A 144,179-nucleotide genomic window follows, 5' to 3' on the forward strand; every position below is an offset into this window, starting at 1 on the left:
ACCCACAAAACTAAATTAAACTAATAGAGCTCTCTTGTGCAAAATAATACAGTTCAGTTAAATATTTACCCTCCTTATAGATAACACCTGCTGTTAACAAGCAGAATCACTGAATGAAAGAGAAACAAGAACTACAACTGACTTCAGCCACAGCCTTAGATGAACTCAACTGAAATACAAGACATCATTAAATCTCTCAAGATCTGATTAAACAACTCCACAAACAGCATTACCAGCTTCACACATTACAATTTGACTTTATTTCTGTCATATGTCTATAAAAATAATTTGAGAATTAACAGAAGTTTATGTGTTTTATTGAAAACGTTTAGTGTGACCTCACCATTGTGGCGGGTATGGTTTGCTTTAGTTGGGCTCTTGACCATCAATTTTTAATCTTAGCTTTTTTCTGGCTGCTGTAACTGTGTTTGTAAAGCACATATATTATAGCAAGAAAACCCAGAAAAATTAGCATTTGATTGATTATTGATAATCGTGTAATCATTATCTAGTGGCCTGATTCACTGATCTTATTCAGAGGCTGATCTTTAAAAACATGGTGTGGATATCTTTTTTTTTTGTGTTTGTGTGTGTTTACAATCGCTATATGACCTTGAATGAGACAACAAACTGCTAATTAAAAATTTTAAAGATGTCTTATGCACAAAATTTTTAGTACTACGGCAACAGCTAGACACACACAGACATCAAGAATCAGCGTATGAATCTCAACAACGGTGACAATCAACTAAATAAATGAACAGATCAACTCTGAACATCACAAAACATGCTACTAAAACTCAACACAAAAAAAAAAAATAAAAGCACATAGTAAGAATTAAAGACAATAAGTGGACAATTCAGCGGCATAATTTATTCATGCCGCAATGCATGCTGGGATTCATGGGTGAGTTTTGTATTGTGCTGGTACCCAGCATGAATTGCAGCATTAAGCTTTTGATTGTCACCATTGTTGAGATTCATACACTGATTCTTGATGTCTGTGTGTGTCTAATTGCTGCCGTAGAAATAAAAGTTTTGTGCATAAGACATTTTTAAAATTTTTCAGTAGCAGTTTGTCGTCTCATTCAGGTTCACATAGCGGCTGTAAACACCAAACTAACAAATAAAAGAATCCACACCATGTCTTTAAAGATCACCCTCTAAATGAGATCAGTGAATCAGGCCACTAGATAATGATTACATCATTATCAATAATCAATCAAAAGCACGTAACCACACATTTTCCTGGCTTTTCATGCTGTAACAAACGTGCTTTACAAACACAGTTACAGCAGCCAGAAAAAAACTAAGATTAAAATTTGATGGTCAAGAGCCCAACTAAAGCAAACCCTGACCGCCACAATGGTGAGGTCAAACGAAACGTTTTCAATAAAACAAATAAACTTCTGTTAATTCTCAAATTATTTTTATAGACATATGACAGAAATAAAGTCTAATTGTAATGTGTGAAGCTGGTAATGCTGTTTGTGGAGTTGTTTAATCAGATCTTGAGAGATTTAATGATGTCTTGTATTTCAGTTGAGTTCATCTAAGGCTGTGACTGAAGTCAGTTGTAGTTCTTGTTTCTCTTTCATTCAGTGATTCTGCTTGTTAACAATCTGTGTGTTATCTATAAATTTTTAACTGAACTGTATTATTTTGCACAAGAGAGATCTAATTTAGTTTTGTGGGTCACCATTACGGTGGAGAGTAGAGCCTGTGCTTCAGTCAATGATGAGCCACAAACACTGATGTTCTGCTGCTTGATTTAAAGACAGTAACTGTAGAGTTGCTGATACAGTGATGATCTCTTTGTTAAGCGCTTTATCACATGCATGTGTGCTATAGCTGATGATAAACTGCAACGATTCGAGTTAAAGTCATGTTTTTAGTAATTTTACTATTATAAATTAAGTGTTTGCAGTTTTATGTTAAGAAATGTTCCTTCTTAGTAGAATCAAATGAAATAAGTTTACCAAATGTTTACACCATCACAGCAATTTTACAGCATGCAAGAGTTTGCTGTATTTTTACAGTACAATTGTAATTATTGATTTACAGTACTCTTGTAAATTTACAGTCTTGCTGGCAACCAAAATTGCCAGTAAGTTACTGTAAATTTTACAGCAATTTTTTACAGTGTAGGAAACAGGAAACACTAACAATGCCTTGGGGAAAAAGTTAATCTTAGAAAATAAAGCGTACACATAAACCCAAATAGGAAATAAAACAGTTATCAAATAAGCATGTGTTCTATTCTGTGTCCTAAACTCCTGAAACATTGGTGTCTTATATTTTAGAGCAGTCGATGCAATTTATGAAAGAAGTCAATTAAATCTCTGTGTGTGTGTGTGTGAAAAATATTCAGATGTGTAATTGTTAACATTTTCATAAGTAACTGTAATTTAATTACACATTTTTTCTCAGTAACTGTAATGAATTACTTTTACATTTACTTTGTAATTAAATTATGTAAAGCCGTTACTCCCCAACACTGTTTCTACTTTCTTACATTCAAATTCAAATTGGAATTCTGCTAAGTTTTTTTTTTTTTTTTTTCATTTGCATTGGTACTATTTTTACATTTACATTTACATTTAATCATTTAGCAGACGCTTTTATCCAAAGCGACGTACAATAGAAGAACAATAGAAGCAATCAGACCATCGAGAGTGCAGTAGTATACAAGTGCCATGACAAGTCTCAGTTAATCCAGCACAGTACACGTAGCTAGTTTTTTTTTTTTTTAGTTTTTTTTTATAAATAGAATAGATAAGTGTTAGTATTAGTTGGTCAGGTGCTGGCGAAAAAGATGTGTCTTTAGATGATTTTTGAAAATGGTTGTTGTCAGTTGTCAGTCTTGTAGGCAAACATCAGTACCTTTGATGCGAGCGGCTATTGGTAACCAGTGTAACCTGATGAAGAGAGGGATAGCGTGAGCTTTTTTTGGTTCATTAAAGACCACTCTGGCTGCTGCATTCTGGATCAGTTGCAGAGGCTTGATAGTACTTGCGGGAAGGCCTGCCAAGAGTGCATTACAATAGTCCAGTCTGGAGAGAACAAGAGCTTGAACAAGGAGTTGTGCGGCTTGCTCTGACAGGAAGGGTCTAATCTTCCTAATGTTGTATAAGGCAAATCTGCAGGACCGGGCCGTTGTAGCAGTATGGTCTGTGAAGCTTAACTGATCATCGATCACAACTCCAAGGTTCCTGGCTGTCCTGGAAGGAGCTATGGTTGAAGAACCCAGCTGTATAGAGAAGTTGTGGTGAAGTGATTGATTGGCCACGAGCAGTTCTGTCTTGGCAAGGTTGACCTGAAGGTGATGGTCTTTCATCCAGCTAGAAATGTCAATCAGACAGGCTGCAATGCGAGCAGCAACCGTCGGATCATCTGGTTGGAATGAGAAGTAGAGTTGAGTGTCATCAGCATAGCAGTAATAAGAAATGCCATGCTTCTGAATGACCGATCCTAATGACGACATGTAGATGGAGAAGAGAAGTGGTTCAAGCACTGAGCCTTGAGGAACCCCAGTAGCAAGAAGTTGTGACTTTGAAACCTCACCCCTCCAAGACACCCTGAAGGACCTATCTGAGAGGTAAGATTCGAACCACAGGAGCGCGGTTCCGGAGATGCCCATCCTTCTGAGAGTGGACAGGAGGATCTGGTGGTTAACTGTGTCAAAAGCAGCAGACAGGTACAGTAAGATGAGTACAGAGGATTTGGAAGCCGCTCTTGCCAGTCTCAGGGCCTCTGTAATCGAGAGTAGGGCAGTATCAGTAGAGTGGACGCTTCTGAAGCCAGATTGGTTGTTGTCCAGAAGATTGTTCTGTGCAAGAAACAAAGAGAGTTGGTTGAACACAACTCGCTCAAGTGTTTTCTTCAAAGTGCTAAATCTAGAGAGGGTTTTTTAAGCAGTGGGGTTACCCGAGCCTGCTTAAATGCTGTGGGAAATGTACCAGTGTGAAGAGAGGTGTTGATAATGTGAGTATGCGCAGGTATGACTGAAGAAGAAACGGCCTGAAGGAGGTGAGTGGGGATAGGATCTAGTGGACAAGTAGTAGGATGATTGGAAAGGATGAGTTTGGAAACTTCTGTCTCCGAGAGAGGAGAGAAGGAGGTGAGAGAGTGTGTATTTGTCGTTATGAAGTTATCAGTTTGTGGTGTGAGGAATTGGTCAGTAATGGTTTTTGTTTTATTTGTGAAGAAAATTGCAAAGTCATCAGCTGTAAGAGTTGATGAAGGAGGGGGGGGAGGACAGAGAAGAGAACATTTTGAAAAGTGTGCGAGAGTCAGAACAGTTGTTGATTTTTGTTGTGGTAGTATGTCGTTTTAGCAGTGGAGACATTTGCAGAGAAGGAAGAGAGGAGTGACTGATATGCACTAAGGTCAGTAGAGTTTTTTGATTTGTGCCACTTCCTCTCTGCAGCCCTTGGTTTAGCGCGATGTTCACGGAGAACATCGGACAGCCAGGGGGCAGAGTGCGTGCTGGTCTGGATGAAAGGGGGCAAAAGTTGTCTAAGCAAGATGTTAGAGTGGAGCAGAGAGTGTCAGTAGCACTGTTTGTGTCCAGTGCTGAAAACTGAGAGGGTGAAGGAAGTGTGGATGAAACCACTGAGGAAAGGCAATATGCCTTATTTTCACAAGGTGTATTTTTTTTAACTGATTGCACTTTTAACAGCTACCCATTCAAGACTGTTTAGGTGATCGCTGTAATATGTAATGAGAACATTTCTTTTAATCTTAAAATCACATCAGTATGATCCTGCAGTTTAGAACTTCTAACAGTTAGTTCATTCATTCAGGATATATGTTTCAAATCACCCTTGATATATGTTGAATAATGATGTTACAATAATGTAGACTGCAGTTGTCTAATTAGAAAATACACTTACATTACCTAAAATCCATAATAGTATCTATCCAGTTTTGTGATGCCTTTGGAATTAGTTTTCTGCATGATTAAATGTCATCTGATCTTCATTACAAACAGACAAACACAGGGTGGCCAAATGGGTTCCCTAAGCAGGATTGTATTGTTGTGCCCCCTCCCTCAAATATTATGGAAGAAAACAATTTTAATAAAATATAAAAGTAAATAAACTGTAATTAAATTGTATTATTTACAATTACAATTCATCTATATGTCATCTATAGCAGTGGCTCCCAAACATGATCCAGGAGGCCCCCCAAAACTTCAAAAGTTTTTCAAAAGTTACCCCAAAAGTTGTCCATGTCTCCTTAATCAAACACACCTGATTCAGATCATCAGCTCATTAGTAGAGACTCCAAGACCTGAAATAGGTGTGTCAGATAAAGGAGATATGCAAAAAGTGCAGTGTTGGGGGGCCTCCGGGAGCGTGGTTGGGAACCACTGATCTATAGCAAAAAGGTGGCCAAAAATTAGAGATTAAGCGGATATTTGAATCAAATGTTGGGTCAATAGCCTATTAGACAAGGACGTGATCGTCCTGTAAGTGTAACAGCAGCAATTACCAGGCCTTTGGCTGCCTTTGCAGGCATTTGTAAAAAAAAAAAAAACAATGGACACCATCACAAAATTTGTAATGGTTTTACTGGTTATGGTAACTGGTCACCTTCTAAATCCTAATGGAATATGTCCCAAAACACACTACAGAATGTTTTTTAATGGTTAAAAGTTGATGGTTTGTAATGTTTGTAATGGTATTTGATTCATTTTTTCAGCAGGGTTGCCTCATTGTTTTTATATAATGCATTTTAAGTCATTTTAAAGGCTGTTGTTGGCTTAGGTTTGTTTTTATAACCACAAAAATAGTATCTTAATAATTCTTTGTCAAGTCAAGTCACCTTTATTTATATAGCGCTTTTACAATGCAGATTGTGTCAAAGCACTTAACAGTATCAAATTGGAGGATAGAGTGTCAGTAATGTATAATGATAAGATTAAACACTCAATTTTCAGTTAAAGGCATTTCATTATTGAATTCAGAGATGTCATTGTCTAGCTCAGTTTAGTTTAAATAGTAGCTGTGCAATCAAATCGGCGATAATCGCTAGAAATTAAGTGTCCCCAACTGAGCAAGCCAGAGGCGACAGCGGCAAGGAACCAAAACTCCTCTGTGACAGAATGGAGAAAAACCTTGGGAGAAACCAGGCTCAGTCGGGGCCAGTTCTCCTCTGACCAGACGAAACCCACAGTTCAAAAGTTTATATTTCTATTTTAATTTTGTTGCAATTTCTAACAATAGTAGTATTATGTAGTTAGGTATTTTATTATATTTTAGTTATTTTGTTATTTTTGGTTGATATATCTAGGGATATATCTCTGGGGGTCATCTGGGTGTCCTGGTCTCCGCTGACGATCAGGGCTGTAGACATCATCTCTTGGTGCTGATCCACCATCTGATCGGATACGGACTGAGAAACAGACTAGGAAAGAAACAAACAAATATTAGCGTAGATGCCATTCAACTGACGATGTAACGAGTACATCGTGTGTTATGGGGAGTGTTCGGTTCCGGTTGATCTAATTAATGCAGCCTAACAATCCTTTAACGGATTTGAATAATAGAAGCGTATTAATGCGTTATGTGTAAGCCAGGCTAAAGAGATGGGTCTTTAATCTAGATTTAAACTGACAGAGTGTGTCTGCCTCCCGAACAGTGTTAGGTAGACTGTTCCAGAGTTTGGGTGCTAAATAGGAATAGGATCTGCCGCCCGCAGTCGATTTTGATATTCTAGGTATTATCAAACGGCCAGAGTTTTGAGAACGCAGCGGACGTGGAGGACTATAATGCGATAAGAGCTCGCTCAAGTACTGAGGAGCTAAACCATTCAGGGCTTTATAAGTAATTAACATGTAAACTTTTCACTTTGTATATTATTATTATTTGAAGTAACAAAACCATGGTTAATTTGCGGTTCCCATGGCAACAAGAACCATGAATTTATTTTATTTTTTTTTATTCGTGTTAAAACCATGGCTACACAGTAAAACCTCCAGTGTTAAATCAACACTCCCAGTGTATATATAATCCACACTCAAAGTGTTCAAAAAGTAACACTGAAGCAGTGTTAAAGTTAATGAGGTAATTAGTGTAGTAATTGAGTGATGATTGAGCATTAATGAAGAACACCTGCTGTTAACAAACTGAACCATTGAAAGAAAGGAAACAAGAACAGAAAAAAGAGACGAGATGAGCAGAAATACAAGAACTACAACTGACTTCAGTCACAGCCTTCGATGAAATCAACACAAGATAAGATTTTTTCTGTTCTTCTTTTTCTTTCAATGGTTCAGTTTGTTAACAGCAGGTGTTCTTCATTAATGCTCAATCATCACTCAATTACTACACTAATTATCTCATTAACCTTTACACTGCTTCAGTGTTACTTTTTTAACACTCTGAGTGTGAATTATATATACAGTACACTGGGAGCGTTGATTTAATACTGGAGGGTTTACTGTGTGCTTTGCAGGACATGGAGGCGCCAGAGCGGGCACTTGCATTTTTTCTTGATAGTGGAAACAACTTAAAATATGCTGTAATTTTTGCTTATAAAGGTAAGAGTAATACATCATTCGGAACTGTAAAGGGTCTACTTTTATTTGTGTGCATTCACAATATCAACAAAATGTTGTGCTTTTATTAAAATAAATAGGAAAACAGATGCGCTTGCCGTCTCGTCTTGAATAGGAGCGCTTCACAATGATGAACCGAAACTCAACGAATTGAGTCACAAATATGCTAAATATATCTATAGAAAGCTTTAAATTACTACTTTAAAACGATATAATTCAAATCGAAAACAAACTCTTTCATTATGTAATCCATAAAGATGCATTTCTCTCTAAAGGCACGTCCAATGAGGAGATGGCCAGTCATTTTTCATCACCATCTAAAATATAAAAATAAGGAAAAGCCTAAAACAGGCCTGATTATATTTTTTACTGATTTTTATGTTGCTCTGCTCTGAATTCCTTAAAATTTTAAGGATTTTCTGGAATGCAATTTTGTCTGATGTGTGAATTATTTATTAGCCTGTTTTTAATCCATGCAGCAAAACAGCTTTTAAAATTACTTTATTGCATTCCAGATGATTTTAAAGAACTTTTCACTATAAATTTTACAGGTAGCTTGAATGTAAAACATTGTCATGAATTCGTTGTATTCCCATTTGTAAAATAGGCTACAAATTAATTGTTGTAGTCTAACCCGATCTCATGAAAGTGCATGTAGCAGATTTTCTCTTTCTATTTGAAGCAATGTTTATAAGTAGAAATTGACTTTGGCATGCAAAAGACTAATACATTCATTATTAATGGCATGGCTGGTTCAGTCGACAGAAATACGGGACACGGCCCTATAATTTACTGCTGAAATGAAATTTACAGGCGCCACTGCAGTTAAGCAACATCACACGAGCAAGAGAGCTGAATACCATCACGACTGAAAATGTGACGCTGGCCCAGGAAAAATCGACAGAACACCGGGGTTGACGAAGTGTTACAGGAATAGCTTTAAGAACTGAATTAAATTCCCTAAACTGTACAGGAAAACTGTAAGTTGACATGAATTGTTCGTAAGTTAAAAGATTCCCAGAATTGTCAAACATTTTTATAAGATGATTAATGTCTCTGAACCAACAACAACCTGAAAATTATTATAGGACGTAACGCGCTTGCGACGTCATCAGCAGGCGACACGTGTCATAACGCGGACCTGAGCTCGCGACGCGCACGAGTGACTGCAGCTCATAACAGGTTTGTGGAGTTTAATAATCGTTGTTTGTGTGAAGCAAAATGAAAAGATTCTAATTATCGCTAACAAGAATATAAAAGCAGAGCACATTTGATTCGTTATCCAGGTTATGGTGAAAAGGCTCAATGAAGACGACTGACGTTCACGTTTAATGTGTTTACAATTTGCTCCATTGCTTGAAGAAGCTTCACTCAGTACTTAAGCAGCTTTTTACTTCCAAAACTCGCTCAACCCCCCCAAAACATTCTGAGAATAAGCTCTTTCTACGATAACACTGGGAACAACTCTCTCAGAAAGCATATATACAATGCCAAATAACACAAAGACAAAAAGAACACTGACAATAATCAGCACCTCGTTAGTTAATATATGGTTAAGAGAATGTGTGGAGCAGCTCAAATATAGACGTTTTAAATCATTTTGGTCAATACATAATTCTTACATTTCCATAGGTGCTATTTCATATTTTTCATGACTTTATTATAAAATGTGCAAAAGAGTCATAAAGATGAAGTAGCTATGAATAATGCGTTGCTTATGACAGCCTGATATAATGGCTGCACTGTTGCATCACTGATCTACACAACTATTAAGCTTTTTAAGAGTCTGCCTGTTTGTTTGCAAAAATAAAAATAATTAAATATGTCAAATAAATCTTTAATGTCATTGTGCAAACAGTGTCCCACCAAGTCATGGAATGGCATTGTTGAGTAAATTATGACAGTTTTTATTTTTAAGTTTAAGGCAAATATTCCAGCATATTGAAGTCTTACAGTTCTGTAAATCCAGTTTTAGATTTGTAATTTGAATAGAATTTCAAAAATGGACCTTGAAATGGATTTGTAAAATTTCCCCCTCATATTCCAATCATATATGCACAAAAATCTGATTTGAACTTACTTATGCATCTCGGCTGACCGTAATCTCCAAAAACACATCTAATACCAACTGGAAAATAGAGCCCAAGAGACTTAAGAGATACTTTTTAAGCATGACTACAAAGCAGATCACTCTCCCTTTTTAAAATGGGATCAAATACATAAATTATATTTGTTTTATTTAACATATTTAATTATTGCAGGTTTGCATAATATTCTGAGTTTGCATTTCACTGTTTTTATTGATTTTGAGGAATACTGAATGTGTTTTAGTGCAGGTGAGATGAGTAAACACATGATCTTACTGTAGTTCTAGACTAAATATCAACATGTTCTTACTCCTGATTTCTCTCAACACCAGAGCTGTCAGTCAATACATGAGAAACACAGTAACTGGTGTGACTTATTAGAAAATGTAACTCAGATATTTCCTTCTAAATTAAGAAGTAATGCATTACTTTACTAGTTACTTGGGAAAAGTAATCTGATTACATATCTCCCAACACTGGTGTTGACTCTGTTTGTGTGTGAAATGTAGGATGTCACGCTTATGGACTGGCGGTCATGCCTCACCTGTGCTTTGCGCTGGAGTTTCCTCTGAATCAGAGCATATGGTGGCAACCGGAGCAGAAGCAGGTGAACTGACCCTGTGGAGTCACGACGGATCGCCCGTCTCTAAACTGCACCTGAGCGCTGATGATGATGTCACGTGCGTCGCATTCTCACCGCCGACCCCCTGCGTGCTGTACGCCTCACATGGACGGACGGTTAGTGTACTAGACACCAGGAACCTGAAGACGGCTGTGACCGAGCTGACAGACGTGGGTGAGGAGGAGATAAACTGGCTGTCTGTGAACGAGAGCGGTGCTCTGCTCGCTGCGGCGGATGATTCCGGAGCCGTGAGAGTCATTGATCTACAGCTGAAGAAAGTCATCAGGACGCTGCGGAAACACGACAACATCTGTTCGTCTGTGACCTTCCGACCTCACCGGCCTCAGAGTTTAGTGTCTGCAGGACTCGACATGCAGGTAAGACACAAAGACGGTGATTGTGCAAACGTGTGATGGGCTAAGCCCCACATGAAGTGTAATCTGCTGTTCATCAGAGTAATGCACAGCAGCCACTTTTTCTATTTTGAATGATACGTCTGTTTCTGTGAAGTGGCTTGAGGAGTGCAGTTTTCTTTGTGTTAAAGTACCCCAATTATAGATTTTTGAAAATGACCTTTCATGCAGTGTGTAACACAGCTCTAAGTGAATGAAAACATCCTGCAAAGTTTTAAATCTGAAAGTGCACCGTGTATAAAGTTATTGTCTCTCAAAAGAAAGAATCGACTCTGAATCATTGAAACGATTCGTTTTTAAAACGAATCCCAAGTCGTTTCATGTTGATGTCGAATACATTAGCATATTGCCGCCCACTTGTTGTGCGCACAGACCCGGGAAAACTTGATTTCCTTGTTGCCACTAGGTGCCGCTTTTGGAGCGTTAAAAATAGCAGTTTCCTGGTAACGCTGTACACAAAGCAGCACTGCACTCACAAACACTGCTTTAAATGAAATCGACCAATCACAGCAGATTAGCATCTCGCAAAGGATGGGTTTGAAAAAATGAATCGTTGAGCGAATCGTTTGGGAGTCATTGAGCAAATAAGGTCAAAATAAATGCATATTATAAGACAATGAAAGTGTTTTTTGACCTTGCATGCATGTCAACCTGTTGTTGGGGATCTCAAAACCAAAATATGAACCTTGATTACCCATAATTGGGGCACTTTAAGAAAAGGATGATTTCTTTGACATGTTCCACCCTGACATTAAAGGAAACCTAATATGCCCCTTTTTACTAGATGTAATATAAGCAGTACCGTTTCTAGGCATAGGCAAGCTAGGCGGTCGCTTGGGGCGCCAATGAGCGCACGTACTGCCGCTACATTTTAACAGGGTTGAGATCAAGAGTGGCACGGACACCCTGAAATATGATTGTTGCCCCCACTGGATCCCCAACACAATTGGGCTAGAGGACTGTCATTCTGACGATGCCTGTATGCCATTGGATCAGAGCGCTGTCAGTGCTGCCTCTGATTGTTGCATCATGCAAAATTTGCTAATAGGGATTTCGCCTAGGGCATCAAAATGACTAGAAACGGCCCTGAATATAAGAATGTGTCTGTGGACTGTGCTTTTACAGCTCGTTCCTCAGATACTTTTCTAAAAAACATCTGTTTGGTTTTGATTATCATGTCTATCGCGCTGAAATCAAATCATTTTAAAACATACAAGTTTAAACTTCTGATATACGGTTTCCTGAGCGCACACATCTGAAGCCCACGCACAGAAAGCGGCTGTCACACAGCATGTGAGGACTAAACTAAGATCTCTTTCATGTCTTATTGCGCTTAAACTGTCAAATACGCACAAGGTTATGTTAAAAACAAACGCGTTTTTTCACAAGCTTGCAGAGAAAGGCTTACTGGGTTGTTCTTTTTCACGGTTTCTGGGTTGGTAGATGCACTGGGGACCAATTATAGCATGATATGTCACCTTTAAAGTCAGGGTGGGACATGTAAAAAAAAAAAATCATCCCTTTCTTGTCAGTATCGTTGAAGCTATATCCTTCTGGGTAGCACTTTAACATATGTCAAAGCAGCCCTTCAGACCACCCTTTTGAAGGTTTATGGTTAAAGTAATTAGTGTTATTTTAACATGACTACCAATATATCAACCTCTCCTAGTTAACATGCAAATTAATATACTGCTAATGCAAGATTAGTCTCAGCCTCAGACATCACGCCCACGGACCGCTGGCTGAACGTCTGATGCATATGGCACACAAAAGTGGAAACACTTTATTAGTTTCGAAGTCGTCGTCGGATTGGTTGAATTATACAGGATTTCCAGGAGACGTGTGTGTCGCGATCTTTAATGTTCTGCCTGGAAACAAAGATGACATGATGCCAAACCCCCTCACGAAAGAGGAAAAACGTTGTGTTTACAACTGTGACGACGAGCGCTTATCAGGATCAACTAAACGCTGAATTTTCAAAAGTATGTGAAATATTTAAAGTTCGCGGCATAGAATCTTTAAAATACGTCTGAGTTCATTATTGATGCGACATTTCCACGCCCAAAACGTGACGCTGAAGAAAACGAACTGTGATTGGTTGTTTGACATGTCGGTCAAACGGCCTCATTGGCGGGCCTTGACCAGTGAAAGCTGCCATGGTTATGAGTGTTGTTGTGAAGGATTATTGTTTAAGGCTGTAATCAGTTATGTTTCATGAATAAATAAAAAAACAAACAAAAAAAAAACAGTGCATCAGAATTATTTGTTCACAAATCGGAGCATCTAACGACATAATATCTGATGAATATATTTGAGAGATGACAATATCTCCTGCTTTAAAAAGATTGACCTTCCTGAGGTGCTTTTATAGTTTTGCATGACTTGCATATCATATGCCTCTTGTCAGCTACTCCTATATTGTTTTCATACTTCACATAAAAGTACAGCCTGGTGAAGTTTGTACATACAGCACTCTCAAATTGTGTCTCAAACATGTTACTTTTGCACATAAGATGTAAATTGCGCCCTCTGTTGTATGCTCGAAGTAGTGAAGAATAAAGCAACAGGGAGACTTATGATTAACGGGTAATTTCGTTTTTGATCATGGTAGCAAAATGGAAAAGTGTAAAAATGTTTTCTGTCCAAATTTACCACAGTATGTTTTGTTTTATTTATTAATTATTTTTATTTTTTTTGGTTTGTCATTTTAGTTTAGAGGACCAATTCTCGCTATTAATCGCTTATTAGTATTTATAAAGCACATTCTGCATGACCATATTCTACATCCCTAATCCTACCCAACCTAAACTTAACAACTAGGCTACCTTACTATTAATAAGCAGCAAATTAGAAGTTTATTGAGGCAAAAGTCGTAGTTAATGGTTTGTTACTAGGGAGAACTGGATCTTAAAATAATAAAAAAAAAAAATTTTTTTAAGGCCTGCATGGGGGGCCTTTTAATGGATATTAAAAAAGAAAAGTTTATTAAGAACCAAACTCTAAAAGGATATTAAGATATCTTTAATACTACTTGAGTTACAAGCACACAAACTTTGGAAAAATAATATTTGTCATTTGGACAAGTCTGTTCTAAGCAGTTGTTTTAATAGAGGGAAACAAGATACATTTCTAGTGTCAATTATTATTTGTTCTTCACACATTCCTCTTTAAAAGGAAAAAAAAGTATCAAGTGTATGTAAAGTGAGTGGGAATATATTGTTAAATTGTACACATTTTCAGTGGTCAAAAACTAAATGTGGGTCAGAGGCGTATTTAGATACCAATATCTCTGGAACTGAACAATGCAGGGCCTTAAAATTAAGATGCCAAAAAGAAAAGTTTAAGATCTAAAAGGTCAGTAAGATATATTTAATTGAGTTACAGGCAAACATGGAGAAAAAAACTTGACTGGTGCATGGATTGCTAAAGTCCGCATATTTTATTAATAGAACTGCTGCTATCTTTCTAAAGTCATTTTACTCCCCTGTAGTTTGGCTCTGAATCTCAGGTGAAAATTGTCATTTTGACCCCCCCTCTACAAAATAGAAGAAGATTTACTGAGCAATCCACTATGACATTTATTACTTTGGCTTTCTTTTTTATTTGTGTACGTGTTTCACCAGAAAAAGTCAAATTTGAGCCGGGGATCTCTAATTGAGTTGACAAAGAATTAACCTGCTTTTTTTTTTTTTTTTTTTACAATTGGGTGACCAAGGAAAGCGCCACCTGCTGTCAGAGAGTGAATTTGCGTTCTCATTCTGACAGTCTGCTGTTTTTGTTTCATGCAGATGTTTTATGTACTATAATTTCACAAAGCTGAAGTCCGATTATACGATCTAATTTAAATCAGAACCTGCTCATTCTACATGTAGCATCTTTGTTTGGGTCATGATTAAAATGCAGTGGTTGCCTCTAATTTTAAATGGCTACAGATACTCATATTTTCTCATATTACTCATGCTTTGATTCTTTCCTATGTTTTGCTTAAATTAATTAAATATAAAAAAACAAAACTGAAATTAGTATCGGAATAGGCCCATTTGCTTGTAAAACATCTGCAATCTGATCCAGCCTTGAAAAATCGAGATTGTAATGCTGAATGAAATAATTAGTTTGGTTTGTGTTTCCCATCTTGCAGGTATTGCTGTGGGACCTGCCAAAGGTGCGTCCGCTCTGGACCTACAGTCTGCAGGACACACAGGAAGAAGATGCTCATCCGCAGAGAGCGGGGCAGATGTTCAACCCTCCTCTCGCACACTGCGTTGATGTCTCGTCCTGCGGTAACGTGTTTGCCTGTGCTGCTGAGGATGGCTACATCCACCTCCTGCGGGTGTCTGAGGACTCCAGGCTCAGGGAACGAGGGATGTTCAAGGCTCATTGTCAGGGAGCATCGCAGGCTCACTTCATCAGCTTCCTGTCCCATCCGTACTGGCTGGCCACCGGAGGAAACGATGGCCTCGTGGCTCTCTGGGACCTCAGTGAAGAGGCTCTGGTGGCCAATGAGAGGAAGCGTAAGAGCCGCAAAAAGAAACCTAAAGCCAGAGCGAAGGCAGTCTCTCAAGTTCAAGGAAGTGACAAAAACCAGAAACAACAGATGAGTGCTGAGGAAGCAGAAGCTGGCAGTGCTTCCTCCAGTTCAGGAAAAACCCTGCCAAAACTGTCTTTCAACCACGGGGAGAAGGTGAACTGGGTTTGTCCAGCTGTGTTAAAGGGAAAGCCGAGTCTGCTGGTAACAGACCAAAGTTCCAGTCCGTCTTTGTATTCGCTGGATGAACTATAATGTTTGGGAATGTAATCTGTCTGTAAAAATTTCATTAAAATTATGTTAGCTTCATGCTAGATTTACAGTTTAGATTATGCCTTTCTCAGTCATTTATTGCTCTGATTTTGGCAATTTTCAGGAGTTGTTTTTTTTTTTCCTGCTTGTTTGACCAAATTTAGTTCGAGGTGAACTGAAGAGTTTGTGAAGATGAGTTGGAGAAATGAGCAGTATGTCCGTAAAAACTACTTTTGCAGAGTTTCTGTCATGTGCATCCAAGAGATACTGTACTATCCCATAAGGCCATGGGAGAGAATTTGTAAATGGCAGGAAAGCACAATTGATGTTGTAGATCACCTGACAATGATAACATGGAAGATGCATTAAGTCCAGAAGTATGGATACTGCAGAACAATGGCAAATTTTCATAAGCAAAAAAGAGAACACTTTGGTTTTATATTCTGTGAGGTAAATTTGTGTTATAATAATGCTTTATAATAAAGAAATATAAAAAAGTGCATATGCTAAAATCCAAGCCAAAGTTTATATTTACAAAAGCTGTCTTTGAAATGGAAAAGTGCTTAGCACCACAGAAGGGTTCTAAGCAGATATACACACTTTTCCTCGTTGCAGAGTCTGAGTTCTGCAGGTGTTTGGAAATCTAAGCAGCTCTTGCTGTTCAAGGCAGAGATCTGAAACCATTCAGCTGTGCACAACTTCAAGATCATTTGCAAAGATGTGTGTATATTCATTTCTCTGAATCACATATGCACACTTGAGAAATTACTTTAGATTAAATGCAGGATGGTTTCTACATAACATTTTATAAACAAGGCCCTGTATAACTATATTATTGTGTGTCATCTGCACTCTTATGCCCACTGGAGCCTCAGCAGTAGGGTACGCATACAGAAAATACTTCTGAAATAAACTGACCCTGGGTCAGAGAATAATTTGTAATGGCTACTTAACCTGAAAGTACCTTAGTTATTGGAACCAAAAATTGTGGTTACCTATCTACTCTAAGGAAACTTGTCTCCTTGGAAGATGCTTAACCTCATTTAAGGAATATACTCAAGAACCTGGACTTGACCTAAAAGTCTAAAGTGCGATTTCACCATCTGTCAGAGTGCTGACACTATTGTTTTGAGTCTTATTACCTCCATTATATTGTATGCGCTTTACAGACATTCTTATCAAAAGACTTTAAATCAACCCCATGCCACACAGAGCTTAACTTGTTTTGAACTTGAAAGCTCCGGTAAAACAGAGTTCAAAGTACAGCTTAAACATTTGAATTTTTTAGCCACAAAACTCTGGAAAAGCACCATGAAAACAAGCAGTCATAAGCAAACTTTAATATAATTTACACTCACACTTGCCTCTAGCAAAACAAAATACAACACAGTTGAATAGACGTAAAATGTTGACCTGGCTCCAGTTTTATCTCAAAAAGAGCCCTGAAGTGAAAACAATAAGGCAAGGAAAAGCAACTAGAAGTGCCAACGTTTTCATTCATACAATATACACCGATTCTGGTTGAACACACAATGTGCTGTATCTGTTAGGACATGCTGTATACTCTTGGATTAGTGCAACAATACTGAAGAAAGAAAAAAAATCCAAAGATCACAAAAAAAATGCTCTACATTACAAGTTTATGAATTAGCTTGATTCTAATTGTCAAGATTTAAGCTCTTCAGAGCTTGGCCAGGCACTTCTCTAGAGCGTCGATATCAGCATCTCCATCGCTTCCACGTGCGCTGCACTCAATGAACTCCACCCGATTGGGCAGCTGAGAAAACTCGAAATCTTTGCCTTTCTTACCCAGATACACAGAACCCCCAACAGCCCCGTCCTGAGAGGAGAGAGCTGCAGATCGCGTCAGTCTCAGAGTATTCCTGTGGAGAAGAGACAAACCTACGATCAATCTGTTACAAGTAACGGCAAAACATGACACCCAGTGTTGGGGAGAGTTACTTTTAAAAGTAATGCATTACTCCCTAAAAAACTAACTAATTATGTTACTTTTTATGGCAAGTTAAGAGTTACATTACTTTTGCGTTACTTTTTAAATCTGGGCAGGGCTTGCTTGTTGGTTTTTAATATAAAAACGTTCTCTTTTTGGCAAACTTAAAAGCCCTTTTACACCAAAAGTGAAATTAATAAGCCTCAGGCTGAAGGAAAAGTAAATTAACGTCTGTACAGTAGAACACAGAAGAAAAAAGTTCAACACTCTTCAGCAATAATGAAAACTAAAGCACAAATGTTTCTCTAGAGTAATTTTTGCTTATTAGTACGGTTGAATTGGATCAAAGTTCAGCAGCAAAGACATAGGTTAATAAAATGGGATTAAATACATAAAGGATAGGTGTTAATATTTAATTTTTGCAGGTTTGCGTCATATTCTGAGATGCATTTCATGGTTTTTATTCATTTTGAGGAATACATAATTTTTTTTTTTTTTTTTTGCAAGCGAGATAAATTAATGCACGTTCACATTTATTCTAGGACTACAGTAACATCTCACTCACGATTTCTCTCAACATGGGGACAGGAGAGCTGTCAATCAATAAATGGGAAAAAAGTAACTGGCGTTACTTATTTGAAAAAGTAACTAAATTTTTAAAAAGTCATGCGTTACTTTACTAGTTACTTGAAAAAAGTAATCTGATTACGTAACTGGAGTTAACACAGAAAAGCATCTTGCATGTAAACCATCTGCAAATTTACAAAGCCCACACCAACGCTAGTTCATCTCTCCAACAGAAAACACCTGAAACGTCTCGTTTCTAGTCCTGCCATTATTTCATGACTTTGCTACGTCACCGTGTTACACATTTGTATAATGCACTCCCTCAAACAACAGTTGGGCAAGCGATTTCACTATGTCGAGGGCATACATTTTTTATTGATTTACAATACCAACGTCATAGTTACCATAGATGTAATGATGTTTATAGCTGAATCTCTGAGTGGGTGACCAATCAAAGCAGACTGGGCTTTTTGAAGTACAGGCTTTAAAGAGACAGGAGCTAAACAGAGCGTTTCAGACCGAGGCTAAATACTGTTACTCATGTAAAAGCATTCTAGCAGACCCCCAAAATAATATTATGCACTTGTAAATGAGCATGATATGGGCACTTAAACAGAAATGAGTGAATACTCACATCTCCTTCTCCAACTGCTGCTGAATTAATTTAGCTGATTTTGCCATAGTGATATCTACAATAAAGAAAGACAAACATCCCTCTATTCACATACATGTATTCTTGAAAAGCACATGTATTCTTTGCACGTATTTATTAAAGAAAACATTTTTATGAAATTACTGGTGTGCAGCATTCAGACCGACTTCTTATTAAAGCAAGTTTGGTTTGTGTATTTATTTCACCAAAGCACATGATGCTCTGTTTTCTCTTTGGTGTAAGGGTATTTATTTCATAGGCTAATTCTCACATCAAGATACTGTATATCACATATTAAAAGCACCATGGACTGCATTTAATTGAGAATGTTAAATTCATCAATAACCTTGTTTGTTGCAGGCTACCAGAACTGTTGGGGCATTTTTTGCCACTATGTTGTCTGTGAGGATGGAGTAGAAAAACTCAGCCACATCTCTGACGTCCTTCTGGAAGATGCTGCTGTCCACCACAAACACAATGGCTCTGCAACACAACGGAGCAGCGAAAATCAATGAAAGACGTTTCAGTCACTCAACCAAGAGGCTGTCCAAGAAAATGGTCTTTGTCTGAACATCTAGCAGCTAGAAGTACTGATACGTGATTGAACGCTTATTTACTCTGACTGGTGTGAATGGTGGTTGGACTAAATAGACAGCGAAGTCACAGACATAGAACTCAACGGATCAAGCAGCTGTCTATGATGCATCTTCAGGAACACAGAATCTGAGAAGATCCACAAAAATACTGGATAATATAAGATAACAACATGGCGTAAGATTAGGTTTAGGGGTAGGCTCAGGGTTGTAGTTATAATAACTACATTGTATGTACATGTGGAACAGGGCAGTAAAATAAAGTGCTACTAATGTATTAATATATGCGCCACATAGTCCAAACAAATTACTGGGGATGGGATGCTTTTGATTACAAGGGCACATTAATAAAAAAAAATTAAAATGTGCACAAATAATTTATAAATCAGCATTCCATAAAAAAAATTTCATGGCAAATTTATAAAGAAATCACAGGCTCATAGTTTCAACAGATTTGGACTTAAATTTTGGGAAAAGTTTATTCTAATAATTTAATTGCTGTTTGCATCACCTGTGTATTTGATGCCGTTTCAAATTCTTTGTTTTTATGTGCATGAGATAAAAGAGCAGTGCATACACTTCTGACCTCTGTCTTGCATGTATACACATGTATTATATTTGTGCATTAAGTATGTGTGGACTTTCCTTTGTCTCTAGAGCAAGAGTGAAATTGTGTCTGTGGTACACAGGGCTCATGGACTGCAAAGACTTCAGCAGTCCCACATCCACTGTCCAACGCCAGCTGACAACTAATGTGAGAAAAGCTCATCTCTGACTGATTGCTTAGTTTGCTTTAGCAGTTCAAAGATTACAAGAAATTGGGCTGTTCCCCATATTACAGAAAGCCAGCCTGTCATCATGTGAATGTTCCCGCAGTGAGCAGGATCGGAGGAACCCGTTCTTTCCATTCAAAAGTTTCCACGCAACTAATACTCTCATCGAGTATGAACAGGCCTTCATGCAGTCAGAATGCAATCAGAAAAGCTCATATTTATCTTCATTCTTCATAACTCACCGAGCCACGACCTTGTACTTCTCCACAATCTGAACTCTTAAACTTTCATGACCAGGAACATCGATAAGAGTCCAGCTGCCGCCCTGCGATATCAAAAACGTTCTTCCATTAAACCTTCAGTGTGTCACTTTGCCAATTAACTCGTATGTTTGAAATCCACTTAGGTGCCTCGTAACATCAAATGCACACAGTTGTAATGATATTAAACAACTTACTCTGTCATTTTTGCTCTTGTATGTTGCACTGTTCTCTGTGATGGACGTCTGAGTTCTTACAAACTTCCCTAGTAATAACTGGAAAAACACTGCAAATCATTTCCAATCTAATGACTGTATTGTGGAAGAGTAGAGCAAGCAAGCGTGTGTCGTTTAATCTTTTTATGAAAACTGAGTAACTCACTTGAGTGAACAGAAGAGTTTTCCCGGAGTCACAGAGTCCCAGCAGCAGCACAGCGTTCCTCACTTTACTGGAGCCCCAAAAATTCCCAAAGAACACTAAAGTTTCAGAAAAAGAATGTGTCAATTTGAAAAAAAGTCAACCATAAAAGCTGTCTGCATTTTGGGTTTGAACTTCTTCTCTGCATCATATCAACAGGTCACTGCACTATAAACAGTGTTCGGTTTCAGAAATGTCAAACTTTTTGCTATGCAAGGACTTATCGTGTACCGTCAGACAATCGGTGTCACAAAATCATCGTCTGTTGCTTTATTGTCAGTAAACCAAGTCAGTGACTAAACGGTCAACTTTACATTGTTCCTCTTAGAAAATCTGGTATACAAATTTTGATTCATTATATACAGAGAGCGAACAAAGAACTCTCCTTTTATAATGTATATAATCGAGTATCACTTAAGTTCTAAATTTGTGCATTTGTGTGCTCAACAGACATAAGTGCACTGTAAAAAAAAAAAAAAATTTTTTAAATTGTTGAGCCAACTTAAAATTAAGGCAAACAGCTTCAGCAGATTTTTGAGTTCTCAACTTGCTTTAAGTTTATACAACAAAAAGTTGAGACAATTCAAAAATATCCTACAAAAATAAGTTGAGCAAACTCAAAAATCTGCTGAAGCTGGTAAAAAAAAATTATTTTTAAGTTCGCTCAACTTTTTTTTTTTTTTTTTACAGTGTGTTGTACTTAAGTCTTACAGACAATACGCTCCCTAAGTGTTTAATCAGGCGGCTAAAATCAGGATAAATGGCCTTTAATTTCTAAAATATAAAATATGACAGCTTTTGACGTAAAAATCCTACACTGTAAAAAAAAAAAGAAAGTTGAGCGAACTTAAAAAAATTTTTTACCAGCTTCAGCAGATTTTTTGAGTTTGCTCAACTTATTTTTGTAGGAGATTCTCACATTTTTGTTGTATAAATTTAAAACGACAAGTTGAGAAAACTCTGCTGAAGCTGGTTGCCTTAAAATTTTAAGTTGGCTTTTTTTACAGTGTACTAAAATTATAAATACATCTCAGAAACATTAGGGTTTTTTTAAGCAGTTCATTCCCCATTTAAGGGAGAGAAATGATTCAAAATGTTTTAACATTATCACGGAATCACAGAAGGTGAAATCATGGCAAGGGAAAATAATTTCAAAAATTATTATTGACACAATTTAAAATGTATAATAAACAGTTCATATTGAAATATCAGGGTTCACAATTACCACTCAATTACAGCACTGGGGAAAATTAAGCACTTGAGGTAAAATCTGCTGTAAAGGGAGAATGTTTTCAATAAACAATGCCTTGAAAAGTTATTGTTTGTCAATTACCTTCTGCCAACTGAATCAAATCAGTATTGTGTTGCCTATAAAACAGTCCTTTCTCAAGTACACTTGCACAGAGTCTGCAGGTATGTTATTCCAGGAATCTCTTGCAGTGAATTGAAGCTTTGGTCTGAACTGTATGTTCATGTAATCTCAGTGATGGGGAGATCAGATCAGAGTCAAAACATCTGTTACAAGACTGCTCCTTCATACAAACATGTGACTGTTTATTGGGATTTGAACCCTCGTAAATGTGAAACACCTAAGACACGTGCACAGTCTAGATGCAAACAACAACAATAATAATAACAGTTATGCTGACTACTTCTAATAATGTGTTGTGTGAATGTTTGCTTTGATATGCCTCTTGTCTTGATTGAGGCCATCTCTGACTGTTTTTCTTACCGACAGTGACAACCACGAGCAACAAAGCCACAAATATCCCGATGATGAACACGGCTTCTTCGCTCTGAATCTCTTTCAAGAAGCTCTCCATGAACTGGTCCTCGGAGAAATCTTCCAGATCGACATGAATCTTCTCGTCCATGTTTGCAGGCGCGTGAAGCCAGCAGGAGACAGCGGAAGTGGATGACACGTGTACTTCACGAGCTGCGTTCTACTACGGTGACGACTTGCGTCATGAATATTAATAAGCTTACGCTGCATTGAAGGGTTGAGGAGCGGAACATAATTAATGTTAATGAGCTAACCTTTACCATAGTAGCATTCGTTCATCTGACCATGGAAATAGAATACAATGATAACACAAAATACAATGTCGAATTCGCATAAAACGGGTCGGCCCGTAATATATATATTTTTAGAGACATATTGTGTTTTCTCATTCTGTAGTTTCAGTTCAAGGTCTGATGGATTGTTAGCGCGTTGACGCATTGTGTTACTTTTCTAATCGTTTACCAGGATGACCCAATCGCAATTGTTTGTAATTACCGTTTGGGCAATCCTTTCAAAAATTTAATTGAGATTGCTAGGGCATATTTTATTTTGCATCCTGGATACCGATCCTAATTAATCATTTTAATCGCACTTTATTTATTGATTTATTTATTTTATGCACAAACGTTGTGAGTTTTGAATCGGCTCGGTAAGTGTCCGGTAGGAAACGGCATCGTTTGCAGTGTTGCCAAGTCCGCGGATTTCCCGCGGAATTGCGCTACTTTAACACTGTTGCTGCAGGGTTATTTATTTTTTATTTTTTATTTTTATTAATGCATAAGCTTTACAACCAAACAAGGTACATAATCACATTCCAGAATAAATCCAATCTTATTCAGCCTCGTTGTGCATAACCACAAATAGAAAAAAAAGCGTCAAAATAAACCAAACTAAACCTGAAGGAAGAATAAAAGGAAAATAAGTACATAAGATGCTTAAAAAATAAAAACTGTTGCCGCGGGTTGAAGTGACCTCAATAACATGATTTAGCCTCTGAAATGTGAATTTTACCAGGGGATCCCCGCCAAAAACCCCGTATTTGGGTAGCAGTTAGGCGGATTTTATTGTGGAAACCTGGCAACCCTGAGTCTGCCGTCGTGTCGCGTGAGCACCGAAGATGGCGGCTAGCAGCGCGGCGTCGATGTGTCAGTTCTGGAAGCGCTTTAATTTGCAGCAGCTGCAGGTCTGTGGATCTCTATCACATCTTCTCTTTCATGTGTTCATGTGTGTTTGTCTCCTGCATCGACTCGTTGATCATTGGTCATTGATTATCTTTGTTTGCCGATCAGCTGTGATGTAAACATTGTCCAAAGTAGTCGCAGAACAGACACGAACTATCATTTAACGCTAAACACAAGTTCGTTAACAGTTTGAATAATTTGGCCTGAAGATCCTGACTTCGCTGGGGTCGTATCTCAGTATTTTATCAGGCTAGATTAATCAATAGTTATGATTAGTTATGAATAGTTTCTTGTTCACGGTCACGAGACGCCAAAATGTCAATCATCACAATTTCAGTGACTAACACACGGAACTATAATTGATCAGATTCATATTTAAACGCACTTGTCACAACTTTTCATTGTGTACGTGGTTGTTGGTGCTTTTAGCATTAAAAACACAACTTTTATTCAAACTGTGAATACGGTAGATTGTTTAGCAAAGCGTATTATTGATTTAAAAGATGTCCTGCAAACTGCGTGTAAAATATGAAAACAAATATGAGGCAACAGAGACAGTGCCTCCTAAAACAATGGATTACAGAATAAACCACAGTACAACAACAAAATATTATGAAATATGACAATTGTATGCATCACTTATCAGCACAAAGGTCCCAGGGTTCCTGCAGGTCCTTAAAAAGTCAGTTATAAAAAGCCTTCAGTGTCTTAAATGATATAAGAAAAGTATTAAAACTTAAATTTGGGGACGGAAAAGCTTATACTTTGTTTTAATAAACAGAACATTGATTGCATTGTTAATGTAAACATACAAAACAGAATTGTGTTGGCTGTTGTTTTCTTGATCGTGTAAGCAGTGTTCATGTGTTAACCTGGACCCTCTGAATCTATCAGTTGTGAGTTCATCAGTTGTTAACTGTGAGTTGTTGTCTTTCAGAGAGAGCTAGACAGCACCGCCACACTGCTGGCCAGCCGGCAGGATGACAGCGAGCAGTCCAGGAAAAAACTCATCGACCAGAGCCGCGAGTTTAAGAAGAACACGCCAGAGGTGAGCTTTATGTCTGTCATTCAGGTGCGTGGCTCTGGGATACGCTCCTCCCTCACCATCCATTACACAGGTGTCCACAGAGTCAGAGCTTCAAAGGATGCTTGTTTTTAATTCTGTGTGAATATTTCAACACTGGAATGTCAAAAAAAAAAAAAAAAAAATTAGGGATGGGCACAAGGAGTTTCAAATATATTTCAAAATACACAAAAAATGGCCAAAAGAATATATTTGTTAAAATATATTGAAGTAAATATATTTTCTACCAATATATTGTTTGGGTCATTTTTTTGTATATTTCTGTAAATATATTTTGAATATAGAAATATATTTTTTTAAAGCATTTAAAAATATATATTTTGACCTCCTATATATTTCAGTCCAAGAAAATGCATTTTCTTGCCCCAGAAATACATTTAGAAAAATATATCGGTATATGAAGATTGAAACTAAATATATTTCATTGAGCTTCCCTGTTTGCAACATATATTTAGCATATATTTCAATTATATTTTTGCCATTTGGGATGGTTGAGAATTTAGAGTTGAGACAGCCTGTGGACCAGACCGGAGAACAAAAGTGCAGAATATGCACTTTATTATAACATTACAATGCTATTTTGTAAATTCTTTGCGCTTAATATGTTGTTACAAGTAGAGCACGTCTAAATGGGATTCACACATTCAGACTAGCACATGATTTACTTCGCTTGTGCCTTTGTGGATGTAAGTTCAAGTTTTATTACATTAATTTTGTGTATCTGATTAACCTAATTTAGGTTGAATTTGTTAATGAATTAAGATGTTAGCAAAGTGCTTTAGTTTACTGGTGTTCATTCACTCTTAAGCTTCAGATCATGCAGCTCAAATGACAATGTCTGACATTATTGACTCTGATCAGATTGTTTAAAACGGTTATATTTCTTATAAATGTTTATTTAAAAAAATATTGATAATACATTTTTAAGTGTATTATTAATCATTTTAATCCTTTTGTTGTTGTTGTTGTTGTTGTTTTATCGTATCCTTCAGAACAGTCCATTTGGACTTACTCTGCCAAGCGTTTCTTTCTGTAATTATGCAGTTTTCAAGAAAGCATTTATTAACATTATGGGCAATATCAAGTTCAGCAAAATGATATTAGGTCATATTATTGCGACAGGCCTAGTGCACACACAACAAGGGGAATATCAACATGTTGGGCTTTTGCAGAGCCGTGAAAGCAAGCATGATGTCTGCCAGTCAGTGCTAGATGAGAAATACACTGATGCTCTGGGAAGTCTAGTGTTTTGTGAGTGTATGAAGTACAATTGAAGTGCATTGAAGTGTCTGTGATATTTGATACTGAAGCTTTTTGAGTGTCAGATCATGTTTATTTGCCTAACTAACAGTCTTTGTGTGCTTTGTGTGTCTGATGCAGGATCTGAGGAAGCTTGTGGCTCCGCTGCTGAAGAGTTTGCAGGCTGAGGTGAGTTTTCTCCTGAACCGTGGAAGAAGTAAACCAGCAGATGAATGACTTTATTCAGCACCGCACAAAGGCAGTGTAATTTAATTAGTCAGCACAAGACCACACGACAGGACAGTCATTATGAGTGGATATGTTTGAGGGACAGTCGGTGCTGTTAGTTTGTTTTTGATACGCGTCTGGAACAAGTCTGTGTGTGGATGATGTTTGCTCATCTGTGTCTCTTCTAGATTGATGCATTGAGTAAGAGGAGTAAAGAGTCAGAGACGGCCTTTCTAAACGTCTATAAACGACTGATTGATGTGCCGGGTAAGTCTGTGTGTCAGAATCATATGAGCTGCATGATTAAAACATCAGAATCCTCAAATATTTCCCTTTGTGTTGTAATAATAGTAGATAATAATAATAATAACAAAGCACAATTTAACTTAAAACTAAGTTTATAAAATGTTATTTTGGCCATTTTTGAGACCCCCTTCTTGAATCAGGCATGTTTGTTTTTTTTTACTGTACAAAATAAACGCAGCTTTGCTGAGCAGAAGAGACTTCTTTTAAAACATTAGAAAATATTACAGATCCCAATTTGAACACTACTGTATGTGTGAATGTTATAATAATATAATCTAATGGAGCTATTGTAATTATTATTATCATTATTATTGTCTTTTTTAAATTTTTTTATTTGACAGAAAATCAGCAATCAATGTTTTATTTTAACAGTAAAATTGCAATACTGACATTTATGAATGTTAATGGAGCTGTTGCTTTTTCTCAGCTTTTTTCTTTTTGTTGACAACAGCAGATTTATAAATGATTCTCATTACGAATTTGAAAAGATGTTTTTCACACTTATAACACATGCCTTGTAAAAATTCATAAAAATGTTACTGAGCAACTGACGAGTAACACTGATTCACGCCTCACGCTGGTTGTTATTTGATCGCGTCACGTCATTGTTCGGTGCAGTTTATTCAATCTTTTTGCTTATTCAGCCAAACACCGAAAGAGCTTCTTTTTTTTTTGCCAATTACGGCAGCATGATTTCAGTTGCTGCACATTCGGTGCATCCCTAAATGGTATATTGGTACGTAAACCAATTTGAGTACATATTGAATAAAGCATTTTAAACTTGCAGATACCCTGATTTGCAGATTGTCTGGGCCTAGATGGGTCAGTAAATGAAAAGAACTCAAACTTAAGTTATAAGAAGCCTGTGTTGCTCAGCTGTTTGAGAGCTTTGCTGAAGGCAGTGTTAACTGTGTGTGTGTGTGTGTGTGTGTGTGTAGATCCGGTGCCGGCGTTGGAGTTGTCGCAGCAGCTGCATCTGAAGGTCCAGAGGATGCACGACATAGACACGGAGAACCAGAAGCTGCGTGAGACGCTCGAGGAGTACAACAAAGAGTTTGCTGAGGTCAAGAACCAGGGTGAGACATGCACACACACAACACTGGAAACATCCTGTCTTCTTTTCCCCATGATGCATGTAGTAGAGATGAGGTTAGGCTGAGACTCAAATGGCACGGCCACAAAATAATGATATTGTACTCTGGGAAAAAAGTGTTACTGGATCGTTGCATTACATTGCTCTTTGAATATGTTAAATAGGGCTGTCAAAAAAAAATTTCTAATTTTGAATATTGAATATATTGAATATGGACATCTATCAACGTTGCACTCGCGTCTCGCACAAGAGAGCCGCATGTTTAGAAAGCATGTAAAATTAATGTAGGTTCAACTTTTAAAAAACATGTCTCGAGACTTTATGGTGGTTTTTCCGCATCCCACTGCATCTCATGTGATTAAATGAAGAAAGTACTCTGTGATTGGTTTTCAGTGCGTTGTATTAAACTATACATACATGCATGATGCTGTTTTGTTTAAGCAACTTTATTAATTATATATGGTTTATAAACGTTATTTTAAACATTATGCACTTTTTTCAAAGATAGTCGTGTTATTTTATTGCTTTGAAGAAACGTGCATTAGTAATATTTTGCTCGATGCGCCTCTTGTGGCCTCAGGAGAGAAGCCAAAAGCGTTTTTCCCCCCTAACTGAAATTATGCATTTTAAATTCGAATATTGATCATATTTAAGTACAAAATTCCAATTTAGTTTTTCAGCCATTTTGACAGCCCTAATGTTAAACTGTGCAAATCTGGGGATCAATCTGCAGCTGTCAGTACGTGAGAATCCTCTCCAGTGCTGGAAATGGCATGACGCAGATGCACACTGTTTTCTGTTTGAACTGGTTATGTAGTCACATAAACAACACATCATAGCAGCGTAAACCCTCTATATCATTTTACATTTCTCAAAGCTGTTTAAACACAGGGATGGTTCACAACAGGCTCCACTTCGCTTGGCTGAGAATCAGAGGAGCGTATTAGCACAGGTTGTGTGTGTTAGTCACAGCTTCACTGAAATGTGTGATCTGTTTGTAGAGGTGACCATTAAAACACTAAAGGAGAAGATCAGAGAGTATGAGCAGAGCATGAAGAACCAGGCAGAGAATCTGGCCCTGGAGAAACAGCAACAGATTCATAAAAGCTATGAGGAGAAAGAAAGGTCAGTACCCATCGTGCTCCATCTCATCTTTATATAATCCACAGCTTAAATCGTGAGCCGTCACGTCACTTTTACTGTCATCAAAGCAATAGACCAGCCATTGAATGGCATTGAAAGTTCTATTCTGCCACTTCAGATTGTGGATTTCTAGCAGGTTGTTGAAATTGTCCACATGATTAACTTGTAATTCTGAAGGTCTTTCAGTATTTAGTTTTCGACCCTGATCAAACTCACCTGCCTGTGGTTTTCAAGCCTGGAGATTTAAAGAGCATTATGTAATTGGAGTCTGTTTTCACAAATGACTCATCATGGGTTTGGATGCTGTTCCTCTCTCTCTAGCTGGGTTTCCATCCAAAGTTGCAAATTAAATTCATGCGCAAAATTGAAAGCACCGTTTCCATCCAGCGTGTCAAAGAGAACAAAATCGTCACTTCCTGATAAACTGAGACTAAATATCACTAAGAAAAGTAGGAGAAGCCACTGAATATAATAATTTTCATATATAATAAATGACTTGGGTAACACTTTATTTTGATGGTCCCTTTTGAACATTCTGTCTACAATAAGTAACTTTGCACCTACACGTCAACAAACTCTCATTAGAGTACTTGACTGTTTGATTAATATCTGCTGACTCTTTATTGTGATTATGGCATTCTACTGACTATAATATCGTAACAATAATATCGTAATTGTTGTTTTAACGATGTGTGATTTGACATTGAGTATATTGCAAAATCCATTCAGAACACCCCTACAGAGCGCACGCATGCATTACGTGATGGAGTCTAGACTAGTGCGAGCGTGCATTTAGAGTGCGTTCTTTCACTGCATGATTCAGACTATTAAAATGCATTTAGAATGATCTCAGATTTAAGACATGGGGCAGACAATGTATATATTTATACCACTTCATAATATAGCCTAGTTTATCAATGGGGAGTGGCGTTTTTTTTATTTTTAATTTACCATGTTTACAAATGTGATATTGATTTTTTTATTTATTATTATTTTTTTTTATACAACAGTTCAATAAACAAAGTTTATTAAGAGACTTACGTTTTAGACACCATATTTCCTGTTTTTGTGCTATTTCGATAAATAAAATAATTCCAAACACAGCCACAGCACTGTTTTGCGTCTCTGAATGAATCAACCGTTTAAATGATTCACTTCAATCGCAGTGACTCACTTATAAACAGTGACTTGCTCAATTTCACATTCAAAGTATCTTCAAATTTTAAGTATTTCAAATATCAGTATTCAACATTTTATGTTTAATATATCAAAAATGATTTATGCATTTGTAACTGCAGGTTAAATGCATTCATGTCCTGCATTAAACAGTGTGTAAACGCATCTAAACACCTCTTCAGACGCAGCTTCTGTGTTTCCTCTGCGTTGCAAAGATGAATTTTATTGATACTGATTTGACTAATTTGACTCAAAGGATAATTGGACACTTTTAGAAAAAATGGCTTTATAACGGTAAAAATGCCCATAAAACGAAAAATCAGTTTAAACTTATTGGAAAAGATTAATTTCTATCAGTGTGAACTGATACACAGAATATGAAGAATATCAAAAACTTCAGGAGTCAGCTGTCCACGGTACAGTCCTTAAGATACCAGCATTATAACACAATCAGCAAAATATCATCTAATTATCATTATCAATAAAATCCCTGAAAATATCGAGATATAATTTTTTGTCAATATCGCACACCCCTAGTGCAACTTATAGTCAACAGAATGTGTTTAAGGGACCATCAAAATAATGTGAAACCATCACTTGCACAGCGAGCAGACGAAACGCACGGAAACTCACGGAGGTGGATATCTGCTGTTTGGGAACGCAGTCGTGAAAGACGATTATACAGAAATACTTTGATGACAGACTTTGCTCAGGCATTTCAGACCATAACAACATTTCAGATGCTGTGCAACAAGATCGGTCCGCTGGTTGGCAGCTTATCCCGTCCCATAGTGCAAAGACTTTTTTGATGTGCATGGAGGAATTTATTCGGTAAATGCATTTCCATCTCCCATTATTCATATTAACCCTCGCACAAGGACTTTTATTCTAACTTTGGCGTTTCCATCACTCGTTTCTGATACGATACTTACTTCAAAATGTGCAAAAAAACAGGGTGATGTAAACATAGCTACTGTGTGCCATCTTTTTTGTTTGTGAGTAAAGTATCTCTTGTTGTGTTCTAACAGGAAGTTCCAGGAGTCGCACGAGTCTTTGGTTGGTAAACTACAGGAAGCTGAACTCAAAGCCCAGAGTCTGCAGACAGGTACCAGAGAAGTGCAGTTCATCTTGTGATTAAAATCTCATCTGTATTTGATTTATGAGCGAATTATCCATTCACAAGCTCTTCCTGCATGGACTAATAAACAGGAGCTCTGCTAAAGAGTGTGTGTGTGTGTGTGTGTGTGTACGCTGGAGGTTATATAATATATTTTAGATTGTTATATAAAGCATTATGCTGTTGTGTGTCTTTGCAGCACTTGAACGAACTCAGACGGAGCTTTTTGACCTGAAAACCAAATATGATGAAGAGTCGACTGCAAAGTAAGTGCTTGTTACTTCATATGTGGATCATCATTCGTATTCATTTATTAACCAATTTATTATTAATCTCACCTCTGATAAACTCTTTCATGTTCAGCTAGCTTAAGTTGATCACTCGCACTGTACACTTCCGTTCAAAAGTATGGGATCAGTAAGATTTACTCAATGCTTAATACTTTTATTTAGTAAGAACACATTAAAGTCACAAAAATGACAGTAAAGACATTGACATTTTTATGAAAAATCATCTCTGCATTTGTACACATGTATTACAAGAGAGATAATGGTGAATTTATTTGGTTCTCAGAGCTGATGAGACTGACATGGTGATGACCGATCTGGAGCGAGCCAATCAGGTACAGATTCATTCCTTTTGTAACACTTTCATCAAATTCCGAGTTTCCAGATTACGCTTATGACAGACACACAGTTTCTCCTCATCCTGGTTATGCATTTTTATATAAAAAATAATACATAAATTGTTAAAATGCAAAAAAACGAATGTTAAAAGGGTTAGTTCACCAAATAATGATGAAAATTGTGTCGTGTCAATCATATTGTCGTCGTCATGTTGTTCCAAACCTATAAAACTTTGGCTTATCTTGAAATACATTTGTGGAAAGTATCGTTTTGGAAATTTTGGTTGTTGACTTTCAGTGGAAGGACAGAAACTTATAGGGTTTCATTAAAAAAAAAAAACCATCTAAATTTGTGTTTCAGAGGTTAACCAAAGTTTTATGGGTTTGGAACGACATGAGGATTTCCATTTTGAGGTGAACTGTCCCTTTAAAAGCTAAGATGGAGGCGTTATTAACTCTATTGATGATGTTTTTCTGCAGAGAGCAGAAGCTGCTGAGAGGGAGGTTGAAGCTCTGAGAGAGCAGCTCACATCAGCTAACATATCATCCCCACCGCAGACACGGATCGACTCGACTCCATACACGGTACCTGCTCTCCGCTGCTGGTCCATATGTGACCCTCGACCACAAAACCAGTCTTCAGTGTCAATTTTTCAAACTGAGATTTCTACATCATCTGAAAGCTGAATAAATAATCTTTCCATTGATGTATGGTTTGTTAGGATCGGACAATATTTGGCTGAGATACAACTATCTGAGGGTGCAAAAAAATCTAAATATTGAGAAAATCTCCTTTAAAGTTGTCCAAATGAAGTTCTTAGCAATGCATATTACTAATCAAAAATTAAGTTTTTATACATCTGCGGTAAGAAATTTACAAAATATCTTCATGGAACATGATTTTACTTAATATCCTAATGATTTTTCGCATAAAAGAAAAGTTTTGTCCCATACAATGTATTTTTGGCTATTGCTACAAATATACTCCAGCGACTCAAGACTGCTTTTGTGCTGCAGGGTCACATGTTCTACTGTAGAGGTGGCTGGGAGCGAGATTATAAGACTGCCGAATCTTAAACTCCTCAATATGGTTTTGCCAAATAAACTAAACCACTGCTATAATCTCATAAAGTATATAATCATTTATTCCATGGTCTGTCTGAATACTGGATTCTGATTGGCTGGCAGGTATGCAGTATAACCGTTTAATGCACAGATAGTTCCAAGTCAGTTTAATCACCGTTCTATATTAATGCGCTGCTTTAATTGATGCACACCAACCAACACACATCACTCGCTCGCGCGCACACACACACACACACACACACACACAGCGAGAGAGAGATGTCGGGTGATCTCTGCGCACACACACATGAACTTGTTGTCAACGCTTCCCCGCGATTTTTATTAATAAAATAGCCTAGATACTAGATTGCTAAATTATATTCTCTCTCGATCGATAATTAATTGAAATAAATGCTATAATTCATTCAAATACATGTGATCTTACCGCACTATTTCATCCGTGTATGATTTGAACCGTCGGGTGGTTCTTTGCCTCTGCGTCATGCATTTAAAATCCTTTAATGCACAGCAAACCGTTGATTATCCCTTACATATGCTATATAAACAGGTTTTGAGTCAACAAAGTAAACTTGTTTTTTAAGACACCACTGGACAACTGTCAAAAACAGCAAAAAACTAATACTTGACTAACTAATGTGGGCAAAGGCTTATTGAAGACAGTCAGTAATAAAATAACAGCAAATTACAAACAATAGGACGGTGAAATACAGTAGAACAAATTAATCAATTTATTTACACGAACCATAGTATTCCTGTAAGAAATACTACAAAAATTAACCAAATGTAAAAATGTCTTCACTGCGTAAATTCAACATTCTTCTTATTAAAGCTACTAAAGTTATAAGGTTATCAAACATTTGAAAATAAAGCAAAAAAGTGAACAATACAGGGTTCGTACGGTCATGAAAAACCTGGAAAAGTCATGGAATTTTAAAACGGCAATTTCCAGGCCTGGAAAAGTTTTGGAAAAATAAATAAACCCAGAAAGTTTTGGAAAAGTCATGGAAATCTGTTTCATAAATCTTTGTATAACAGAATTATGTTTAATCAGGTGCAGATCGCGCATTTATCGCATTACTCATTCCTGCAGCTTCCGCATTCCTTCAATATAGCTTGTAGGGTAGATGTGTAAATTAATCCACACAGATCAAATCAATCACTTGATAACCGCACGAGTGATTCAGCTGTACCGCGTCTTCTCTCTCTTTCTCTTAAAGCGGCTTCTCATCTGCGCATCTCGTCTGCACTGCAAGAGCCGCTGCACGCTGCGATACAAGACTTTCGCTCGCGTCTCGGTACAGTTGACAGAATTGTCACTTGCCTAATGGGGTCATTGTTGCATCGTCACAAAAATGTATTATTTGCACGTATTTTTAAGCCATTTGGTGCTTGCGCACTCTGGCGGTTTCCTGTGCGCTCACATCCAAAGCGCGCGCGCATGCGTGTATAAAGCCGCTTTTGCGAGTACAAAATTGAGTTTGATACCAAACAAGCGCAGTAGAGCTCTGCACGGGCCTCAAATACAAGCCCTAGCCCGGCCCTTGTCCGACAAACTATCAGAATTACTGGCCCGAGTCCGACTGGAGCCTCTCTCTCTCTCCCATTACACAGCTGCTGTTGCAGCCATTAAAAATAGTTCAGTTTTTAATGGAAAAGTGGTTCAATTTCTTTTGGGTTCTTTATTAAGTTAATTTAGAAATATGTTTGGAACATTTTTTGTTTGTTAAATTCAAGTTTTCGTTTTTTAAAGTAGTGACCAAGCAGCCAGCAGTAGACACTACAGTGAGTCAACCATAGCCTGTTTGATCAATTTAGCATTCTCAAATCATCATGACTTGCCTAAAATAAAATCTATAGCTATAAAACACTTCAAGCATATCCCAATGTTAGTTTAGACGTTTTAACTAAATGTGCACTTTTAGGTGCATATCCAAGCGTTTGTGTGGAGAATAGAAGCTAAAGCGCGCTTTGCAGGACATGGAGCGCGATAATATTTTTTCTTTTTAGTGGAAACAACTTAACTTAAAATATGCTGCCATTTTTGCTCATAAACGTACAAGTAATACATCAATCGGAACTGTAAAGGGTCTACTTTTATTTGTGTGCACTTACAATATCAACAAAATATTGTTTTTGTAAAATAAAGAAAACATAGCCTACAGGATGCGCTTTCTGCCGTCTCGGCCTTGAGCAGGAGCGCTTCACAATGATGAACCGAAACTAAGTAATCTTACCTCACAAATATGATAAATATATTTAGAAATATTTAATTTGGAAATTTATTGATAAAAATATGTACGAACCCTGACAATAATAGCAGAGTAGTTCTCAAATGCCATAATAAAAAGAGCAGCTTTCTTCATGTAAATGAGCTGTAATAAACTGACATTAATTCAGTTTCGAGCTCCAAAACCTCAGTAAATCATTAACAATAGTTCTGTTGTGTTGAACCAATGTGGTTTGAAACAAGGATGTGTGACAGTTTCTATGGTTTTGGGAAACTGGCTAGTTAATTTCTTCAATAATGCATCATACTACGGTGGTTACATAGCTGTGCGGGAAACTCAGTCCTGATCTCTGTCTTTGTTTATCTTTATTCTTGTACTCTTCTTTAGCTTTGAGCTTTGTTCATGTCATCTTTCTTAGTGACATACAGTGCTGGTGAGTAACTAGCTACATGTAACGGCGTACAAAATAAATGTAATTGTAATCAGTTACAGTTACTGAGAAAAAATGTGTAATTAAATTACAGCTAATTATGAAAATGTTAACAATTACAAAGGGGGTTACACACAGATTTAATTGACTTCTTTCATAAATTGCATCGACTGCTCTAAAATATAAGACACCAATCAGGAGTTTAGGACACATGCTTATTTTATCTCCTATTTGGGTTTATGTGTGCTTTATTTTCTAAGATTAACTGTTTTTTCCAAGGCATTGTTAGATGCCAGTGTTTCTGTTTCCTTTGCAAAGATTTGATTTCAAAAACAGTATCATAACTATTTCTTATGATTTTAAATCTATATTTAACCTCAGGACAATCTCAAAGTAAAAGAGGTGCTAAAGTCTGATTTTGTGGTGCTGTGCTTTAAATTAAATTATTATAATCTTAACTGAAGTGATGAAGGATTTGGTAAGTGATAGTAATGAGTGATGAGTTCTACTGCAAGGTTAACCCGGCCTGCTTTACATGTTTCAAAATGATTAACAGTTGAAAGCTTTAGACATTTAGAAAAGTAATCAAATGTTACGTTACTTTAATAAAGTAATTGAAATAGTTACACTACTTTTTACATTTTAGATGTAATCTGTAACCCATTACATTTCCAAAGTAACCTTCCTAACACTGATGACATTTAAACATGACACTGAACACAGTCCTAATTCTGACTCTAGCAGGTGCTCCACTGTGATTTTGGCTAACGTTACTGTTGGTCCACATTCACCTGTTTCATCCACAGAACATGAGTAATGCACAGTAAACCTGCTGTGTCTGTGTGTGTTTATATGGTGCTCAGTGTCTTGTGTGTGTGTTAATCAGGATGAGAGTGCGGAGCTGGTGCTGCACTCGAGTCTGGAGGCGGAGCTCAGTGCAAAGGAGCGTGAGATGCTCCAGCTGGTGGAGGACGTCCAGAGACTGCAGGCCAGCCTCTCCACGCTCCGAGAGAGCTCAGCCGCACAGATCAGCCAGCTTCAGCAGCAGCTCCAGAGCCAGACCGCCACGCTCAAGGTAGACCTCCTCACTCAAGCCACTCTTACATTACTCTCCACTTTCAGTTTGCAAGACAGAACTGCCGTCCTGGATTGCTTTCTAAATGAACACCAAAAGCTGAAGTCCTGCAAGACTGGTGCATACTGTAGCTGAAGCTGCTCAAAATTTTGATGTTTGATTTTTTTGCAGTTGATGTGACTACAAGGGATGCACCGAATTTTCGGCCGAAAAGACAAAAATATACTTTGACTACTAACAAAAGCTTTTTCCGAGGTTGGCAGGTCTAAAAAGTGTTAAAAAATTACTTTATATTATTTAATAAAATAATAAATATTAATCATTACAAAGCATTTTCGGTTTCTGTTTCGTCCCAGAATTGTGGTGCATCCCTAGTGACTACAGAAATAGACTGGATGCTCATCCAAATAAAGGCACAGCCATGTCTGTGAAAAAATGTACAGAAAACACAGAAGAGATGATGAGTAGGAAATTAGCAGGTTTTCCAGAGTCAAGCATGGCACAATAATCCACAAATGCAACTATTGACAATAAACTAAAAAGTAAATGCCAGTATCACATTTATTCATGAAATTGTATTAAAATCTTTCCAGAAAGTGTTGTTCCCCTGTATAACTATACTCGTATTGGTAACACTTTATTTGAATGTCTCTTAACTAGTTGCTAATTAGCATGCATATTACTAGAATATTAGCCATTTATTAGTAGTAATTAAGCACTTATTAATGCATTATTCTACATGACCTTATTCTACATCTCTAATCCTACCCAATACCTAAACTTAACAACTACCACACTAACTATTAATAAGCAGCAAATTAAGAATTTATTGAGGGAGAAGTCGTAGTTAATAGTTAATAAGTGTTCCCTATTCTAAAGTGTTACCCTAGTATTTTAATTTCCTACTAAACAGCTGCACACTTACAAAACATATTAACAGTTGAAAAGAGTCACACTTTATTTTAAGGTCCAGTTCTCAGTATTAGCTATTAACTACGACTTTTGCCTCAATAAACTCATATTTTACTGCTTATTAATAGTTAGTGCGGTAGTTGTTAAGTTTAGGTGTTGGGTAGGATTAGGGATGTAGAATATGGTCATGCAGAATATGTGCTTTATAATAAGTACTAATAAACAGCCAAAATGCTAGAAATATGCATGCTAATAAGCAACTAATTATTAGTGAGAACTGGTCCCTATACTAAAGTGTTACCTTGAAAAGTAAGAAGTATTTTATTATTGAATGCAATACGTGCTGTGCCAGTTTACAAATTCAGACACCGTAATTTTCATGTGAACGACCAGTCTGCACACATTACCGCCCAAGAGCATCTCATGGACCTCTCATGTAAAGCACAGAAATTAAGCTGATATTGAGATTTAGTGACTGATTTATTAAAGAGATTGAGAATGATGAGAACTCGTGAGTTCAGGCCAATTCACCAATTGATTTAACAGAGGTTGATGTAACAGGCTGTGTGCGTACGATTGAGCTGCTCCGCTGTTGTACATTTGCCCTCATCACAGTCTTTTCATGTGTCCAGCAACTGGAGGAGAAGCTGCAGACACAGACAGACTATGAGGAGGTGAAGAAAGAGTTCAGGTAAGAGATGTTCCTGCATGCTGCACTCCTGCTAATGACATCTCTAGTCTCATGCCCGTTAAAGCAATAGTTCACCCAGAAATGAAAATTTGCTGTAAATTTACTCATCAGGCCATCCAAGATGTGCATGACTTTTTTCTTGAGTAGAGCAGTAAAGATGATTTTTAGCTGAAACCGTGCTCCTTTGTGATTCATACAATGCAAGTCAACAGCGACTGCTGCTATGAGAGTCAAAAAAACACATGAGACAACACAAAATTAATACATGCAACTCCTGATGTTATATTGAAGTCTTATGAAGCAATCAGTCTGTGCGAGGAACATGAACATTATTTACAACATTATTACCTGTAATCCATAGACTCGGGAAATCTGATTCTCTTCATAATATATAAAACCAAACCCTGTCTTTGCTTAGAGCAACTAAAACTTAAAACTTCTGAGTGCTTGGCTACATCTCTGAACATTATGTTGTATTATTTAATCATGGCTGAAGTAAAGCTGGAACATTTATATTAACAGCATCCTGAAGTCGATGGAGTTTGGGCCGTGTGACAGCTCCACAGCGCAGGTAAGCATGTGTGTTTTTTTTTTCTGTTTTTTTTTTGTTTTGTGTGTGATATTTTTATTTTTATTTTTGGTGTTGATCTAATGTGATGTTCTCCCACAGGACTCATCTAAACCGTTAGAGGTGTTGCTGCTGGAGAAGAACCGCAGCCTGCAGTCTGAGAGCGCGTCTCTGCGCATCGCTAACACCGAGCTCAGCAGTGAGTCTGTTTTGAGTCAAAAAGAGGAAATACCAACATCTCAAAAACTGCTAGTCAAGTTCACATTTCAATAACATATTTCAAATCAGCCATAAAATCTGACGTGAAGTGGCATCAATGTAAAAAAACAAAAACAAAAGTGCAGCAAAGGCTGAACATGAGTTTCACATAAAGACCAGTGTGTGTGGATTGGTAATTATAGCCATTCAACATCAACATAAAAAGAAATTATTTATAATATTATATATATATATATATTTAATAGTCCAGTAGATGCTTTTAAATTGTGGCTGTGTAGGTTAAATCTCAGGTTTAAAATCCAGCTCTCGCTGTCATTTAAACAACCCAGGCTCATTGGAGAAATGTGCCTGTGGCGACATGATAATATGTTGGTTCTCGTATATTTAGTGACATTTTTAAAGTGAGTGGTGCTTAAAAAGCATGTTTCAGTTTATCTGAAACTGATGTATGTGAATCTGGCAACATTTTATCACTGTGTGCGTATCATGGCTCTTTGGAAATGAAACGTCCCTAAACGGTTATTGCTCGATCGTGCTTGAAAATAACACACCGCCTACCCTAAACCTAACCGATGGTGTTAACAAAAGCAAATGTGAGATGAAAACCAAAGCAACCGTGCTATTTTAGCTTGCTTCTGCAAGTCTTTGAGCTATTTTGTGGAATGACTTATGACTCATGTTCCATGTGACTCACAGTGCAGTGCTGTACCGGGTGAGCTACTGAGCAAGTTTACTACATCAGAAAAGCCATACATATGGAGCTGGTTATGTGATGCAAAATCAGATGTATTATTTTTCAAATCATGCGCTATGGTAAAAGTGTTTTGAGGTCATAACATATTGTTGTGCAAGAAAACACACAAAATAAGTATTTATTAATTAACAGTCTGTCCTGTAATCATAATTAAGGAATAAAAGTTAAAGCCATTCTAATAAACTGCCTTTATTTAGTGAAATAACTGTAGTCTAGATGATGTTTCTGTCTTTGTCATCACTATATCTGCTCTCTCTGTTTGAATGAGAGATGTCATTATTTAAATTATTATAACATTGATATCATTATTTTATTTTCATGATATACAAATGATAAAATTACTAGTAAAAACATTTAGGATCTAGATTTTTATGTGATGATCGTTTCTCGCTATACAATACCTGTATCATAAGTATCAATACTTATATATACACACCTGACCTTTGTGGCTTAAAGGGATAGTTTAACCAAAAAATAAATCCTTTTATCAAATATCCAAACTTAAAAGTTTCATTTATCTATGAAACAAATTTAATTATTTTAATGAAACCTGAGATATCTGAAATATTCGTTCAAACAGAGAGCTGATGGAGTGATAGTAAATAAAAGGAAAGCTAAATTATTATCATGAGTTTATGTAATGATTTGTTTATGATCGATTATGATGTGTAGCTGCCATACAGATGCAATCACTTCATATGATAACAGATTTAATTTAAGTTTTGCATGTGAACATTGATCAATGCAGATACATAGAGCACGTCAAATATGGTAAACAAGCTCAGATTTGATTTAATGTTGTCTAAAGGCTTTACTCTGTGTGTGTGTGTGTGTGTGTGTGTGTGTGTGTGTGTGTGTGTGTGTGTGTGTGTGTGTGTGTAGGCCGTTATGCGTCTCTACAGCTGGAGTTCTCTGCAGCAGTGAAGACCAGCGCTGAACAGAAAGAGCTCATCCTCAAACTGGAGCAGGATCTCAGCACCATCCAGACTATGTCACGGCCCGACGCTGAGGTCAGACACGAGCATGAGCTTCGGAGCCTATTATTATCACAATAATAATTTAGCTTTTCCTTTATTTACTAGCAGATGTTGTCATCACTCTATCTGCTATTTCTGTTGGATCGACAGCTTTATGTTCATGTTTTTGATTAAAGTTTGGGGAAAAACATTAGCATTGGCTCAGGAAATGAATGTCGCTTTAATTATTTTTAACATGCTAAACTGTCCATATTAATTGCAGAAATTAACATTATCCAGCCCTAAAAATACTGACAAAAGATTTACTGACAAAATATAAGAGACTGAGAAAATTTCAGATGGAGGGTCAGTATGAGGGCTGAAAATAATACTTTTTTTTTCTTGTGCAAAAAACTTGATGAACGTTATAAGTGAACCTCAAGGAACGTTAAAATAATAAACACACAGTAGTTTTATTCAGCAAGGATTAATCCAATTGATGCAACAGTAAATTCATTTGTAATGTTTCAAAAGATTTCTGTTTCAAAATGCTGTTCTTTTAAAATTTCAATAGAAATATTGCGCAGCACAGCTGTTTTCAACATTGATAATAATCAGAAATGTTTCTTGAGCAGCAAATCAGTATATTAGAATGATTTCTGAAGATCATGTGACACTGAAGACTGCAGTAATGATGCTGAAAATTTAGATTTGATCACAGAAATAAATTACATTTTACAATAGATTTGCATAGAAAACAGTTATTTTAAATTGTAATATTTCACGTTATTACTTTTTTCTGTATATTTGAGCAAATTAAAGCAGCATAAGAGACTTCTAGACACTAGTGACTTCAAACTTTTTTCTTTTTTTTTTCTTTTTATGTAATATAAGTGTTGGCACGTAAAATCACTGACTTCCTGTTGAAGTCTTCAACAGGGACCAGGTTTTTATATTTTCTTCTGAAGAATGGAGTCGAACACTGAAAAGGCAGTTAGTAACTTGATCTGAGTGTGAAGAATGCTGATGCACGCTTTGTAGGAGGATTACAAAAACTGTATGTGAATCTGTTCCAAATGACCGATGTGGAGGTTTGCAGTGTTTTTCAGGAGATATATGAACTGACAGCTAAACTCATCCAAAGCACAGCCTTACACACAAGTACAAAAGGCATCTTGATACAAGTCACAGTAATTTGTGATAGTAATCTATTGTTTTTCTGTAATTTAGGGTGCAGACAGCAGTGTGGTGATCATCCCTGAGCCCATTAAAGAGGCCACTGCTCTGTTCTCAGGTAAACTAAAGCACATGTTCATGAGAGCAGGATGACCATATAATGCTCATGGACACATAATACAGACTGTCATCAATCACTCTAGTCATGAGATGTTCATACAGCTGTTTTTCTCTGTGTGTGTTGAGGTGTGGGCGGCTCTCCTCAGACGGATCTTCCTCAGGGTCAGATGGACTCTTTGCTGTCCATCATCTCCAGTCAGAGGGAGAGATATCGCTTGCGTAACCAGGAGCTGGAGGCCGTGAGTGCACGTCACTGTAATGATTCCTGTTGCTCAGAGGAAGAGAGGCTGAATGTGCCGTTTTGTTGATGTCCGTCAGGCGAACAGCTCCTTACAGCAGACCTTACAGGCTCTTCAGAGCGAGCTGGACAGTCTGCGGGCCGACAACATCAAGCTCTACGAGAAGATCAAGTTTCTGCAGGGCTACCCAAACAGAGTAAGTCACAGCGAGCCGTTTGACATCTCGCTTCTGTGGATGATGAATAAACCTGGACATTTCAGCACTAAGGTTGTGCGGTATGATTTTTCTGGGATAAGACACTGTTACCAATCAAATTAAATCAGTATCAACAAAATCCATCTTTGCACTCCAGACGTGGCACAGAAGCTGTTATTGATTAATATTTATTGATTAATGCAGCTCAGAGGTGGCATGAATGCATTTACGCTGCAGTTGCAATTACGAAAAGATTTTGTGAGATTTTCTTTTAAAGAAATTTGAAATATGAATGAATCAAGTAACGATTTTTCCAGTTATGCATATTTTTCAATATGCTAGTTGAATAAAAGCCTGTTAAAATGAGCATCTGCAGGATGATTTAAAAAATCCGGACATTTTCAGAGACAGGCGAAGAGATATTCTGATGATTACGGTGTACAGAATTTTCCAAACTCAAAAATAAAATAAAACATGGTTACTACATATTTACTATAGTAAAACCATAGTTATTTTTTTGTAAGGGTGTTATCAGTAAAATTAATTTAAAAAATGTAAACGGGTATGAAATATGATCAGTAAGGGAAAAACAATGTTAATGAGAAGACGAACTTGACTGCAGCAGGTTAGTTGGAAAATAAGTGTGGGACTGGACGTGGGGTTACACTGCTTCAGTCACCGGATATAGGAAGTGTGAGAAAGGTCTATCACTGACTTGATTCATTCAGAAATCAAATCCTACTGTGTTGCTCGGCTATTTATTTAAAATCGGCATCTAATTTTCAGGGGTGCTGATATTCGGGAAAAAACAAAATTTTTGTGAGATTTTGCTTAGCTGTACCATCTAGAAATATGAATGAATTTCAGGGTCATTCTAACTGCTTTTTACTAAGCTCTCAAGATGTGTTTGAGTATGTCACTTATTTCGCAAAAAGTTCACAATGTCAGCTCACACGTTGTTTAAACAACAGTTATGATATTGTCGGAGATGACGCATCGCACACCCCTACTAGTGCCATAATTGCACGTTGTTAGCCTGAATGTGGACTGCATTTAGTATAATTAGATCTCAAACATCAGTTTTGTTCAGAGCATGATTGAGATTGTAGGTCCCATTACAGTAGATGGCGAGCACTGAAGCCTGACGTGTGTTTCTGTATTAGGCCGGAGACAGTGATGATACAGTGATGCGTTACTCATCTCAGTACGAGGAGAGACTCGATCCCTTTGCTTCCTTCAGCAAAAAGGTGAGAATCTGAGCATATTCAAATTTCAGTTTTGGAATTGTTTGTTGGTTTTGTGCATTCAGGTTTTAGTTGTGATGTGTTTATAATGTGATTTTCTCTTCAGGAGCGTCAAAGGAGATATCAGAGCCTCAGCCCGTGGGACAAGGCCACGCTCAGTCTGGTGTGTGACCTGTGTTTGTGTTGATATCATCCAATGCTGTCAAACGATTAATCGTGATTAATCGCATCCAAAATAAGAGTTTTGTTTACATAATATATGTATGTGTGTGTACTGTGTATATTTATTACGTATATATAAATAAACACACATGCATATATATATATATATATATATATATATATATATATATATATATATATATATATATATATATATATATATATATATATATACATAATAAATAAACAGTTCACACACACATGTAAACAAAAACTTTGATTATGGATGTGATTAATAGTTTGACAGCACTAATATCGTAATATACAGTAGTGCACACGCGTGTGAATCCGTGTTCTTTGCACGTGAGCATCTCATGGTCTGGTGTTTTTCATTTGGATATATGCCACAGTAGGAATTTATGCTAAATTTAAGGTCTCCTTGGGGTTTTCCACCAAAAGAAAAACTATGTTTTAAATTTTGAAAACATAAAAATGACAACAGCAATAAATATTAGTATTGTAATTATTCTATTAAAAGTATTATTATTATTATTATTATGATTAAACTTTTTGTACTATTTACTATTTTATACAAAATTTGTAATTAAAAGAGTTGCATAGTTCTTTGATTGGCTTATTTTTTTTTATTTATTTAGTTTATAATTTAAAGGAATAGTTTACCTAAAAATGAAAATTTGCTAAAAAATAAAAATGTACTCCCAGGGTGTAGATGAGCTTGTTTCTTCATCGGAAGAGATTTGGAGAAATTTAGCATTACATCACAAAAAACAAAAAAAACATCACAATAATCCACAGTAATCTACACCACTCCTGTCCATTAATTAATGTCTTCAGAAGCCAAAAGCTGAAACAAATCCATCGTTAAGACATTTTTGACTGAAAACCGTCTGGTATGAATCAGGAGTAAAATCTGCACAGCTCTAAACAAATATATGGCTGATTTTGATGTGAGAGACAACAGGAGATGCATTTTTTCACTGGAGGAAGAGTTATTACGGATTATGGACTCATATTTTAGCCTGAAGCGACGGTTTGAAGTCAAAAACGTCGTAATGCTGGATATGTTTCAGCTTTTGTCTTCTCCAGATGTTAACTGATGGACTGGAGTGGTGTGGATTATTGTGATGTTTTTATCAGCTGTTTGGACTCTCATTCTGACGGCACCCATTCACTGCAGAGCATCCATTGCTGAGACACTCATGCAGTGCTAAATATATCCAAATCCCACGAAGAAACAAACTTGGATCTTGGATGGGCTGAGGGTGAATACTCTTTGATTTTTAGCAAATGTTCATTTTTGGGGGAAATTTCATTATTTTATTTTTTTTTTTTTTTAGATTTTTAGGTTCCTAATAACAATGTTGAATAATTTGCTATGGCAGTGTGTTTAACTTTGTTGATTACATGACTAAACATACAGTGATTCTACATTTTAGTTAATGGGGGATGCTTGTACAGACATTCAGAGCTAAGCTGACAACACATGCTCATATATCACCAAACCTGATCCAGTTCGCTTGGTCTTCGGTAGCTGTGTGTTTTGTCATTTCCCTCCTCTTTTGCTGTTGCTGCTGTCTGTGCTGATGCTCGGCGAATCTGTTTCAGGGTCGTGTGATCCTCTCCAATAAGACGGCCAGAACTGTGGCGTTCTTCTACACGCTGATCCTGCACTGCCTCGTCTTCCTGGTGAGTCACGTGATCCTCGGTTTACACTGTCCAGCACAGCTCGTGTTGTCCTGCTGTTTTAAGCGTTTTGCCTGTGTGTGTGATCAGGTGCTGTATAAAGCCGCCTGGAGTGAGAGTATCGGTCGGGACTGTGCTGCATTTTGTGCAAAGAAGTGAGTGTTTTTACCCTGTGCGAGTTTCCTGAATGACATTTGATCTGAGTTTCTGGTTTTGAACCACTGTGTGTTGACATGAGTTGTGTTTAATGCATGTGGTTTCTGGTTCACACACTCTTTCTTCCTCTTTCTTCCCGCAGATACTCAGACCACCTGCACCGTTTCCACGAGGATGGAGACACGTGGCAGTAGCGGCTTCTATCCACTAGAGAGAGCTGTTCACATCAACCACATATTTATGACATGAAAATCATAGCTTGTCTTTAATTACTGGTACTAGGACCAGGTTAGTTAAATATTAAATATTAAACTGACATGAGGTTTAACGGTTTGATGCTGTTAATTTACATGACGAGATGTTCTGCAGGTCATGCGTTGGGCATTTTCTCTCTGTTACCATCTATTTGACTTGAAATCAATCCTCTCTAACATCTGTAGCACCTACCCGATGGTGATCTGTTGCTCTTGCATACATGATTATAACGCTTTACAGAGAAATCAGTGGTAATGGTTTATTTAACTTTGTGGCAGATACAGCATCTGACACGATATTTATATCCCTTCTTTTTGTATATTCAACTATTGGGACTTTAGGTGTAGTCTCTTGAAATTAAATTTAAGCTTTCATGGAATGTGTGTTTTCTTTATTATGAGATTAATCTATTAATAAAACTAATAAAATCAAATTAATAAAACGTTTGGGGGTTGGTAAGATTTTAATGTTTTTGAAAGGAGACTTTTGCTCATCAAGGCTGCATTTATTTGATCAAAAATACAGTAAAAAAATAAAATATTACAATTTGAAATAACAGTTTTCTATGTGAATCTCTATTAAACTGTAATTTATTTCTGTGATGCGCAGCTGTATTTTCAGCATCATTACTGCAGTCTTCAGTGTCACATGATCTTCAGAAATCATTCTAATATGCTGATTTGCTGCTCAACAAACATTTCTGATTATTATCAATGTTGAAAACAGTTGTGCTGCACAACATTTTTGTGGAAACTGATGCATTTTATTTTTCAGGATTCACAGATGAATAGAAAGTTCAAAAGAACAGCATTTATTTGAAACTGAAATCTACTGTAACATTGTAAATGTCTTTACTGTCACTTTTGATCAATTTAATGCATCCTTAATGAATAAAAGTGTTGTTTTCTTTCCAAAAAAAAAAAAAAAAACATACCGACTCCAAACCTTTGAACAGTACTGTGCATGAACCAATAATTGGAGATATTTCCACATTTTCTTTACTGATTCAGAGGAACATCTGTGGAGTGGCTTTAAATATAATGTGTGAAATGGCATGGACTCCTGCACACTGAAGGTGGCATCCGCTGAATCTAATTATTAATAAATGAAGGGCTTGCTGTGGACTGCTGGTGGCAGAAGTCCTGAGAAAATGCTCGAGCACTGGGCTTCTGCTCACGGGTTCGTCTTTTTCATCGTGGAAGCAGATGTTAAAGGCTCATTTTGTAATGAATAATTAGTGAGACGGAAAACAGTCTCCTCCATCAGTCTGCAGACATCCAGCGGGGTGTTGTGCGCTTGAATAATTCATCTAACGGCTCTTAATGAGTCCAGACCCTCAGCAGTTCATTCGGCTGTACATCAGCTTTCCCAGGAGCAGCTGGATCTGAACATGAGGTGTTTTTAACGCAGCCTGGGTTATTGGTCGGATGCTTTTTGTGCTTCAAGTTGGATTTATTGTGTTATTTGAGAGAGACATGACAGTAATGGCTTTCAATGAGATTCAGAAAGTACTTCTTTAGTGAAGCTGCGGCTCCTCGTTTCATTTGACCCACGTGACCTCTGCTTCTGCGTTTCCCAGCATGCTGCATCATCACCTCGGGCTGCCTGATTTCCTGTGGCATCGTCTGTCGGAGGTCTCAGCCCATGTGACCGGACCCGGCCAATCAGAGAGTGTCCGATGCAGTGATGCGAGAGACTGATCTTCACTGCAGCTGCAGATTATCTGTCACTGAAGCTGCTTGTGAGTTTAATCTGAGCTGCATACGGTGACTCCCTGAACCTGCAGCACGTTTGATGTGAAATCTATTAGACTGAGAGAGTCAATGATAACGATGACTGTATTCATGAACCGTGGTATGTACCTGCTACTTCAGCGGATCCAAAAAACATGGTATTAATGAGCACAAACTCCAGTGCATGATGTAGTGCTGATGCTGAGCTCAAAACTCCCGAATCATAGCTTTGATCCTACATGTCTCGTTTAGACACGCGTGTATGGTGTTCAGTGCTGGGAAGGTTACTTTGGAAATGTAATAGGTTACAGATTACAAGTTACCCTGTTTAAAATGTAATAAGTAGTGTCACTATTTTCAATTGTTAATCATTTTGAAACATGTAAAGCAGGCAGGGTACAGTAGAACTCAGCACAGATTACTGTCACTTTCGAAATCCATCATCACTTGAAATAAGATTATAATCATTTAATTTTTAAAGCACAGCCACCACAAAATCAGACTTACTTTGAGATCATTCTGAGGTTAAATACAGATTTAAAACCATAACAAGAAATGGTTTAGTAAATAGTTCATGATACTGTTTTGAAATCAAATCTTTGCATAGTTATAAATAAAGTATATACATAAACCAAACAGGAAATAAAATAAGCATGTGTCCTATTCTGCGTCCTAAACTCCTGAAACATTGGTGTCTCATATTTTTGAGCAGTCGATGCAATTTATGAAATAAATCAATTAAATCTCTCTCTCTGTGTGTGTGTATTTTCATAAGTAACTTTAATTTAAATCACACTTTTTTTTTCTCAGTAACTGATTACAGTGAGTAATTTAGTTACATGTAAGTTACTTCCCAACGCTGATGATAATGAATCTCTCAGATGTTCTTCCCTGTTTAAACTCCATCTAAGATGCTCAGAATGAGTGTGTGTTCACTGTTGCGCTCCGTGCTTGTCTGTAGACTCACAGGCCACACGTCCAGCCTCGTTCTGTTTCTAATGTGATTCACGTTCCTCCTGTTATTTGACAAGGCTGTCTGGTTTAAGAAATGAATCTCACAGAACACATTCTGAATGAGAATGAGTACAGTAAACGGCTGGATAACTTCATCATCGGTCGACACATATTGTAGCTACTTTATTTTTAAAGTAAGTAGCAGATGTGTGTTTGAGACACTGAGTGCGTGCCATGAAACCTGTGTTGTTTGATGAGAAAAGCACATGTGTCTAGAGTACAACTCTTCATAAACGTGTGGATTCGCTCTCCTCCCACAGTCCTTTGCGGCTCAGTGAGTGTTCGGACACTGTGTTGTTATTGTGTGTAAAAATGCAACTGGCATGAAGATCCAGGATAGACTGTGATATAACATTATGTGCTATATGTTAGTACATCTAATTGGTTTGGACAGAAGCCAGCATGATATTTCGTGTTTACATAGCTCATTTGAGCAATCCAAGCAGAAAAATAAATAAATAAATACCCTGATAGCAAGCAACCAATCAATGTTTTAAAAAATTGTTGATTTGTCAATGTTAATGGCATTGAATTAATATCAATTTTGCACCTGCAATTAATGTTGAAAAAATGTTGATCAGTGTTTGCTTTAGTTGGGCTCTTGACTCTTTGTACTTTAATGTTAGGTTTTCATTGTCACTTGTAACAATGTGCTAAAATACATTTGTTGAGGCAATAAAAACTAAGATCCATTGGGATCAGGTGATGATGAGATTACAGCACTGGCACAGCTATCATACTTCTATGAATTAACAAAAAATACTAAAAAAAAAAAAAAAAACTCATTAAATCAATTAGACATCAAGAATCAGCGTAACTCAACAATGGTGACAATCAACAAAATAAAATTTTATGCTGGAATGCATGCTGGGTATCAACATAGTACAAAACTCATTCATGACTCCCAGCATGCATCTGTTTATCTGAATGATTGCCACCATTGTTGAGTGTTGATGTCTAAATCTTTCTGTATATTTTGCCACAGTATCTTTGCATTTGTGAAACAAAGCATTTGCATCAGTAATGAAAGATCAACTCCAACGTTTTTTAGTATTATTTCTCAACTTTATTACAGCTTGACACCCATCACAAAAAGTAATCTACCGGTATATGTAATGGCTGTACATAAATGCATACAGTATAGTATGCAGTATATACAGTAAGTCCAAGCTAGTATTCCATGAACATACAGCAGCAGTGTGTATATACACTCATGTGATCTGATCCTGATGGAGGAGGAGGATGCTCTGAATCACCTTCACTCAGTGGTGACCAATGACTTCATGACGTGGTCCATTTAAGGACCAATCAGAAATCGCGCCGAGTCCCCTTTAAGAGCAGCTGCATTGCCTGGAGAATAGATGTGCGCGCGTCATGTATCCTCTCTATACTGCTCAGTTATGGATCATATAGCGATGCGATGTGCTGGAGTCCTCCACAAACCTCCGTCGATGGATCTGGAGTAACAGCACTGGCATCAGATGCAGTGACGCATTTATCGGAGGTGAGAACGAACGCATGTGATCCCGGGGCCGCGCGTTAATTCAGGACGCGTCCAGAAACGCGCGTCGGAACGCGTCCTGAATGAACGGCCCTTCGCTCTCATTCATTATGCGCCGCTTTACCTACATAGACGTGTTCGCATGTGTTTATTTGTGCTTGATGCTCGTTTAAATGCACGCACATGTGCGGTGACGGATGATGAAAGGGTAATATGGGTCACAGTCGCTGGTTCTGGAGATGCTGCTTCAGTGTTGGTCATACGCACAGTGTTTTGTATCGATGCAGACGTGTGTGTGTGTGTGTGTGTGTGTGTGTGTGTGTTATTGATTCAGGCCTCGTGCACCGGCTTCGTTCACAGCATCATGTATCATCCACCCAATAACGGAGAACCTGAAAAAATCAAATGATACATGCATGTGTGCACAGATGCATAAAACACACACACACCTATGGAGATTCTGGGGGTTTGAGGGGCCCTAGACGAGGACATGAGAATGGACCCTACCTGTGTAAACATTAAAATCCATAAAACCACTGAAAACAAGGATGCTTTTTCCAGCATCAAGATTTTAGGTTAAAATGGAAATGTGTAAATGACAAGCTCATTTAGGCTAAATCTATTTTTAGTTTTTGCAGTTCACTTTAAAAAAATGGGTTAACAATACATAATTACAAATAGGCTACAAATCTCAAATACTATGAGAGCATAGAAACCGCATGTGTAAGAATGGTACAAGAATTTGAAAAATATTTAGAGGTGAATAAAATTGTCAGTTATGTAAATTCCCCCATAACTGTGTGTAAATATTTATAGCAACAAAATCAGCGTGAACTAATTGGGGCAAAAGTTAAAACATCATGGAAAGTTAAAATAATGGAATCCAATGGAAGCACAACACTTCAGTATATTTAAAAAAACAAACCTGTCTATATATTGGAGAAACGTTAGTTTGTTTAATTGCTCATATTTTCACTCTCTTTTACATTTTTGTGTGTTTTCCGCAGCTCTGATGCCCGTCCTCATATTATTCTAAAAGTGCTTTGTAAGTTAAACAGTAAACACTTAAATATCCATAAAGTAAGCTTTACCATCTGTTATTTTCTGGGTTGTCAAATATAAGTGTGTTTATATAATGTTATATACTGTACATTATATATAACATTATCTGTAACTCAACTAATATTGACACACTTGGGTAAATAGGTGCAAACGGACTCTGAAAAAATAAATTTAGCGGTTTGTCCAATTAGTCTTTCATTTACAGTATTCACACAAATCTTACGTTTAATTAAAGTTTATCAAAAAATAAATGTGGAATAATTTTTTAAAAAATCTATAAAATATGTGTGACATGTGGAAGCCCTACAAATTGTAATGAGAAAAATCTAATTTAAATAAGGAAGACGACGTGTGTCTCAGTGACAGTCTTTAAAGATCACATTTGGAGAAGTGCAGATGTTGGTTGTGTGTCTTCGGATCAAAAAGTCTCTAAAGCAACGATCAACCACATAAATAACCACAAATTGTTTGGGAAAGTTGCCATAAAAAGCCTTTGATGTCCTCAAACAACAAACCTATCTCAGGAAGCTTCAGCTGGGCTGTGGTCGGATCTTCCAGCAGTGATACAAAGCACACCTCAAAATCAACAAAATAGTTCACTGACCACAGAATGAAAGTTTTGCCATGGACAGAACTCCACAGAGAACCTGTGGGATGAGCTGAAGAAGTCCACAAACATCGTCCTGCAAATCTGGAGAGATTCTGTACGAAGGAATGGTCTCAGATCCCTTGCCATATGTTTATCAACCTCATTACACATTATAGAAGAATTCTCACAGCCTGCTATCTTGGCAAAGGGAGGTTGCACAGAATATTAAATGCAACTTTTTTTTTTTCTTTCAGCTGTTTTACTTTAATTACAGTTTAGATTTGTGCAAATATTTTTGAATGAAAGACAAAAAAAGATAAACACCAAAAAACATTTTTGCTCATATTTTCCAAGGGTGCCAATATTTGTGGAGGCCATTGAATTGTTCTGTATCAGTCTAATACACTGATCTTGTGTAATACACTTGTCTTAATGTCACGTGTTCAGTGAATGGCTCTTATTTTCAGACAGATGCTGGTCTGTGTGTCCCTGCACTCGGTGTCATTCTCTGCATTATGATTGGAAAATAAGTCTACTGTCCAGAGAGAAGAGACTGCTGTGTGTCTGTGTCACAAAAGTGATTAATTGTTCAAATCACAAATTCACGTGTGATTTTTATTTAGTGCTCTCCTGAATAAGCTATTTCACAGATGTAGCAGATGTTAACAGATGTTTATATATACTCCACAAGACAAAATAATAACTGAATTAATAAAAAATGACCCCGTTCAAAAGTTTACATACCCTTGAATCATAATAATCTGTTATTTCCTGGATGATCCACGACTGTCTTTCTGTTTTTGTGAAATACTTAAATGTTTCCCAGAAGACAAAATAAGTACAGTTTACCCTGATCATCCAATTTAAAAAGTTTACACACCCCAGCTCATAATGTACTGTGTTGCCGCCTTAAGCATCAGTAAATGTTTTCACCTTATATAATAGTTATGTACGAGTCCCCCAGTTGTCCTCCATGTGAAAAGATGGATCTCAAAATCATACAGTCAGAGTTGGAAAGGGTTTAAATATGTAGAAGATGCTGGAAAACCAAAGAATGTGCAGGAGCTGGGGGGTTTTTCTGATGAACAGCAGGCAGCTGAGCTGCTCAGGACCAACAAGGGACTCATGAACAACTATCACAAAATATAAAAACAGTCATGGATCATCCAGGAAATGACACAGTATTAAGATTCAAGGGTATGTAAACTTTTGAACGGGGTCATTTTTATAAATTCAGTTATTATTTTGTCTTGTGGAGAATATATAAATGTGTGTTATGTGAAATAGCTTATTCAGGACAGTATTAAATAAACAATAACATGCCATTTTCATGATCCCTCTTATTTTGTTAAAATTATTAACGTTTTGCATATTCTGCAAGGGACGTAAATTTATGATATATATATATATATTCGTGTGCACTCTTCAGTATGACTTGAGGGTACTTCTGTCCAGGCGTGATGGCTGAGTGGTTTGTGGTCTGCTTTGGTTAACGTCGTTAATCTTGCAGTAGCTTCAGTCTGCAGACATTTTGTGGTCTGCTTCTGCTGTTTCTTTACAAAATATAGATGTTGAGTAAGTGTTGCATATACCTCATGTGGTAATAGGTGTTTCATATATTGTTTAAAAAGTGTATTTCCTTTAAACATCCAAATGCCAGCATCCAACATGATAAAATGTGTTTTGATCAGTGCAGCTGATATTTAAATGTAATGGATCTTATGTTCATATTATTATGCTTAGGCTACTTAGTGAATGTAATGAAATGTGACCTTTGCTGTGAATGAAGATAATTTTTAATGTTTATTGTTTCAAAACCACAATACATTGGCTTGCATGGAAATTCCCTTCATGCATATAATGGAGATGCTTGTGTGTGGTTGTTAAGGGTTTTTTTTTTCTTCCATTAACTAACATGCTCTCATTTGATTGACCAATAATGATTAAATGTTCTTTAAAACACGAACATAATCTAATATAAATATTTTCTGACATCTGTTGTAGTGTATTTTATAGTGCTTGACTAGTAGGTGGAGGTGTTCCCAGACTGCTCGGATACCCTCAGAGCAGGATTTCATTGCAATACACCAAATTATTGACATTTCTCTATAACATTTTTTGAAAAATCAGTAACTTTTCTGAAATTTGGGCTGAATATCAGCTGAGTGGAAAGACTGGACAAGTTTTGTAGGATGCGAGTTGGAAAAAAAAGCTGTATGGAAATTTCACAAAACTTCTTAGCTTCTCTCAAGTTTTGAGCAACGTGTAGTCAATAAAGCAGTACGAGGCAAATGAGGAATATTAATTTAAAAATGTGCAATTTGATTGAACCAAAATTTTATACTTGAAGGAGGTGAGATTTTGCTTTAACCTGCAGACTAGAAACAACCCACAGCAGCAGTGAAAAAATATCCCATTTCTGCAGAAAACCACAGACTTGGCAACACTGCATACTGTCTTGGATAAGCGTCCACATAAGTCCATCATTTGCCACTAGTGCTGTCGAACGATTAATCGCGATTAATTTACAGTTTTGTTTAAATAAATATACACAGTACACACACATATATTATGTAAACAAAAACTTTTATTTTGAATGCGATTATTCGATTGACAGCACTATTTTCCACCATTAATTTTTCAATGATGTACGACTTGCATTGACAGGGGAATATCCCATCTGTCCTCTTACATGGCAGATGCAAATGCATGTATCTGATTCATATTCAAATATGGAAATAAATGAATGAGGCCTGAAACCGATCTGAAAATATTGGAATCCATGCCCTTTTTTTTCTGCTTACCTGTTTTTGTGTCATATCAGATCTGTGCCACATTGGAGGAAGAAATAGGTCGCTTGAACCATGTAATGTAAATGTGGCCTTTTGCTTCACACTTTCTGATTTGCGTACTGACCCGTCTCTCTCTCTCTCTCTGTGTCTGTGTGTCAGTGGTTTGCCAGGGCATTGGCATGGCCTAGTAATGAATGGCGACGGGGCTCCCAGCAGCCCGGAGCACTCCTCCTGCACGCTGCCCGACTGGAAGGAGTTCTGTGAGCTTCACGCTCGAGCTTCCGCTGCCGATTTTGCCCACAAGTTCCGGCGATTCATCAGCGAGAACCCATGCTACGACTCGCCCGGTGCTGACGCCAACTTCTCGCAACACTTTGCTCAACACTTCTTGACCTGCTTCTCTGCCGCCCTTGACCAAGGTCCCAGCTCTCCGGGCGACTCCTCCGCTCCGAAGTACAGCATCGTGCCTTTTGTGGGCATACAGAGCTGCACGCTGCCCTTCAGCCACGACCTCTACCATCGGCGCAAAGACGTGGGGGCCTCGAGCGAATCGCTGGATAGCATGGACAGCGGAGGGGGCGGAGCCAGCGGACAGGAACAGCAGACTCCCACCCGTAAGATGGCAACCGTGAGCCAATCCAGGAGTTCGGAGGATGTGTCATTGGGCCGACGCAAGGCTCGCTTCAAGAAGGGCTTTTCGCTCCGCAACATGAGTCTGAGCGTGGTGGACGGGGTGAAGGAGATCTGGCACCGCAGGGCTTCTCCAGAACCAGACCCCTCGGGGAGCTTCAGGAGGACCAATGGAGCTGAGTCCGTGGGGTCCGAACACTGGAGCCAGAAGCTGCGGCTGCCGCGGGGCTCTCAGGGCCATAAGGCGGAGCTGTTGGAGATCCAGAGGGAGGGTGCGCTCCGATACATGGTGGCCGATGACACTAACTGCATGGGGGCGGCGCAGTGGCAGAAATGCAGGCTGCTGTTGAGGAAGACTGCTGCACATGTGGACGCAGGAGAGAAGTTCCAGCTTGAGTTCTACGTTCCACCAAAGGTAGAGGAGCACTCTGATAAAACTCTTATTAGTATGCGAGTTTGTGGGTTAGGGGAGGGAAAACATCAATAGAGGATTTGCACATACACCATGCAACATACTCTGATGTAAACAACAGCATGGATTGCACAGTTAATGTACTACTGGAGGCGTTGTTCTAATAATTTATTATGTCTAAACCACAGAAAAAATGTGTGGAAGCTGCTAAATCATATAGAGAAGGACTTAGTAAGCAGGAAAGGCAGCGATATTTTGACAAACTAAAGTTAATAGGTGGTAAATATCCATACAAGCTGTATTAGTTAAGATATAAGTCTAATATTTCACCTACCTGACAAGAATTAATTAGAGCAAACACAATTCTTGCCCTGGAAATTCTGGTTCAATTTGCACTCTTCTCCTTGATTTGTTATAACTTTTGGCAATTTTGCACTGGAGGAACCTTTTCTTTATTGGCGTGTTCGCACCGCAGGAACTAGGAAAGTATTTAGTTCTAGGAACTCCGTTCGGGGGAACTAAATTAGCTCCTACTTCAGAGTAGGGTCTAAAACAGTTCTGTAGGATCTACCAGTGATGTAGTATACGCTGATTGGCCAAACGCATACGAAACACCAGCTACCCGGCATTTTTAAAAAGCCATTTTATATTTATTTCATGAACATGGAAATCAGCGATAACAGCATTTACCTGTTGTCTGCAGCGTTGTGTTCTTTTCTCAGCCTCAATGATATGTAACACTGCAAGTTGTCAAAGAAAATTTAATCTCTTAATCTAACTTTTTGCTCAAAAATTGCGTAAATTGTGTGTTTACATTCCATCTCCGTTATCACGAAACCCACGACACACAACAAAAACAGCTCCGATCACGGCGTCCTCCATTCACCGGTTGTTGACGTTTGTAAATGCCGTGCATAAACAGAGTTCAGAGTTCCTGCTGCCGGTGTTTATTACTCCAAATGTTTTTCCCGGTCGGACCTAGTAGTACAGCTCAAAACACGACCATTTCTCAGCAGCAATTCAGCAAAATTTGCAAGTTCTGTTCGGTTCCGTGGCACTGTTTACACTCAGTGCCGCCAATATGGCCGACTTCTGGATTGATGACGTGTCATGAAAACACTCTATAGCGGAGGTCTTCACTCCTGGAGACCCACTGTACTGCAGAGTATCACTGCAACCTTAATCAAAAACACCTGAACCAGCTAATCATTGTGCTCAGGATGACTTGAAAATGGCAGGCAGGTGTGTTTGAGAAGGCTGGAATTAAACTTAGCAGGATCTGGTCTCCAGGAGCAGGGTTAAAGCCCTCTGTTTTGTAGGATAGATCTTTATCTACTATTTACATTAGAATATTGGGCATCTTAGGCCTTTTTGTCAAATAATGTTTCTTTTTGATTTGGTCTCGCTCTGGATTCAAACCCTGGTCTTCTATACCTGGAGTTTAGGGGTATGTGATATTTGCCGTCTATGATAATATCGTAATTGTTGTTTTAACGATGTGTGAGCTAACATTGAGTATGCATCCAAAAACATTCACTGCATGATTAAGCCTAATTAGAATGCAGGTAAAATTACAATATAATTCAAGTTATATAAGCAAAATAGATTTTATTACCGATGTATTGGCCGCCGATATTTATTGGCCGATTTTTGATTATTTTAAAGCCATCGGCATATCGGAAATAGCATGAAAAGGGCCGATACCGATGGTTTATTAATTAACTGCATGGAGACAATCAGTTGCATGTCTGATGACTTCCGTGTATGCGCACGGAGAGTGTGTGTGTTTGTTCGTGTCTCATAAGTATCTGCGCGGAGAGTTTGTGAGTAGTGTGCGTGCATTTCATATATATTTGTTTGAGCACTTAGTATACGTGTGACTGTTTCATATGTGTATGCAAGTGTCTCATGTATGTTTTCGTGAGTGAAGTTTGATTTAAGCCCTATACTGTGCCTCAAATAATTGTGGTGTTTGTAAATATTTTGCTTTTATTTACTGGTATTTTAGCCTACATTCTTTCCGAATGAAATAATAAAATGTGACGTACAGACTACTAATTTAGGCTGTTTTTTCCTCTCAAAACGCTTATAGGAGTATCAGATGCTGCAAACATCAAGACTCTTGTGTTTTTTTTCCCCCCTTTTTATGAGTAAAGAAAACACTGTACTTTATTATTATTATTATTATTATTATTATTATTATTATTGGCAAAGAAAAGGTAAAAAAAAAACCCGTTATTAACCGATATTTTTTCTACTCAAACTGGTTTTGGAACGGCAATAATACAGAGGAACAGAAACTTTTAAATACCAGTTCTGCTCGGTGTGAACCAATCAAAAAATGTTTTTAAGCCCTGCTTTATGCAACTGACCAATATCGGTATCGGTATCGGAATCGGCCAATAGTTGTTTGTTAAAATCGGTATCGGCCAAAAAAAAATCCTAGTAAGACCTTGATGAACTGCTGGCTGTTAAGTAGTCTGATGGCTTGAGAATGAAAGCTGTTTGTCAGTCTGGTTGTCTGACTGGATGCGACCATACGGCAGTGTCTCAAGCAGGTGGTGAGCAGGACAGGTGCAGTCCTTAATGATGTAACTGCGTGTCTCACTCAAGCAGTGTGTTTGGTAAACGTGCTGTAAGGCCAGGACTTTATTTCCAGTGATGAGCTCAGCTGTTCTCACCACTTCCTGAAGACTTCCCTAGTTCTCAAATCATGTTCACTTTCTGCATCCAAATGAACTGCGTTGACGATAGATGCACGAATCATCAAGGTTTGTGTGTGCGGTTTCTTCTTCTGCTTTATGAATGCCACTCACAAACATTATCGCGTGTGAGAGAGGACAAGGTTTTGACTTAAATTATGTTTTTTTGTTTGCATAAAGCAATCGGATTAATTCAGAAGACTCAGAATGATGCACAAAAATCATATGAAGTACATTAAAGGTGCATTAAGCAATTTCTAGAAAACGCTGTTGATATTTGAAACCAACAAAACAAAAACAAGGATGAGATCTTGACGCCTCCACCCCCACATTCACGTACACACTATCCACCTTATTTTCCCCATAGAGTGGGCGCAGCCATTTGTAAATGTAATGTATCTGGCTTCCGGTGTCATCCGCTTCAACTATTTTTAGCTGTATAAAATGGCTCATTTTGCTGCTTGATATTACAAACTTATGTCTTATCATATTATTTTAATGTATTATCTTAATTATGAACACACTGGTTTGTAGTGCAAACAGTTTTACTGTTTACTGCACGTTGTTATTCTTCTCATTATTTCCCTACAGCAGCTAATGAACCGGAAGTCTGTTTCTTTATATTTAAAGCGAAGGAAAGTAATAATGCAAATGAACATACAAGTGAAGATGACACACATGAAAAGATGGCACATCTCAGTTCTGTGAAACACCGCAAAACCAACATTACTCACATATCGAAACAAAATAAAGCAAACTCGGCATCCGTTTTCAGGCGTTCTCATTGTTCAAGAATGTCCAGCGCTGGAAAGCGATCCACATTTCAACAGCGTTTTTAAAAACTCGTGGTCACACTTTAGGTAGTTGGGTGAGGTAGTTGTTAAGTTTAGGTATGGTCATGCAGAATAAGACATTAATATATGCTTCATAAGTACTAATAAACAGCCAATATATTAATAATAGGCATGCTAATAATAATCGGCCAATAATAGGCATATATAAAATAAACTTATTCATGTAGTTTTGGGATATTGTATCATATTTGTATGCTTGTGTGTTTCTATGCATATTTTTCAACAGTCAACAGCTTTTTAGGAAGCTGCTCTCAGAGCAATTTTAGCACCATACAAAAAAGCCAAGAATCACTGGGTTTAGGCTAGTCTCATTTAAACAGACCACTAACTAAACAGCAAGGCTGAGAAGCGTCCACTTTGTTTGTTTGGTGTGTGATGATGAGGTGTGGGATTTTCTGACATGGATTACCACAGTAATGGACTGGTGTGAAAAAAATTGTTTTTTTTTTGTTTGTTTTATTCTCTTTCAAAGATTTGATGAACTTCAAATCTAGTGAGCAGTTTTTCCTTAATATCGCTGATGGACTGATAAACTGATTAAAACCCCTGCTGTGCCCTCAGTAATGTTAGCAAAAGTGCTTTTGCAGTGTGCATGAGGCGGTCAGCGAACATGACTGTGAGATTTGTCTGTCAGCTTTTATTATTTGAAGACTGTTGTCTTTTGGTGTTTGTTTCCACTTGACATGAGGATGTGGTTGATGAATAATTATTTGAGTTCATTTTTTTTCTAACATTGAGTTATTCCAACGTAACTTCAGCTAGCTATCACACATGAGGTGATTTCACGAGTGAACAGATGAACCGGACATATGTTAGTAGTAATGTTTTCCTCATTAAAAAGGAGTCAGATCCGGCCTCTTAAAATCCTATTCCACATTTTGGTTTTGTTCAGAAGGCTTTAGGGAGATTTTGGGAAGTGGATCTCAGAGCAGTTCTAGTCCCTCAAGACGGTACTAATAACTTCCTTTTCCTGAACAAACTACAGACAGGGTAAAAATAGAGGGTGACTGCGTATCCATGCTAACTCCAGCATAAGCAGACGTATCGGGTCTGTGTTTGAGCTGAGTCAAGCTCCTGTCTGTCTTCATGTTACTCACATTGCTCAGAGACTAATAAAGCGTATTATAATGACTGTGACATCCCCTGGACAAATAATGCAGTCAAAAGCACGTGAGAGCCGGAAGCTGAAGCAGAGAGTTTGGCGTCATGAATCATTCAGATGACGTCTGTGTCTTCATGCAGTAAAGCTTCAGTCATCAGTTTCACTGATGTTTTCAGAACAACATCCTCTTTCCTAACAAATGAGACCATAATTAATGAAACCAGAAGTTGGGCAGATGGAAAGACTAGTTTTGGAAATAATGAATGTAAACCTGGACCCCAAAACCAGTCATAAGGGTCAATTTTTTTTTAATTGAGATCTATATATCATCTGAATCAAAGCTGAATAAATAATCTTTCCATTGATGTATGGTTAGGACAATATTTGGCTGAGATACAACTCTTTGAATATCTGGAATCTGAGGGTGCAAAAAAATCAGAGTATTGAGAAAATTATCTTTTAAAGTCATCCAAATGAAGTTCTTAGATATATGTACGGTAGGAAATTTACAAAATATCTTCATGGAACATGATCTTTACTTAATATCCTAATGATTTTTGGCATAAAAGAAAAACTCCACAAACAGCATCACCAGCTTCACGTATTACTAACCAGTCTGACTTTATTTCTGTTAGAGGTCTACAGAAGTTCTTACTGAGAATTAACAGAGGTTTAAATCTAACGTTTGTTTCAGTTGAAGTCACCATACTGGTGATTGGTGTTTCCATTAGTCGGGCTCTTAACTTTTATTGTTAACCATTTGTTTTCTTCGGCTGCTGTGACAGTGTGTTTCACATATTTGCAGTACATCATAGTTTGCTGTTGATAGTTTCACAATCATCACTGCAAAGCACTTTGGTTAGCCTATTGGCTAAAATTAACTTGAACTTATCACGTAACGGCATGATTCACTGAAGTCATTTGAATCTTGAAGCTGTGTAACTTAATGCTTTCTGTTTGAAAAAAAAAATATATATATATATATAAAAAAAAATGACACTGATGTATACAGATATGAGCAATCAGCATATGAATCTCAACAATGGTTACAAAATATTCAGCTAATCGGATCAATTCTGGACATCACAAAAAGCTACTAAAAGACACAACAAAACAGCAAAAAATTCAAAATAACTACATGAACCAAAGTGAACCAAAATAACAGGACAATTCAGCTGCATAATTTATTCATGCTGTGATGCATGCTGGGAGTTTTGTACAATGGTACCCAGCATGCATTGCAACATTACACTTTTTATTATTACACTTTTTATTGTCACCATTGTTGAGGTTCATGTGTTGATTTATGATAACTCTGTGTGTTATTGGAGTTCAACTTTTTGTGTTTAATACATTTTTTAACCAGTTCTGCAATACTGTTGATCTTACACTGCAGTTTTATGCAGCAAATGTATTATTGGCACAATACAATCGCTAGAGTCAAATGACATTAATGAATCAGGCTGTTACATTATGATGATGAACCATCAATAGCTGACTATCATCACCTGATCTTATTTTGCTTTTATTTGCTGCTGTAAATGTGTTTGATAAACACACTATAACAACAGCCAGTGAAGAAAAATGAATTGTAATAAGAGTTAAGAGCCCAATTAATGGAAACAACCAATCTATTTATTGCTCTCTTTTGATCACTGGCAGCTTATTCACCACATCCACCATCAAATGACTGTGACATTTATATTTCACTGCGTACAGTAATTGCTCTTCAGTAAAGTCATTCAAACCAGTTCAATTTTGCTGATGATATTCTTTTGTTTTATGCCTGCGGTAATTATGAATGAAACATCACGTCGTTGTGTATCAAACAGTGCCACCTCGAGAAATAAAGATGCATTGTACTTATTGAGTCATCAGATATGTAAATATAGTTGCGCAGGAAAAATATACTTGCACATTTACATACCTCGGGTCTAGCGACCCTATAGACTTTTTACAATAATAAATGATCAGAAAACAGGCATTCTTTTATATTTTATTATTTTTTTCTTGTTATATTGTTTATAATGAATATATTGAGGAATACTAAGAAAGTTGATGTCTAACTTTAAAAAGTAAAGGAGGGAGAAGGTAGTGAATGATCTCCCGGTTCGTTAAAGACACGAGGTATGCGTTTAAGGGCTCTAGATGAGGTAAAAGTTTGTGAACAAACTGTATGTTGGTCTAGTCTAGAAAGCCTAAGTCTAAAAGTTTAAAATAGGTTAATAACACCGTCTGGAGTTCCATAAGTGTCTTTTTTCGTGTAACATGACAACACGTTTTAATAATATTTTTATGCGATAGCTGTGTAGTATTTGGGAATTTATAGTATTTTTAATTTGATTTGGCTAATTTAGTAATGTTTGTATATAACTGGGCTTATTAAACTAGTAAAATCAATGTAAAATTCACTTTAAAGATGTACGTTTCTCAGTTTAATTCATGGTGATAACATTAGAATGGGCTAGTAGTAGAACATTGCTGCCATCTACTGGAAATCGAACACTTATCAAATTTATTTTGAAGATTAAACAGTAGCCTACTGTATGCTAGAGAAGTGTTCAAATGAATACAGTTTTGTGCAGTAATACAGATATAATTATTATTGATGTTTAATTGTGTTTAATTTATAAAGTGTATATTTTTTATAGTTTCACTGGAAACAATTTAAAATAAGGTTAATTGTCAGTAACTAACACTAACAAAAATAATAAATACTGTTACAAATGTATTGTTCATTCTTAGTTCAAGGTAGTTAATATTCACTAATGTTAATGTGAGGCAAGGGGCACCAGGTGAAATCTTGCCTAGGGCAGCAAATTGGCCAGGGCCGGCCCAGCTGTGGACAAGCTGTCTATCTGGCTGTCATAGATTAAATCTAGGCTTTCCTGCAGATGTGGGACTTTCAAGTCACAAGCAAGTCTCAAGTCAAATCCCAAGTCCTCAAAGAGTTAAAGTAAATGAGATCATTTTGTGATTAAGTGCTGATTGTGCATTAGTGATGAACACTTGCTGTTAACAATCAACATCATTGAAGAAAAGAGAAACACAAGAACTTAATCTGACTTCAGATGAAAAAAAAAAAAACATGATGCCACCATTATTGTGGTCAGTGTTTGCTTTGAATTAGTAAAAGGGCCAAGAGACCAACTAAAGTAATTTGTTTCTAAGCAATTGTAATCTTGTTTCACAGCAAACATTTATGCATTGAAGTAGCAGATGAGCTTACACTTTCTGCTTATAACACATTTGAGTGAACATGATGAGGTGGTGTCTGTGGTTTATTGACTGATGTTCAGCTATTACTCAACTGCAATAAAAAAAAAAAAAAAGTCCTATTAAACGAATGCCACCGTAATGCATCAATATTGGGAAAAAAAAAAGACCTTTATTGGCTCAGGCTTTCAGACATGAACACTTATCATACGATCCTCAACAGTGGTGACAATAATTATTCATACTGCAGTGCATGATGGGAGTTTTTACTATGGTGTTACCCAGCATGCATTGCAGCATGAAGAATTTTGTTGATTGTGACCATTGTTGAGATTCATATGCTGGTTCTTGATGTCTGTGTGTGTCTAAATAGCAGATATTTTAAATATTTATATGCATTACATAGATTTAAAACGTATTCACTATTAGCGCAACACCTAAACAAGTTAAAAAAAAAATTATTTTTAAGTTATTTTGGATGTAATCAGGCCAGCGCCTCATGAATATCTCATCATATGAAAACAGTTAATTGCTGCTCACTGCACAGCACTGATCTCTCTGCTTTACAACAGCACATGCATTGCTACAGGGAGAGATCTAACACAAGAAGTCAAGGGTCAAGAGCCCAACTAAAGCAAACACTGATCTCCATGATGGTGACAGTTTGAACTAATAAAACATCAACATCTGATCCTCTGTAATTCTCAATAACAGCAGGTGTTCATCACTAATGCACAAACATCATTTAATTAGTCAATTATCTCATTAACTTTAACTGTTTGAGGACTTGGGATTTGACTCGAGACTTGCTTGTGACTTGAAAGTCCCACCTCTGCTGGTGTATCCGTTTCACTCCGTTTTCCTTTTTTTCATTTTTATAAGAGTGAATTTAGTGCATCAGAACAAAAGAAAAAGAGAAATCACAGATTAAAACAAGATACGCTCTGACTGACAGACAGTGACACATTTGAAGGTGAAAGTGAATTATATATATATATATATATATATATATATATATAAAATACACAGCGCTGGCTAAAATGATTATAACACTAGTATTCTCAGCAGCTAAAAAATGGTTTTAAGTCAGTTATTTCTATCTTTTGCTGTAGCGTGCCAGTAGGAAATATCAGTTTACATTTCCAAACATTGATTTTGCCATTAATAGTAATAATGCAGTGAGATTTTTGAGATCAGATCTGATCATCATCAGTCTGTCTGGAGTGACGTGAAGAAACAGAACAAACTGAAACAGACTAAATCCAGAAGAACGGTGTCTCCAAGACGCTTCAAGAAACCTCCTGCAAAATGAGGATACTGTCAAAAATAATGTCATAAATAGATTTTCTTTATCTGTTAATTTCTGTTAACTAAACTAAATCAACATTTGTTGTGAGCATCCTTTGTGTTTAAAGCAGCTTTTGTCCTCGCTGCACTTGAGCAGAGTTTCTCAGGAGCTTTGCACGTAGCTTTCTTGAAGCGTCTTGGAGACACAGTTCTTCTGGATTTAGTCTGTCTCAGTTTGTTCGTTTTCTTTATGATATTTCCTACTCGCACGCTACAACAAAAGATAGAAATAACTGACTTAAAACCATTTTTTAGCTGGTGAAAATACTAGTGTTCTAATCATTTTAGCCACCACTGTATATATCACTGAATTTCATGCTGTACAGTGAGTGTATTTGAATGGCATCGATTTGTGTTTGTAGTCATCTAAACCCAAAGTGAGCGTCCCTCTGTCTGCTATCGTGGAGGTGAGGACCACGATGCCTCTGGAGATGCCCGACAAGGACAACACATTCGTGCTCAAGGTACAGTTCCCTCTTGCTTACTTTAGATAGTCCTTCATCTCATATGCTCATGTACATGTCATATATGTAACTTTTCTTTGAGAAAGCATGTTTCCTGGTGGATCATAGACCAATGCTGTCAGTTCAAGCTGTGGTGTTGTGTTGTGGATTGCAGGTAGAAAATGGTGCTGAATACATTTTGGAGACCATCGACTCTCTGCAGAAGAACTCGTGGGTCGCTGACATCCAGGACTGCATTGACCCCGGGTGAGACTCTTCTGCTGAGACCGAGGATTATTAGTGTCCTGAAACATGTTCACTTAATAGTACATCAAAATCATGGGACACAATCACAGACTAAAACAAGATACGCTCTGACTGACAGACAGTGACACATTTTTGAGTCTGATATGGCATTTCATTAACAAAAGTGTATAAACTCTAGTAGTGTGGCTTTTTGTTGAGTCATTAAAGTATCCCTTAGCTTACTGCTAGTTGGTCAGACAAGTTTTTAAGACACAATCATGATATAATGTCCTTGTTGTCAAGTCAAATCAAATTAATTTTCACATGTATATGGTTTCAAAGCAGCTTTACAGAAAGTCATATGTCTATAACGATGCAAAAAAAGAATTTCATGCTTAGTATTTTTGTCTTGTTTTCTATTACTTGCATCTAAACACTCTTAAATCAAGATGCATTTACTTGAGAAGCAAAATAACAAGATATTAAGTCTTGTTTAAAAACAAGAAAGTATTGAAATCAAATAAATTTTTTTTCTTTTTTCGTTCCAAACCTGTAAGACCTCATCTTCAGAACACAAATTAAGATATTTTTGATGAAATCCGAGAGCTCTTTGACCCTCCATAGACAGCAACGGTTATTACTTTCTATTATTTAATAATTTTACAAAGCTACAAGTTACCGTCTTCCGCCATTTTGGAGAGTACCCCAGAACGTAATCAACGTAATCAGCATTGTTTATGTTCAGCTTTGAGCACAAAAAGTATTCTTGTAGCTTCAGAAAATTATGGTTGAACCCCTGACGTCACATGGACTATTTTACCGATGTCCTTGCTACGTTCCCTTGCTGTCTATGGAGGCTCAGAGAGCTCTCAGATTCCATCTAAATTATCTTAATTTGTGTTCCGAAGATGAACGAAAGTTTTACGGGTTTGGAACGACATGAGGGTGAGCAATTAATGACAGAATTTTCATTTTTGGGTGAACTATCCCTTTAAGAATCGCTCTCTGTGTCACAGGGACAGCGGAGATGACATCGAGCTGGCGTCATGCGCTCACAGCCATCCGCACAAAGACTTCTCGCTGGTGTCGTCCTGCAGCTGCGAGCTGCTGTGTGACGGTACGTCATCGTGCTCAGCCTAAATCTGTAATAGAGCTCAGTAAATACCAGCCATCAGGCCTGACAGAAGCTGTTCAGATGAATGCAGCGTTCTGATGAATTCTGTCTGTACACATGATGTGTTCCTCTTAAGCTGAAACAGGAAGAGTTGGGTTTATGTTCTGGTTGTGTCGCTCAGGTTCACATCGGGGGTCCGAGCGGCTGTGCTCTGTTGCTGCTGATCAGTCGACTGCTGGCCGCTGTCAGGAACCACCCGTCACCCAGCACCCTTCACACGTCCCGTTAGAGCGGTTCCTGCAGTCGCCAGAGGCCCAGAACATTAACACACCGTCAGGTACACACACCTTTAGCACCACAGTGACGCTTGACTCTGGACAGTCAGTTCACACTGACCTAAAGGGGTCATGAACTGCATCTGTTTTTTATTTTGTACTGTTCTGAGGTTCACTTATAATGTTATCAAGATTTTTACATCAAAGAACATCATAATTTAGAAGTAATAGGCTATTTTCTGACCTGTTTTTGACCCCCCCTCAGAACGCTCTGTTTGAATAGGTGTGGCGGATTGTAGACTCAAGGCCTAAGTATACTTCGCGTAGCCTTTCAAAGTATACTCCACTTGATGCTTTGCGCGAACGCAGGAAGCTTCATCCATGTTCAGTGTCTGCTCTATTTTTCCCCGTTAAGTCATGACTGATAACAAATATTTTTTAACTCTTTTAAACCAAAGCTGAGCTGTTTCATACCCTCTCGCTCACAAGCGCTTGTCAATGTGAGCGTCTGTTGTTGCAGTCTCCGCTATTTTGTTGTCGTTGTCCGTCTCTTTAGTTTCGTTTTCTACTGTGAAACAACGGCCCGGGACAGTGTTGCCACCATGTGGAAAAACTGATTACTGCAAAATAACTTCAGTGAGCATGTGCGACCTGAGCGTACAAAGTACGCAAGTTTACAAAAATTGCGTGCAGTCCCTGGTGCTGTCCCTCGCGTACGCGTAAAAAGTGAAGTATACTTTGGGCTTCAGAAGTAAACACCACTGCTGTGATTGGCTAATAGTTGTGTATGTTTGATTGTGTACATACCTCACAGATGGACGCTGCTGTGATTTAGGTCAAAAACACTACTCAATACATATCAAACAACCTGTAATAACAGACAAAATTGTTGAATTGTGCCTTGTTGGTAAACGAATCCGCAGTAAAATGAAGTGAACAATGGACCAAGTTCTTACTGAGGTGGTCTGGAACTTCATTAAAAATAAAGTTAATTCACTCTTTCCTAACGTTGGGATCAGAAGGAAGGCAACGCAAACACTGTTTTTCCACAGCTTGGCACTGAACAACGTCTTGTCTTCAGAGCATCTTTATCGTTTGGTTTCTGTGTAGACCTGCGTTCGCCTCTCTCCTAAACACTACATGCGCGAATCGTGGGCGGGGCTAAACAGGCAGTACTGTAGAATCGGTGGGCGGGGCTAAACAGGCAGTACTGTAGAACCGGTGGGTGGGGCTAAACAGGCAGTGCTGTAGAATCGGTGGGCGGGGCTAAACAGGCAGTACTGTAGAACCGGTGGGTGGGGCTAAACAGGCAGTGCTGTAGAATCGGTGGGAGGGGCTAAGGCAGCACTGTAGAATCGGTGGGAGGGGCTAAACAGGCAGCGATGTAGAACCGGTGGGTGGGGCTAAACAGGCAGTGCTGTAGAATCGGTGGGAGGGGCTAAGGCAGCACTGTAGAATCGGTGGGAGGGGCTAAACAGGCAGCGATGTAGAATCGGTGGGCGGAGCTAAACAGGCAGTGCTGTTGAAGCAGGCGTTGATCTTCTTCTGTGGAGGCGGTGCTTATCCACACTATTACATCATAGAGTAAAACATTCCACAAGCTGTCGTTTTGACAGACTTCCTTCAATATACTATTTTTAGACTAACTAGAAAGATTTGAGTTCTGAAACTTGTTGTTTCTGATGTTTTTATAGTACAATGATCTCTTATATGTCAAAACATCACGGGAATTTTGGTTTCTCAGTTCATGACCCCTTTAAGAACAGAATGATGACAAAACTGCCTGTTCTAGGTGTGTCAATCTTTGACTCATAATTCACTGGTTTTCAGTTGGATTCTTATAAATTTATTAAGATTCCATTTTGTTGTATCTACTGAACAGTGATTTGATTCAGTGATTCAATTTCACTTCATTCAAATTCATTAGGATTCTTTAAGGGAAGCTTTTCATGTATGTTAAAAAGGAAAAGAACAAAGACTTCACACTGTTTACTGCACCAAAAGTAATTCGAAAGAAAACACATGACCTACTAGTTAGAGAGCAGTACACAATGAGCAACTAGAGAGGACAAATGTCCTCTTGCAAATATTACACGAAAATAACAGTCTGATTGCTTTTAGTTTTGGCTTGCAAATAAGAGAGACAGAGAAGCATTATACCTCAGTTACTGATTTCTTAAGTTAAGATATTTCCTGTGTATTCTGTTCTAAAACTACAGTATCATGTTATGCTGAATAACAAGTGAACACGATAAAACACTGATGTACATTAACAGAGAGGTCACTGTATGATGAAGGTAGATTTGTGTTTTTCTTGTCAGGTTGAAGCAAGTTGTCACAATTTTATCTGGGCAAGTTGTCCTGAGTTTTTATATGCTGTAACACAATTTATTATTTATGATTTCAGTTGTAGTTTTTGTTTATCTTTTGGTGATTTCATAAACTATTTAGTGTTGCAAATTTTTTTTATGTTTTAATATGCAGATGTATTCATAATAATAATTTTCTCATATGAAATTTTTTAATATATTAATTTTATTTCAGACAAATATGGAAATTAAACTGGCAGGAGTAGCTTTGCAGTGCATCAAAAGTAGACATCATGTCACAACACATCAGGCCATTGTATTAATTAGATTGAAAATTATCTTGTTTGTTTTGTGTCAGTCTAGAGTCTAGACACACTAAACTGTTATTGTTTTGGTAAGTGTTTTGTTTATATATTTTATAGATATAGGTAATAATCATAATTTTTATTCATTACTATCCCATCTCCAGAATTACTGAAATTAGCAGTTTATGACTAAATGTTAAATGTCGAAGCAATTTATTTTATTATGATGGTTTATGACCAGCAGCATGACGGTGTAAACACACACACACACACACACACACACACACACTGCTCACATTGCTCCTGTCATTTAGGAAGCCCAGGCGAAACACCAAGGGAAGTGGAAGGAGATGCCAGTTTGGCGGGTTACCCATGGTTCCACGGGACACTTTCACGGGTGCGGGCGGCCCAGCTCGTTCTCGCCGGTGGCGCACGGAGTCACGGCCTGTTTGTGATCCGCCAGAGCGAGACGCGTCCTGGAGAATACGTCCTCACCTTCAACTTCCAGGGCAAAGCCAAGGTGAGCCGCAGCATTGTGATGATCATGACGTCTGAGCAGACATCTGTCATGCATCTGCAGGAAACCTGCTGTTATTCAAGACTTTAACCAGCTTCCTGTACAAAACAAAAATATGGGAATATACTGGAAAATATAATGCAATATATTAATACATTTCCATAAATGGGAAACTAGTGCTTATATTTTTCACAGACAAGGCGCAAGCCTAGTCCCGGACTAAAATGCATGACTGAAAGAAACATGGACTGACTTAAATTGTAAAGCATGTCAGTGCTCTTGTTTTGTCTCAAAATACACACCAGTATTGTTATTTTCTAAGACACTTTTATTAAAAAAAAAAAAAAACTTAAACGTCCTTATTGAACTATGGCCTAATCTTGGCTTAGTCTAAGCCTTGTCTGTGAAACCAGGCCTAAGATTTTGGACAATTGGACAGTTTTTGTTAAAGTCATGGCAACATGGTGGTTGGAAATTGAAATGTGACATTTCTAACTTAATAGATTGAGTGCTATAGTATATAAAGCACATAAAAAGACATAGTCGTCTGGAAAAAAATAAAATAAAAATGTGTTAGTTTTTGCTTAAAACCAGAAGAAATATGTGCCAATGGGGTAAGAAACATAAACTTAACAAGATAATTTTTCTTGACCCATTGGCAGTTTTTTTTTTTCTTGTTATAAGCAAAAACTATTTTTTTTAAACAAAATTGATAACTTTTTCAGAAAACAAGAGTTTAATGAGTTAATATCGTAAGTCAAGTAAATACATCTTGATTCAAGAATGTTTAGATAGTATTTTTGTTTTCTAGTATAAATAAGTATGAAAATCATTTGCAGTGCATAATTTTTTTTTACATATTACACATGCGTGTTCCCATATATATATATATATATATATATATATATATATATATTCATATCACATTTTTTTTCAAATATATCTATGATTTTTAAAGGGGTCATATGATGCGATTTCAAGTTTTTCTTTCTCTTTGGAGTGTTACAAGCTATTTGTTCATAGATAAGATCCCTGAAGTTGCAAAGATTAAAGTCTCAAACCCAAAGAGATATTCTTTATAAAAGTTAAGACTCGTCCACGTCCTCCTAAAACGGCTCATTTAAACACGCCCCCACATGTCTACGTTACGGTGTGGAGAGATTTGCATAACACCGCCCAAATGTATATGCAATGAAAGAGGGCGTGATTTTTATTCTCGCTGTAGTATTGTTGCTGGCGTCATGTCCTGGAGACACTGTGTTTCGTTGTGAAAGCGAAACTACTTTGTTTGGGCTTCCAAAAGAGGACACAACTAGAAATCAGTGGTTAAGTTGTATTTACAACACTGTTCCAGAACAGTTCAACCCAAATATTAGAGTGTGTGCAGCGCATTTTACGGAGGACTATTTCCTGAACCTGAGAGTAGCTGCCAGCTGCACAAAGCCTGTTTCTATAAAGTGGGGCGATTCCAACTTTGCAAGGACAGTCTGGCACTTCTGACTCACAGCCTGTAAGTATGTCTTCATATTTAAAGAATTTGCCACTACACAGCTCAAAACTTGCGTTTGAGTAGTCAGAGTAGTGCTTGTTGTTTGTCGTTTCTCCGATCTTTACGTGACGTGACGTGTAAAAAGACAGTATAAGTCATTATAATCAGTAATTATGTCCCCACCGGATGACACAAAAACAATAAAACCCATTACAAACGAGGCATTTATTGCGTCGCGTCGGGACACGGCATCACAATACGGTAAGGGGCGTAACATTTCCATCTCACGCTTGAGGTATTCGGCCAATCACAACGCACTGGATAGCTGGCCAATCAGAGCACACCTCGCTTCTCAGAACGATGAGCTTTGTAAAAATCGGCGTGTTTCAGAAAGGCGGGGCATAGAGGAGCAACAATAATGTACAGTATGTGGAAAATAATGTGTTTTTTGAAGCTTAAACCACATAAATACATTGCATTACACCAAATACACAAAACAATGTTCTTTTTAGCAACATCATAATGACCCCTTTAATAATATCACCAAATGAACACATTAATAATTAATAACTTTGTTGTGTTTATATATGGATCTGTCATGTTGTGTGTTTGGCAGCACCTGCGGTTGTCTGTGAATGACAGCGGTCAGTGTCACGTTCATCACCTGTGGTTCCAGACGGTCGCTGACATGTTACGCCACTTCCACGCGCACCCCATCCCTCTGGAGTCCGGCGGCTCCACAGACATCACGCTACGCTCATACGTACAAGTCCAGCGCTCGCCCACAGGTACCCAACCACACACTGAAGCTGCCACATCACTCCTGACAGGACCTCACTCTTGTCCAGTGTGTGACTTACACAATGCACCCAAACTAACAGTGAGAGAGTCCACAGTCACGGCTCTGTTCTATTCATGGTCTGTGGCACCAGGAACTATTGTTCAAGCTGCCCGTGTGTGTTACATAGTGAGATTGTTATAGTATCAGCATGAAGTCTGGTCCACATTGCAGCTTTTTCTGGTCAAAAACCTGTCAGTTAGACAAGAAGAGACTGGCCTAAAGTGACCAAACACCGTTTGCATTTTATAGTTGGGTGCTGTTAAACCCCTAGTAAAAAGTAATATATTTAAAATACATTTATTTCATATTAAGTATAGTTCAAACTATTGACATATCCCTCAAGACTTACTGATAAGAATTATAATTAAACTGTATTTGGAGAAATACTACTTACCCTTACTTACTATTTCTTAGCAGAAATACTACTTGTGCACAATGCACATTTCTTAATATTAAGATTAAAATGTGTTTTAATGTCACTGTTGATGAGGATTGTATGATCTTTGAGTAATATCGGTCTTTAATCTTTAATTTATCTTTAGTTGGACTTCAGCTCTACTTTCTTACAATTAAAGTGCATTAAGTACAAATTAGTTGTTCCAATTTAGCGGACTTTAAGTTTACCAGTTTAATATACCAAAAGTACAATCGCAGGGTGTTTTTATTGAATACATAAATATGTAACTGTATTTGTAGTGTATTTAACATGAAATACATTTAAAATTCATTTTAGCATTTATTTTTCACTAGAAGTTGCCTGTAAGAGAAACGTGGAGTAGCCAGTTCAGCTCTCATACAGAATCTGTTTACTTGGCATTAAGTGTCTGAACCAAAGCTCAAAGTTCATGAACTTCATGACTTCAGATTTTGGAAGGTATTTAGAGCAGGGTTTCTGGAGAGATCCAGGCAGACAAAGTCTTTCAGTAAAACTGTAATTTATTGAAGACACAATTATAAATGATAACAATTACAGATGATAATAATCATAATGAAAAATGTAAATTAAAGAAAAAGGTTAAAAATGAATACAAAATCCGAACTGAGTAAGTTTTGCTAAAATTTCTAAGAGAGTAATCTAATCTAAGTATAATGATCTTCAGAAGTCAAAAGACAAAAGCCTTTGGAGCATGTGATGCAAGCAGAAGAAAAGAAGCAGCTGCCTGAAAAGCCATTTGAATATATATATATATAAGACAGATAACTCCGTTTTTTTAATTTTCAAAAATCATGTTTTTTATTATGTTATCATGTTTTTATTGTGTTAGCTAGCTGTATTTTTTTAGTTATTTTTAACCTAATCAAAATAACCCAACTGCAGTTTGATTGAGATTAATTGGAATGCACAATGAAAAACATGATTATTTTAAATTGTTAAATTGATTATTTAAAAGTTATCTTTTTTGCAAAGAACTCTTCCTATATATATATATATATATATATATATATATATATATATATATATATATACATACATACATACATACATATATATATATATATATACTGGAGCCAAATGAACTTATCCATTGTGTCACTATGTACATTTGCAAAAAATAAAATAAATAAAAATCTCCACCTAAATCAACTTGAAGTCAAAGTGACGTCACATTGACATGACAATAGGCAATAGATAAGATCAGATAAAAATAAAGACGGGGCTGTGGTTTTACACCTTTTGAGCAGAAACAGCAGATCTTTGAAATCCTCAAATATCACTTCGCAAATAGCTGCTCTTGAAAACATCCTTGCACATAAAACATATTTTTCACTGAGAACAAGTTTCCATCATCCTATAAACACATTTTAATCATAACAAGATGTACCTTTAAATGTCAAATCTTAAGAGAAAATACTACGTCAATGGAATATGAGTATAAATGGAAGTAATAGTAATAAAAGAGAATAAATGAATAATGCTTGAGTATATGAGTAACATAAGACAGTAATATGGATATGTGGAGAATCATAAAGAATAATTCACAATGAATATACTGTATAAATGAATAAGAAAAAAAATGTATAACAACATTGGAAATTTGCCTAAAAAATGTCTTAAATTGGAGCAGAATGTCTTAAATTTATAAATTCACGGCATTAAATGTTGCATGCACTGCAAAAACGTAATCTTCTATCTTCAATATCTATAATATTTTTGTCTTGTTTTCCAATACAAATATCAAAACATACTTAAATCAAGAAGATACAAAATTAAATGAGTTTATTTAATATATATATATATGCAATTTTTTTTCTTCTTGTTTTAATCATAAACACTTTCTTTTGAACATTTTCTTAGAAAACAAGACTTCTTGTCTTATTTTGCTTCTTAAGGAAATTTATCTTTAGACTGAAAACTACCCATTTTATTTTATTTGTAAAATGCATTAAAAAGTAATGGAAATCTGTTGGAAGTTGTCTTTCCGAACTCTAAATGTAAACGTCTTGGTGTTAGCAACACTTCAGAGACTGTATTGGTGTTATATTCAATTTATTCCTTGCATTTTCTTTACTTAATCTTAAAGTCCTAAAAAGTCTTGAATTTACCTCCAGAAAACTGTCAGAAACCCTGTTAGAAGTGTAGCAGTCCGGGACTGTTAAAAGTCAGACAATAAGATTAAAGCTGTTTTGAAAAAGAACTTAATTTCTGTGTTCTATATGCTGTACTTATGACATGAATTGTCATCACACATAAAAATCACCTTATAGACCACAGACAAAATATTGAAGTGTCTGTGATATTCTGGTCTCTAGATATGGCTCCTGTTTATTTGATTTTTTTTTTTTAGATTTTTCATGTTATACATTTTATTGACTGTTTTGATGTAACACTTCCCTGAAGGTCGCTTTTTTGGCTAAGTTTAAGCAACGAGAGCCCCTGGTTGTTTCACTAAGTTTGTATAGTATTTTCTTTACTCTTTACTTCAAAAACTGTGTCTAAAAAGGGTGATATGATATGTATTTGAGGTCTGAGATGTGGGAACGGTGAAGGGAGAGGGCAGACATTTAGCATTTTAGGTCAGCATTGCCATCTTAATCAGCCTCTTAGATAGCCTGCATAACACTTCATCTTTTATAACATGGGATTTTGACCAAATGTATTCAATCTTGATGTTGCAACAAGAAGTTAAAAAATGTTTGTGAAAAATTAAAGTTTTGGATATATAAAAAATATTTTTTTAAATACCTTAAAGTAACTACAAATGAGCATGTAAAGCAAATATCTTTTAAATAAATTCCGTGTGGAGCATGCCGCCGATCTCACCTGTTTGCATCTCTGACTGTGTGTCTGCGCAGACATGGCTCCTCATATCCCCGCTGCCCCGCGGGACGCCGCCGTCTGTCGGGCCGAACCCCAGTCGACGCTCCAGCTCTCCGGTGCCGCTCCTCCGCCGGACGCAGTGCTGTCCTCCAGCTCGTCCTCGTCTCCGATGGCTCAGCCGAGCGCCGGCCTGCACAGCCGCAGCAGCAGCGCAGAGAGACTGCTGGAGCCCGGGGCCGCCGGAGCCGACGACTACCACGACAGCGACGGCACGCGCCGGACTAGAGCTGTGGAGAACCAGTACTCCTTCTACTGATGCTGCGCTGCTGCGCTTCACGAGAGACGGCTTTAACTGTTACAGCACACTCCCAGCAGATCAAGCAGATGTCTGAATGTTTTCCCTTTGTGTGGTTTCTGATTGGATGTGCGATTTAACCTTGTTTAGTACTGATAAATGCTTTTGAAAGAAGTCTTTCCTGCTCTCCAAGGCTGCATTTATGTGATCAAAAATGCAGTAAAAATTGTGAAATATTATTATAATTTAAAACAGACGTTTTCTATGTGAATATCTGTTAAACTGTAATTTATTTCTGTGATGCGCAGCTGTATTTTCAGCATCATTACTCCAGTCTTCAGCGTCACATGATCTTCAGAAATCATAATAATATGCTGATCTGCTGCTCAAGAAACATTTCTGATTATTATCAATGTTGAAAACAGTTGTGCTGCACAATATTTTTGTGGAAACTGTGATGCATTTTATTTTTCAGGATTCACAGATGAATAAAAAGTTCAAAAGAACAGCATTTATTTAAAATAGAAATCTTTTGTAACATTATAAATGTCTTTACTGTCACTTTTGATCGATTTAATGTGTCCTTAATTAATATAAGTATAAATTAATTTTCCCCAATCTTTTGAATGGTAGTACATCACAGTTATATAGTAAGCTGCAAAAACTGTTTTCAACATTGATAATAATCAGAGATGTTTCTTGAGCAGCAGATCAGCATATTATTATGATTTCTGAAGATCATGTGACGCTGAAGACTGCAGTAATGATGCTGAAAATACAGCTGCGCATCACAGAAATAAATTACAGTTTACAATTGATTCACATAGAAAACAGCTATTTTAAATTGTAATAATATTTCACAAATTTAATGTATTTTTACTGTATTTTTTGGATCAAATAAATTCCGTTTTAGTGAGGCTTCTTTCAGAAAACATTAAAAATATTAATCATTCCAAACGTTTGACCGGTCGTCTATATTTGATCTTCCTTTATATACCAACACATCATGAAAATGATTTTGCAATCATCAGTGAAAATGAAGTAAATTATCACTTCATCAAACTCTGTTTTCAAGTTGAGTCAGTCCTCGTGCACTTCTCGAGGTGTTTTAGGTGGTTTGCAGCTCATGACCGCTTCATTCAGTGACAAACGCCTCCACATCATACAGTTATCCAGGACGTTTTTAGTTTTCACTACTAGCATCATCATCAGGATTCACGCATCTGTATTGTGTGAGAGAAGAGGACTCGTTCTTCACGATCAGTTACTGTAGATCTTGCAGTGCTCTCATCTCTTGCTCTGGATTCAGTGGATCTGAATGGACCGTCTGTGGTTTGAAATCTTTCGGACAATAGAGTTGATGGGTTTTCATCGGTGTTCTTCAGGCGTGCGGCAGATCAGCAGCCATCTGATGTGCGTCTATTAGCAAATCAAACTTTATGCTTATCATGTTTAATTATGTTCACCTCTTTGGCCACGCATTATTCTAATATTAGTCATTTAGGACGTTGATAGATTTTGGGATGTACTTTTTCTGTTGATTTATACAAGAGTGTAAAATGTGATATTTTTCATCACTCGTCTATTGGTATTTTTCAAATAATGTCCAAAAATGTAAACGAAGACCAACCTTTTTATGGGCTGTGGTGACTTGGACATCACTGTACTTTTGTGTGAGACATTTTTGTGATGTTTTCCTGCACAAAGGGCTTCTAAACATCATCTGATCTTCATCAATGACAGAGTGTCTTATTTAAAGGGACAGTTCACCCAAAAATAAATGTCTCCTTAACCTGTAAGAGTTTCTGCCTTCTGTTGAACACAAAATAATTAATATATAAAATATACAAACAGCTGCTGGCAGCCATTGACTTCCATAGTATTTATTTATCTTTTTCATGGAAGTCAATGGCTGCCGTCAACTGTTTGGTTTCCAACGTTCCTCAGAATATCAGTTTTAATTTGTTCAACAGAAGAAACAAACTCATACATGTTCGGAGCCACAAAGTAAATGAGTAATTTTTTTTTTTAACCAATTCAAGTCAGAATCACTGATAAACCCTTATAACTCGTGTGAACTTGATTTAAACAATTACATTTTAACATAAAACTGTGTTTGCTAAACAAGTCTCTTTTTTGACTGCTTCACTCTCAAAGCAGATGAGGATCTGATTTCAGGAGATTCTCTCACATCTCCACAGGAAAGAATCTCTGAATCTCATGAATGCAATCGTTTCTCATGTGTTTGCTTCGGTTCGTGTGCCGTCGAGGGGTTTTCACTGATGTGGCTGAACCTCAGATGTTACAACAGCCCTCCTGCTTGAAGAACAGTCATGATTTTAACTGTTACCCAAAACGGCATGTACTTTACCTTTAACTGGATCGTTTGTTGTTAATGTGGACTAGTTGTGTGTCCCAACAGTTCAGAGTCACCCAAACCTCCAGCGATATTGTGTTGAGATAAGAGTCACGCTTCAGATTCAATTGGCTAAAGAGACCAAACCTGTTCAGTGCAGCAGCAGAGGTCGACCGATTTCGTGGATATCATAACTGTGGGATAATAAAGTGGGAAAACAGGCCAGTTTTGAATTAACTGGCTTTTAAAATCAACATTGAATGCAAGCCTTACACTCTTTATTACTAATAATTACACTGTAAAAAAAACATTATATGATCTGTAAGTCATGGCTATTTATGTTTTTACATTAACTCGTCAAAATAAGTTATTTATAAGTTATATTTTTTAAGTTGTTTAATGTATTGTGATTTAAGTTGAAAAGACTAGTTGATTATACTGACAAATGCAAGACAGCAACTGTGTTTTTTGTTCACAGTGTAACAATACACTAAAAACACTGCAAAGACTTGATCACGAAGATGTTTTGTAATTATTAAATCATAAAAATATATTCAGGTAAACATCCAAACTGAATCACAAAGTAACACTTCCACAAACTGAAAATAACATCATAAAACTGCTGAAATTAAAGCAAACCAAAGAACGCTTTAAATAATCCTGCAGCATATCAGAGCGTTTTTTTATTTCTATACTATATGTAACGATAACGTTTATTGTATGTATATCTTAGCTGTTTTCTGTGGATCTGCACAGCACCAAGAGTTAAAAAAAAAACACGTTAAATTATTTAAAATCAATATGTTGGTCGACCTCTATGCAGTAGCACACTATTTCTATATGAATGGCTATTAGTTTAGCTCAACAGTCACCATCTACTGTCCAGTTTTCTGATCTGGGCCTTTTCAGACACATGCTACCTTGTGTTTAATGTTTAAATGTCAAAGGGGTTTACTACACTGTAGTTTTTTTTTTTTTTTTAAGTTAAGTCAACTTATCACTTTTTACAGTGTAGGATGCTCCAAAAACATTAAGTTTTATAGTGTTTTTCCTCCACAACTTTATTTTTGTTGAATAATTGTGTTTTTGGTGAATATTGTATTTAGGGGTCACTCAAGCATCAAAACCTGAAGAAAAATCAGTATAGATAAAAAAAAACAAAAAAACATTTTATGTGTTACATATACTATCAAGATAACATAAATTACACCTTTAGTCTAATGGTCAGCTCAGACATGCTGTGCGTCAGTCCCCTAGTAATGCCCAGCAGTATGACAAGAACAACACAGGTTCACAGTTACTGTCAATACTCTTAGAAACACTGAAGCTACAATGTTCCAGCTACTTTTGTCAGCAACAACATGCTTTACTGAGTTTGGTGCACTGTATAAAGTGATAAGTTGACTTCACTTAAAAAAAAATTGAGGAAACCCGTTGCCTTAAAATTAAGTAAATAAAAAAAAAAAGTTAAGTGAATTGTCAAGTTTTTTAATTATTTACTTAATTTTAAGGCAACAGGTTTCCTCAATTTTTTTTAAGTTAAGTCAACTCATCACTTTTTACAGTGTGTGAAGAACACGAGACTTACACAAAGCTGATGGAGCGCAGCTCGCACGAGGTCTTTAAACACCATTTAAAGGTGTGCATCAGTGAAATTTAGGATATTTTAGCAAGCACAAAAAAAGGTGCATTGTCACTAGTGCAGTGATGCATGACGCAAAGCTCACACTGGAATCACTTTCAAACCAAGCAGCTTTCTGTCGGTTAATGCAGTGTAACAGCGTAAATGTCCAACACATGTAGATGTTTACAGCCATGATTATAACTTAAACAATGCGGATGCTTGAGTGACTTCTAAATACACCCAAATCTGCTTCAGAGTTTGGATAAATTTAATTTTGTGGACTAGTTCTCTTGAGGTAGATGTTTTTGGGCACCTTCTTCTAATTCATGGGTTTGTTAGTCATTTCCGTCGGCTGGAACACAAAGCGAAACCGAGTCCAGATGTGATTCACTGAGTTTGGTGAGAAGAACTCGACTGGCTTGTAATTCTACAGCATGGCTTTAAGGTTTGTTTCAAACCTGTTCATCAGAAGTCCACATGCGTTTGGCCACAGTGCGCTTTTTCCTGCTGATTTGATCTTATTTTCCATTTGTGAGTTCTTGAATCACATATTTGGGGAGCGAGTATATAGTGTGCCACTCATCATCACGGTTTAATCACTGAAAATGACCGATGTGTTGTAGCTGCAGCTGTAGAGTCCATGCATCTTTCCCTTGTTGTTTTATTTAACGTCGTCTACTACTGAGTTTTGTTTTTATATGAATCCTTTATGCTAACAGTGGAGTGAGTTTTGAACATTCTGGGATTTTGTACCAAGTGATGACCTTCACATTAAACTTTATATATTTCTGTGAATAAAGTACCACAAAGAAAGGAAGGTTTTCGTTATAAATGCAGTCTGGAGAAGGAAGAGAGATTTATGATTACACGGATTAGTTCATATAGTGAGTGTGCAAAGCAAAATTTGATTAAAAAAATTATTTTATATTAACGTAAGGCGTTCACACCAGTGTTTCCTACACAAACCAGAGACCCACGACATAGTATATTACACATAAATATAATATTGATTTATAGCTCTTTTTTTGTTCTAATTATTGGTATTTTAAATGAACATCAGCAACAAATATGCTGAATAAATATTGCTTTTATTTACACTATCAGTCAAACATTTTTGAACCGTAAGATTTTATGTTTTTAAAGAAGTCTCTTCTGCTCACCGAGCCTGCATTTATTTGATCCGCTGAAAATTCAGCTGCGCATCACAGAAATAAATTACGTTTTAAAATATATTCAAATAGAAAACAGTTATTTTAAATAGTACAAATATTTCAACATTTTATTGGATCAAATAAATGCAGGTTCGGTGAGCAGAAGAGACTTCTTTAAAAACATATAAAATCTTACGGTTCAAAAATTCTGACCAGTAATGAACATTAAAAATTAATCTCATACTAGGTGAATTCTGATGCAATAATCGTTAATCAGCTACAGATTTTGCCAACTTGGGTAAAGCTGGTTTTATATTCGCACATTCACACATTTCCGCATTCAATAACTTTCTAATTATATGTGCAATAGTTATTTTTTTCAAATTCTAATCAGCGACAGCATTGTCATTTTTTTTCACAATCGATCAAAATGGCCAAGTATTGTTTTAATGTCATATTTACTGGTGAATGTCTGCTGAATGTCCATGTAGTGCGCTTAAAGTAATTGAATGCAATAGTCCGAATTTGCGAATATAAAACCAACTTTACCCAAGTATTTTGCCATAGGATCAGAGAAATTTTCTAAGATTCACAAAATTAGTCATGGCCAAAATTGTTCAGTGCTGCAAACTTGTATTTGTCTTATAACATAATAAACACTGTACTTTGCAGTGCTTTGCTGCACTTACTTATTTCTCTTGTTATTTACACAAGAATTCTAATGAATCAGAAATTTTGCACATTCACAGGAAATATGAACATTGTAAATACAATACTCCACTGCTATTCAAAAAGCATTTTTTTTTCTTGTATTAACTAAAATCCATTCCTGAAAATAAATAAACCTAAATTCTGACAAAAAAAGAAAAAGGAAATGGAGACCATTCCATGGTTAAAAGAGTTCATGTCTATGAACCATTGAGGATCAAACCTGGTCGACATTCACTCAAGTGCAACATCGCTTCAAGATCTGAGGCTGATGAGAAGGCCGCCTCCGAAAAGCAGCAGAAAGGCGACCGTCACCTCGTTCATCTTCATCCGCCTCCAGGTCCTGAGCTTGTGCTGCTGCTGCTGGCGCATCTGCTCGCGTCTGTGTCTCATCTGCTGCTCTCTCTGCAGCTGCTCGCCGTAGTGCGCCTGATAGAACGCGTCGAAGTCGAAGCGAGCGCGATCGCTCGCGTCAGGGGCGCGTCGAGGCTTTGACGCGCGCGACGGTCTCCCGGCGCTCTGCACGTCGCTCTGGTTGAGTATCCCGCGGTCGTATTTCCTCCGGAGGCCGCTGTCGCCGAGCACGCTGTAGGCCTCGGCGACGAGCGCGAAGAGCCGCGCCGCGTCCTCGCTGCGGCTCCGGTTCCGGTCCGGGTGATGGATGAAGGACTGTTTGTAATAGGCGCTCTTGATCTGCGCTGGCGTGGCGTTCGGCGAAACCCTCAGGATGTCGTAGTAGGCGGTTGGGCTCCGGTGCAGAGGAGCGGTGCAGTAGCCTCGGACCCGCGGCGGTTGGGTCACTCCGTGAGGCCTGTCAGAACCGGCAGAGCTAGTAAACGCACCCGTCGCGGACAGATGATGATGATAATGTGTCCGTAGTCTTATAACAACAGAGAGTTTGTGTGCGCCGCTCCTCAAACAGCCGCTGACCTCCGCCATGGCCACCGCGGATCCAGAGACCCTACATCCGGCAAAACAAAGACAAGAACCAATCAGAGACGGGGCACACAGGAAACGGCGTACCATTGGCCAATGAGATGTATTATTATTATAATAATAATTTTATTTTTTTTACATTGCAGAAATATAATTAAATACAGAACATAGAACAAATGGGGGAATACAGAGGAGAGAGAAAAGAAAGAACGAGGGGGAAAAAACATTCTATAATAAGAGATGCCTTCAACGCTTTTTTTTAAGTGGAGGAGAATTTTTGAAGTCGTGACAATAATAAATTTAGGTCAGAAGCTAAGATTTTGCAGCTGGGTTTGAATTTAAGGTATCTAAAATATGGTATTATTTACCCATCATGCATATAAAGTCTAAGACATACATACACAGACTATATGAAGACTTCAGATGCAAAAGCATCTAAGTGCCATCTGAAATTTTCATCGAAGACGAGTGTTTTTATCAGGCTCCTATGTTTAGGTTCAGTAATTTTACTCTAATGACAATGTATAGGTCCTTTTTCTATGCAAGTAAAGTGAAATAGCTGAACATATATATATATATATATATATATATATATATATATATATTATTATTTGGAGAATTTTCAATATCCAAATAAAATCCTCATAGTCATAGAATTTGATATTGTAAAGCAGACCTCTCTAACTTCCAAAACGCACTATCAATGCTATCAATATGTCATGTTCCCTATCAAGTAAAAATACTGTTCCTCTTGGTCAGAATAGCCAGTAAAGCCAAAGAGTACATTTTCCCACAGGAGTGAAGGGGTACATCTGTTAGAATGGACAAATCATAACATTATGTGTTAGTTATTCATTGCGCAGATGCTGATGCGTAAGATCTCCGTTTGTATATCAGATATACCAGTCCTTAAAATTAATACATTTAAAAATATTACACTCTTTAGAATATAAACCTCTCTAGTGAGACGCATGATGGGATTTGAACACGGCTCTGAGCGCCGCCTGCAGGAATCGCGCGCGCGACCAGTAAACATCCGTCGCAGAGAGATGACGTCATCCGCGCTGGACACACGCTCTCCTCCATGTGTTGCTCCAGCAGTGTTGTGATCTGTAGTAAGTGGTTGTAGGTTAATTCTCAGTGAGTATCATCATGTCTTCGAGCTGTCGTAGACCCGAGCATATGGCACCTCCGGAGGTGGTGAGTGAACGCGCCGTTGTGTGTCGAGTTATGGTTTTATGATTGAACATGTACACAACAAACAAAACACATACAGAACAACAGCGAGCTCGTGTCAGCAGCACAGCAGACTTATGTTCATCGTCTAGATCAGTGACAGAGCTGTCATTAAAAACATGCTTCATTTAGTGACAAATCACGCAACATGCAAAGTAACAATAACAGCAAGAAATCAATAAAAAGGTTACAAATATAATTAGGGGGAAAAAACTGCTAAATAAACAACACTATACTATAGAAAGAGGGCTATTGAAAACAAATCCACATCTCTAATTACAAAATAAATATAAGGGTCCGTAAGAAGGATAACATTTCAAGGCTTTACACAAATCCATAGTCTTTTTGGCCTCAAAACTGTCATATAATACAAATAAACACTGTTTATAAATGGTTTATTTTCACTAACAGCTCCACCATCTTTGCTGTACGCTGAGGTTAATCATTGCATACTTTTATTCAGTTTATAGAGTGTCTTCTTTATGAACTGAATTGCTAAATGATCCAGTAATAGATCGTTATTAACAAATAACTATATACTGAGCTGAATCTCAAACTGTAAAGAACACAATGCGGTTTGGGATTTTAATATCGTAGGCGTGTTTGGTGAATAATTTTGCATTCAGTAAGTATTTAAAGAATAGTTTTGAAAATTACATTTTAAGGCATTTTCTTTTGCGTTTTTAAAAGTTTATAAAAGTAATTTCTGAGCACAGAATGTGAAGAACATAAAAAGTCTCTCTCCAATGCCTTTCACACACTGATAATCAGAAAGTGTTTAGATATAAACAGGGCATGATATACAAACACAAAAATGTTTAATATTAAGCGTCATAACCTGAAACACCACCAGATGGAGCCTCCATGTCTGTAAATGAACTACTGTGTGTTGACCGATCAGATTTTACAAAGCAACACATTATAGGGTCATTGCCTGTCTAATCGACCAAATATTTTGTTAGTATGTTTTTCTGAAGGAAGACAGACATAAATAGTGTCGAAAGCCAAAATGTTCAATGCCATGGATGAATATTCAGTATTTTGTAGAGAAAGGTCATCATCATTTTTCAAATTTGGAGCTAAATTAAAGAAGTGGGAAATGACAATGAACAAAATCCCTTGTTCCAGATATCCCTGAAACTGATTCAAATATAAGATCTTATGAACGAGAGCAAGTTACTGTGCTTCAACTTGGCCATTTTTCATGTATTTATGGCACTGAGTGGCAGGTATGTTCTATGCAGTTGTTTTGATAGAAGGAAGCCAGATACATGTGTTGTTTCAACATTATTTGTTCTTCAGTCCCCTTTAAATGCAATAAGTGACCCACATTTGTTTTCAGCCCCTGAAAATGGGTAAAATGTAACAATTTGCTCATGGAGCCTTAAAAATGAAGATGGAAAAAGAAAAAAATGATATTAAGATATATTTAAGACTTCTTGAGATATGCAAACTTTGGTTAAAAAAAAAAACTGTAAAGTGCTTTTTCCCTTTTAAGGGGGTCCACATACATTTGGCCATGTACTGTTTGTGCTGTTGTGTATCATTTACGTAAATGCTTTTTGCTGCTTCTGTTGTTTTTATTTACAGTTCTATAATGAAGATGAGGCCAAAAAATACTCCCAAAAGTACGTACATTGACATTTACAGTAGTAAGTGTGGTTAAGGTTTGTTCTAATATTTGCCTGCACTGCCAAGATTGTACATGCATTTTGGTTTTTATCATTTGTGACCCTAGACCACAAAACCAGTCATAAGGGTCAATTTTTTAAAATCATCTGAAAACTTGATGTATGGTTTGTTAGGATCGGACAATATTTGGCTGAGGTATGAATATCTGGAATCTGAGGGTGCAAAAAAATCAAAATATTGAGAAAAATGCCTTTAAAGTTGTCCAAATGAAGTTCTTAGCTATGCATATTACTAATCAAAAATTAAGTTTTGATATATTTATAGTAGGGAATTTACAAAATATCTTTTTGTAAGATCTTTACTTAATATCCTAATGATTTTTGGCATAAAAGAAAACTGTATAATTTTGACCCATACAATGTACTGTTGGCTATTGCTACAAATATACCTGAGCTGCTTATGACTGCTTTTGTGCTGCAGGAACACATTTTACAGTGTATGTGTCCATTTTTATCATTTAATGCTACAAAACAATTATTGTTCCACTGCAGTGTAAGTCATAAATGCATGCACGTGAAGTATTTACGCAAGCAGAATTCAACAATATGCAATGCGTCTGTGACGTGTGTTTGTTCCCTGCAGCTCTCGGATGATAGAGATCCAGACGCAGATGTCAGAGCGAGCCGTGGAGCTGCTCAGTCTCCCCGAGGATCAGCCCTGTTACCTGCTGGACGTGGGGTGAGCGCTGTGCTGCTGCTCGTGATGTTGCTCTGTATGAACATGTGTTACACTGTCAGGCTCGTAATGCTGCGTTCACCTGCTTCAATCCGTCAGCTGTGGCTCTGGACTCAGTGGAGATTATTTAACAGAAGCTGGTCACTACTGGGTTGGTGTGGACATCAGCACAGCCATGCTGGGTGAATATACTGCACACACACACACACACACACACACACACACACACACACACACACTGCTGACCAGCAAGAGTTTTTAAAACAGGAAACACTTTTCTGCAAAAGATTTTTTAGGTGAATGGGTTAAAAAAACAGATATCACCATATTTTCTGAATGATTACATTAATTGCAGACATTTTTTGTATTGCTGGTTTTCTAAAATGTTATGTTTAAATATGCAAATGAAGCATTATCTAATTAAATATGCACTAATTTGCAAACGTATATAGAACAAAAATCTGAACATCGGATAAAGCCAGGTTCAAAATTATTGTTTCATTTTGTTGACACATTAAAGTTAAAGATTTTTCCAGAGGGATTTCAGATTTCTCTTTTTTGATCACTCTTTAAGTCTGAAAATACCGTCAACAGACTGAAAAAATATATATATTTTCACCATTTTTGTATAAAATGTTCTGTAAAATCTGAGAAATTAAATGGGAACAAACCTCTCAGTAAAACTCTTCAGAATTTAGATAGGAATAAAACTAATAAAAGTTTGAAGTGTGTAAAGTTCGGAGTATGTAAATGCTGCTGAAGTGGAGAAAAACGTTTAAAAGTTTGGGATCAGTACGATTTGTAATGTTTTTTAAAGACGTTTCTTATGCTCATCAAGGCTGCATTTGTTTGATCAAAAATATAGCAAAAACAGCAATATTGTGAAATATAATTGCAATAAAATAATTTTGAATGTACTTTAAAATTTAATTTATTTCTGTATTACAAAGCTACATTTTCATCAGTAAAAGGATGTGTTAATTTGATCAAAAGTAATTTACATTGTTATAAAAGATTTTAAAGAAATGCTGTTCTTTTCATTTTTTTATTCATCAAATAATCCTGAAAAAAGTATGACAGGTTCCAGCATTGATTTCTGAAGGATCATGTGACACTGAAGACTGGAGGAATGATGCTTTGCTTCACATGAATAAATGATTAAAGTATATTAAAATAGAAAACCGTTATTTTAAGTTGTAATAATATTTTACAACTTTGGTCTCAAACTAAGGGCCACAGCTCTGCACAGTTTAGCTCCAAATCTAATCAAACACACCTGATCCAGCTAATCAAGGCCTTCAGCTAAACCCTGCAGAGATGCAGCCCTCCAGGAGTCGAGTTTGATCAAACACAGCCTTGATGAGCAGAAGAGACTCCTTCAAAAAAATAAATAAATAAAAAATCTTACTGATCCCAAACTTTTGAATGGCAGTGTATGCATTTAAATTTTTCCTCTAGTCTAATGAATAAGCTTCTTTGAGCTTTTTAGCTTTTTTATATTAGAGTATCAAATTGAATGTAATTACCATCTTAAACCTATAATCCAGAAATGAAATGGATAAATGCATGACTGTATTAATTGTGCTTTTAAACGCTGTGCTGGTCAGACGTCGCCTTGCAGCGAGACGTGGAGGGAGATCTTCTGCTGGGAGACATGGGTGAGGGATTGCCCTTCAGACCGGGCATGTTCGATGGCTGTATAAGGTACGAGCTCGTGAGTTCAGGTAAAAGCAGAAGCGGTTTGATGGGAGCGTGTGTTAAATGTGCATGTTTCTGTCAGTATTTCAGCGCTGCAGTGGTTGTGTAACGCAGATAAGAAAACACACAGCCCTCCGAAGAGACTGTACCGCTTCTTCAGCACACTCTACTCATCTCTGGTGAGTTCGTCTGAGATTTACAGGTCTCGCTTTGACATACAGCGACCGTTATTTTCAGACAGTAGGAATTACAAACATGTGTTGTTGTTGTTGTAGGCGAGAGGAGCGCGCGCTGTCTTCCAGATATACCCGGAAAACTCAGAGCAGGTCAGTATCTGGTTATTATTGTTGCATTTTTACTTTGCACTCAACGTCTGCGTTTTTGTGGAAATCGTGATGCATTTTATTTTTCAGGATTCACAGATGAATAGAAAGCTCAAAAGAACAGCATTTATTTGAAATGGAAATCTTTAGTAACATTATAAATGTCTTTACTGTCACTTTTGATCAAGTATTTTTTATAAATGTACTAAAAGTGTTGTGTAGGTGCGTTTAATTATAAGCCATGATTGCAGGCATTACAGACAAGATGCTGGAATTTTTGACAGTATTTCATGCTCGCAGATTTAATAGCTGCAGTTAGCACAAGCTTCATTGTGAGTTTCTAAATGTATTTCTGTGGCAAAAAAATAATAATTTTCTTGGACTGAAATATACAGAGGTTAAAATATATTTTTAAAATACCTTCAAAGAATATATTTATATATGGCCAAAGATATATTAGTAGAATATATACTCTATATCTGTACTTGTATATAAAATGTGTGTGTAAATATATTTTGAAATATATTTTAACAAGTATATATTTTTTGGCCATTATATGTATGTATATATATATATATATATATATATATATATATAATATTTATTTATTTATTTTTGTTTTGTTTTTTTGCTATATGGGGTAGTCCTGCAACAACAATAAGAAAACAGATGACAAAAATAGTTTTTCTGAATCAGATAATTATCTTGAACAGCCTGTCAGGGAATACATATACATTGTTATACTGATGATATTTATTGAGGACTGTGATTTAGTCTTTAAAGTGATATTCTATAATAACACGTTCACAGTACGTCAGCAGCTTTGCTGATTTGAGGTGTTTTGTGGTTTCTCTCTCAGCTGGAGCTGATCACGGCTCAGGCTATGAAAGCTGGGTTCACAGGCGGGATGGTCATCGACTATCCCAACAGCAGCAAAGCTAAAAAGTAACTATTTCCGGCCGCTGGATATTTTCATGATCACTGATCAGCAAACATATCTTTAATTGTAATGTGCTGGAGTATCATAATGAATTACACTTCCATTTTTTGTGATAGATTTTTCCTGTGTTTGTTTGCTGGTGTGTCTGGTGTCTTACCCAAGGTATGCACAGCCTCCGTATGGACACACACACACACACACACACACACATATGAGTCAGTGAATACATGTTCATGATGCACTTGTTTCTGTTTTTCAGGGCTTAGATACAGAGTCGACTAACAGAGGCGTATCAAATCAGGCTCAGTTCACATCACAGAGGTAAACACATGCCTATCAATTAATTATTTTATTTTATTTTTATGTTGTCTATCTAAAAAACTTTTCATCTATAAATAAGGGGATGCATGCTACCACTTTTTTCTTTTATACTAGAATAAAATAATGACAATCAGACATTTTTAGCATGATTTACTGAACACATTAGTTTCAGTATAAAATGTAGTTTCTGTGTAAATGTAACAATAGTTCCTATAAAAACATAATCTTGTCAGGCATATTTAGAACAAAAATCCAAATTAATTGTCATTTTAATTCTTTAAAAAAAAATTTGCCTCTATCTTTCAAACCACTAAATTTGTAATCAAATTTAATATGATCACTTATTATTTTATATATTTTAAGTACAGGTCAGAGTACGTATGTTGTTTCATTTTTACATAAATATATCTACCCATATTTTGACATTTTATTTTCGCAAGCATTATTTTAAACATTAAAGTAGACACTTTATATACAACTTTATGATGATCAGGTTTAAATTTAGAATTTTTAAGCAACATACTTCATCTTCTACATCACAGATCCCTGTAGCGTGTGATTCATGGCAGCGAAGTGAACAGCAGGTGCATTTATGTTTCATCACCTCTGCTCTTTTTAAGGTCCCGTTTCAAAAATATGAAAGGAAAGTCTGTGAAGAAGAGTAAAGACTGGATCGTGGAAAAAAAGGAAAGACGGCGCCGGCAGGGGAAGTACGTTTTAGCTTTTTTTTTTTATTTTAAATGTTTCACTGCAACAAAAACTCATTATCTGTACTGATCTGCTGCTTTCACCGTCACACTGAATGTTCAGCTGAATACATCGGTTCTTGTCTTCAGTGGACCGTTCCTGTTTATTTGTTGGTGATAGAGACAAGTAATAAAGAAGCTGGAAATGATTTTCAAAGAAAGAATCAGACCTGAAGAAATCCTTTGAGAAAATGATGGCACTAAATGAGAAAGTGGTCATTGTTTTTAGCAGTTGTTATACGTCTGATTTACTCTTGATTTTCAGCTGTGGTGTGTGTTCTGTGTTTTCTCCTCTCAGGGATGTAAGGGCCGACACCAAGTACACGGGTCGTCACAGAAAACCTCGCTTTTGATCCCTCAGCTGCTTGACTGTGGGCTATTCAATCTGCTGGAGCCAGTTACAACTCGTATATCTGTATTGACCAATCAGAAGCCAGAACCAGAACTATGCGCTTTGAGGAAATATATGACGGAAGGATAGAAAACCCATATGGAGAGGAGAGAGCCTCATGTAAAGATGCAATTAAAGGACTTCTTGTCTTATAAGATCAACATGTGCATTATGTGTGAATTAACAGAAGCCTTAATAAACCAGATGTTATCTTCTCAGCTGTGACTCTTTAATAAATCTGCATATAAAGTATGTACTGCAGTGTATTCTGTCGAGAAAATATTTTTCAAAAGAGTTTATAGTTCACTTAAAAAAAAAAAAAAAAACAGTGTGAATGCAAGAGATTTGGGTTGTTTATTTAATACGTTTTTTTTTTATATATATATATTTTTGCATTAATTTAATGTCATGTACAGTAATTCTCCAGCCACTGCAACTCGAGTGCAAAAAAGCTCATTTTCCATGCTACTAATCACTAAAATGAAAATACAAGTTTCTGTTTTTTTTTTTATTAAGACAAGGGCAACATGACAATTCACATACTGTTTGTATGAAGTGGTGTTTCCATTTGAGCTGTAACCTTGAAGTGCTCAAAACATGTATTTATATGTACTTCAGTTTTCATGATCCGTTCTCACCATGTGTTGTGCACAAGTAGAGTATACTGTGCAGTTTGAAAAAACAATACGCAGCCCGAATAGGCCACAGACAACCTACAAGACAATAACATGGACATGGTTTCAGAGTTTGTAATATTTTTCAATAGCATTTCATGTATATTTTAAACATTTATATTTTCATGATGTTGTAGCCTATTTGTTTATCACTTTTTTTTTTAAATATGCATGATAAAAAAACATTTACAAATGAAATGAGAAAACAAACAATACAAGTGGGATTACATTAACTCATCACCTCATTACTGAATCAATCCACTATAAAAGCACACAACACCCACCAGTCAATGTCTCCTGCTCTTCTGTAGAAAGCGAAGTATATATAAGTAATATCCTCATTTACTTACCTGAATTTCAATAAACCTCTGAATCCATCTGATATCACTGAACTTGTTATTCCAAAAACATACACGAGCAGGTGTAGAAATCTTAGATCAGTTAGTAGGACATAAATTGTCCCTTAATCTCTACAGCACACTTCCGTTCAAGTCAAATGGTGTTGTTTACGTTCAGTTTAAAGCGTAAACAACGTATCCGTGTACATACAATGCATAAATTGTTTACATATGTGATACTCTCTAAAATGGCGCTATAGGGTGACACAGAAGACGAATTGTTGAATAAAGTCGTTATTTTTGTTTTCTTTGTGCACAAAAAGTATTCTCACAGCTTCCTAAAATTACGGTTGAATTACTGATGTCACATGGATTATTTTAACGATGTCCTTGCTACGTTTCTGGACCTTGATCGTGATAGTAACCTTGCTGTCTACGGAGGGTCAGAGAGCTCTCGGAATTCATCATAAATATCTGAATTTGTGTTCCAAAGATGAACGAAGGTCTTAAGGGTTTGGAACAACATGAGGGTGAATAATTACTGAGGGTTGGAGATCCCTGCACTAGAGGCATGGCATCCTTGTGGGCGCAGGGTATGTTTGTTCGGGACATTTGCCTAGCTGAAGATTAATCTTCTCAGAATACCTTCCCTAGGTTTTACAATTAGGAAATCCCCTCTTTAGCACCACATGTGTTGTGCATTCAAGCTAGGCCACTTTTGTGGTTTCAAATATGTTGTATAGCGCTAAAGTCATGTTTGCACACATGGTCGCAGACGTGTGTAAATGCTACTTGCTGGAGGCCTCATTTATAAACTGTGTGTATGCTCAGACTTGATCTTAGAGTGTGCGTACACTTAAATCCACGTCAACGCTCATATGTGTAAAAAATGCTTTTGACGTGGAAAAGTGCTTAGCGTCACATCAGGGTCTGAGCAGACGTACACACTTTTTCTTGTTGGAGCACTGCAGGTTTTTGGAAATGTAAGCTGTTCTTGCAGCTCGCTGTTCTAAATTAAAGAATTTGGATGATGACTGGTGATCTTTTATATGTTAAGGACATTAATTAGGAGTTGTTTACAAGGCACAGAGCTGAAACCATTCAGTTGCGCGCATGTTCAAGATCGTTTGCGATTTATAGATTTCACATCTGAAAGAGAGGCGTACGTGCGTTTTCTGTGCGTACCTTCATTCTGTGAATCACACCTATGCATATTTGAGACATGATCGTAAGATCAAATTTAGGATGGTTTCTGCACAATATTTTATAAACGAAGCCCTGGATGTTGATGCTATGTGGAGAAGCAGCTGATCAAATGTGTTTTCTTCAGCCGAGCGCAATGAATATTATGTAAACATCAGAACACTATTCTTGTTTGCTTGCCACTGAGGCTGACATTTGAGCATCTACTTTGATGCCATTATGATAACACCAGCGTGGCTGTCGTCATTATTTATTGATTGATTTTATTATTTGCCACTGTTGTGTAGTGCCAGCAACGCTGCCACTTTCATTTTGTATGCCTGCCCAAAGCAATGCTTGTTTTATGTGAGTTTATATTGACTCGCTCCCAGTTGGCTGATGCAGAGGGTGTAGGCGTCACATCTGTGTTCTCGCCAGGCTCTTTGCTCTAGTGGTTTCCAACAGGTCTTCTATGGCATAGCTCGAGTGTTCACGTGGGTATTTGGTTTATCCTTTGGTTTACCATCTTTGACACCTTGCTTTTGTGGTTTATATTACAACTCTTCCCTCACTTATTAGTCAGGTGGTTACTGTAACACAGCGGGATTTTATACGATCCCCATAGCATCAGCTGCTAGGGGAGGTAAGATTCACAGATTCACATCGGTGCATCGGTTACCGTTTCGATGCATTGATTTAAAAAAGTGTGCATTGGATACAAGTTGGCATTTGTATCGTGATGCATCATTTCTAACATATTTGCATCAGTAAAAACAATTTACTTATATATAATCATTAGTCTATATGCTATACGTTTATTATTTAAAAAGTGACCAATATTTTATATGTAGATTGAATTCTAGTCTCTCTAAACTGTTTCTCAAACGTGTTCTCTCATCATCAATATGACGTATCGCAACACTACGGAGACCAAGGCCTGTCCAGAGAGTCACATGTAGATTAGTATGTGTCTGAACCAAAAAAATAAAAGTGAACTATCTGTACCATACTGAATTGCATAGCATCATATTTTTTTCTATTGCATCGTATTGCATTAAATCACATTGTGTTGAATCGAATCGAAATTGGATTGCACTGCATCGTAACGGGTGAATCGTATCATATCGCATTGGTAGCTGTATCTTTAATGTATCATATCTTTGGCTATGCATCGAGATTATGGAGTTATGGAGATGCACATCCATCAGCTATTGATGCAATGTCAAATGAACCAAACTTGAAAGGGAACATCTCGGGTTACCAAACACAGAACAGGACACATGCTTATTCGATAACTGTTTTATTTCCTATTTTGGATTTATGTATATGCTTTTTTTTTTACTCAAAGCATTGTTAGATGCCAGTGTTTCCTGACATAGCTCTGCAAAGATTTGATTTCAAAAACAGTATCATAGCTATTAATCTTTTCATGATTTAAATCTGTATTTAACCTCAGAATGATCTCAAAGTAAAAAGAGGTGCTATAATCTGATTTTGTGGTGGCTGTACCTTAAAATCCAATTATTATAATCATAATTTAAGTAATGGAGTTTGGAAGTCTGACAGTAATCAGTTTTGAGCACTACTGTAAGGTTAACCCGGCCTGCTTTACATGTTTCAAAATGATTAACAGTTGAAAACATTCATTGGAAATTTAGAAATGTAATCAAAAAGTAATCAAATGTAATCAGTTAGCTACATTACTTTAATAAAGTAATTGAAATAGTACATTACTTATTTCATTTTAAATAGGGTAAATTGTAATCTGTAACCTATTACCTATTATTTCCAAACTAACCTTCCCAACACTGGAGATTACCAAATAAAATTTAAAGAGAAATCTAATCTTTTCCAAACTCTTCAACAACAATTTGAATTTTTATGGTTCTTTGCGATAATTTCACTATTTCTTTAATTTGGAGGGAAAAAACAAATAGCGTTTTTTGTGTTTCAGCATCTCCTTCTTGAACGAACAACACAAGTTACGAATTTAGGTGGCTGAGGTGACTTCATGTCACACAGATGAACTAACTTATGCATTTCTTTTTAAGACACTAATATATAAACAGAGCTGGGTAGATTACTTACAAATTGTAATCCGTTACCAATTCCAAATTACATGACACAAATTGTAGTTAGTAACGTAATCCATTACATTACACATTCTAGGTAATATAATCAGACTACTTTTAGATTACTTTTGACCTAACTCGTTTATTGCATTGATTTAAATAGGATAATCTTGTGCCATATTGACATAAAAATAGATATATAATAATAAGAGTTAGAAAGTGTATTCCATTCCAAATATATTCCAAGTGCATTAAACATTCTATTATGTCATGGTTTCCCAAACTGGGTTTATGAGGGAACTGCAGGGAAAGTTTTTTTTTTTTTTTTTTTATCATAAAAATGTTATATTAAAACGATTTTAAAATTCATAAAAATAAAACACTTACTGAAAAAATGAAATATTTTATTTGTTTATCTGCATGTCATGTGACCATAAACACAGAAGCATGAACATGCAAGTGTGATATTTATTTTCAAATCTCAGGGGTACTTCAAATAAAAATATAGGTTACACTTTATTTCGATAGTCCACTTTAGACATTCTACTAACTATAAGTAACTTTGTAACTACATGCCAACTAAATGTCAACTAATTCTCATTAATTAGCAACTACATGTCTACTAACTCTCAGTAGGGTAGGTTTAGGGTCAGTAGAATAAGTTGACATACTTGCAAAGTTTCTTATAGTCAGTATGTTGTATGTTGTGGACCAGTCCAAATAAAGTGTTAAAAGTTATTAAGCAGACAGTCTACTAATACTCTGACGATTGATAGTTGACATCTAGTTGCAAAGTTACTTACTGTTAGTAGAATGTATAAAGTGGACTATAAAAATAAAGTGTTACCGAAATATATTAGATGATCAGATGACAAAAAATTGGTGAATTTGTGCATTTTAATTTGTTTGAAAGACAAACGACTTCCAAATTAATACATGGTAAAATAACCGACTGAGTGATAATTTAAATCAAATTAATGTGTTCATCTCTAGTTGATGCAATGTTGAAACTCTTATTAAACCTGATTTTTTTAATCCAGTGCTCAAATGCAGTGTAGCACCTGACTGATCTCTGTGTGAATGTCCACAAAACTGTAAGACTTTCTGAGTGTAGGCCTATAGAAGCGGTTGGCTATTTTAAAAGATGGAAAAGAGGAATTATAGATCATCAGTAAATCATTGCTATTGTGTAAATAATATGTAATCATGTAATCCATAAATGTAACTGTAGTCTGATTACGAGTAGTATTTTAAAATGTAATTTAATTAATTACAAGTACTTAATATTAGGAATCTGATTACGTGACCCCGATTACATGTAATCAGTTAGGCTACCACCTACTGTAGCTCTGTATATTGATTAGTGTTCTCCTTATTGAACCTGGTGATGCAACAATTTAACTTGTTTTATGATGCGCTTCAGGATCACTTGAAAACACACAGACAGAAGCAGATTGGAAATAAACGTTGCTGGACTGGGGTCACCGGGAGCAGGGTTGAAGATCTCTGTAGTACACTATGTAGTGTGGAGTGAGGTGAATGCGTCGCGCGCTGCAGGGGTTAATGAGCGCGTGCGTCACAGACTGAGCGCATCCAACTTTCAATATGACGCTCTTCTCAGCGAGCGATGAACGCGTCGGACTGACTGAATGAGACATGAAGGACCGCACACAAGAGCTCAAACATGTAAGTATTCAGTCAGGCTGAACTTTATATTGCAGCTCTAGGAAGGACAGATAAGAATAAATCATACTAACGAGCGTGTTTTTTCTTTCTTTTCTTTTTTTTTTTTGATGATTTCGTGTTGATCACTTCTCAGAATCACTCTGATGATGGTTCACGTTTGTTGTGCAGTAGTTGTATTTAATGTGCGAAGTTGGTGAATATGAGATGAAGTTTTCTTTGTTTTATTACTTAGTTACACTGACTTTTAGACAGACTATCATTTCCTTTATTTGAGTTGAATAGATTGAAAGAGACTCACAGGTGCAGAAAATCATCATTCATGAGTTTGCCTGCTCGTGAGAAGAGCTGTTTACATGTAAGACTGAAATATTAAAATAAAAAGGGTTTTGTGTTCGCGTAGATGGCAAAGGTACAGGCTCGTTTGCATATACAGCAAAAGTAATCACTGTGTTATAGAGCAGAAGTTCACTGAGCAGATGTGATCGACTGGATCTTTACATGATAAATGATGCTTTAACTCTGTGATTTACTAAATGCAGTGATCTGAGTTGAGCACAGTAATCATTAACCAGCCTATCCTCACTATCACTGAACAAACAGAGCACATGAGAGTGATTCTGTCCTGTTGTGATCCTGGTTGTGTGTCATGTACTGACATGGCTTTAGCTTTTAGTTCACTTCTGGTTCAAAAAGCCTTATTGTTTACATCGACCCAAGTTTCATTTCTGAATCAGAATCAGAAAGAGCTTTATTGCCAAGAATGCTTGCGCATACAAGGAATTTGTTTTAGTGTCACAAGCTTCCAGTACACAGAGACAAGAACTACACACAGACAATAAAAAATAAGATGAGAATAAAAAATACACATATGTGAATATAAATAAACAAAAATTGAAAAATAAAATAAATTGAATGTGCAGTTGTGCTATAGATAGAACAGAATAGGAACAGAATAAGATGTAGGGATGTACTAGGATGTGGGGTGGTAACAAATAAATGTAAGGTTGTTGCACATATTTTTACTGCACGGGGGGAATATTTAACTGTTCATAAGGTAGATTGCCTGGGGAAAGAAACTGTCCTTGTGCCTGGCTGTCCTGGTTTTCGGTGCTCTGTAGTGTCGGACAGATGGCAAAAAGGAGACTGCTTGGATGTGAGGGATCCGGAGTGATTTTCTGAGCCCTTTTCCTCACTCTGGATGTATACAGGTCTTGGAGGGAGGGCAGGGAGCACCGATAATCCTCTCAGCAGTCCGAACCGTTCTCTGTAGGCTTCTGATTTTTCACATCAGACATCAGAAGACTACTGATTATTTATTCTGATTCTGTCAATATAGGGGTGTATAATATTGACAAATGAAATATATTTTATTTGATTTTGTTGATACTGATAATTAGAGGGGGTTTTGTATCTTGGCTAGTTTAGGCCTGTCATGGACAGCTGATTCCCAAAGCTTTTCATATTCTGTGCAGTGGTCAGTTTAGTGACAGACTTTTTGATCAAGGCACAACACATGCCAAATATAAGTATTTACTGGGGCATTTTTACCTTTATAAGGGCAACTTTCTTGCCTTATTGTATATGCATCATCTTTTGTCAAATTCTTACATTCGATCAATCTTATTATTCAGTTAGAATAATAAGACACCAATGAAATTAAATCAATAACAAAATAATTTATTTTCCAATGGCACAGAAGCTGCATCTAAATCAGCATTTACATGCACTGCAATTAAAATTGCATAAAGCTATGAGATGATTGTTTTAAAAATAATATTTTGAACATTGAAATATTATTATTTTTAAATTAAATGATAAATACGAAACTAAAATTGCCAGTAGGTGGCGGCAAGTCACTGTCTTAATGTTTTAGTCATTGAATCATTTATTCAACTGATTCATTTAAATGGCTGATTTATTCAGGAACAAACAACTGTGTTGTTCAGATACATGAAACAGTTAACAGCAAAAACAGATAATATTAACAATATTGTGTCTAAACAGTAACTCACGGTACTAACTTCTTGTTTATTGAACAAATTTGTTCATTAATTTCTTGTTTATTGTATCAAATCAATATCACAATTGCAATTGTTCTGATATTTGGAAAGAAATCTTGCTGAATGTCAGATGTCAGAGTCCACATCTTTGAAACAACAATTACGATATTATTGTAGACTATATATCACCATAATGAGACACACTGTGTGAAGCCGTGTTACCTCAGAGTTGTTTTTATGTGTTTTCAGGGCATATGGAGGTTGTGTTCTAAATAAAGACTCATCTGTCTGTGAGAATTTTAATTTCCATTAATTTACTGTGCTCTAGTTTTTCTTAAACACATGCTGAAAATGAGCCCTCTCAGTTACCAAGTATTACAGCAATTAATTATAATGAGTAGTCTTCTAATTTATTCTGTTCATATATATATATACTGTGTGTATAGATATCATACAAATAAATAGTTAAAAAATCATACATTGTGATTTCTGGATTTTTTTTTTTAGATTATGTCTCTCACAGTGGACATGCACCTACGATGACAATTTCAGACCCCTCCATGATTTCTAAGTGGGAGAACTTGCAAAATAGCAGGGTGTTCAAATACTTATTTTCCTCACTGTATATATATACATACATACATATGAAAATTAATTCATTTGAATTTCGCTCTTAAACATTTGTACAAACCCTGTTTAAAGTATTCAATATTTATGATCCTTATAAGTCCTTATAAGGATCCTTATCCATAAGGAACTGAAGCCTCTAATGAAACTGATGAAGATGAGGTGAGATGTTGATAAAGCGTAGGGACTGTTGTAATATCTTGATGGTGTTTGGTGTGGTCCACTTGAGTACTGCATAAACCTTCTTCTTATCCATCATCATGCCTTGGTCACTGATGACATGGCCAAGGAAAGAAACAGTGGAGATTATTAAAAATGATCATTTCTTTCCACACAAGTTGTTTTTAAGTGGTCTCTGTTAGGGTTGGGTGATATGGACCAAAAATCATATCTCTGTATTTTTAGGGTGAACTGCGATACACATGGTGTGATTTGCCGGGGGGATGGGAAGAATTTCCCTGCCTTTGTCCTTCTTCTTGTCATTAATTTTTCATCTCTGGAAGCGATGCATTTCTAGTAAAACATGTACAACATTACAACTTATTATGGACTGAGATGGAATGAAGATAATACAAATTTGTCAGGATAGATGGCTGAAACGTGTTCAAAATGTTTGACAGTTTATCTCAATACCCTTAATTCAAGCCTGTAATTTGTATAAATAAATGTATAGCTAGTAAGGTATAATATAAAATTTTAAACAAATATTTTTTTTTATTTAAACAAATAAAAATTTTCTTTATTTTACTGTTCATTTTATATTACACTGTATTTCTACATTGTCTAAATTAAAAATGTCAGTGATAATGATATTTTCGTTCAAATATTTACATTTATCTGAAGGAGATGTGAAAACAGGCAAGCCCTAGGCATGACAAGGTGGTGCAGTGTCTCGTTCACTCTTGGGGAACCATGGCTACATGCATAACTCAAGACTGCATCCTGTAGTGGACACTAAGTGGAACGAAATACCCACTATGCCGGTGAGCGTGATTTCACCAAGTACAACATGTTCCTGGATCAACATCTTTGTTGATCCTGGAACGTCATTCCAATCAACCAATCAGAATTGAGGGATAACTTTTCAGGAAATATAAGTTTTAGGCTTATGATCAGGGTTAGGTGCTTCGTCACCCTTGTTAATCAGCTATCATTTCTCACTGATTTTAGGAATAAATTATGGGTAGGGTTAGGTTTAGGGGTAGAGATTGGGTTAAGTCTATATTTTTGGACAATAATGTTGATCCAGGATCAACAAAACATGTTGATCCAGGAACATGTCTTACTTGGCAAAATCACGGCGACCCCACTATGCCATGCCGCGGTGTATGCCTGTCTACATGGTAAGAGAACACCAAAAGAAATAGTCAAACATACACCGATTCAAAGAGGGGCATGCCAACAACACACTGGACAGTTAAATACCATCTTTGGGGAAAAGGGAACCCAACCAACAGTAATATAAAAGTAAGGACATCCCAAGTTGGGAACGCAACTGCCCTCAATCAGCTATGTCTCTAAAGTCAATGGGCCATCTACTTGAAACCCTAACACAAGGGAGACAGCCCAAATCATGAAGGATTCAGGGGGACAGCCTAATGGCTCTTTTCCACTGCATGGTACAGCACGGTACGGTTCAGTACGGCTCACTTTTGGGGGGTTTTCCACTGGGTACAGTACCTGGTACTTTTTTTAGGTTCCAAGCGAACCGTACCGTTACCAAAACGTGACGTGTAAACTCAGCTGATCACTGATTGGCCGGAGAAAATCTTCACTGCCTGCGTCACTGAACTTCAACTGTTTTGAATGAGCGCACCTTTCTTTTAACAACTAAAAAAATGGCTGTTTCGTTGTCAGTTGAGGAAGTACAGACTGTCCTCTCGTTGATAGCCGAGGAGCGAGAGCTTGATGGAGCGATGCGGAATGAAAACGTTTTTCAGGAGTCACGGCAGTAGAGGCAGCGCAGCTATAATGACACGTGAATAATCCCGCTCACTCTAAAGCGATACTAAACTGCAGTGGAGACGCAAACCGAGCCGAACTGAGCCGTGCCATGCCATTCTGAACTGTACCGAGCCGAGTCGTACCACGCAGTGGAAAAGCGCCATAACATATCAAAAAGGAACGGGGCGCAGCCCAAACTGTGCAGACCAAACGGAGGGAGCAAGGAACCCTGCTTCAATATCCACATACTTTTGTGAAGGACAGCTCGCTCCACCCTGGCCAAAGAGCAGCTAGTCAAAGGGAACTCTACCAACAGCTACCAACTTTGATGATATTACAGGTGGACCACTATAAACACACTGGCAGCCCGACCTGAGAACTTCTAAAAAGAGAGCAAGGATAGGATTAGAGCATAAAAGGGATAGCCATCAAAGGAAATCGCTCTTAAATAAGTACATCTTTGATAAACTTCCACTTAAAAGAGGTACAAACGCCATGCTTGATCCTGCCCATTTCTTGAAAATGGCTAAAGACTTGGATCGAGTTAGGGAAAGGTCATTTCACCAGCAGGGAACAGTTAAGGTAAAGGTCTGTGAAAGTGATTTTGTGCCTCTTTGGGTTGGCACTGTAATGTGCTGTTCACTTGCAGAACACAAGCTTCTGGAGGACACATACTGTAAGTCTGAAGTAGTGAATTTAGGTAAAGGGGTGCAAAGCCAGTGGTTGTTTTGTAGACAAACACCAATGCCTTGAATTTTATGTGAGAATCTTTTTGTAGCTAGTGCAAATTGATGAACAGAGTGCATCTCTTTTCAGCTCGTTAAAGAATAATCTTTCTGCCACATTCTGGATTAGTTGCTGAGGTTTGATAAAGCTGGCTGGAAGACCTGCCAAGAGCTTGAACAAGGAGTTGATTTATCTGAGTTCTTCTTAGTATAATTTTCCTTATAATAAAGTATACAGTAATTCAATGCTAATCGACATAGCCTTTATCACTGCTTAGAATACTATGAGATATGTTGCGTGCCTTATTCTGTGTAAGAAGCCACATCATCTCACAGAAGAATTTATTCCAAACACTCTACTGACATTATGAAGTGAGTTTGGAGTAAAAACATTAAATGTGGTATTTTCACTTGCTTTCAGATGGAGCAGCATTTACAACACAGAGCCATAGTTCACTGAGAAGCTACGCAAACAGCTTTCGTTATTGCAGAACGATTTCATAAATTGCGCGATTAAATCGTCTGTGATAATGAACGCAATATTGCGTAGCTTGTCAGTGAACCACAGCTCTGTGGTAAACGCTACTCCATCTGAAAGCAGGAGATGGAGATTTACTACTAATCACAGAACTGGCTTTACTGACAAGATGCGCATGACAGTCGCATTTGATTAATTACACAGCCCTAGTCTTAGTGCTTCAACAACCGAGAGCAAGACAGTCTTGGTTGAATGTCCACTTCTGAAGCCAGACTGGTTGCTGTCCAGGAGGTTGTGTGAGAAATGCAGAGACTTGAACACAACTCATTCAAGTGTTTTTGCAATGAATGGAAGAAAGGATACTGGTCTGTCTGTTTTTTTTTTTGTTTTTTTTTTTAAGTGCTAGGTTAAGAGTGGGTTTCTTAAGTAGTGGGGTTATCCAAGCCTGTTTAAATGCTGAGGGACATTAAAAAATTTGAAAAGAAGACTTATCTCTTATCTCTTACTCACGAAGACAAATAGCCCTTGAAGTCACACATAATAAGACTAAATAACAATGGAAAAATAATATTAAAAAAAAAATATTAAAATGATTAAATGATAAATTAATGAATAATAAATTAATATAAAAGAAAGAAAGTAAAACACAACATAAATGTATGGTTGCTCTCTTGAAGCAAAACAGTTAGAATTTGAGGATCCTTAGATCCTTCAGAGCTGTTTTTTGCAGTGGTAGTTTTATTTTAGGCAGTTTTACAAAGAATAGTGACTCATAAACAACCCAATTTACATGCCAGTAATGACACTAATGACATTAAACTGAAGCTTCTGTTTAGTTATGAAATTAATTCAATTTTGTGCTGACTGACTGATATTTATATTGTTGTTTTAGAAAGATACTCACAGAACTTAAATACAAGTGTACAACTTGCTGCCTACATTCTCCTGGATAGGCTTGAAAATTATGTCGACATTTTCGGGCAGGTATTAGCATGGTATGAGTCCTACCTATCCAGTTGCTATCAGTTTCTTTGTGTTACTGACAATGTGTCCGACCAAACATAAGTTAAGTATGGAGTGCCACAGGGCTCAATATTAGGTCATCTACTTTTCTCCTTCTATATTCTTCCCTTTTTATGGTCCCATGAATGCCAGTTCAGTCTTGCATGTATTACACAAGGCAGGATTGTTTGTTTTATAATTCTGTAAAACTTTTGCACACTTTACTGGATCATCTCTATCATGACTTTCTATCATGTTCTTCTACCTGGCTCTATACATGGCTCTGGCACTCATGTGGTCAAAATGTTTAATTGCTAGATCAAAAGACTGTTTGCAAACTAAAATATCAGACATTGTTGAGTGATTCGGCCCTAATGATTGTATGGGCACTAACAAATAGCTTGAATGCACTTTTCTTGAAGTCAAATTGGATAAAAGCGCTTGCTAAATAAATACATTTGAAATTACATTACAACTATTCATGCAATTATTACATTGACAAGTTCATTTCTTTAATGATAATGAATCACCTAAAAACTATTGTATTTCTGTTCATCAGGGAAAAGAACCAGAAGAGGTGGACAAGGTGGCTGTCAGCATTGAAAATGGTTTCATGGAAGAGTTCTTTGAGCAGGTTTGATATTAACATTGCTTTTTCACTAATTAAATCTCCTCTGGGATTGCTTTTTCCTAATCAGCCACACACAGAAAGATGCTGCTTCATAATGCTCTATAATTACAGAAGATGAACACGTCATGTTCAAGACTGCCATAAAACAGATTCACAGAAGGACAGAGTCAGCACTAAACTTCGCAATTGCATTCTATTTATCAAGTGACACTGATTTATTCTTTTAACCTGTTATATAAGATGCATATGCGAACATACACAATGCATACTGTATATAAATCAGCATTCGACATATGCACAGGAAAACAAATGACTGCTGATCAGATTTGTGTTTGAAATATGAAAACGTATTGATAAATATTAATTATTACATTTTTGTAAAACTCTCTATATTGTTGTGACTCTTAATCCATTTATTTGTGAATCAACTATGCGTGTGTGAATTTACTTGAAAATGTGAGTCAGGTCTATCCCTACAGAGATGTGTGAAAGAATAACAAATGTGTTAATGAACAACATGTATTTGATCCATTCTGATCTTCCTCTTCTCTCTTAGGTAGATGAGATTCGAGGGTTCACGGACTCTCTGGCAGAGAAAGTAGAAGAAGTGAAAATAAACCACAGCGCCATCCTGGCCTCTCCAAACCCAGACGAGAGTAAGACCCTGCAACACATAAAGACTTCATAAACTCACAAAGGCAAATGAAAAAGATTATAGTCTGTTGACCAGCTTTACCATAATGTAAATCATTTGTGTCAGTAAGAACTTAAGTGAACATTTAACTAGATTTCAGGCATAACAACAGGTCTTATCTATGTGTTTGAAAATGCACATCTTTAATGCCTAGAGTGTATTACTGCATTGGTTGCATCATTATTCATTTTTAATTTTATTGTCATTCACTGGCCTTTTTCATATTGTGATATATTTGCAAGACAGCTGCATTTAAATCAACATAAAAACCAAAACTGACCAAAATGTAAGATTAACATTCTTAATACACAATCCTGTTCTGATTGGCTGCGTTCACCCAGCTGCAGAATATGTTTGCCAGTCCTGGTTCAGATGTTCAATACACTTCTGTTTACACTTGCTTCACTTATTAAAAAACAGTGACTACTTGATCCAAGAACCAAAGCGACTCCATAAACCCTCAGAGATTTACAAGCCATTTTTTCCATTTAGGTTAATCCTAAAGTTAATGTTGTTTCATCCAAACCACCGTGGGGGATTATTGCTGACCCTTGCCCAAAATTATATATGACTGCTGTCTGGTTACACTTCATCTTTTTCTTATTTCATTATTGTTCCTGTACCTTGTGGGTTTGATTCTGAGAGAATGAACTGAGCTAATAAAATGTATACCTTGAATGCTGTGTAAACTGCTTTGGATAGAAGCCTTTGCCAAATGCAAGCAAAGTACAATATATTTCAGTCGGCCTGTGATCTCTTTCTCTCTCATGTTTCTGTATAAGGCACAAACACACTCTGCTCCTGCTGATTGCAATGTCAGTCTTCACTGCTCTGGCCATGTTTGACATCATGCAATATAACATTAGAAGGTGAATGTTAGCCTGGATCTGGTACAGTTTTTTATAGCCACAACTGCACCAAAACATTGCCAGGACTCTGATGGAGTGAGTCACAAGAGAGAAGCAGATGTGGTCAAACTGTAAGACATCACACTGAGTTCTTGTCTGGATGTGTTGTGTTAAACGTTAATTTAACTTGATGTGATTTAACATTTAAAGCCTGATGATGCTCATGAGTCATGACTGACTAAAAGCCAGTGTTCTCCCACAATGACAGCAGGTCTCTTTTCTTTAATTTACTCACAGTAAATGACTGTACTCTGTACTGGCACAGGAAGTATTAATGGATTGATAGATCTTGTGGGTAGTGACGCATGAGATGGCTAAAACAGTTCCAGAGGACAGGAAGAGCAGCACAGGACTTCAGCCTCAGGAAAAGACTATGAAGTGAGCTGGGAGTCACATCTCTCAATACAAAGCCAATGCCGATCAGAGCCCAGCAGATAGGCTATTTTAGGTGCAAAAAAGGTTTTGGTGCAAATTTAGAGAAATCAAGATTAATAAAAGCACAACATGAAATACAACTTATAGAAATACCCAAAAAAGTGTCTATGCAATTTCTTCACTGAGCTGAATATCTCAGGACCGGAACTATGGTTGTCAGATGACAGTCAGAATGATGACAGATGTGAACTCGATAACTTGTGATGAACACAACAGATATGTTTACCTTAGAGAAGAAAAGACTGTAACATTAAGTCCAAGAAAGATGAGGAAAGTTCAAAAACAGATCCAATAAATCATTTTACAGCCAAACAGTGTGCACAATACACAAACAATACCGGACACTGAGCACTAAACAAAGAGGAACTGAAATAGTCATGCTGATGAACAAATTACAGACAGGTGTGATCATTAATGAACGTCCATGGCAAAAGTGGCCGGAAACTCAAACAAAGGAAACAGGAAAGTGATGAGAAACAAACTAAAAGCCCATGAAATTGAAACTAACAGAACATAACTGTGATGCATGTAAGTGCATGGATTGTATTTTGTCGCATTTTTATTCATCTTGATTTCTCACAACTTGTGTGCCTTTCCTGGTCATAGTGAACTGCTGCGCAAATCTCATGATTTTGCAGTCGTGCACAGAAACCAACAGCCAAGGTTTTGTTAAATAATACATTCATGTTTGGTTTGTTTTTCACCAAACCTCATCAAATATCCCCTGGACACTTAAAATATATGATACGTGTCGGATGGGAGCATTTGGTGATACTTGCATCTTTTTTTCTTTTTTTTTTTAAGCTTGATGCTGATCGTTATCCACTGCCATTATACAGATGAGCACAAGCAGGGTATTTTAGAAAAACTCTCCTTTTGTGGTCCAAAACAGAAAGAAGGACATACAGTTTTAGAACAACACCAGGGTGAATAAATGATGACTTCATTTTCATTTTTGGGTAACCTATCACGGTAACACTTTACATAAAGCTTTTATGTATAATGCATTATAAAGGGTTATTAAAGGCTATAATGCATTAATTATTCATAATGTACATTATAGATTATATCTTGTAATAAATAATTATAATCAAATTTAAAATAGTGTAACAATGAATTGATGTTATAATGTGTTAACAGTGGTCATGAGACTGTACAGTGCATTGTAAGGTATATTACAAGGCATAATTAATGTATGATAACTACTTTTATAATGCATATAAAGGCTTTAAGTAAAATGTTTCCCCTACCACTTTCAGAGGAACTGAACACAAATTAATATACAGACAGTCAAAACACTGTAACTCTCTGTTATGACAAATAAGTTTATTCAAAGAGTGCAGAAAATTACTAAAAATGCATTGCATTAAATTAAGGACCTACAAGGGGATAGTTGGAAAATAATGTGTATGTCTGAGTATATTCTGAATATGCTGAATACATTACATACAGGAATATTTCAGCAGAGATGGAGATCAGAAATGATGTTCATGTAAACATGTGTTCTGTGTCTTTCTCTTCAATTTTATAACAGCAACAAAAGTGGATTTGGAGGAGTTGATGACAGATATCAAGAAGTTGGCTAATAAAGTGCGCTCCAAGTTAAAAAGTGAGTCCTTCATCCTCAACAACACACGTTGCAACCAGTTACATGCTGAAGCATTAGAGTATCCATTGGCTCTCAGTCACACTTCAATCAATGTCCTACAGACCTGCTTACTTCAGTTTAGACTTAAGTGTGTCTGGATCCCAGTTCTCTTCCTGAGTTTCTCCAGCAGATTTTCTGATATCCTGGGTATTATCTGGCTGGAATTGTGCTATTGCAAAGACTGTGATGGACTGTAGTGAGATAGGAGCTCACTTAAAGCTTTATAAGTAGTTAGCAGAATGTGTATGAAATGTAATCAATCTAGTGACAATAAAATCGTCTGATATGAGCGCTGAGGCTTCAGCTGGTTAAAATGCAGCAGCTAATTTAATAACTGTCTTCCCAGTAGTGCATTACAATAATCTAGTCTTGAGGTCATGAATGCATGAATAAGCTTTTTGGCATTAGAAATAGAGAGCAGTCCATATCATTTGGATTTACTCTCATTCACTGATGTTCCATAAGAAGATTGTCTTGTAAATGCTGAACTCACCGTAACATCATGACACTGATTCCAGAGGGATTTGGAATATCTTTGGTTTGTATTTGTTTACCATTACCTTCTTTAGCACTAGCAAGTAATTAACCACAGGAATGACTTTTTTTTTTTTTTTTAGATATCCAGCAGACCATAGAACAGGAAGAGGCACTAAACCAATCAAAAAATCCATCAGCTGATCTGAGGATACGGAAAACACAGGTGAGCGACGACTCTATTACAACCTGTTACTCACTGATGACTGGTGGATATGTTGTTGTGTGCAGTGTTTGGCAGTAACTAGTTACTAGTAATTAGTTACTGTAATAATATTACTTTTTGCAGTAACTAGTAGTGTAACTAATTACTAATAAGATTTCAGTAATAATATTACAGTTACTTTCCATAAAACAGCTTAGTTACTTAGTTACTTTTGATGCCTCAACCCCGCTGATTTAAAATCCAACAATCAAATAATTCCTAGATTTATTTTCATATTTTTCATGACTCGCACATGCATGTGATGTCCCCAGTGCAGCAGGCAAGCGTGGAATATGGAAAAGCAGATAGAAATATTGCATTATCGGCATGTGGTACATTATATTAATATAATATAATTTAAAATATTTTTGGAAAATTAAACCGTTTCTTACAAACTCATGTGATTTGATAAAATACATAACGAAATTTAATCGCATATGGGTAACAGAAAAATTACTTCAAGCTACACATGACAATTAATGAGATGAATACAACACTTCTACTTGAATGTCAATATCAATCACTATTGAGTGTTTGTAATAACTTCTGACTGCGATCCAATGTGGATTTTGGTCAAATGATGAGGCAGAAATATGTTGTTAGTAACATTCTAGAAGAATTTGATCTGGAAGATACACAGTTACAACTTCTGTGGGGTGTGAAGAAAAAGTAGTGTAACAAGTAGTGTAACTAGTAATGTAACTAATTACTGTTGCCAGAAAGTAATAAGTAAAGTAACAATATTACCTTTGAAAGGAGTAACTAGTAGTGAGTAATATATTACATTCTTTGAGTAACTAACCCAACACTGGTTGTGTGTACATTAATGTAAAGAGGTTTCTGTTTTTTTAGCACTCCACCCTGTCACGTAAATTTGTGGAGGTGATGATGGAATATAATGCAACGCAATCAGATTACAGGGAGCGCTGTAAAGGACGGATACAGAGACAGCTGGAGATCAGTGAGTAAACACACACACTGGTAACGCTTTAGTTTAGGGAACAGTTCTCACTATTAACTAGTTGCTCATTAGTATGCATATGTGACCCTGGACCGCAAAACCAGTTATAAGGGCCCATTTTTAAAAGAAAATTTAGATTTATACATCATCTGAATCATCAATATACATCAAGCTGAATTAATAAACTTTCCATTGATGTATGGTTTGTTAGGATAGGACAATAGTTGAGATACAACTATTTGTAAATCTGGAATCTGAGGGTGCAAAAAAATCTAAATATTGAGAAAATCACCTTTAAAGTTGTCCAAGTGAAGTTCTTAGCAATGCATATTACTAATAAAAATTAAGTTTTGATACATTTACTGTAGGACATTTACAAAATATTTTCATTGAACATGATCTTTACTTAATATCCTGATGAATTTTGGCATAAAAGATATCTGTGATACTTATGACTGGTTTTGTGCTCCAGGCAGGGTCATATTACTATCACATTGGCTGTTTATTACTACTTATAAAGCACATATTAATGTCTTATTCAGCCAGCTTGGTTGAAAGACTGCTAGTGTTTGCAATCTGTTACTGACTACCAGGAAAATGTAGTAAAGCTGCCCTGCTGGGTCACGCCACACTACGTCCGCAGTATAGCTCTGGATTCAGTGTGTAATCAAGTCTACGTCATGATACATACAGATCACAGATGTGTGATCACTCCACACAGTTCATTATTAACTTAATGAGCCACTAATTACAGACTGTCAGTGGGGAACAATGGTGCATGTCACTTCACTGTTTCAGGCTAGTGATTCTCTATTCTTATTTCAGAAAGTGCAGTAGACTTGTTTTTGTGTAATTAGACCTTTAGAGAAACATTTCCTCCATAATGGATTTCCTCGTAACTTGTACAATTTCGTACAATTGTAACCCTTTACAATTTCGGTGAAAAAAACAGGTTTTGATTTTGGCTCAGTCAGACTATCCTTTCATCACAGTTGTTGCATATTTCTGTTGTTTGGTGAAAAACATGGTAACGATTTAGATTAGGGAGCACATATTCACTATTAACTTTTCCTTCAATAAACTCCTAATGTGTTGCTTATGGGTAGTAAGGTAAGTTGTTAAGTTTAGGTGTGACACTCAGTAAAGAGCAACGAAGGGGAACTCCATCATGCATATTCATGTTGTGTCTTTACTATCTATTTAAATGATTTTAAGTCACCTGACATTGAAATGTATGCATAGATCAAATATGCAATGTATATGTGTGTCATTTTACATCAGAGATACATTTTTTTAACCCATGCTACTTTGTGCTATAACACTAGCAAGCTATTAAAATGTTGTTGTTGTTGTGTTTTTTTCCCTCTTTGTAGCGGGAAGAAATACAACAAATGAGGAGTTGGAGACCATGTTAGAAAGTAACAACCCCTTGATCTTCACTTCAGGGGTGAGTGGATGTATTCAGCATCATATATTAGTACAGTAAAAATCTGCATTCTATAAAGAAATACAACTAATGAAACTCAAACATTAAGCAAAGTTATAGTTTTTGAGTGTAATGTACGTTTGGAATAGAATCGTATTTGTACTGCTTACACTCAACTATTTAAAAATATGTGAACCACTATGTCGTATGCAATAAACATTCTAAACTATTATGTTCCAATTGTTACATGCAATATAGTGATTTAGCATTTTACTGCATGTTGAATGAAATGCAACCTATGATGTCATTTTTATGACATTTTGAATTTTCCGAAAAACACTTTTTTGTCCTAGTTTTCTGATTTTGTCCTTTCGGTTTTGTGAATTTCATCTGATAGCCATGATTCTTCCACTTCTTTTTATTCCTTGGGTCATACAAAATCTAAAATATACCTTTTGTGACAGTCTGCCTTTTTTTCTGTCCACCGTATCCAGTCCAAAACGTACTATTTTAAACTCCTCCTAGACTGTTTGTCCAATCCTTACCAAATTTCACTCAGATCATCATCAGACCATGATTTTTGGTTAAAAAACAGTTTTACTGGAAAGAAACTTTGAGAAATGATGATGACTAGGGGATGGCAATGGCAATTTTATTTATATAGCACTATTTACTACAACCAGAGTTGACCAATATGCTTTACAATAGAATAACTAAAAACAGTAATAACACAATGAAAAATAAAAGCAGTAAAACCAAAAGGAAGGAGAAAAAAAATACATCATAACATGCAGCAAAAACATAGGACAAGGATAAAGAGTGCTTTAACCGAATTAAGAGCCTTATTGAACAGATAGTTTTTTTGTGATGTGGCGCTAACACATGTTTTTTTGAGCTTTAAAGAATTGTATGTTGGAAAACTCCCTCATTCTCACTTTCTAATATCTATAATTTTTGCTCCAGATCATCATGGAGTGCAACATCAGTGAACAGGCCATGAATGAGATTGAGACGCGACACAATGAAATCATCAAGCTGGAGAACAGCATCCGTGAGCTGCATGATATGTTCATGGATATGGCCATGCTGGTGGAGAGCCAGGTGAGAGCAGAGATGGCTTCACTGTTAGAGAGCAACTGATTAAACATGGCAGCTATCAGAACAATGTGTAACACAAAATCCAGGAACTGACCAGTGGATATCTATGTCGTATTAAATATTCTTACGGTCATGTTTACAGAGATGAACTGACAGCGTAGAAGCTCTTTCATGAGATTTGAATTCTGTTGTGTGAGGTCGCTGTAATAAAACCTCATAATACAGCGCAGTGATTGGATTGGAAGACTTCATTCTCATGAATAATACTGAGAAAAGCTCAGAAAACTGATGACGTAGACACGTACTCTCCAGCCACGGCAGCCAATCACCACTCCGAATTAACGCATATACATCACTTTTTGTGACGTGGGTTCAACTTTGCTTTTTGAACTGGAAGAATGGAATTGCTCCAAAAAAAAAAAAAAAATAACAACCACTTTTCCCTTAATAATAGACATAATGAGTGCTATTGTTAGTTTCACTGTTGTGCAATCTGTTAATATATGTTAACATCTCAAAAAATGTGTTTTAGGGTTTCATGACACTTTAAGATCCAAGGGGAATAAACTTAATGATCAGGAGGAATTGTTCCTATTTTGTTTTCTGGGAAACATGTAAATATCTTTTGTAGCTTCTGAAGCACAGTAGTAAATAAAAAAATAAGATCTTTAAATAAAATAAGAACAGTTTATACCAGTCATCAAAGGGAAATGAACTAAACTAGACACAGGTGAACATGATGGGTAACCAAGGAAACAATCCAGGTCATAATCAGGAACCAAAGAAACAAGAACATAGGAATAATGGAACAAAATCAACTTCAAAACCCACGACCACTCCATTTGATCCCATTTCTTCTTGTTTTTCACTAGACCTTTATGCTGCCTTCACGTGCTATTGGAAATTTCCTATTTCCCACTTATGAAGTCGTGATTACGAGCTTGTCGTATTCAAATGCTTTAATGTCGGAAAGAATAAAATGTAGCAACCATATAAACATTCACCGCGCTATACATGCAGTTTACTGAGAATTCTGGAATTTCGGCCAAATACATGCTTGTTTCACTGCTTATAAAACATACAATATGCTTCGAATGATCGTTCATATCTAGCCTATAAATACTTTAGCGACAAGACAAAGGGATGTAGTTGTTGTGAGAACAGCAGCAATTGTTGTCCCTTCCACCATGTTTAAAGTTTATGACCCGCCCAACTCGGAAACTCTGGTATTCAAATTATTTCTGAATTTCCCAGTAGTAAATACGACTTGAGAGGCCGTTCACGTCCAATTTCCAATTAGAAAGCTCGTATTTACGATAATTCTGATAGCATGTGAAGGCAGCATTAATATTCTAGGATTGTGGTTCTCAACTCTGGCCTTCGAGGTCTACTTTCCTGCAGAGTTCAGCTCCAACTCTGATCAAACACACCTGAACAAGCTAATCAAGGTCTTCAGGATCATTAGAAAGTTACAGGCAGGTGAGTTTTCTTCAAGGTTGGAGCAAAACTCTGCAGGAAAGTAGACCTCGTGGGCCAGAGTTGAGAACCCCTGCTCTAGGACCTATTGCTCAAGTCTCGTCCTACATTTTTTTTCTAATTCAAGAAACTAACTCATCTATTCATACCAGAAAAGGAAAGACAATTGCAATTTCCACTTCCAATTTCCGAGTTCGAGTCTTGCCGATTTAAACAGCTCTCTTTTGTGTCTTATTGTAACGAGGAGGCTGAGGCTGAGTTAGAATCCATGTGTGAAGGTTTATTGACAGCAGACTTCAATAACAACAACGTGAAGACAGGCAGTGAGTCAAAACCAGAGTAGCAGTCCAATCCGTCGACATACACAGGGGTAATCCAAAAAAGGCAAGTGTGAGCAGTCAGGCAAAAGGTCAAATACAAACATCAGTCCAATCAGGCAACCAAAACAAGAGGGATAATCCAGGCAATCGAGAAACAGGTAAACAGGCAGAATCATACACTGACTAGACAGTCAGGTAGATAAACAGGGAAACTGCTCAGTAAGGCAGTGGAACTGGCAATACTTCGTAATGAGCACAAGAACAGTCTCTGGCTACAAAGCAATCAAACAGGAAATGAGTGTAAAGGAAACAGAGGTAGCGGAACACAGTCAGCACTCAGGTGAGGGCTCCCTCTGCTGGATTGGCATTACACTTATCATGATTGAACAGACAGATACACAGAAAATTCTATCAAAATTACCATCTTGGCACATATCCTCATAAGTCTAGTCGGTTATATCTCGTGGTTTACAAGTGGATGTAAACAGTTAGGATAAACTCGGTTGTGTCTGTATAATAGAGCCGTGCATGAGGTGTTAAAGGGCACCTATTATTAGACATCAAAGGGGCTTGAGCACCTGCCCTTTTTTCCGGCCGACGGCAGCGGAGCAGGTGGAGCCCGAGGCTAAGACAGAGAGCTGATGAGCCAGGGCGACGGGGAGGATCCGGAGAGTCAAGGTGGAGCAGATGACTGTGATGGAGCTGGAGCACATGAAGACCAAGGTGAAGCCGGAGAGAAGAAGGAGCCTGACAGAGCCGGAGGAACAAGGCGCAGCCAGAGGAGTAGGCGGAGCTGGAGGACTAACGGGCCACGGTGGAGATGAGGGAGCTAGGAGCCATGGTGGAGCCACTGGGTCAACGGGCCAAGGCGGAGTCTGGAGATCCTCCAGCCACAACGCTGATGGAGACTGGCAGACCCGCGGCAATCCCACCGCACAGATGGTGCGCTGAGGGTGAGCAGAAGGGTTGACATGAAACAATGGTGGTGGAGCTGATGATGCAGGGACGACAGGAGGAGGTAGGAGAGGGAGGTTGAGTGGGAATTTGTGAGCATCCAAAATTGAGTAAATAAAGTCCTCAGGGTCTAGTACCAGCTCACCCTCAGCGGTGGTGCAGCGGGCCTTTTCTCCAAGCCCGTGCGCTTCCTTGCTTCATCCACTGGCACACGCTCAGTTGCTGGCTCTCGCACTTGGTCAGACAGGTCGGGCTCTGGCTCCAGGGCGATCCTCGGCTCTGTCGCTCTCTCTGGCGATGGCTCATCTGTCGCGGCGGGCTTTGGCTCTCTGTGTCTGTGGTGGGCTCAGGCTCCGCGCAGCGGAGTGATGGTGGGCTGGGCTCGGGGTCGAGCAATGTTCTGGATCGGGGGCAGACACTCTCCAGACACCGGATGATCGCCTCCCTCCAGCTCAGTCCCATGGTGTCAACGGGGCGATGACAATTTGCCCTGATCCAGAACAGGGACTTCAGCGTCTCAACGTCGAAGGTGGAGGTATCCGATTCAATCAGAATGCAGAGCGCCTAAATGGAGCGCGAGAACAGAACAGACCGGGCATACAGACATAATTCCAGGTTTACACATACTCCGTCTGTGGTGCTTATGCGTATTTTTTCCACGCCCATGTTAACGGATCAGAGTGTTCACACTGCACACAGTTGCGGTCCGGCAGTGCGCTCCAGGAGCGGTGCGTCTGCAGCAGTCATGCAGTGATCGTTTCCGCATGGAGTCTATTTTTGCTGTGCTGCACGCGATGAAATAAAGTGACAGCTCATTGTTCATGGTAAAAATGAACATGGATTGACACGGAAATGTAGTAATTACACCATAGATTCATATAATTAAAGTCTGCTGTTTCACAGTCAACACATGGCTTTTTGGCTAGATTCAAAACAAGGAAAAGTGCACTTTTAGATAAACAAGGCAATATGGCACTCATGGAGGTAGGAAAACAAAGTTATATTTATTGACTTTAAATGTGAATATGTCTATGAAAGATTGTATTACTGTACTTTGATAAAAGAGAATCACAATGCTGAAAAAGTATTTTCAGTAACAACGTTCTGAAATCAAAATAATAGATAAATGTTGTGTTTGTGGTAAACAGCTGCGGATCAGGAGCGGACTGCAAACGCATCCTGTGCGAAAACAAATGAGTCCGTGCTGCTGCTTCACCGCATACACATACTGTATACGCACTGCAGACGGAGTATGAACTTGGCGCGACAAATCTATTTCAACACCTGAGGCAGCACCACAAAGAGCTGTATGACCAAGGCATGGCAAAAAAAAAAAAAAAAATCCCTGGATTATTTTTTTTTTTCTTGCCATATTTCTGTTCTAGAGACACTTTGTTACACATTTACTTAGTGATTATTTTGCCTTATGTCTGTTCTAGAGACATGTTACAGCTTTATGATAAAGCTCTAATTGGTTTCCTTTCGGAAATACATTTCAAATTCACACTGAATGCATTTATGACTGTAAAGCATGTCTGTGTGTGTCAAAATTGATCAAAGAAATCGGGATAGGTTTTTTTTTGTCCATAATCGCACAGCCCTAGAATGAAGGCAAACAGTCTCTTAATAAATCCACACAGAGAGTAAATCCACAGAAGGCAGGCGCACACACGTAATCCACAAAAGACATCTACACATAGACAAAGAACATTCAATTCCAGACAACCAAACACTGAACGGACTAGTACTAAAGCAAACGAGGCTAATTAATAGAACACAGGTGAATCAAATGACAAAATCAAAGGGGTGACAGAAACTAGGTCACAATGAGAACACGTGAGGGAAGAAAACAACTTAAGAGTCCATGAAGTGTGACAGTAAGCTAGTGTTAGAGGCCCTTTTTAAAGAAAACAAGCAGTTAGAAAACAAATAGTTTTTTGGTAATGATATAATAAATAAAAAGAAAACAAATAGAATAGAAAAATTATAGAGAAAGCTAGTGTTGGAGGTTTTTTTTTTAAAGAAAACAAGCTGTTAGAAAACAAGTGGAGTGCAAGTCTTAAAGGGTAAAGTGTTGTTTTTTTTAAATAAAAAAAGAAAACAAATAGATAAAATAGAATTAGAATAGACAGTTAGAGGGTCAAATAAAAATGGAAGGAATGTGTTTTTAACCGTTTCTTGAAGATGGCTAAGGACTCTGCTGGGACTGAGTTGGGCAGGTCATTCCACCAGGAGGGAACAGTTAATGCAAAAGTCAGTGTGGGATGCACAATAAAGCGACGTTCACTTGCAGAAGGCATAGCTTTTAGAGTTCTGGTGGGCAATTAATTTTCCCAAGGGGCCACGTGAGAAACTTGGCCGGACCAATACACTTAACTCAGTTCTGCCCAATATATTTTATATCTCTCTATAAATGGAACATTACAATTATACAATGAAAATGTGGAGCACATAATTATACCACTAGTTAATGAACATTCACAAAAACAGTTTTGAAAATGTGCATTTTAAATTTTTTTTTGCAGTGTTTCAAAATCACAACTTTGAACAAAAAAATCAAGTATTTCAAATATTATGGACGTGACATTCGCAGTCAAAACCTGAAACACACATTCTCATAGAATGTAGGCTATTCATTACCAATAGCTATATCTCTTTATATTTTTCTAAACCGCTGAAAATAGAGTCTAGACATCAGTAAAGTATCAGTCTATAAACAATGAGGAAAATAGGATACACATGCGTTAGGGACGCGAAAAAAAAAAAAAAAAGACAGCATATAGGCCTATTTATAGACTTTCTGTGATTTACAATGCACAGCCCAGAAGCAACAATATTCACAACATAAAATATAACCTACATAGGCTATTTTTTTTTTTTCTTAAATAAATTCGGTTTTGTGTTTCAGAGGAAAAATCAGTGTTACGGACAAACTTCTCTCCGTTACGGATGTGACAGTTCTGAAAGCTGAATTTATCCGACAATGCAAACACGTAGCTAAAATGCTTTAAAAACTTTAACAGAGACGTCTAGCTGGTATTTTATAGGGCTGCTGCCCCCAACAACTTAACTAGTCGTTCATTTAAGTCATTATTAACTAATCGCATGTTTATATTAAAGCTAATAATCCAATGAGCTTCAATATATTCCGCGCTCAAGCACACGTATAAAGTTTGCCACCTATTTATTAATTCTCTCTCATCTCCAGAGTAACCTACTGGATGCGCCTTTAGAGAGAAATGCAACCTTCATACAGATTACAATAATCAGGAAATATTTGTTTTTGAATTGGTTCGTTTAAAAGTAGACATTTTAAACTTTTATATAGATATAGCCTGTTTCACATGTCTGTGAGGCAGCCGTACGCTGAGTTTCGGTTCTTTTTTCTGACGCGCTCCAGCTTCAGAGATGGCAGAAAGCGCATCCTGCTTTCATTATTTTACAAAAGCAACGTTTTCTTGTTTTTATGAGTTTACAGAAACAAAATCAGTTTCGAATTGATTTTAAGTTGTTTTATTATCAGGAAACAAAGCTGTTGCCTTGAAAATAAAAGCAGTGCGGTTGTATTAAATACACAATTACACCTATTTGCGATTGACTTTTAATTCACGATCACGAATTACCTCATGTGGGCCGGTCAAGGATAGTCAGAGGGCTGGATGTGACCTGGGAGCCGTACAATGCCCAGGTCTGTTCTAGAGGCACATAAGTCTGAGGTAGTGAATTTAGGTAAAGGAGTGCAGAGCCAGTGGTGGTTTTGTAGGCAAACATTAATGCCTTGAATTTTATGCGAGCAGCTATTGGTAGCCAGTGCAAATTGATAAACAGAGATGTGACATGCATTCTTTTCAGCTCATTAAAAATTAATCTTGCAGCCACATTCTGTATTAATTGTAAAGGTTTGATAGAACAGATTCCATCCCCCTCTCTCTACCACTTCACTTCCAGTCTGTCTATACTGTCCGATCGCAATAAAGGCAAAACTGCCAAAAATAAAAGAGGATTGGCAAAACATTGGAGTGGCTTTCCTGAGATGGTACCTATACACTACAAATTTTCGATTGGCCATCATTGGAGAGAGATTCAGTTTGCAGTCAGATGTAATTACAGCATCTACCAGCAGGGGTTAAAACTTTGACCTCCTGTACACCTTCTGTCACGGAATACCAGGAGAAGGCAAAATTAGATCCAAGTGTAGTTTAATTAAATACAAACAATAATCTAGAACAAAGCAACAAGCAAAAACGTGGCAAAAATGTAATCCAAAAAACAACATAACGGATTCAATACTGCAGCAACAAAAGACAGAGTGAGCATGGTATAAATAGTGATGGGATAATGAGTAAATGCCCTACAGGTGATGATAATCAGAACAGAAAAGACTAGGCAAGGGACTATGGGAAATAGAGTTCATAGCATGTAACAGTGAAAGGGGAGAGCGCCATCAAGTGGCCAGTCCAGGGCACAACAACCAGACACTGTGACACCTTGAGCCCTATTATGAACACATTTTCTGAAAGGGCTAAATATACTTACCACAGTGTGTCGATACTACCCAACATATTCTCAATGAAAACAAAAAGAAAAAAAAGAAAGAAAAAGAAATGGTCACGTTCATTCAGTAAAGAGTGTTTGGTGAGCTGTAATTTCCTGTTTTCTTTCAGGGAGAGTTAATAAACAATATAGAGAAGAATGTCTGCAGTGCTCAGGAATATGTGGAAAAGGCCAAAGAGGAAACCAAAGCAGCTGTCAAAGTCCGGAAATCTAGCAGGACGGTGAGATAGAGCAACGAATCCATTATACTCCTCTGAAATCACCTTTCTCTTTTTCTTTCCTGTCTCTGGTGCCGTCCGTCTCCTGCTCTGGTCAGGGAGATATGATAGACCGTATAGAGTATAATGTGGATCATACAGTGGATTACATTAAGGATGCCTTGTTAAACACCAAGACGGCTGTAAAGTACCAGAGTAAAACGCAAAGGGTGAGTGAAGGATACGTCAGTGCCTGCTGTCTGTCCTGCATGAGCTCATTTCTCGCCTTTTTCCATTCCCACTCCCTGTTATGGGAAGCTTTGTCTGTGTGCTGTCAACATTAATCTAATGCTGATGGGTCAGATTGTTTTCTCAATCATTGAAGTGTTGAATTCATTGACATAAAAACTAGCCACCAGTAGTTCACCCAAAAATGAAAATTAGCCGAAAATGTGCTTGCTCTCAGGCCATCCAAGATTAGGATGAGATTGTTTCTTCATCAGGTTTGTAGAAATGTGTCTCTGCATCAGTGTCTCAGCAATGGATGCTCTGCAGTGAATGGGTGCCGTCAGAATGAGAGTCCAAACAGCTGATAAAAACATCACAATAATCCACAGCACTCCAGTCCATCAGTTAACATCTGGAGAAGACAAAAGCTGAAACAAATCCAGCATTAAGACGTTTTTTTAACTTCAAACCGTTGCTTTCGGCTAAAATATAGGAGTAATTTATTCATAATATTGCTTTCTCCATGGAAAAGAGCAGTGCAGCTGAGCTCCATTCTCATTTTGTGTTTTACTGTAGGGTTTGTAACAGAAGGAATTGATGACCAGATTTTCATTTCTGGGTGAGCTAAACGTAGTTGTTGAGGTTTGTAATACTTTTAGCACTGAGATGTCATGAATTGATGGCCTGAAGTGAAAATCCCTCATTTTCTGTCCATATCGCCCACAGAAGTTGATCCTGATAGGCGGCTGTGTGTCCGTCTGTCTTCTCATCCTCATCATCTCTCTAGCCATTGGATTGAGCTAAACAAGACACTCTGCTGTCTGTGTGCTGCTTGTGACAGACAGGAACTCAGGACCATCTATTTGTGATATAGCCGATAGATTCAGTCAATTTTGTTAAAAACAAAAAGTCACAGACTTGCTGGGAAATTACATACAGACTGAGTGTTTACACGTACTAAAAGATAAATGAGATGGTACGTCAAATGATCTGTGATGTACAGTGTTTAGAAAAAGTATTCACTTTCTGGAACGTTGTGTTATTGTTTTACAATAACTTGATGACTTTTTTTTTTGTAATTGATCAAGAAAATACTCAAAGAAGGCAGACATTATTCTGTTTACAGAAGCAGACATGAATATCAGCATAACACAGTGAAATGTAAGATGTAAGTAGCTAAACATTTCATATCTGACAACCCCGAGGTACAAAATATTAAATGACCGACCGTAAATCCAGGAATGCAAGCAATTCAACAGAAGCTGTTCTCAGCATATTAAATTTAAGATTTCTCCCCCACTAACACAGAGGACAATGAAAAAGGCTGACATGGTTTAAAGCTACTGTTGTCCCATTTTTGCCTTCTCAGCATCTTAAAATGCACATATGTAGATGATGGGAATCTAAACTTTTCCCAGGGCATATGCCTGCCAAACCCCTCATGAACACTCAGCTTTTAGACCTCAGTTTTTCTAAAACTTGTGTACAGCCATGAATGCCATCTGAGTTTTTTGCAGTGTTAACTGTCCTCATGGTGTAAGTTTTGCCTCAATGCCTAACCTTCCAGACAGAGGTGAATCTACACTGCGATTAGTGGCTAGATATTGATTACACACGTATGATTGTCATTTAGCTATATATGTCACTAATATGAAATCCATTTCTTGCACCAGTGATATATTTTGTGCTCCATACTACTGAGGGTGAATACTTTTTATAGGCACTTTTTATTTCTTCGCCTCTGTTAAGTGTTATGTACCGCTGTCTGCTCAGCATTGTGGCATGATTGTAAACAGTAAACAGTGTTATGCATTTGCTACACTCCTTACCTTCAACATAACGCCATCATGGAGAGCAGTGTTGAGCTGATTGTCGTTTACTCTTAAAACCTAAACTCTGACATTAGACCACACCGGACCAAACAGATTACAGCAGTGTATATGTTTTGTAAATTCATCTGTAATATGATATGTCATACTGAATGAAAAGCCCAGCATCCTCAAACTGCTCTCCACCAATCTTTAGGCATGCAATGATATTTCTGCTTGGGTCATGATAGTAACTCTTCACTTCTACTTTTCTTGCTGCCCGGAATGTTTTCTTTATTTTTACCTTTGATTTTTTTCTTAAACTTGTCCAAATACAGAAGAAAATCATTGTTATTATCTGTTGTGTGCTGCTTGGAATCGTTGTTGCTTCTGTCATTGGTGGTGTGTCCTGAATGACACACACAGAGCGTGGTGTGTTTAGAGCGGATAATAAGGAGAATAGTTGTTTCAGGTCATGTTCTGTTCTGTGTGAGTTTTTGCGGTGTGTTAAGGCTGGAATATACTACATGACTTACACTCTGTATCATACACGTACTGATTTTGTAAAGGTTTACAGAAAAACTGAGCATCATACATTAAACGACTGAGGATCTCACACTACCTTTCAAGTCGTTCTGAACAAAGACGTGCGCTTCATTGCTATGCCATCCAATGCATGACAAAGGAAAACAATGCATGTTCTAAAAATTGCTCAATAAGTGATTTTCTGTGAAATCTGTCAACACCAACTGTCCAACATCTGCAGGCTGGCTATGACTTTCATCAAGTAGTGTTGACTCATCAAACCTGAGCAAAAGTCACGTAGTGTTTTCTAGCCTTTATTCTGGCTGTTGCATAATTGTATTTTTTTTAAGACTCTGAACAAAACAAAATGTAGCGTCTGTCATTGTGTCATTGTGAGGCTCTTTGAAGCAAACATATTCTCTTAATCTGTAACGATAAACAAAAAGCCGAGTGTTTACCCAGATAGCAAGAGCGCAGGTGAAAACCATTGAATCAGTGTTAAAACTAGTTGATTTTTCAATGTTAATGGCATTGAATTAATATAACTTTTGCACCCACAATTAATGTTGAAAAAATGTTGAAATTTCAACAAACGACCATTATTATGCTCAGTGTTTGCTTTAGTTGGGCTCTTGACTCTTGCTTTTCATTAAGTTAATTCTTCTTCAGTGCTTACAATAGTGTTTCAACATAAACACATGCATTAATAAAGAAAGAGATATTTTAAAGTTAAATTGGAGTAGATTACTTTTTGTGATGGGTGTCAAGCAGTAATAAAGTTGACTAATAATATTGTCAACTAATAAACTGAGCTTTCATTACTGATGTAAATGTTTTGTTTCACAAATGCAAAGATACTGTGACAAAATACACAGAAAGATTTAGACATTAACACTCAACAACGGTGGCAATCCTCAAACTAATTCAGATAAACAGATGCATGCTGGGAGTCATGAATGAGTTTTGTTCTATGTTGATACCCAGCATGCATTTCAGCATAAAATTTTCTTTTGTTGATTTTCACCATTGTTGAGTTTCATACGCTGATTCTTGATGTCTAATTGATTCATCAACTTATTATTATTTTTTTTTGTATTTTCTGTTAATTCAGATGACAGCCATACCACTGCTTTAATCTCACATTGTAGTTTCACACATTATTCATACATAAAAAAACACAAACACTGATCACAATAATGGTGCTTTTTTGAAATTTCAACATTTTTTCAACATTAGTTGCAGGTGCAAAAGTGATTTTGATCCAATGTAATTAACACTGACAAATCAACATTTTTTTAAACATTGATTCAGTGGTTGATTGCTATCAGGGTAGTTATTGCTGATGAACCACTAGTCTTCTTTAAACTGCAAATAAAGATGTGTTTGTTTTATTCTGCTGAAAATAACCTGATTGTTGCAAGTAAAGTTCCAGTTTATTCACACCTCAGATTGTTTCCAGATGTTTGTTTGCTTGATATACTGTACACGCGTGAATGTGTAAAGAAAACATACATTACTATGGTTTTAAAGACCATAACCAAAGTGCATGAGCCTGTATAGTCTGTATGCTGTTCGCTTTCATACGACGCCTTCTCCATCTGCCCTGTGAGTAACATTTTGAGTTTGTATATGAACATGCACAATCTTGACTGCATCTTAAATGACTCGTGACAAAAAAAGAAATGCAGCACTAATGATAACAGTCAGAACAAGACACTGCCTCCATGCTAGAAATAAATGAACTTATTCAAATGACTGTTCACGCTCAAACTGCGTTTTATGCTCCTCATTTTTAAGTCGCTTTTAATAACAGTCTGAATGATGCAATGAATAAATGTAATTGTAAGTAAAGCATATCCACATTTTCAACTTCATTCACACTTTGAATTTTAAATCACAGAAACAGAAGCAAAATGTTGCAAACATTTGGAGAACATATGAAGTCAAAGAGCGCTGGGTGTCATACACCATGAAGTACTATAATACCAGGATGCATGGTCAGTCTCATGTTGTCGTACTTCTCAGGAAACATCTATGACCAATGCATGGATCAGCAGTTCCCATGATTGACATTTTTGGAGTTACTTTAATGATTTTAGCAGATGACAGAAAAGTGAACAAATCAAGAGCTATTAGCAGGACAGGTAACTGAAAATATGTGGAACATATTAGCTAAGCTAGTCCTAAAATTTGCATTTGTTCTGCATAATGACTAAAGATACAGCCATGCTCTTCAGCATCTTAGATATTGTGTTTCTATTTTTATTCTTCAGTGTTGAGGTACAGGTATGAGAGCTTAAACACAAGTACAATACAGCTGAGGCTGCTCAAACAGAGACCAAGATTAACTCATTTTTCTTGTTCAAGTCACAAGAAATGTAAGAGTTAGCACCTTTTCAATAGCCCACTGTTATGTGAAATATCACTTCAAAGTCCCACAAAGGTATAGGTTCAATATCAACATCTAGATTACTCGTTTGAAACAGGATCAACAAACATATGAATTATTATTGCAGCTGGCCAATCAGCCTTTCTCAAGCCAAAATGAGTGCTGCATTTTAACTCTGGCCCATAAGAACATTAGTAGCCCTTACACAAAGTATAGTCATATATTTCCTAATATATGAATGATCAATATTTTAAATGACATAACGGTATATTAGAAATTATACTGAATAAGATACTGAATACTGATTTCTAGTATTTGTACAGGCTTTACATTTTTATGTCACTGTTCTAATTAGCAATTCATTTAATTTGATCTTTGAGGCAAATTTCTTATGTGACAGCATTAATTAAAGTTTCTTAGAGATCCAGTTATCTGCATCTCTGCGCTCCATCAAGCCCCTCCCACAATATCTGTCATCACTCAAATTAATGCACGACTCAGATTCACTGTACAGCATGTGTGTAAGACTCCAATACAATTATAAACTAATTATTTCATCACTAATAAATCTTTCAATGAGTATAACTGGCTGTGTCTATAGTATTATAGACTACACAACATCATTATATTATATTATTATATTGTTATATTATTTTCAAATTAATTTTTAAATTATTATTATTTTAAATTATTGTCCCTGGACCACTAGGTTACTCTTGTAATAAAGTAGCGGTGGCTAGGACAGCTTTTAAGTATCAATTCTGCTTAAAAAGATTAAATAAACCTGCTCCCGAGTAGGTTTAAGCTTATGGACCCGTTGCTATGACAACTCCAGGATGAGCTTTGAAGAACCAAATGATCCAAGATCAAGCAAAATTGTCAACAATGAAATCCAGCTCACTGAGTTAGCGACGTACGAAGAACGGGCCCCAGGACACGAACACACAGCTAATGAGGAGATTCAGCCCCGTGTTCGCACAAAGCCCTGAAAGTGATAAGATATGGTACTGCATGTGTAAACTATATTGAACATATATTTACTCATGCAGTATATACACACATATATTTAAATATATATTTCTTATCATTTATGATATATGTTTCATATTTTAAAATATAGCGATAGTTTACTACCATAAGCACACCTGCTCATATTTAGTGAACAGCCATTGTTTTTTTTTTTAAATAAAATAACATATAATTTAACAGTGTTTGGTGTTAAATTATATGAGCATCTATGTGCAATTTATATTCAATAAAGGATCAAATGCTATGAATATTAGATTTATCTTTGTCTTCATTTCTAAATATATTTGTATGTATCAATAGCCATATATTGTCAATGCATATATTGCTCTATATTGAAAAATATAAGCACTAGTTTCCAATATATGGAAATGTATTATGCAATATATCGCATTATATTTTGCAGTATATTCCCATATATTTTTGTTCCGTAAGTGATAGTAATAACAAAGTTTTACCAAAAATTAACAAGGGTTAAAGATCAAGGCTTTTCTGAACAGATTGTTGCAACTAGGCCCTGAACTAAATATTCAGGATATATCACAAATAAAAAAATTATATAAACTATTTGTGGTGAATAATTATATATTTAGAATTTTTAAGTATATAATCAAATGCATAGCTAAATTAAGCTTTGTGACTATATATGTATTCAGGATGTGCAATTATACATTCAGGATCTATAACTAAATTGGTCGGATTTCTATTATTCTGCTATTATGAATACATTTCTGGGCCTTTTAAAATATGTGATGGTGCACATAGAGAACAGAGAACTGTGTCATTCATAATAAGCAGCTCTTATTGACTATCATAGACAGTATTACACTCTCCTTAGGCAGGAATGACATTTGAGAAAATTATGCATGGATTTGAAGGGCCTAAGCAAATGCCACCGATGAATATACTGTATTTTGTGTAGTAATAGTTTCTTTTTGACATCCATAATATAAGAAGCTGGAACTCAAGTCCAAAACTGAGCTGCTGCAGGTGTGGAGGCAACCGAACCTTCAAGTGCTCCAGAGAGGACCTTCCACAGTCAAAACATTGTTTAACAAAAATGTATTTGTTAAAATATATTTCAAAAATATATTTATCTACATATATTTTCTACCAATATATTTTGGCTCATTTTTTTTTAAATATATTTTTGAAAATATAAATACAGATATACTAATATATATAAATAATATATACTAATATATACTAAATATATGTTGCAAACAGGAAAGCTCAATGAAATATATTTTTGAAATAAAAAAATATATTTAGTTTCAAATGTTCAATGTTCAAATGCATTTTCTTGCACTGAAATATACAGAGGTCAAAAGATCATGATCATGAGGTCTTTTGACCTCTATATTTCAGTGCAAGAAAATGCATAATTTTCAATGGATCAATAGAATAGAACATTTGAAACTAAATATATTTTTTTATTTCAAAAATATATTTCATTGAGCTTTCCTGTTTGCAACATATATTTAGTATATATTTAAAATATATGTTGGCCACAAAAAAAAAAAAAAAAAAAGAAGCCATATGGGTGCCTCCATTTCTTTCTGTGTTGTTGCCAAGACGGCAACACGTCATGTTAAAACAGTACAAAAACCATAATCTGTGGGACACACTCAGCCCCAAATTATGCTAATAATAATGATAATAATGAGTGTTAATGGACTGTGCTTTGACTTTTATCAGACATGGGAGAGTCATACACTCCATACCTCTGGAAGTGTGGATATTTGGACAGGACAAATTGTGTAGTTATTTACCTATAGTTGCAAAATAAGGTGGATAATATTTTAAAACATATGAGTAGATAGACTTTTATTTTGACGAGTGGCGCGCAGGAAAAGCGTCACGCGCTGGCATCGCTTCCTGTGGTGAAGGGATTTCCGTCAACAACAGATCAATTTGATCAAAACATCAATGACGAGCGGAAACGGGTTTTTGGCGATGTTTTAAGCTCGGTGGGAAGTGTGTAATATATCCAGCCAAAGCTTTCAGTATTCACATCTGTTCAAACAAGACTGACACGTGAGGCAGAACGGTATTATTATTATTAACTCTTTGAAGATCCTGTTTATGAACTTATGTGTTTAACGTGTACAATTACACTTGATATTTCTGTTAGTTAGCGCTATTTATTTCACTGCGAGTACACGACAGTTTTCTGGAGATGTGTTCTATTCTTTTCTTGCTATAGAGATGGTATTAAAGCAATAATATACCGTGGAACTGAATAATGACTTCTTTATAATGTACCATCCCACATGAAAAATACTATAGTAATTTATAGTAAATACTATAGTGTTTTTGAACCATACTATAGTAAAGTACTTGAATTAATTTGTTGTGGTAATTCTGTAGTTGCTGTGGTAATATAACAATTAAAGTAATATAAACAAATTACTTTACCAATACTGTACTAAGTTTTCTACTACTATAGGGTATATTATACTACAATACACTACAGTTTACTGTAGTAAAAATTAAAGTATACTACAGTATTTATTAGTTTATCAATTCACTATAGATAATACTACAGTATGCTGTAGCATTCATTAACAAAGTGTTTAAAATACTATAATATATACAGTATAATACACTTTACTATAGTATGGTTATAGTATTTACTGTAAATTACTATAGTATTTTTTCATGTGGGACTCGCAGCAGCAAGAGTCTGTTTTAAAACATAAAAATAATAAAAATTGTAAGTGTCACTGAATTGTATAAATGTGACCCAGGACCACAAAACCAGTCATAAGGTTCAATTTTTCGAAATTGAGATTTATATATCATCTGAAAGCTTAATAACTAATCTTTCCATTGATGTATGGTTTGTTGGACAATATTTGTCTGAGATACAACTATTTGCAAATCTGGAATCTGAGGGTGCAAAAAAATCTAAATATTGAGAAAATTGCCTTTAAAGTTGTCCAAATGAAGTTCTTAGCAATGCATATTACTAATCAAAAATTAAGTTTTGATATATTTACGGTAGGAAATTTACAAAATATCTTCATGGAACATGATCTTAATATCCTAACGATTTTTGGCATAAAGAAAAATGTATAATTTTGACCCATACAATGTATTGTTGGCTATTGCTACAAATATACCTGTGCTGACTGCTTCTGTGCTCTGGATCATGTAACAGCAGTCACTGACAGATGTGTTTGTAGAGAAATCATTTATTTGTCATGCAGCTTGCCGTGATGAATGGGCTAGGATTTTTCTGTTTTGGGGTTTGTTTCAGTTCAGGATGAACTCTCAGGGGGTGCGCCGGGGCATCAGCGTCCAGCAGTCTGACCTGATGTGTAAGAGAGGATGCGGTTTCTACGGTAACGCCGTCTGGCAGGGCCTCTGCTCCAAATGCTGGCGAGAGGAGAACCAGTGCACCAGAGCCAAGCAGATAGAGGACGACAGAGCGCTGGCCGAGAGGTGAGAGACTGGCTGATGAACGATGCTTAATCCTCTGCATTATTCTGCTCTCCTGTGGTCAGCTACTGTGGTGCTGTGTGTCTGTCAGGCTACAGAGAGAAGAGGAAGCGGCGTATGCCTGCAGCCGTGAGGAGGCGCCTTCACGACCAGAGACCTCCAAAACACACAGCGTGCCCATGGTGAAGAGGCTTTTCACCTCCGCTCCCAAAACACCTGCAAGGAGAGGTACGACAGTCACACACAGGGTTCATTTGGACAGAGAATAAAACCTTAAAAATTCATAAAAATTTCTGTTGTGAATTGTCAGTGTAATATATATATATATATATATATATATATATATATATATATATATATGTGTGTGTGTGACCTTGGACCACAAAACCAGTCATAAGGGTACAGTTTTTTGAAATTAAGATTTATACATCATCTGAAAGCTGAATAAATAAGCTTTCCTTTGATGTATGGTTGAAAATCTGGAATCTGAGGGTGCAAAAAAGTTAAAATATTGAGAAAATCACCTTTAAAGTTGTCCAAATGAAGTTCTTAGCAATGCATATTACTAATCAAAAATGAAGTTTTGATATATTTACGGTAGAAATTTACAAAATATCTTCATGGAGCATGATCTTTACTTAATATCCTAATGATTTTTGGCATAAAAGAAAAATTGATAATTCTGACTCATACAATGTATTTTGGCTATTGCTACAAATATACCTGAGCTGCTTATGACTGCTTTTGTTGGTCCAGGGTGTGTGTATATATATATATATATATATATATATATATTGTAGGGGAATTACAGTTATAACCCAAGGACCAGGTATGATGAACAAAGACCAGAAGTCAGAGATGCGATAAATTTAAAGAAAAATTTACTGAAGAACGTAGTTTGCAGTCTCGGGCAGAAGTCAGTTTCAACACTCGTGATGGAGTTCGTAGGCCGCTCTGTGTACATGTTCTAGACACCGATAGTGACAGAGGTCACTAATTATGTCAATACATAGGTAAGCAAGATTCTGGTTGGTTGAAACATAGATAAACTAAGATAAACTAATCTCCACACATGGATGTAAAACTTGAAGCGTATCTTCTAGTGATTATTTTGGTGACAAGTGATCAGAGGTCAAACGCAAGAAGTCTCTCCAGAGACGTATATCTGTTACTCAGGGTGAAGGCAAATGATGGTTTCCTCCGAGATCTCTCTCTCTCTCTGCATCTAGCTGCAAAGACAGACATTCACACACATACACAGAGAACACTTATCTGTACTTCAAGGTTGCCGGGCTCTGCCCTGAATCTTATCAAATATGGTTCACTACACACACACAATGAGATCAGCTTCTTAGAGAGTAAAAAGGCAGAATAAAGCCATATTCAACTTATTTTCTAACATGCATAAATGTAACTGATAAATAATTATTCAAGAAATATTATAATTAACATTATTATGAGGGCCATTGTAGATCTGCGATCCACTCCTTCAATATATATATATATATATATATATATATATATATATATACATTTAGTAATTTAGCATATGCTTTTATCCAAAGACAATAGAAGCAATCATAACCAACAAAAGAGCAATAATATGTAAGAGCTGTGATAAGTCTCAGTTAGCCTAATGCACTACGCAAGAGTTTTTTTATATAATAGATAAAAAGAAAACGAGTAGATAGAACATTACATTTTTTGATCAAGTTTGATCAAGAGGTGCAATAAAAATGATTCCCTTTTTCTAGTGGTTTAAAGGAGAGATAATCAAACATTATTTTTTTTTTTTTTTTGGAAATAACAAAATATGAGTCCTGGGTGTGAATAGAGTTCGTTTTGAAAGAAATGGAAGAAGTATGCTGTGAAATGCAACATCAGCCAGTTGTAGTCTTTTCTGGGTATAATGCAGTAACATTTTCTAAACTTAGCCGCAGAAAAAAAGAGAATTTCAGAAATTCCAGAACTTGAAGTCATGTGACATGGAGTTTGCACACATGACCGCCTCGCTCTTGTTCTCACGCAGATGCAGGAGCTCTAAAGACTGCCGGGAGCCAGAGCACCTCGCTCAGCGCAGAACGTGACCATGTGACACAGCACTTCATCGACTTCCTCAAGACCTTCCAGAGGCCTGGATATGACATTTTTAAACAGTGCCATGCCTTCGCTGAAAATATTGCACACAAAAAGGTGAGAAACAAGTATGCTGATGTTTTCCAGCGTCCATGCTTTGGAAGCAATAAAAGCAGAATTTTGTATAAGATCACAATTTGCACTACAATATTTTTATTAAGAATCGATAAATCGGTTTGCGCTGCAGGTGGCTGTAGGTGGTGAAGATTTCTCAGACTCTGTGCAGGATTTCTATCAAAACATGTCTGAATACCTACAGACCAACTTAAAAGGTACAACATGCAAAGCCACATCGTTTGTTGTTTTTATGTAAATAATAAATCAGAGAGACATTTTCATTTATTTCATAAGATTTATTGAATTAACTATATAAGGGGTTGGCAACCTTTTGTCATGAAGTGCCATTTTTGATTTTTTTTGTCACAAAGTATCATTTTCAATTTTCCTAGTTATTAAATGTGCCATCAATCACAAACTTGTTTATTTGATTAGTAACATTATAGAAATGCAAAACAGTGCTCGTGCATCACCCTCATTGTGATATGCATTGAGCCCTGCTCTATACAGTCACATTTATTTGTCTCATAACAACAGATCATTTGCCACGTTTCTGACGGTTATGTGTAAATGTGTGTCAGGGTCTCCAGATGTGATGGAGACGGTGATGGATGAGGTGGAGCGGTATGTGATGGGCCGTCTGTATAAGCAGCTCTTCTGTCCTGACAACACAGATGATGAGAAGAAAGACCTGGCCACCCAGAAGAGAATCAGGTGTGCTGAAAGCGTTTGTCAAGTCAAGTGAGTTGAAATGTGAAGAATAAAAGCAGCATAACACTTTGTGTGTGTGTGTGTGTGTATTTTCAGGGCTTTGCACTGGGTGTCCATTGCGATGCTGTGTGCTCCAGTAGACGAGCAGATCCCTAAAGTGTCAGACAGTGTGGAGAGAGCCATAACAGGTACAGACACACGTGTGCGTCATTATACACTCACAGCTGAGACGAGCAGATGTATTGTGAACTTAGGATAAAACTTGCTTCATTAAACAGACAATATTGGTGCTATTATATATTATATATATATATATATATATATGAAGAGTTTATTTGCAAAACAGATAACTCCGTTTTTTTTTTTTTTCAAAAACGTTTTATTATTTTATCATGTTTTTATTGTTTTATTGTGTTAGTTAGTTGTTTTTCAAAATAACCCAACTGCAGTTTGATTGAGAATAATTGGAATTCACAATGAAAAACATTGTGAAGAGTTATGTTTTGCAAATTAACTCTTCATATATATATATATATATATATATATATATATATATATATATATATATAATTTTATTTTATATATATATATATATATATATATATATATATATATATATTCTCATTTGCAATGCAATTTCACTTACATAATTCATCGTTTCTGAGTAAAACTAAACACTTAATGTCATTTAAGAGGCAGAGAATTGCATTACGCTTTGATAAAAGTTTATAAAATCATGCATTTTGTTGTTAAAAGATAATGCACTGATGAACCATGCATCATGTAAATGTTGTATTTTTATTTATTTTTTAATAGACCTGATTGACTTGGACTCCAAAAGGGTTCCCAAGGAGAAGTTGGCGTGTGTCACCAGGTGTAGTAAACACATCATGACGGCCGTCCAGGGCAGTAAGAAAGCTGCCGCCTCAGCAGATGATTTTCTGCCCACTCTCGTCTACATCGTGCTGAAGGCCAATCCGCCTCGATTACACTCCAACATCCAGTACATCACCCGCTACTGCAACCCCAGCCGCCTCATGAGCGGAGAGGACGGCTATTACTTCACTAACCTGGTACGGATTCACTTTCACCTCGTTCACAAAGTACAATACTTTCAGTTTTGGTAATGTCTATATTATTTACAGGAGCCTGGATTAAAGCCACAGCACTCCATGTTAGTCATACCTATGTCAGTCATTACTAGTATACTAGTACTCTGAGTGATGTGATGAAACTTCAGTTTGTGTCGTCCTGCAGCATTTGTGCTCCAGACATAAATGATTCCTCAGATAATATGTGTTTTTGAGGTGAAGTGTGCTGGTATTTTAGTAAGTGATCAGGCGCAGACTGCTAGACTAAAAAACAGGTAAACAAAAACCCACAGGTGAACATTTACAGAGGGACCCGAGCCACATTTGCAGACCTGAAGAGCAAAGAGATGTGAGAAAGGACTCTTTTCATGCCAGACAGGACAAAACCACTCTAGTGTGTTAAGTACTGTATGGTCTTTAGAAACAAAATCAACTATATCTATTACAATGGGGTGCATACGAGACTTTTCATACACTTAAGTTGTGTAGTTCTTCACAGTGTGCACCAGATTATTTTGTGACTTCTTGCTTGATTTATTCCAGGACGCCAGCTAAGGAATTGTTGAATAAATAAAAACTATGTTAAATGGAGGGAGTTTGTCAGCTGATGAGGATTTGTGAGAACTTTTAGAGCCTCTATTACCAACACAAGGAAGACACAAATGTGATATGTATTTTTTATAAACAAAACGATAGATGAATTACTAAATGAATTTTCCGGAAATTTTTATCTCAAGAAAATAGTTGCTTATAGACGTCAGTGTCATGACAAATGTCCTTAGATCAGGAATGTTTTAAAATAAGTGTTTTATTCATAAATTCATACTTTCACCCAGCAGAAATACAGTGAACGCAGGGCTACATCAAATCTGTAGGATTTAGCCTCTTTTCTCATGTTGACTTATGACTTAGAATTGATTTAATGAAAGTTCAAAAACGGAAAATTGTTAACGTTCACGTTGGCGTTCTTTATTTTATAAAAGCATGGTGTTGGGCGTGACCTTCCTTCTTTTTTGTTCTTGGATGATCACATGCCTGAGGTATCTTGAAGTGCAGGAACTTTTATGGCAGTCCCAGCCTGATCCCTCGCAATGAGAAGTCCTCTTCTTTCTCTCTTAGAGGTGTCTGGCAGTTGCTATGGAACAAAGTGTCTGCTAAATGAAGAAATGTAATGTAGGATCTTGACTGTTTCCTGTTGCAGTGCTGCGCCGTGGCGTTCATCGAGAAGCTTGATGCACAGTCTCTGAACCTGAGTCATGAAGACTTTGAGCTCTACATGTCCGGTGCGTCGTCTCCGCCGGGTCCCAAGGACGCTTCATCCGGCCACAGCTCACAGAACGGCTTCAGAGGGCAGAACCACGCGGCAGAACCACAGCTGGAGGAGACGCGGCCTCTGGAAACAGACCTCATCGAATGGAGCGACGGCCAGGAGCTCTCAGTGCTGGGCATGTTGGAAGGGCCTCCTGTAAGGACACACACCTCCACCACCTTCACTATTGACTCGGACAACATAGGCGGCGACAGCCTGCCTCCTCCATTACAGCCGCAGAAGTTCGCTGGATAGCTCCCATCTTAACTGGGCACAGACTGACAACATCTGATTCTCCCCGCAGTCCTTCTGTCTGCAGGTTAGTGATGGTCTCTGTACCTGTAATGGGACTGAATACACTCACACTTCGGTTCTTTATAGGGTGACCAGCAGTTATAGGTTTATATTTTACTCCAAAATGAAAACAAATAATATGAAGAGAATTCGAAGTCTAGTTTTAGGACCATTAAGATTTTTCGCGGTACTGTGAAAAAAGCAAACAAACAATACTTGATATTATAAAGTATTTATATGTCATGGTGGTATTGGCTGTGCTGCATTTCATTTGTGTAAATTAGTGCTGTCAAATGATTAATCACGACTATTTGCATCCAAAAATAAAAGTTTTATTTTACATAATATATGTGTGTGTACTGTGTATATTAATTATGTATATATAAATACACATGCATGTATATATTTATATTATATAAAAATATATGTAATATATAAACATAAAATTTTTCTGAAATATATACATGCATGTGTTTGTATTTATATCTACATCATAAATATACAGAGTACACAAACATATATTATGTAAACAAAAACTTTTATTTTGGATTAATCATTTGACAGCACTAGTGTAAATATAAATGTTAAAAATTGTATTGCATTACTGAGAATCCAGTGAGAATCACTACTGAGAATGAGAAATGTTTTATGCTGTTCTGAAAATAATGTTACAATGCCAAAAAAAAAAGAAAAAGAAAAAATTGTCATTAGTCTAAAGAAATAAGCATAATTTATTAAATCTATTGGTTTTGGGGTGAAATATGGCCTGGGAATGTTTTCATGAGATTCACTGTGATGTAATAATAGAGATTCTCTTCTTGACCTCCTTTCAAAATGTTCCGTTCATTTGGACAAGAAGAGTGTGAGTTTAGACAGATGGTGGGTATTAATTATAAATTGTTTAAATTTATTGTTTCTTGCACTGATTTTATTGCTTTATGCAACTCACTGTAATATGAGAATACATAATTTATTAGTACATATAATTTATTTCAGTTTTTCCTCAAGTTTGGAATTTAAGTTCCTTAAGTTTTCTGGCCATTATTATTGGCGTTAGTAGTTCTTTGAATTGAGAATTACAACTAAGGACAGCACTGGTGTGGGTTAGATTTCTATTGCTGCCCTATTAATAGTATAGTTGAGTCACTCAGAATCCGGTGTGGAGTGACCTTGACTGTGGTCATTGTTATGCTAGGATTTGTTAAGGCATGCTGTGATGAACAGTAGTTATGTTACAGACGAGCTTCAGTCCCAGGTGTGGTTTAATGCACATCAGTGCATTAGTAAACAAGAATTCACTCAGTATGACAAATTCATCTTTAACATAGTACTATTTAAAAACTTATCACATATTTATTTTCTGCATATTTATATTGAAGAAATGCTGTTACAGTATGAAAGAAAAACTGATTTGATGATTTAGTGAGTTAATTATTTTAAATATACTTTCTGACTTTTTGTCCTATGAAAAATATTACTTATGCATGCAAAGTTACAATTTTGCTGTGGTATCCCATTATGAACAGTTTGTAACCTCACTTAGTTATCTAAATGATCTGGGTATGAAGCCAGAAATATGCTATTTAAACAATTATAAATAAAATAATCTACTGAAGGAATAGAAAACACTGGTGTTTAATTTGTTTCCTCCAAATATTAAAATGAGTTTTGGTAAAAAAGGCACAAAAAATAAATTGAAATGAAACAAAGCAAATTTAGAAATTTAAAAAAACACAGAAAGAGCACCATTTCTCCCAAACCTCATTTGAATCTAAAAAAAAATAAAAATGTAAGCACAATTGTCAGTTTTTTAATGGAGTAGGCCTACCTATAATAATTGAACTTCAAATGAGCATCACATGATGTGTGGTTTTGATATCGGACAGATTGAAGAAGTGCGTACGAATGTGCTTCTCCAGATTATTTAATGCTTCACGTAAGTATCAGAGTTTAACCCCTTGTTTCAGTGCAGTGGTTGATGAGTGTTTGCACTACAAATGGTCATTTCATTTTCAACCACCTCCTAATATAGTTGAAAGTGGACGAGCTCAAAACATTTTGGATCTCGTATGTAGTACTGTCTACCAGTGATCGGATTGACCAAAATGTGGGATAAAGCAACATACAGGAGAGACTGGATGAAGACATTAGCCGCTTTCACACATTAAACTTGGTAAGTTACTGTAAAATTGCCAGGTTGACTCTTTCTGGTAAATGTACTGCGTTTGCTGTTCACACAAGCAGCGGCTTTCCGTCCATCCGTCAAACTGTTAAAATACTATTAATCCATCAGCACCAAAATACCAAAAATATATGAAAAATAAAAGTCCATTTTCTTTACTGATTTAAAGAGACATGTCTCCTTTAAGACTTAAATGTAAACAGTCACTGCTATGATTGGGTAACATTTTTGCATATGAAATCAGTGTTACAAGTAGGAGTTTTTTTTTTTTACTTTTACTGCTTATTTACTACTACAGCTGCTAAGATTAACTAACCATGAAAAGATGTATATTTAGATCTACTCCCATTGCGTAAAACGTTGCAGCTCTGAGCTTTGTAGCCGATCACAGTCATGTCTTTTGAGCACGTAAAAGCAATCATTTTGTCATTTCATCTCGACTTCTGCACTCTCACAAATGCTTTCATCGCAAACACAATGCAAACGAGAGATTCACTGTCTGTAAACTCGCACTATAAAGTGGAAACGTTATTTGCTTGCTTTGTGTTTTACTTTCATTTTGCAATTTAGAAAAGATGGTTTTCATCCAAATAACAATAATCTTTCCATTGATGTATGGTTTGTTAGGAGATACAACTATTTGAAAATCTGGAATCTGAGGGTGCAAAAAAATCTAAATATTGAGAAACTTGCCTTTAAAGTTGTTCAAATGAAGTCCTTAACAATGCATATTACTAATATATTACTAATAAAAAAAAGTTTTGATATATTTACGGTAGGAAATTTACAAAATATATTCATGGAACATGATCTTTACTTAATATCCTAATGATTTTTGCCATACAAGGAAAAACTATAATTTTGTTGGCTATTGCTACAAATATACCTGTGTTACTTATGACTGCTTTTGTTGTCCAGGGTCACACATGTAATTTGTAAAACATGTAATTTGGACACTCAAGGTTTCAGCCATTTTATCTTTACAGACAAACATAATGTAAGGTATAGACTATGAAGTTCTTTGCTTTGAAAAGATATAAAAAATCAAGACTGTGTGATCAATTAGCTTGAGAACAGAGTGCAATATTTTGTTTTGACAAATAATAGGATTTTTATTTCCAGAACACAAATTAATAGACATATGAGAACTGTTTTCATGAAGGCAGAACATTTTAAGATTAAAACATTCCTAATTTGTGCTTCTGTTGATGTGAACTCAAACTTCATCCATTTAAATTGGCCTGGTTTGATGCATACACCTAATTCAGAATCCTCCTTGTCAACTCCAGATGTTCAGTTAGTTGAGAATACACTTACTTTTATTTATTTTTTTACTTCAAAAGTAGTCAAAAAAATAAACGTTTTAAAAGAAACTGTATGATTCTTTGTCTTTTGAAATGTTGGAATTTTTTACAGGCAGAATTTCAGTTTCAGGCGAACTATTTCTTCAGTCAGGTTTCTAATGAAATAGTGTGAGGAGATTAACAGTGTTTTACCTTTGGGCAGTTATCCCAGCGTTCATGAGGGCGAGTCTTTCTTACGCAGCGTAGGCCACAGCTGTCTAGTTCACATTTTCTTATGCTTTTACTACATGCGTTAAACCTGAATGTCTTTGTTGTACTGGTTTTTCTCCCAGGAGGATGAGCGCTCTTGTAGACACCAGCTACACCTTCAGTAACAGAACATACAATCATACTGACGTGTCACTTTCAAAACAGTCCCGTAGCAATAGAGGTTAGCTTTCAGTGTCGTAGTAGTAAGCGGTTGGATTTAGTTAGTTTGACTCCTGAGATGGTGGCGTTTACCTCAAGAGTGTGGCTAAAATGAAAATATTTCTTATTTCTGCTTTTACAATTAAATGTTTTATATCAGGAGAACTGAACACTTGGTGAACACTCCCCAGTTGGTGACTGTGCCTGGGCAGGTCATTGTTTTGTAGGATGTAACACCCAGCTGCATGTAAATGGGAAAGGCCTTATCATAGGATACTACATCATGAAAACACCACTTGGCTGGCACCAGCCTCGTCCTCCCACACGCATAACATCAGGTTGGAAAAAAAGATGCTGGGACATATACTATACTGTACCTGCAAAGGCAAAGTGAGTATTCTGGATCTGGACCTGAGGCAGGTGCTGACCTCATAATGTAAGTGGCTATGAAATTTTTATCCCTCTGTTCAAAAATGAAACCATCTTCCTTGTTTTGCCTTAAATAGCCGAATAGCCTTTGGAACAGGACTTAAAATTGGGACATATATCACACTTCATTTCTGTCTTTGTGTTCCGAAAAGCATAATTATTAGGTCATTTTTGAGTCTTATAAATCCATCAGCCAGTTTCCTGATGATGCTGCATTAAAGCAAGATTCAGAATTAAATGTAGTTTTGGTCACACTTTATTTTAAGGTCCAGTTCTCACTATTAACTAACTATTAACCACAGCTTTTCTCTCAGTAAACTCCTAATCTGCTGTTTATTAATAGTTAGTAAGGTAGTTGTTAAGATTCTGTATGGGGTGGATTACAGGATCTAAAATATGGTCATGCAGAATAAGGCATTAATATGTGCTTTTATATGAAGTTCCAAACGTAGGTTCGGGAGGAGCCTAATCATTCAGTCTTGTCAATCATCATTAGGAGCCTATATAAGCAGCTCTCATTGCACCGTCCCAGCTTCAATTCTTCCAGCATCCCTCCACCTCCCCATCTCCTCCTCTATTTCTGTTTTTCTCTCTCTAGGTAGTACCGTAATGGGGGATTGAACTCAGCGCTCAAGCCAAGCCTCGGGTTCAAGCCTCCATTAAGGACAGCAAGCCAAGTTCGTTTACCATTAACCATCAGGACTGGATGGGCAAGCGAACTTGTGAAAAGTACTAATAAACAGCCAAAATACTAATATTCTTGTTAATAGTAAGAATTGGTCCTTAAAGTGCTACCATTTGTGTGCCGACATTGTATATTTTCACTTTGTTGTGAGGAAAGTGAAGCGTTAATCAAAGTGATATTCTTTTGCTTGATTTTATTACTTTAGTGCTCAGAAACCCATCAACCCAAAGCCTACATTGTGATTTGTATTTCATACAATACATAACATATGATTTGATGATTTATGTTTATTTTGTTGACCCTATGAGTAATGAACTGTTTAAGGAATGATGCCTCTTTGAAAAATAATGTGTTGAGTGGAATATTCAATATACCTGTCTATATGTTGTAGAGGCTCATTGATATGTAACCAATCAACAAGAAGCTTAAATGGCACGAAAACATTGTCCGAATGATTCAAATCACACTTTTTTTTTTTTTTTTTTGTCAAACTCTCTGATATTTGAGTGGTAAATAAAGACTGTATACCAAAAAGCAAAATAATTAAAATTAGACTTGTCATCTAATTAAAACAATAATTTCTTCATCATTCATGTACTGAATGTTCAAAACGGTCAATAAAAAGAGATGCACAGTGCTCTCACAACACACACCGTGCACTGTATGACAATTTTGTGAATATGGAGTTTCGATGTTTGTTTTTTTTTCTGTCCAAATTTAATTTTGAAATCAAATTAGCCTATCTGATGTGGGTAACAAAATGGGATACTCGTTTTAATACTTGTTTAAACAGTACACTTCTGTTTCTCTATGATAAAAACACTACATCTACTGTAATTGGTCATAAATTTCTCCCATGTCCATGTCATGTAAAGTTCAGTTCAAGATCTAGCCATGAAGAAGGTGTTAGTCAGGATAGAGCAAGAACCCAGAGAAGGTGCTGTCATCCTCGCTGCTGGAGTAGACACCGTTCCAGTCTCTCAACGTCTCTACCCATACCTGGTCTCCCACATCCAGCTTCAGGATCACTAGATTGGATGCCTGGTCAATGTCTTGACCCTGTAGGGTGTCTCTCGAACGTACCTTACGCACCCCATTCACCACCAGAGAAGCACGCAGCGGCTTGTTTCTCACCGTGATCTGGTAGGAGAACACATAAACTCCTGAGTAGGTGCAGTTGAATTTGCTCGTGACTATGTCGTAATGGTTTTCTCCATTGTAGAAGACCTTGTCGAAGCGAACTGGAAATCCCGATGGGGGAAAAGACTTGCTTGGATATAAGCCGACGCTGAAAGCAGACCGTACTCTTGATTCACTTTGACCCATTGAGCCCTTCAGTCCCCTTAGGCCTCGGTCTCCACGTTTCCCTTGGGCGCCGCGGTCACCCTTCATTCCCCTCAGACCTCTCATACCTTTGACTCCTGCTGGTCCCCGTGCTCCTGGCTCACCCTTTGCTCCGGGAATTCCTGGTTCCCCGCGTTCTCCGGCGATTCCTGGAGTCCCGTGCATGCCGTGTTGCCCAGATGGACCAGGGTCTCCACGCACACCTGGTGGTCCAGGATCACCTGGCTCACCTTTCTGGCCCCTATCTCCAAGTAAACCGCACTCTCCTCTATCACCCTTTTCACCCTTTTCACCAGACATGCCTTGGGGTCCTGGTGGTCCATCTTTGCCTGGCTCTCCCTGATCACCTTTTGACACATTCAAATTTGGATCTCCTTTTTCTCCTTTCGAACCTTTGAATCCTGGCAGTCCAGCTGCTCCCTTCTCACCTTTAATACCCATCTCACCTGTTTAGTACAAATATATTGCATTTATTCATCTTTATTGGGTATAACATTTGCAGGGACCTAATGGATAACTGTGTTCACCTTTCATTCCAGCCTTTCCCTGGATGCCTGGAGATCCAGTCAGTCCTGTGTTTCCTTGATCACCTTTCTCTCCTGTAGAAAACAATAGGAAATTTCAAACATGCATGTTATCACCAAGATTACAGTTAAAAGAACCAGGATAATGTCCATATATAATCTACTGCTCAAGCATGTACCTTTATCCCCTTTAGATCCTGAAAAGCCCTTTTGCCCTATTGGGCCCGGCATACCTTTGGGTCCAGGTGCTCCTTTTTCTCCAGGTGGGCCTACAATATGGCATTAAACAAAATGACAGAAGCCAGGTTTTCCCCCACATACCTACAGTAAAAAACACTCTAAGGGCCAGATTTACTAACAACCTGTACCAAAGCAAACCCTCTTTTATAATTAAAAGTCTAATGTCTGGATTTACTAAAGACAAGCAGTGAAACATTAGCGATGGAAAGGTATGGGCACAGTTACTTTTGCTGCTGACCTTATGGAATACCCAGATAGCAACATAATTGATAAACACAACATCATAGCAGCCAGCAAAGACAAACTTATTGTAAAAAAAAGTTATGAAACCGATGCACAAAACACTAATCACCATTATGGTGATAAATGAAACAAACGTTGGATTTAAAGGGGTCATATGATGTTGCTAAAAAGTACATTATTTTGTGTATTTGGTGTAATGCAATGTATTTGTGGTTTAAGGTTCAAAAATCACATTATTTTCCACATACTGTACATTATTGTTGCTCCTCTATGCCCCACCTTTCTGAAACACGTAGATTTTTACAAAGCTCATCATTCTGAGAAGTGAGGTGTGCTCTGATTGGCCAGATATCCAGTGCATTGTGATTGGCCGAATACTTCAAGCTTGTAATGGAAATGTTACGCCCCCTTACCGTATTGTGATGCCGTGTCCCGACGCGACGACACAAAAACAATAAAACCCATTATAAACGAGGCATTTGTTGCATCCAGTGGGGACATAATTTACTGATTATAATGACTTATACTGTCTTTTCACACGCGCGTTGCAAAGCGCCGCGTAAACATTACTATGTCTGCATTTGTGATCGGAGAAACGACAAACAACAAGCACTACTCTACACAGCTCAGAACTCGCGTTTGAATAGTCAGTGGCAAATTCTTTAAATATGAAAACATATTGAGCTGTGAGTCAGAAGCGCCAGACTGTCCTTGCAAAGTTTATAGAAACAGGCTTTGTGCAAGTCAGCATTATAGGCTACTCTCTCAGGTTCAGGAAATAGTCCTCTGTAAAATGCGCTGCACACACTCTAATATTTGGGTTGTACTGTTCTGGAACAGTGTTGTAAATACAACTTAACCACTGATTTCTAGTTGTGTCCTCTTTTGGAAGCCCAAACAAAGTAGTTTTGCTTTCACATGAAACACAGCGTCTCCACGACATGGCGTCAGCGGCAACAACAATACAACAGCAAGAATAAAAATCACGACCCCTTCCTTTGCGTATACATTTGGGCGGTGTTATGCAAATCTTCCTACACAGTGACATAGGCATGTGGGGTGTGTTTAAATGAGCCGTTTTAGGAGGGCGTGGACAAGTCTTAACTTTTATAAAGAATATCTCTTTGGGTTTGAGACTTTAGTCTTTGCAACTTTAGGGCTCTTATCCATGCATGAACAGCTTGTAACACTCCAAAGAGAAAGAAAAGCTTGAAATCGCATCATATGACCCCTTTAAACCCTGTTAATTCTCAATAAAAAAACTTCTGTAGATGTCTGACAGAAAGTCAATCTGATTAGTAATAAGTGAAGCTGGTGATGCTGTTTGTGGAGTTGTTTAATCCTCCTCTGCTGAGAACTTGAGATTTAATGTCTTTTATCTTCAGTTGATTTCATCTAAGGCTGTGGCTGCAGTCAGTTGTTGTTGTTGTTGAGTTTCTGTTCATCTCATTTTTTCTGTTCTCTTCTTTCCTTCAGTGATTCTGCTTGTTAATGGGCTTATTAAGGCTGACGTGACTCCATATTTAAAATACAAAGATTTTGTGACTCAGATAAGGTCCAGTTGTGGTTTATTTCTTTGCTCTTGGCTGACATGTGGCATTGCTATGGCCTGCTTGTGGCAAACAGGAGCGGTCCACACAAGTGCCATCATTCCACGCTACATGTGGCCAGATCATCATTCCACATGTGCCAGATGTGGGCCGGATCTGGGCCGACAATATGTTGCTATCTGGGTATGCATTTGTAGGAGTTTCCCTTTCAGATGCAACACTTATGGGAGAAAAGTATTTAACCTTTCAACTGCCCCTCCACCATTCTTCAGATTATTGCTGAAGTGAAAGCAAGAAAAAAATTTAAGTATATAAATGTCATAGATGTTTTTTACTGTAAAGAAAATGTACTGTACTAAAAAATTGTATTTTATATAAAATAAATATTTCATAAAATATTTTGAAATCTACAGCTCTTGCTATAAAATCAAAACCATATGTTTAAAGTTATATTTCAAATTTGAAGTTGGTATAAAAAAAAATGGAGGTTCCTGTGAGATTTTATTTAGGCGTACTGGATGCTACTGGATGACATCCAAACTCAAAACACTCACCCAAACATTTTTAAAAAATTTTTCATGCATTTTCAAGAGTACTTCTATCACAAAATAACCACCAAAGATGAACCTTAAGACTCAGACCTTTCCAACGATATGTTTTGTCAAATTATAAAAAGTTTTGATCATAAATTATTGTAGTAAATTTTGTAATGTGACACTTGACACTGCCCTCTAGGGGGAGGAGCCCGTTAAAATATTTTTTAAAAAGACAATAAAAAAGTGCATTAAGTTGACAGTGTCAATTAAGGGGTTAATTG

The 144,179-nt window shown here is 37.0% G+C and overlaps 9 protein-coding genes across 20 annotated transcripts in view; 6 read left to right on the top strand and 3 right to left on the bottom strand.

Annotated features, from left to right (window-relative positions):
• Positions 1 to 7,214: 7,214 nt before the first annotated feature.
• wdr53 (WD repeat domain 53) lies at positions 7,215 to 15,538 on the top strand. 4 transcript variants are annotated; one of them, XM_058799662.1, is made up of 5 exons: positions 7,460 to 7,546; positions 8,378 to 8,544; positions 8,653 to 8,746; positions 10,161 to 10,650; positions 14,825 to 15,538. In XM_058799662.1, exons 4-5 carry the CDS (start codon positions 10,162 to 10,164, stop codon positions 15,464 to 15,466), a joined length of 1,131 nt encoding a protein of 376 aa, XP_058655645.1. In that variant the 5' UTR covers positions 7,460 to 7,546; positions 8,378 to 8,544; positions 8,653 to 8,746; position 10,161; the 3' UTR covers positions 15,467 to 15,538. The 4 variants fall into 4 exon arrangements, with proteins under 4 accessions (XP_058655648.1, XP_058655646.1, XP_058655645.1 ...); XM_058799665.1 differs by lacking the exons at positions 8,378 to 8,544; positions 8,653 to 8,746 and adding an exon at positions 7,215 to 7,239; XM_058799661.1 differs by lacking the exon at positions 8,378 to 8,544 and having other exon boundaries at positions 7,469 to 7,546.
• Positions 15,539 to 16,786: 1,248 nt separating this feature from the next.
• On the bottom strand, positions 16,787 to 22,632 carry srprb (SRP receptor subunit beta). The gene is made up of 7 exons (XM_058799666.1): positions 22,409 to 22,632; positions 20,641 to 20,735; positions 20,457 to 20,534; positions 20,242 to 20,324; positions 18,980 to 19,116; positions 18,616 to 18,670; positions 16,787 to 17,346 (listed from the first exon to the last, which is right to left on the bottom strand). The coding sequence occupies exons 1-7, from the start codon at positions 22,548 to 22,550 to the stop codon at positions 17,145 to 17,147; spliced, it is 792 nt and encodes a 263-aa protein (XP_058655649.1). The 5' UTR covers positions 22,551 to 22,632; the 3' UTR covers positions 16,787 to 17,144.
• An 856-nt stretch (positions 22,633 to 23,488) lies between these two features.
• Positions 23,489 to 48,217, top strand: cux1b (cut-like homeobox 1b). Its single transcript, XM_058799660.1, has 23 exons — positions 23,489 to 23,642; positions 24,578 to 24,688; positions 26,105 to 26,152; positions 26,380 to 26,458; positions 27,436 to 27,573; positions 28,592 to 28,715; positions 30,938 to 31,014; positions 31,226 to 31,292; positions 31,600 to 31,648; positions 32,132 to 32,236; positions 36,282 to 36,470; positions 38,015 to 38,073; positions 38,596 to 38,644; positions 38,744 to 38,840; positions 40,497 to 40,624; positions 41,801 to 41,864; positions 41,993 to 42,105; positions 42,185 to 42,301; positions 43,465 to 43,548; positions 43,652 to 43,708; positions 45,334 to 45,414; positions 45,502 to 45,566; positions 45,710 to 48,217. The coding sequence occupies exons 1-23, from the start codon at positions 23,577 to 23,579 to the stop codon at positions 45,759 to 45,761; spliced, it is 2,019 nt and encodes a 672-aa protein (XP_058655643.1). The 5' UTR covers positions 23,489 to 23,576; the 3' UTR covers positions 45,762 to 48,217.
• Positions 48,218 to 49,910: 1,693 nt separating this feature from the next.
• On the top strand, positions 49,911 to 76,191 carry LOC131520995 (SH2B adapter protein 2). 2 transcript variants are annotated; one of them, XM_058745606.1, is made up of 9 exons: positions 49,911 to 50,073; positions 54,673 to 55,558; positions 65,139 to 65,240; positions 65,395 to 65,486; positions 66,482 to 66,582; positions 66,761 to 66,916; positions 69,783 to 69,988; positions 72,091 to 72,262; positions 75,610 to 76,190. In XM_058745606.1, exons 2-9 carry the CDS (start codon positions 54,704 to 54,706, stop codon positions 75,888 to 75,890), a joined length of 1,965 nt encoding a protein of 654 aa, XP_058601589.1. In that variant the 5' UTR covers positions 49,911 to 50,073; positions 54,673 to 54,703; the 3' UTR covers positions 75,891 to 76,190. The 2 variants fall into 2 exon arrangements, with proteins under 2 accessions (XP_058601589.1, XP_058601591.1); XM_058745608.1 differs by lacking the exon at positions 49,911 to 50,073 and having other exon boundaries at positions 54,677 to 55,558; positions 75,610 to 76,191.
• Positions 76,192 to 79,749: 3,558 nt separating this feature from the next.
• Positions 79,750 to 83,730, bottom strand: dnajc30b (DnaJ (Hsp40) homolog, subfamily C, member 30b). The gene is made up of 2 exons (XM_058745126.1): positions 83,600 to 83,730; positions 79,750 to 82,669 (listed from the first exon to the last, which is right to left on the bottom strand). Exons 1-2 carry the CDS (start codon positions 83,728 to 83,730, stop codon positions 81,964 to 81,966), a joined length of 837 nt encoding a protein of 278 aa, XP_058601109.1. The 3' UTR covers positions 79,750 to 81,963.
• Positions 83,643 to 91,690, top strand: bud23 (BUD23 rRNA methyltransferase and ribosome maturation factor). 2 transcript variants are annotated; one of them, XM_058745123.1, is made up of 12 exons: positions 83,643 to 83,759; positions 85,471 to 85,508; positions 86,155 to 86,250; positions 86,347 to 86,429; positions 87,855 to 87,951; positions 88,028 to 88,124; positions 88,221 to 88,271; positions 89,128 to 89,213; positions 89,325 to 89,370; positions 89,468 to 89,529; positions 90,150 to 90,239; positions 90,574 to 91,690. In XM_058745123.1, exons 3-12 carry the CDS (start codon positions 86,162 to 86,164, stop codon positions 90,626 to 90,628), a joined length of 756 nt encoding a protein of 251 aa, XP_058601106.1. In that variant the 5' UTR covers positions 83,643 to 83,759; positions 85,471 to 85,508; positions 86,155 to 86,161; the 3' UTR covers positions 90,629 to 91,690. The 2 variants fall into 2 exon arrangements, with proteins under 2 accessions (XP_058601106.1, XP_058601105.1); XM_058745122.1 differs by having other exon boundaries at positions 83,705 to 83,844; positions 90,574 to 91,689.
• Positions 91,691 to 96,366: 4,676 nt separating this feature from the next.
• Positions 96,367 to 123,717, top strand: stx1a (syntaxin 1A (brain)). 6 transcript variants are annotated; one of them, XR_009266140.1, is made up of 11 exons: positions 96,367 to 96,618; positions 103,954 to 104,028; positions 104,582 to 104,681; positions 107,597 to 107,671; positions 108,328 to 108,410; positions 109,302 to 109,410; positions 110,784 to 110,857; positions 111,800 to 111,937; positions 119,555 to 119,665; positions 120,240 to 120,305; positions 120,390 to 120,432. XR_009266140.1 is itself a non-coding variant. In XM_058745300.1 (11 exons), exons 1-10 carry the CDS (start codon positions 96,589 to 96,591, stop codon positions 120,246 to 120,248), a joined length of 804 nt encoding a protein of 267 aa, XP_058601283.1. In that variant the 5' UTR covers positions 96,367 to 96,588; the 3' UTR covers positions 120,249 to 120,282; positions 120,390 to 123,717. The 6 variants fall into 6 exon arrangements, 5 of the variants coding, with proteins under 5 accessions (XP_058601283.1, XP_058601282.1, XP_058601281.1 ...); XM_058745300.1 differs by lacking the exon at positions 119,555 to 119,665 and adding an exon at positions 119,349 to 119,459 and having other exon boundaries at positions 120,240 to 120,282; positions 120,390 to 123,717; XM_058745299.1 differs by lacking the exons at positions 119,555 to 119,665; positions 120,240 to 120,305 and adding an exon at positions 119,349 to 119,459 and having other exon boundaries at positions 120,390 to 123,717.
• Positions 123,718 to 127,279: 3,562 nt separating this feature from the next.
• rabgef1l (RAB guanine nucleotide exchange factor (GEF) 1, like) lies at positions 127,280 to 136,221 on the top strand. 2 transcript variants are annotated; one of them, XM_058745521.1, is made up of 9 exons: positions 127,280 to 127,448; positions 128,674 to 128,858; positions 128,947 to 129,083; positions 130,885 to 131,048; positions 131,179 to 131,263; positions 131,630 to 131,762; positions 131,856 to 131,947; positions 132,576 to 132,832; positions 134,052 to 136,221. In XM_058745521.1, exons 2-9 carry the CDS (start codon positions 128,680 to 128,682, stop codon positions 134,412 to 134,414), a joined length of 1,410 nt encoding a protein of 469 aa, XP_058601504.1. In that variant the 5' UTR covers positions 127,280 to 127,448; positions 128,674 to 128,679; the 3' UTR covers positions 134,415 to 136,221. The 2 variants fall into 2 exon arrangements, with proteins under 2 accessions (XP_058601504.1, XP_058601503.1); XM_058745520.1 differs by having other exon boundaries at positions 127,280 to 127,461; positions 134,052 to 136,220.
• A 3,330-nt stretch (positions 136,222 to 139,551) lies between these two features.
• Positions 139,552 to 144,179, bottom strand: part of otol1b (otolin 1b) — a 14,370-nt gene continuing 9,742 nt past the window's right edge. Inside the window, exons 3-5 of the mRNA XM_058745063.1 lie at positions 141,509 to 141,598; positions 141,333 to 141,404; positions 139,552 to 141,251 (exon numbers count right to left, since the gene is read on the bottom strand). Coding sequence (XP_058601046.1) covers positions 140,368 to 141,251; positions 141,333 to 141,404; positions 141,509 to 141,598 — 1,046 coding nt within the window. The 3' untranslated portion in view covers positions 139,552 to 140,367. The remainder of the gene's footprint in view (positions 141,252 to 141,332; positions 141,405 to 141,508; positions 141,599 to 144,179) is intronic.

This window comes from Onychostoma macrolepis, chromosome 15 (genome assembly GCF_012432095.1).
Source record: "Onychostoma macrolepis isolate SWU-2019 chromosome 15, ASM1243209v1, whole genome shotgun sequence".
Classification (NCBI taxonomy): domain Eukaryota; kingdom Metazoa; phylum Chordata; class Actinopteri; order Cypriniformes; family Cyprinidae; genus Onychostoma; species Onychostoma macrolepis.

Bases quoted from the DNA above. Each gene is read 5' to 3' on its own strand.
- wdr53 (XM_058799665.1), top strand. From the start codon at position 10,162: ATGTCACGCTTATGGACTGGCGGTCATGCCTCACCTGTGCTTTGCGCT. The intron at 10,651-14,824 runs GTAAGACACAAA...CCCATCTTGCAG, and splicing joins CTGCAGGACTCGACATGCAG to GTATTGCTGTGGGACCTGCC.
- srprb (XM_058799666.1), bottom strand. From the start codon at position 22,550: ATGGACGAGAAGATTCATGTCGATCTGGAAGATTTCTCCGAGGACCAG. The intron at 18,671-18,979 runs GTTATTGATGAA...TCTTTATTGTAG, and splicing joins GGTAGCCTGCAACAAACAAG to ATATCACTATGGCAAAATCA. The intron at 17,347-18,615 runs GTGAGTATTCAC...TCTTCTCCACAG, and splicing joins CAGCAGTTGGAGAAGGAGAT to GAATACTCTGAGACTGACGC.
- cux1b (XM_058799660.1), top strand. From the start codon at position 23,577: ATGGCGGCTAGCAGCGCGGCGTCGATGTGTCAGTTCTGGAAGCGCTTT. The intron at 32,237-36,281 runs GTACCTGCTCTC...TGTGTTAATCAG, and splicing joins TCGACTCGACTCCATACACG to GATGAGAGTGCGGAGCTGGT. The intron at 45,567-45,709 runs GTGAGTGTTTTT...TTCTTCCCGCAG, and splicing joins GCTGCATTTTGTGCAAAGAA to ATACTCAGACCACCTGCACC.
- LOC131520995 (XM_058745606.1), top strand. From the start codon at position 54,704: ATGAATGGCGACGGGGCTCCCAGCAGCCCGGAGCACTCCTCCTGCACG. The intron at 65,487-66,481 runs GTGAGACTCTTC...TCTGTGTCACAG, and splicing joins CAGGACTGCATTGACCCCGG to GGACAGCGGAGATGACATCG. The intron at 72,263-75,609 runs GTACCCAACCAC...GTGTCTGCGCAG, and splicing joins AGTCCAGCGCTCGCCCACAG to ACATGGCTCCTCATATCCCC.
- dnajc30b (XM_058745126.1), bottom strand. From the start codon at position 83,730: ATGGAGGAGAGCGTGTGTCCAGCGCGGATGACGTCATCTCTCTGCGAC. The intron at 82,670-83,599 runs GTTTATATTCTA...TGCCGGATGTAG, and splicing joins TCATGCGTCTCACTAGAGAG to GGTCTCTGGATCCGCGGTGG.
- bud23 (XM_058745122.1), top strand. From the start codon at position 83,797: ATGTCTTCGAGCTGTCGTAGACCCGAGCATATGGCACCTCCGGAGGTG. The intron at 87,952-88,027 runs GTACGAGCTCGT...TGTTTCTGTCAG, and splicing joins ATGTTCGATGGCTGTATAAG to TATTTCAGCGCTGCAGTGGT. The intron at 88,272-89,127 runs GTCAGTATCTGG...TTTCTCTCTCAG, and splicing joins ACCCGGAAAACTCAGAGCAG to CTGGAGCTGATCACGGCTCA.
- stx1a (XM_058745299.1), top strand. From the start codon at position 96,589: ATGAAGGACCGCACACAAGAGCTCAAACAT. The intron at 104,682-107,596 runs GTAAGACCCTGC...ATTTTATAACAG, and splicing joins CTCTCCAAACCCAGACGAGA to CAACAAAAGTGGATTTGGAG. The intron at 109,411-110,783 runs GTGAGTAAACAC...CCCTCTTTGTAG, and splicing joins ACAGAGACAGCTGGAGATCA to CGGGAAGAAATACAACAAAT.
- rabgef1l (XM_058745521.1), top strand. From the start codon at position 128,680: ATGAACTCTCAGGGGGTGCGCCGGGGCATCAGCGTCCAGCAGTCTGAC. The intron at 129,084-130,884 runs GTACGACAGTCA...GTTCTCACGCAG, and splicing joins CAAAACACCTGCAAGGAGAG to ATGCAGGAGCTCTAAAGACT. The intron at 131,948-132,575 runs GTACAGACACAC...ATTTTTTAATAG, and splicing joins TGTGGAGAGAGCCATAACAG to ACCTGATTGACTTGGACTCC.